Source organism: Chaetodon trifascialis, chromosome 12, assembly GCF_039877785.1.
Source record: "Chaetodon trifascialis isolate fChaTrf1 chromosome 12, fChaTrf1.hap1, whole genome shotgun sequence".
Lineage (NCBI taxonomy): Eukaryota > Metazoa > Chordata > Actinopteri > Chaetodontiformes > Chaetodontidae > Chaetodon > Chaetodon trifascialis.
In genome coordinates, this window is record NC_092067.1 from 19,469,727 (window position 1) to 19,613,905 (window position 144,179).

Here is a 144,179-nt window from a genome sequence, read left to right on the forward strand (position 1 = left end):
TTGTCAGGTATATGAATGGATATGGGACAACATCAGACATTATGGTGCACTAAGCAACGTGTGTAATATTGTTCAGGTCATAGTGAATTAAAAAAAGGCCACATCTCATGTCTGCTTCTACTTCTTTGCATGATTCAGTGAAGATGAAAACAAAGCTAAAGATGTCTTCTCACAAGATGCTGCTAGTGTGCCTGCACTGTAAGTGACATTATATTGAAGCCCAGCGATAAAGGCGAAGGGTAAGAACACAAGAAACTATTATACATATATGAAGAAGCCCAATTACTGTAGCTCTCTCTACTGACACAAAGAATAGTGTCAAGTCATGCCAAATATTTAGAAATTCATTACTAGTCTGTCGTTATTTCAATAACCTGAAGCCGTTTTTCCACTGCAGGAACTTAACGTGGAGCCATCACATCTCGGGCTTTGTATCTGTATTGATCAGGAAAACTAACATTTAAATCTGCAGCTCAGGACTTTTACAGATAAATGAACAGCTACTACATTCAAGCCAAATGAGTTTATGCAATACCGATTAAGCTCATCACCGTCAGCTAAATCTGTATTTTGTTGGGTTGCAACAAATGACTTTTTTCATTATCGACTCATTTATCAGTTGTTTTCACAATTAATCGATTAATCACTTAGTCACTAAAATGTCAAAATATTGTGGAAAAATGCTCATCGTAATTTCCAAGAGCCCAAAGTGATGTCCAACCAACAGTCGAAAAAACCAAAGACTCTTTATTTATGATCATTAATGACAAAGAAAAGCAGCGAATCCACAGATTTAAGAGGCTGGAACCAGCAAGTGTTTGACTTTTGCTTTAACAATGACTGAAACTACTTATTGATTATCAAAATAGCAATTGATTTTTACCACCACAGGGGTAGGTTTAAAGATGAAGAACACGACAAACAATGGTTGAAGAACCGTTAAAAACAAATGATTTCTCAGCATCTGGCAACAACACACAGACGAGCAGTGCAGGGATTGAATTAAAGAGATAAAATAACTGAAAAAACAGTGTTTCAAAGAGCTGGACCTCATTTTTGAACACTGGCTGGCTTGTGTCTCTAGCTTCGCCTTGGACCTAGCATTAATGTGAAAAAAGAAAAATCTATATCTGCACTTAGTGTTTTCCTTGTATGTCCCACAACTCCTCTGCCATAAAAACTATGCAGTAAAGTTATATGACACAGTGTAGCTGGTTCCACTGCCTCAGTCCAAAGCATCTCAGTTTCTAACACAAAGAAGAACGTCGTAGCAAAACCTCTCAAGTTCTTTAAAGATCAGGCTGTGGAAGCCAGAGGTCACAGGTTAAGTTCCTGCAGTGCATCAGGGCGAGTGAGCGAGCTGACCCTCCATGATAACGACAAACACCATCGTGAATGAATCGATGCGAGGCTCCATCTTTATTTTCATCCCCACCTTGCAAACTTGTGCTCTTTAAAACTGTTGTCTCTGACCCGCCCATGGAGGATTAAGTTAACCAGTAAGAATATTTCAGCCTCCAGAGCAGTTTTCAGATTAAACTCCTGAAAGTAAAAGCTGTTCTAATTCTACGTTTGTTAGATAAAAACCTCACAACTGCAGCAACACACCAAGCTTTCTGTCGAACTTTTCTGATTTTCAAATTTTCCTTTTTTTTCATGGATCAGCTCAGCCGAGTCGCATCAGTCTAATGTGCTCAGTGATGTGTGCAAAATGTTAAAGTGCACATGCAAACAAACACAGAGACACACGCGCGCACACAAATACGCACGCGCATGCACACACACACAGTGATGCCAGGTTTACACTGTAAATAGCTGCTACACTTTCACAGTGATACTGGCCCACAAGCTGAAGGAGATGACTTTGCAAAAAAATAAAATTATGTTTCTTATTGCTTATGTCAGCTTAAAGTTATGATGCTAACCAAAATGAAGAGTGGATGGTGAGCAGAAATGAACTGAGTAAGAAGAATAATTTAAGTACAACCATGTCATAACTGAAAGCATCATCCATATGCAGAGGATTTGTGCGTCGTCTTGGAAAAAGTAGGACACACAAACGGAAATGATGGAGATATTAGTCACGATTCATACAGGCCATTTTTGTTACCTGGACAAATGTATTGATGTTTGGCAGTCTAACATATCTGCAGATTGTAAGTGTACAGCAAATTGCTACAATCGTGATTGATATTGTCATATAAAAGTCTTTTCTCAAATGTATAAATAACTAAAATTATTACATAAGTTATATATTAACTGAATATAAACAACAACCATTGAAACAGAACTTTAGAACCTTCTAATTTTAAAGTTGGACTTTATGTACAGGTACAATGCTACTCTCTAACACCTTAACCACAAACCAGACAAAGTGTATCATGTGGAAAGATGCTTCTAAGCCAAGGTCATACAGTTCAGCCTAAATGATTCCCCTCATATTTTGGATGGATGTAACATGAGTAAGGTTTGCTTACCGCAGTAGTCTCATCTTGTATACAATATAGAACATATAGATAATAGTATCTCCTTAAATAATTACATAATTTATAATGTGCAATGATTTGATATGGTACAGTGAGTTTTCCATGAAGGAGGAGGAAAAGTTTGACCAGAGATGAATGGAGGGATACAGACAGAGAAAATCAGAGATGCTAGCTGAATAAATAAATTATACTTTTTTGGAGTATAAACTGAATCAAGGTGACATGCAGTCCTCCGCTTCCTCCCTCTTCCCTTATAGTGATCATGTACCGAAAATTGTTCCTGAAATCGCAAAGTGCTTGACTTCTCATGTGAAGCTGGACAAAGTTGAGACGGGTCCCATCCAGAGAGAGAGAGAGAGAAAAGAAAAAGTAAAAGCGGTGTCCAATTTGTGCCTACATACTGTACGTACAGGTGCTTCATTAGCAGCACAAGTTTGGTGTTCGACTTTGGCTGTAGCTTTTCACTGGTGACAGCAAAGGACCGACGGAAATGCCAACGGTCTGTTACTGATCTCAACACAGACAGCTCTTATCTTTTGGTGTCACCAGGACCGGAAATGATGGTTGGCTCTAGCAAGCGAAGTCCTCAAACACACCGTGGTGCCCGGCGTGATGGTGGTGAGGGTGAGGGTGAGGGTGGTGGTGGTTGGGTAGGATCGTGTTGGCGTACGCCCCCTCTGGGTGAGTCCGTGTCATGTCATTGGGCTCCTGTTGAAGGCAAAGCAAACAAGGACTTCAAGATGCCGTGTAATTTCAGACATGACAATAAGACGATCCAGAATAATCTCTCGACAGTCAAACCCAGACACTACTGTCAGAACCTTAATGCTACTCTAGACTCATCTCAGCTGGAGGTACTGGTTAGCCTAGCTTAGCATAAAAACTAGAAGCAGGGGGAACAAGCTAGCCCCAACACCTCTTAACGTCTTTAATCTACATGTAACATGAAGATTTATGGTTTTGGGGTTATGTGCTGCAACTATTTTGTGTTACAGTACTTCTGTGCAGTGTCTTCATCTACGCGCAGCTAGCCAGATGTGATTAGTGAGTTCAGTTTTTTATTGCTCAGTGATGATATCTCACCTGGCTGTAGTAACAGCACTTAACTTGCCCTAAAAATGTCATCTTTAGACTTCTGCTTAAGTATGGATAAAAAAAAGAAGAAGATGCATGTCATTAGAGATCTTTAGCTGTTTACCCCTGCTTCAGGTCATTATGCTAAGCTACGCTGTCCGCACTCTTCCTCTTTAATTTATGAGATTGATATCGATCTTCTCATCTAACTCTCAAAAGAAAGTGAATGAAAGATTTTGTCCAATTTTTTTAAAAATACTGCAGGCTGTCAGTTTCTCAGCTGTCGCTTATCATTGTTGATTCAGTGGGATGACCATATTACAAATCAAACTGCTGGATCCGGTCTCTTAAATACAGTGTGTAAGCCGCTGTGTGTGTAACACTTACACTGCATCATTTTCTATGTTTCCACAGAGAAAGATACCAGCAGCAAGCCGGCACAAGAGTAGCTGAGTGTAAATTATATTTAACTCATAGGATTAAATTCATTCCAGAGCTACTGGTCAGCTTGAATGTATTTTCTGTAAAATTGTTATTGGATTTTGCTATAGATACTGGGGTCTTCTGCCCATATTCTAAACTAATTTGTTGTCTGCAGTTGAATAAAAAGAAAGCATCGGAACTTAGCCAGTCACACCATCTGAACCTAATCAAAACTGCAATGACTGAAGAGTAACAAAATACATCACTATGATATCTCTGGCTGACCCTGTTATAGTCTTAACGCATAGTGTTGAGACACAGTTGCGGTTAGATGTGAAACAAGAAGTCTATTGTTCAGATAGAAGCAACTTCAGGATAAAGTTGTGCAATAACAAAATCCAAGCTCCAGGGGAGGATGCGCTTTGCACAGTGGTTAAGACTAATTAGGAACAATACATTCTTCATGATTTTAGAAGTGGAAAAATTAATTTGTCTCTCTCTAAATTGCTCCCTTGTAGTGTAATGCAGTTACAGTGCTGCAAGGAAAGCTGTATTCTTGGTATGAAAACAGTGCTGCTGTTACAGTACGGCATGTGCTGTACCTTTGCTTTCATTTCCTCTAGACCCACAGTTGCAACCGTGCTGGTCTGCGGCTTGTTCTTCTCCTCTTTCTGCGGCCTCAGCAGACGCTGTAGCCGGTGCTTGATCACCTGGTTTCACCCGTAGCACAGCAGCACGGAGGGTGAAAGAGCAGAGATGAGCGAGAGAGACAAGAGACGCACCAGAGTGTAGAGTTCATTGACTGTGATGTCTGCATTACAGTCCCTCCCTCTGATTCTGCTTTATTCATACATGTTTGGCAGTCAGCAGGCAGCGGCCTTGAGAGCTTAAAGGGGATACAGCTGAGACACGAGTTCATTTCATGATCAGCGTTAGCAGCATGTCATCAGCACAGAGCTGAGCAGATATTAGGTTCTGCAGCCTGGAAATCAAATAAAACTCCTCGCATGCATAATAAACATTTACACTGCTGGTCCTTTCCTCATGATTATGTTTGGGAAGAACAGTCATACACAACATACTGACATGCATAACATTAAAAAAATGGACTTTGCTGAACAAGAGAGCAATGAAGGTACTAATGTGTTTTGTAAATACTGTAATTTTCAAAAGACTTCTTGAAGAAATCTGGCTGTTAATTAGTGCTAATTAGATCTCACACACACACACACACACACACACACACACACACACACACACACACACACACACACACACACACACACACACACACACACACACACACACACACACACACACACGCACACACACACACATTTCTGATCTCACATGATGACTGGTTGTTGTGTGTGGGCTTGCACGCAAACTGTACCTCATAGATATAATCAAGTATTTCTAAGATTGTCAGGATGCTGGCTCCAATGAATAAGCCCATCTGTCCACCGATGTCACCTGAGAAGAGAGACTACTTAAGAAGAAGACCAACGGGCACGAAGCCAAAGCAGCTCCTGTTTGCCACCAATGGTAATGAAAGTACAACACCTTTCATTCTGCGCAAGCAAGTCTATTTGAATATTTAGAAGAGAGAGAAAAAAGGTGACAGAAATCTTACCTAACAAACCTGCAACATCGTAGGCTTTCTTTTGCTCAATTGTTTCATAGTTCAGAGCTTCAAAGAAGATATCCAAGACCAGGAAGTTGTCTCTGGAAAACAAGCAGAGAGAGTGTGAATGTCAAAGTGAAACACACTTGCGGTGTTTCTATAATTCACTACAAATCTAACATAATTTGAAAAAAGACCATTCCAAGTCATCTTTATGCTCACTGTAAATTGTCGTGATGGGATTGTCAGGCCTGCAGCATTTTGCACAGATCTAACCAGCGATTGTGAGATAATGAGGTGTTTCAGGGTTTAACTGAGATGAGCAGAACGAGCACTGACAGCATGCTCAGTCACTGCCACATCTCTGTCTGGTAATATTAAGCGTTGTGAGGCATCATGAGCTCTTTGGTTTAGGCGTGCTTACCTTCTACCGCATCCCTGACTACGAGGCAGTGTGAGGAGCTGCGGTGAAAGGCCGCTGTAAATGCGTTAAGTTCATTATAATCTGTTGTTCCATAAAACATGTGGTAGAACAGGATTAGGAGTTAAAGTCACTGGGAGTTACAATGTTCATTACACCTCATAATATTAATGTGCTGGATATAACAAATGATATAATGATGTTGACACAAGGTTCAATTTCTAGTTGTGATGCTGTGTGTAACACAATTAATACAGAATGTGATAATTTGCTAATCACTGGTGACACTTACTCAACTGAAAACAGTATAAAGACAATATCCATCCATTTTCTATGCCGCTTATCCCTTTCGGGGTCGCGGGGGGCTGGAGCCTATCTCGGCTGTCAACGGGCAAGAGGCGGGGTACACCCTGGACCAGTCGCCAGCCGATCGCAGGGCACATACACACAACCATTCACACTCACACTCACACCTAGGGGCAATTTAGAGTCACCAATCAACCTAATGAGCATGTTTTTGGTCTGTGGGAAGAAGCCGGAGTGCCCGGAGAGAACCCACGCATGCACGGGAAGAACATGCAAACTTCACACAGAAAGGCCCGACCTGGGAATCGAACCTGCGACCTTCTTGCTGTGAGGCACGCGCACTACCTGCTGCTCCACCGTGCAGCCCTTAAAGACAATATATTTAATGTTTTTAATTCTTGTAAATATCTGCTTATTCTGAACTTGATGGAGCAACATGTTTCAAACACATTGGGAGGGAGCAACAAAAGACTGGGAAAGTTGTGGAATGCTCCAAAAACACCTGTTTGGAACATAGATAGATAATTTACTGTCCATTGTTTGAGGAAATTTGCTCCTATAGCCTGTACACACATAAGACCAGTTAAAAAACAGTTTGTTGAGGGCTCTTAGCTCCCAGCGTATCGTGCTTTTTTACAGATCAGGGATCTGTATCTGCTGCCGGATGGGAGTAAAGTGAAGCACGAGTTCAGGTGTTGGCTGGGATCGGGTGCTATGGCTGGCGGTGTCAGTGAGGGCTGTGGGGTTAGGAGTAGGGAGACCAGTGACTTCAGTGTGTGGTTTTGAGGAGTTTGTTCCAGCTGGTGACAGTGAGCATCGTGAAGCAGCATGTGGAACAGTAGAGGAGGATGAGTTTATGATGCTGCTGTACAGGAGAACTTCTGTTGGCAGCGTTTAAGATAAGATAAAAACTTTATTAATCCCCCATAGGGGAAATTAGGGTGCTACGGGCAGCAGCAGCAGTAGCTGCTATAGATGTCAGTTGTGTGATGACTAAAATTGAGTTTATTGTCAAGGGTGATTCCAAGGTGATACAGTGCTAAATATGCTAAAATAAACATTAAGGACTTTTTGAAATAACATTTTATAAATTGAACAACCTGCAGTTTGTTGATTAACTTAATAAAAAGCGAATCTGTGGGGTACCTGTGACCTACAACGCCTGTAACTATATTGTTATTCATTATATTGCATTATTGCATTGTATTATTATTATTTCACAGAGAGGAATTAACATGCAGATGTTAAGATTAACTGATTTTTCCTCATTACTATTTGAAATTTGACGCTCAGTGTATGACGTTCATGCTATTCTCTGAGCTTTAGTAGCATTTTTTTTTTCCTGTGGGTGGCGCTACAGGGATGGCCGTGGGGCCTTTAAAGTCAGACAGGTTCATCACCAAATCTGCTGGCAGTCTGCCCAATAGCTACAGCTGAGATATTCTGTCTGCAAAGTTGACATTTTGGTGGTGCCACAGGAGTGTACAAAATTGAAATGTTTTATCCTCTCAGGATCATTATTGTTAATTTAATTTCACGACAATCTGCTCCTTTCATATTTTTATGTATAAGTGGAAAAAATCTGCAAGCGGTCCTGGAGGAAAAGACACCTGAAGTATTGTCATTGCTCTGCGGGGAACATGAAGATCAAACTGATTCAATTCAATCTGAAGACATATTGACCTAATGGTAGTGCTTGACAGGTCGGAGGTAATCAAAAGCATGTGAAATATTCCTCTGGACTATATTCATTTAATGGAGTATCTATTCAATTTCATGGTAATCTGATTTAAAGGTGTCCAGATATGTTGATCAGCGTTTGACAGATCAGATATAAACATTATGCAAATACAATGACCTCATGGTACCTGACAGTCAGCTTGCTGTCACCAGACTTCCTAATTCAAAGATCAACCGTTCACCTGAAGACAAAATCTAAATTGATGCTCGTCTGAAAATAGCATTGATTTTTGTTTATATTTACGGTTGTCTGTTTGTGGTCACAGACTGGAGGTCATAGTTTATGGCCCTTTTTATTGAGCACCACATCACTGCTCATACGCGAGTTTAGTCTTGCTGAAGGTTCCTGTCGTACCTGATGTAGTCCTCTGACTTGTCGTATTTCCTGGAGAGATAGCGAGCAGAGCCCTTGCTGGGGATTTTGACCATGGAGAGCTCTTTACCGTAGCGGGTGAGATTACAGGGCGTCTCGCATGGACAGGCGTCCCCGCTGTTCTTCTGCTGCTGTGCTGCAACACAATGAAAACAGCGGTTCAACAGTTGTCGACTGGGTCAGTTTCAGTGCTGATTTGAACCATTGAAACACACAAGATACAATAGAAAATAATAATAATAATAATAATAATAATAATAGATTCACTTTACTTTTACCTCTGCTTTGGTCTCCACCAACTCTGACAAAAAATATCTGGCTTAATCATGACCACAGAAATGCTATGTTTCTAATTGGTTAAAACTAAACAATATATCAGGACACTTCAATTATGTGCACATTTTATTTTAGACTATAGGTAACAACAGTGCTGACGGAACGCATTACATTACCTGTTAATTCTCATTAAAATGAAACTTCCCTTCGTAAACAGCCACGTTGTACAAAATGAGTACGAATGTGTGCTGCTGTCTGTGTGGCTTTTTCAGCACAGAGCTTTTGAAGGATAAAACGTGTATTTTTAGTGAGACGGAGCAGATTTTTAGCACTCAGCATCTTATCATATTAGATTCACACCCTGGGGATGACGAGTACTTTGTCTTTCTCACACTTGTATTTGTGACTTTAAGGGTGAACACATTTATCACAGCCTTTAAGTCAAGAATGAACAGTTTACAAAATCATTTAATGAAAAAATGTGCAACAAAATGCCAGGTCTCATCAGGTTTTCTACACTTCTTTAGCTGCTGTATCCAGCATCGCACTGTATATATTAACAAAATGAAGCGTTAGTCTAACTGTATTATCTAAGAGACAACAAATGTGGCAAAAGTGTTTACAGCTATTCAGTTACGATATTTGTTTGGAGTATAAACGATGAGGCACACTATGCAGTAAGCACTACTCTGGAAAACATACCTAGACTTGCGCCCAATTAACATGCAGCATGAATTGTTCACACATTAACAAATACACATTCACAATTCACAATCCAAACTCTAAAACAACACCACGCACACCGGAGAGTAAATAGCTTTTCCTAATCTCTGTTTCAAATTCCAACTGCATTCAGTCCAGACAAAAACGGAGAGAGAGGGAGCACTAAAAGCACTAATTATAATTTGATGATTTATGTATTTTATAACTCCAACAATAAGGTATGTGCATGTAGGGAGCACAGTGGCATATATTCTTTGTCTGATGTGGGAACAAAACACCTTTAATATATAAATTATATTCTAATTTATTACCTTTCATGGAGGGTGAATTTATTCACGCTATTTGATTCAGGAATACGACACATGAATATGGCCCATTCTTGTAAGATATATCTAAGATTTCATTCAGCCATATTATGAATAGGGTTTGACTTCGGCAAAGAGAGACATAATTAAATTTCTGGCTTATTTGGCTGAGAAATGATAATTGTAGCGTACTTATGGGCCTGCCATGACTGCAAAAAAAAAAAAAAAAAAAAGCCTTTTATACTGCAACCATAAGGCCTTTGAAACCAAGGCACCTTTGTTCAGCTGTGATGTCTGCTGGTGGAGAGTGAGGTCGGAGCTGAGGGTGGAGGGGGGGCACAGATATGCAGGACTGGAGAGTCAGTTTAATATTAACGGTTCAACAATGGAGGCAGCACAGCCGTCAAGCTATAAAGTGACTAAATCACAATGAGGAAAAGTCATTTCAAAATATCAAGTCTACCTCCAGGTATTTGTATCACAGAAAAAAAAAATCCTTATCATATTTACTGATTGTGTTTCCATTTCCCTTTGGGGGAACCTATTGTAATGAGAAAAGAAATGAAGGGGGATTGTTTCTTACCGAGCGCTTTGTCAACACAGTTGATTTTACTGGGAGGGCAGATATCTGCAGTTCCTGGAAAGGAGAACAGAAAATGAGTCTGATCAATCAGAAACAAAATGATCAGTGACCCGTGTCTGCTGCAAACAACACTCCACAGCTTATTATTCATCTCCAAATGAAGGCAGGCACACAGAGGATGGCTTCCATCCACGGCGCCTGGGCCATCTTGGACGTCTGTCCTTGATTGCACTGAGAAATGGAGCATGCTGCCTTCACCCGTGAGGCATATTTAGAGAGTCTTTAAAAAACAATCAATGAGTTACTTCCTGGCAGACAAACATATTGCCCAGGCCATTAATGGCAGGTATTCATCAGCAGCACAATTAATTGGCAGAGTTGTGTCTGTCTGTCTCTCTGTGAAACGTTCATGGGTTTAATGTTTTGTGCAATTCCCCTCCTACGGTGGCCTGCAGAGCTCAACACACCGCAGCTGATGAAAATACACGGAAATAGGCAAAACATGACAAAATTAAGAAAACATATTCGCCAATTCTGCAACATGTGTGCAAACAAGCAAAAATGCTGCAAGTAGCACAGACGAAAAGGGAAACTGTTTCCAGGGGACGCAAAACAGCGATGAATGCGGTTTTGACTCACTGAGTGACTGAAGTCAGCTAGGCGATGTTGGAAAATTAGCTAAAATGTAAGCTTTTTTTGACAGCCTGGAAACAGTTTCCGTCAGCGAGAAATGTTGATTGATACACAGTGAAATGATGTCTGATGATCTGAGGAAGGAGTCGATTCACACTTTCAGCTGGTTCTGAATAGTGTTACACTTATTGTGTCTTTCAGAACAATACTGAGATCACAGTTTGTTCTCAATGAGTAGAATTTATCTGCAGTGATTTGACACCAAATACATCATCATTAAACATTTGTGTTTGAAGAAAAAATCCTCTTGTGTGTTTCATTTTTGTGTGTGGAGGCAAAAGCTGTGCAGTGTCTCTGTCTGCTGTCCACATATTAAGAACAAGAACAACTTAAAAGCTTTTTTTTAGTGATGGTCATCCAAATATAGAAATAGGCCGAAATACTGAAATATTCATCTCAAACCAAACATTCCAGGAAAACACAATTTTGCTTCTATGCCTCGTGGTGCAAGAGTCGTGAGCAAAAATAGAAAATGCTTTACAAATAGCCACCTCAGAAACTAATCACAAATTTCAGGAATCGTTTTAATGACGGCCTGCTCACAAACGCGGATGCTTAAAGATCTCGCCATCTACTCAGTGGAAGTAACAACAGAAGCAACATAAGAACATAAACAGCAGCGTAATTCAGTGCCTCAAAAGCACAAAAAACACACAAACTATTAAAGGACAATAAGCGACAATAACTCATAGAAAAGAAGAACTATAAGCAACAGGCTGTAAACAAATGTGAGATTATGTGAACACATGCTGATGACAATTTGCTGGCATGTTAAATAGACTGCAAATGGTTGCTGGATTATGTGAGCATGAGAAAGAAATGGATCGCAAACATTTGTGCAGCTCTCTCAAAAGCAAACTGTTAAAATGAATAAAAATCCAAGCAACACAAAACTGTAGCGGCTGTGGCTGCAGAGGACTGCTGGAGAGAAAAAATGATACTGTAAATTGTGTACGGCGCAGCGCTCCTACATTTCATTGATACAGTACTTTGCTGTCACATCCAGGCTGTTAAAAGATTTTCAGTTCACAACTTGGCCTCATGCTCCCTTGGCGGGCTTTTAAACCAATTACTCACAGGAAGCTTATGGAATTTCAGCAAACTTAATATGCAACGATAAATTTTATTCACTATTGATAAGTGCAATGAACTAATGCGAGCTTCCTGCTACCTAGAAGCGCTCCTCCAAAGCCAGACTGGGCCAGTGGTCTGGAAATCTTCCACATTTATTATATCCGATATAATAAATATCATATCTGATGTGATACATCATCATGGAAAGAAAAGTGGTTCTGCTGCACTCTAAGCACCTCAGCTCTGTCTGTTAACCCAAAAGCTTCCCACTCCTTTTTCTTACACGTCTCATTCATTTGAAAAATTAAAGAGGAGCAGTGTCTCTGGACAGCTGATTGATAAGACGGAGGGTTTTTTAATGTAAGTTTTCATTCGTTTGCAGGTGTGTGAGACTTAAAAAGAGACAAAACAGGGATCAGTGAAGTGAAAGCAGTAAGATGTATCCATGCAGAAACCAGATGGATATGGTTGTTAGCTAGTTTTCCAAAACTCATGAGCTCCTGGGTTTATTGTACCCTGGTCTTGCGGTGAGGTGGTCACCCTGCAGAGCACACAGGCTGATTAGAAACGTGTCCACTTCACAGCCTGTTGAGATCAAATGATTAGCTGGGATTTCTCTCTCCAGATCAGGCCACCACTGGCCATTACCGCCTGCAAACCGAAGTCTGAAATGGGGACCTTGGGTGGCACTGGCCACCCCTGAAATCTGACTGGCCACTCCAAGTGCCACCCCATTATCCTAAAGTATGATTGGCTATCTGCCTTGTAAGAGGTGGGACCTGAGTACCAACGAACTGCTGGACAAGTGCTTGTGAATGTGCACTGTTTTCCTTTGTATGTAGCCAACTTTCTATTTGAAGACTTAAAGAATATAGCTTGTCAGCTTTTATTGTTTTTGTACAGTGCCACCCTGTAGTGTTACTGGAAGGACTATCTTCATAAAAAATTTAAACACAGGGGTATGAGAAACCGTAAGAAACTGACATGTTAGCAATTAAAGTAGATATGAGAAATGGTAAAGTAATGCTATTCTGACGTGTGTGTGTGGGGACATGTGTTATAACTCACGCTGTGGGGACATAAATCAGGTTACACAGTCACACTGTGGGGACATGCCTTCCTTTCGGGGACAGAACACAAGTTCCCTTAACAACCCTTAACATTAGGGTAAGGTTTTGGGTTAGGCAAGTAGTGGTTATGGTTATGGTTATGGTTAGTCTCCCAGAAATGGTTGTAAGTCTATGTCGTGTCCCCACAAGTGATGTGTGTGTGTGTGTGTGCGTGCGTGCATGAGTGTGTGTGTCCTTGCATGCACTTCATGGTGCCCCTGCTAAGTCCCACCGCAGTCAATAGCCTGGACACATCGCTGTATGACAGGTACAGTCTTTATATTTTATAGCCTGGTGAAGAGAGTTCCTTTGTCAAAACCCCATAATGCATCAGCTCAGTTGCATGGGGTGAAATTAGTATTAAAACTCATTTCTACCTCAAATGTCCCATACTGTGTTGTTTATTCACATCAATTGATTTTCTCGTATTCTCAATCATGGTAAATAAGGCTGCAAATGTCAGCTGCACCGTGTAAAAGCATGTAAATGAAAACGGCTCCTAAATACATTTCCTGCCTTAACTTACCACCTCACACATGCCTGCTTATCAGACACAGTTTGCATTCAGTGACTCATCTCTTTGACTTCATGCACCACGGCCATGATGACGCACGCGCTGAGTACGTCCAAGCACCTAACTTTGAGTTCGTTGAACTCACCTCCACAACATATCACCCGAGCTGAGCAGAGGAGCTGAACGGTTGAACGACAGTGACGAGCATTCTAATAGGAAAAGTTTCGACCTGACGCTACATGTCTTCTCTATTTTTGTGTCTGTTTATCATTCTGCTGTCACCATAATTCATCTATAGATTTGCCTCTGATATATTTTGTTTGTCACTGCTTGATTCTTTTAGCGTTTCATAAGTTACTAGATAAACTTCAAAATGTTGCATTGAGTCATTTTCTGTGTTTATTTCAGTCTGTATTCAAGTGGGATTCACATGCACTCGCCCACTCGTGCAATCTGATATCTTGTGTGCTAATGTTTACTAGTCATTTGAGTTAAACACTATAATGATTGCCTGCTGTACGCTGGGCCCGATTAAAAAATGCTTTGCTTTTTTATCTTGATTTGTCCTAAAAATGATCAGAAATATAAGAAAAGACTACATGTGATTCATGAAAACATACATAAAAATTAGTGTGTGTTTGAGGCAATCTGTCTTAGTGTAAGTCAATGCTAAATTAATCGTATAAAAGGCAGGGATCCTAAGAGCAGCCTGCAAACCGTCTGCCAATGGAAACGAAGCACAAGAACAACCAGGACCAATAATAATAATAAACAAAATGATTAATGGGGCCGCAGAAGCACAGCAGAACAATTCCCAAACAGCTGAAATGTATGAACGAGTGGATCCAAAATTCATTGAGACTGATGTAGTCTGAAGAGTCACTGGCCAGAGAGCTGCCAGCACTGCTGAAGAGCATCCCACTCCAAATATCAAGCATCAAGGTCAGGCATGTGGCAGCCCAAATTATATCTGTGCTGGAAATATTAAAGCGAGCCAAAAACGATGACCCGTTTTGTACAATGGGTCGTCTAATAATACGATATCAGCTGTAATGATATAGTCATATCATGCAAATACTGGGCTGGCTGTTTTTCCGTTCACGCTACACTACACGATTTGTAAAAACAGTGTGGAAATACTTGAAAACATGAAGACTGTTGGTGTATTTCATGCTTTGATTTCCCCAGTGTGAGTTGTGTTACTTTATAAATCCTACTTCATGACCTTGAATGATTTGTTTACACATTTCTCACTTCCTAGTTTTTTCACATTAATCTGAAATTATGAATTACTAATATATGAGCATATGCAATTCATGCAAACTTTTTTTTCACAGTAAATGTGAGGTAGGTTGTGATCTTACCGGGCATGTGCACCATCCTGCAGTTGCACAGTCGCAGCACCTCATTGGTCTCGCAGAGCAAACGACAGGCGCTAATGCTGTATGTGTCGTATCCAGGGAACTTCTCTTTGCTGGTGGAGCGGCAGTTCCCCCAAGGCTGGGGCAGGTAGGTCAGCTAAGCACACAGAGATTTATTAGACCCCAGTCCGAACCACCAGGGATGAATGGTTGCAGGGAGAACAGTAATATGGTGGTGGTGGGGGGGAGCGGGGACTACGTAGCTGTGATGAAGAAGACCTACCCTCTGCTCCTGACATGAAACAAAGGTCTGGAAGCCCGGAGAGACGCCGAAGCCCAGCTGGTGGATATAGGGAGGCTCGTCCTGACTGTGGATCTGAACTCGGATGCCGGCCTCCAGGGATGTCTCATCTCCAGGATGAAACAGAGCACGAGCATGGAGCGTTGTGCAAAGGGAGAGTACAAGGGAATTTCACATGGCTGCCACACATGACAGCTAGACGCTAACTGCAAACCGTATTTCAGTCATGTTTTATGTGACAACTACAATGCAAACACATATCTGAGGCAGTGTATTCTGTTCAGGAATTTCCCTCTACAAATCACATTTTCCAGGTTGCTGGAATGCAATCAAAAATGTATTATTTACAGTACATGATCCAAAGATATTGATGCAGGTTATTTTTTTTATATAAAGCCCAGCAGAGGCACCTGAGGCTGTAGCATAGGATGGGGTTATATTGGACAAATAGTTTTGAGGCTTACTTGTCTCTCTCCAGATGGGCAGATACTCATCCTGCTGGATATCCAACATGATCTCCAGCCCATTTCCCATTCCGCCCTGCTTGGTTTTCCTGGATGTGGTCTTGTTGCCATTAAAAGTGTAGCATTTCCCATATCTAGTGTAAACCTGGAAGAGAATACATTCATATCATGAACATCACCATAAACATGACAGTCCACATACTGGATGTGACAACATTCTACTGGTGGTGCATTGAAATGAAGGCAGAGATATGAAGGAAAAAAATAAAAAAAAAAAATAAACAAGCTGAGTGTCTGCTTGGGCAAGTTGCTGAATATTACCCACAAACCTTTGGATGCAGTCTGCTGGCTCAGTCCCTCATGGACTTTGATAAGCGGTATTTGAATGAATTCCCAACACACAAACCCTGCACAATGCAGCTCAATAGTACTACCATCCCACTGAAATATCAAATGGCATAAAAGATTCTTTAATCTTCCTTCAAAAGAAAACAAAAGACAATAAGAGAGAGGCCGCTTTGAATGAGCTATCACGTCACCACCTATCAGAGGAGCTGTCTCTGTGGGGGACGCATCATCTCTTTGTTTATGCCTCTCATCTAAACTGCTGCACTGCAGAAAATATCCATCTTACAAGTCAGTTATCTCCTGAGAGCTTTAAAGGGACAATCCGTGATCTACATGTAAACAAAAGGCTACTAGAGACTTCATCCAAAGTCTGAGACACAGGAAGCTGCAAGTATTTTAATAAACAGACGAAAACAACCTTTTTTTAAAATCCTGATTAAGGTTTAATTACATCACTAATATGTTGTGAACAAAACAACGACGCACGTTTATCCTTAATTATTCAATTGATCATTCACTAAACCCCTCCCTCCAGCAGTGATAGTCCAATCATAGCTTAGCAAACTGTTAGCATGCACGGCTGACCTGTCATGCTTTGGATTTCATGGTGAAGCGGTGTGCATTGTGCTGTATCCACCTAGAGTAATAGTGTTATGCTTCCCAACTGGGAGTGATGTTAACAAGTGAACATCAGGTTGGTTGGACAAATTAGCCTGAATTAGTGTTACATTTGCCACCCAAAAAGCCCTTTTCTGATCTTACGTTTTTCATTATCATAATTAAAATACACAGATTAACTAGCTGTATGCTGCAATACATGAGCAATGCTTGTTCTTCATTGCGATTTCCTCTATGAGGACCAGCTGGTGAGGATGCTGACATTTTGCCTGGGACATGTTAGCATTAGCCTCAGTCTTTCAGAGGCGCCGTTTTAAAACAGACAACTCAATTATCTAGGTGGCTAACTGCTTTGATAGTTGTTGGCTAGATATGAAAAACTTCAATGCTTGTGCAGATGCATAAAAAAGGAGACTGTAAAGGAAAAAAAAAATTAATTTTGCTGAGGTCAAGGCTGGTTTTGAGGAAAACAGGCTTTTGAGAATGAAAAGTTGATGAATTCCAAAAGCATCGGAGTGACGAGCCCTGCTGTTCATGCCAGTCGCTTGATGAACTCTCCTGAGAGTGCAGCCTTCTTTTCTAAATGGCACACATTTACAACATGTTATAGTAAGTTATAATAAGAGTTGCCTAATCTATTGGATTGATTTATCCATGTATCAAACAAAAGAGGACAGTGATGAAAGCATTAAGGCTGAGGAAGTCACATGGCAGGAGAGGTCAACCGACAAGTCGCTGGAGAAATGACAGTGAAATAACAATTGAGCTGAATAGATGACAGACATATCATTAAGGAGACACTGTGATGGTCGTAGCATTCTCCAAAGCATCGCTGTCTGCTGTCTGACTTTGATATCAGCTAGATCTACCTAATGAGTGCTATGATGTCCAAATAATGGATACTGGGGGAGCAACACACGCTCTCATTTACAGACCACAGGGTGTATTCACATCTGAGATGGCTGAACAGCAAATCAAAGCCACAGTGGTGGGGTTCAGTCAAGTCATTGCCTGGAACGGTGGGCAATTTTACAATATCCACAACAGTGATTAGAGCAAGAAATGAGTAGTGTTTACAAAAGCTTGGAGTTTAGAAAGACAGCCGTATTTTAAGCTATAATAGACCATGAGGCTTTTGATCTGCGTGTGTGTGCATGTGTGTTTGTATTGAGTGTGGTTGTGTTTTTGAATGACTTACAAATAGCAACCTTCAAAGTGAGTCCGAGTTGAGGATTCAGAGAAATGGCTGACACAATTACAGATCTCAGTTCAGGCTCCGATGTGGTACAAAAGGGTCTTCATGGTGAAAATCTGCTCAGTAAAATGTGGTAGCCTCTTAACATTTTTGTTGTTGTTGTAAATTGCAGCATCTTTCCAGCCGGTGTGATTAGAAAATGGGAGGTTGCAAAGTGGGAGTGGGGACCCGAAGAGAGGAGACTCAAGTATTCAAGTGTGACTTTTGACTGACATGTGCTATTAGGTTGAAATGGTTTAATCTCTATTTGGCTGGTGCGGAGCAGTTGTGGAGGTAAGCTGCACTTATCATTGATCCTCCTACCCGTTCATTGACACACTTAAGCCTCGGCAGGCAGACTTTATCTGATGGAGCAGGCAACAGAGGCAAAGGAGGATTTCACTTTAGAAATGCTCAAAACACCCCGACCAAGTGCTGGGGTTCCGCTCTAAAACTTTGGGCTCTGGAGGACGCCGGTGTGTTCACAAATGATGTCCCCAGAGAGTACGGCGAAGTTTTCCCATCATCTCACCCAGGAAATGGTTGTTGGCAGAGCTTCCACTGGTTTATTTCTCTGCCTCTGAACCCCCCACTCCTCTCTTTCTGCATCTGCAACTTGATTGATGGAGCATTTTTCTCTTGTTACATCTTGCACCAAATTTAGCAAAGGTAACAGGGCTGACTTGGGCAATTCCCAAGCGGGAACTTGGCAGTGCTGTTGACAAGCTGAAACAGAGCAGCAGCATGGCAGTTACAATCCAAATGAAAAGAGGTTTTGTTCTCCTCTGAGTAGCTCACGATGTTTACAAGAGCTAATTATTGCAGCACTTAATGTGGCACTGTTCACTTTGTTGTCATTGAGGTCTAAAACAATATCATTCTATCTGACAGACTTTTAGATGGTAATGGAACAAAACATGTGTTTCTGTTCTGTATTATTCTATGAGTTAGGTCTGACCACACACTCCTTCACAAAGCTGAAACTTATTACACTTGGCAGTACTTTATATTATATGTGCTATCACGTATGCACTGTATTTACATATTATTGTTCCAGTACTCCATATTGTAATTCTACTATCTAAGGGTGGATTAGCTGCTAGGCAAAGATGCCAACTAGCCTATGTTTACCATGTAGCAATTAGCTTGAATGATTGCTATAATTTGTTTGTTAATAGTGTATGCACCACTATACACTAAACATGAGAAGGGCCTTAGAGGGCTATGATAGATACTCTTACATTAATAATGGATGGTTACTTGAAGGTGATGGGAGCTGCTTTGGTGCACGACACCAAAGCAGCTAAATGGACTTCAGCCATCAATAATCTTATTATTTGTGTGATTTTTCTGCTGTGACGTGTCAAAGTGTTATCTTTGAAAAAGGTTTAATGTTTTGGTTTGATGGCCTGCGACTGCACTGCTTTGGTTCAATCTCAGCACTCTCACAGCTTCGTTTCAGCTCCAACAGGCAGCTGTTTTCAGCAGAAAAACAAAAACAAAACAAAAACTACCTGCCAAAGTCAGCGAATTTCTGCCACTTGACAAGAGAGACAGGAATTGTGAGGAGTGGGTGGTATGACTAGCAACAAGGGTCCGAAGCTGGAATTGAACCAGCAACCTTACAATTATGTGTCATGTGCAGTAACCTTGCAGTTTCCGAGGTGCTCTGCTGGTGGTTAACCGTTAGCAGCTAATAAGCCATATATTGAGTTGGTGGAGACCAAGACAGAGCAGGTGGGCACCAACATGACACTAAACTAATGCTAATGTTGCTCTCTATCTGCCGGGTAAATAAACAGGCTTTCATACTAAGCAATTTGCTATAACAACTTTTTAAGATTATGTCATTGCTATTAACAGTTTGTTTCTACTGCCCCCAAGTGGCCATAAAAAAAATCACTTAATTCTGGTTCAAATTAGGTCCTGCATTGTTATCTTGATGCTCAGTCTTACAGAGGGATTCCATGTCAAAGTGTAATTCTAACACCTTTATTATTCCAGGTGATATTATACTTACTTAGTCCTAAATAAACTTGTGTTTAATGGAATTACCATGAACTAACTCAGTATTTCAGAATAAGAGTAGTGGTTGGTTTCTGGGTAAAATATAATGAAGCCGCCATGTGCAGTTTGCCGTGTGCACTGTGCATGACGGGCACTTAATAGAACAAATTCAGAAAGCAAAGACAGGAAGAAAAAGAGGGGTGCCCTATTTTATCCCACAGCCCTATTCTTTGTTAATCAGGCACTAGTACTGCTATTTCTGTCTGTATACTCAGTCTGTATACTCTGTATCATGCATACTCTGTATACATGACGTATTGTATCTCTGTGTGAACTGGAAGATAGATCGCTGTTTCTGTTCCTTTTTTTTTTTTTTATTCCTGTTAAAGCATTTTTTCTTTAGAGTCTTATGTTCACAGCGTAAAGCGTAAATCACAAATCTGTGATTAAATAAAGTTGGCTGAAAGTATAAAAGCATTAAAGTGAAGCCTTCATCTATAGCTGCAACATATTTTGGAAAGATGCCTAAATTCATCTAATTTGCATGTACTGTATCTCACCAATTATGACAAAACTGTCTTAAATGTCAATTTATTTTGTGTCTGTTGCCAGTGTTTTTTCTTCCACAAAGTGCCTTGTTTCATTCCGTGTCTCCATGCTAAATCCATTAGGAGACCAACTCCTTACCATGTAATTCATAAGCCCTGGTGGGGTAAACCCTTAAACATCCTCTTTATGACCGTGATCTGACAGTCCCATGGCACTTTTCCTTTTAAATAACCTGCAGGAATCACTTCAGTGCTTCTCCGGAGGACATCCATTTCCAGACAGGCTGTGTGGCATCTCGTAGCACTGTGAGCATGAGGAACGAGGATTTGAATTCATTTACGGAGGGTGGTGGAATATGCCAGAGCACTGATTGGCAGTTGAAAACCATTAAGGCCGGCTCATGCAGGTTTAAGGTTAAGACAGAGCGTTCCTTGATTTAATGTGTTCATTACAACCTCCCAGCGGAAAGACTCGAATCACAACGTGACAAGAGCTGAATATTTACATGGTAACTCGATGTTTTCTCAGGACCAGTGGTGTATGCAATAGGGCTGCCAATCAATGAGCTACACTGCAAAAATCCCTCTCACTGAGTTATTTAGTGGATTAACAACTTAAAACTGGGGAAAAATTATGATGGTTGATTTAACCATTCAGTCTGTTTCAATACTATTCTGAATTCTAGTGAAGTGATTATTCTGTCTTGTTTCCTGGTATGAGGGAGAGTGCGCTGTGGAAATGGACTGGTCTTATCCCATTAGCAGATATGTTATCTTCTTGTGCGAAAAACATAATATGAGACAAAATGACCAGTAAGAACACATACACACACACACACAGGGACGGCAAATGGCCGAATGTAATTTCTGCACAATTTGCATGAGGGAGCTGGATGCATACATTCATTGTTTTCCTGCCAGAGAAACAAGGCATTGAAAAGTCTAAATGTTTGACTTTCTAATCTGGCCGATACGGGTGGGTGGTACATGCAGCTTGTATTTTAATGCTCAGGCGTGCCTGTTAGGAAACCAAACAAATAAATAAATCAGCATTGCCATGACAATGCATAAATCTTACGTAATGCATCTGAGACAGTGTCATCATTTTTGCCCACCCTGCTCTGGAGGACACAGAGGACGTACTGTAACAATGGAAAAGGCAAATAGCTGCCTCGAGAAGTATTGAGGGAGACACCTCAGAACGGTCACAACAGGCATTAGAAGGTAGATACAAAAAAGATGTGATGTCTTAATCTTAGGGGTCCTTCTAAACACAGAAGGAGAAAAATACATTTACAGAGCAAACATAGCCCTTAAGTGCAGGGCACAAAGTCAGGAACCACTTTTTTGCTGCATTTCTTCCTTTTACCTTCACACTCAAAACTCAGTAACCCGAACCCAATATAAGACTGCTCTGTGAAGTGACTGTTTCGCTCTCACACTCTCAGTACAGACAGAGACTCTTCACCACCACACCTGGGCGTACAAATACCTCAAAAAAGAACCAAAAGAAGGTGATAAGGCATGAGAGAACACATGGAAAAATAATGATTTGGATCGGTGGGTTCCCTCACCAGATTTCCAAAATGCACGTGTGCAGAAAATAAAACTGATGATCCTCTCAGGAGGCAGACAAAACATTAGCAACACCTTTCCATATAATACAGTCACTAACAACACTATTCAGAGTCTTAATGACCACAGAGGTGAAAATAGCATAGTGACCACAGAAACTGATTACTTGTATTTACTACTTTTGTTAGTGTTGTTATTACTATTACACCAGAGTCTAACTGTATTTTCTGACTTTATCAGAAAAGTCAAAACAGTGGCACAAAAATTCCTTGAACAACCTGCCTTTGGACCCCACCGTGGGACTAAACATCCCTCTACTGTGTCAAAACCTTCAGGAGTCCTCAGAAAACACGAACAAGGCCAACAGCAAGGCTGCAGAGATTCTAAAGATGTTTTAGCTCGAGATTAGGAGAAACGATAGCGATGTGTTAACTCAGCACACTTGTCTGGAAAAACCGACAAGAAGTGATAAGAACTCATTGCTAAATCTCTCTTCTTCTCATGCACCACGGTTAAGCTGCATAATTCATATATAATCCTCATCAAATGTCAGGCAGATTGCTTTTATCGTGGGTCAGGGCTTTGACGTCTCTACATTCATACATGCAGAGGGGAGTAAATACAAATCTGGCTAACATTATAGCCTCCATCTCAGATATATGCAGAGAATAACAGTTTGGCTGAACAGAGGAAAAGCTCAGCTATAAAGCCTCAACAGTGCAGACTGGAATGTGAGGCACACAGGTTTTGCACCATTAACCTCCATCTCAATGACGGCCTCTAAACACAGCACCAGGGACACAGCTTTGGATTGCCATTCAACGCATTACAGTTATTGTGCATCAAAGTGCTGAGATCTCAGCGGCAGTTGAATACGGTCATTCAAGTTAGGTAAATACTGTGTAATCAGCGGGCCGCCATCATGGTAGGTCTTACCCTGCTGATGGGCAGAATAACATGTTTAATAAATGTGCTAATTTTCTCAAATCGTCAAAAGAGATGTAAATGGACGCAGGTCATAATGAGTGTCGCGCTGACTCGCCGTGTTCGTGATCAAACACTGAGGTAGGTTTACGCTTCAAGGTGCAGAACTTGCTCGATCATTTTAAGTGGTATGTCTATGCATTCCGCTCTCCCCCGTTTGACTAAACACCATACGTTAAAATGATGAACTCTGGTGTAAACCTGCAGGGCTTGTTTCAGTCATTGGTGTAGGAGTTCTGACTCATCTCTTCTCTTCCTTTGCTGCCCTCTTTCTGGTCTCCTCCGACAGAGCATCACAAATAAGTGGAAGACCGAAGTCAGAACAGTGCACTCAGCAAACCTCTCTCTCTTCAAATGTTAGTATTCCCATTTCTTTTTTGTCCTCCTCCCCCCACCCCATGCTGCTATTCCCCACATATCCGAGCATACTCAGCTAATGGAGCAGTGAGAGATGCTCTTGAAAAAGAGGTTGAAAATGGACAGGCTCTCCAGCACAATACAGCAACTCACAAATAGAATAGTCCACTACATCCAGCACTCTCAGAGATGTGAAAGCTTCCTTTGAGTACAGTCTGCACTAACATCATGGCCATGGGCCCATAAAACTGCTGTTTTATAAATGTGATTAGAAATACTGTCATAATGGGGATAATTCATTTGGATCACCACAGTGAGACAGGTCCCTAATCAGTCTTTATGGGTAATTGAGATGAATCATTTCCTACAGCAGGAACTTGTGCATGGATCCTGCTAAAATGGTAAGTAATTCTTGACCTTAAAAGTTGAACAGAACAGCACCTATTAATTAAGCTCCATATGGAACAATAGTTGTCAGTGTCCATTTATCTATGTTGAAATGAATGGACCTCATTGGTAGTTTCCATGTCAAACTGTCTTTACCCCTCGAGGAGCCTTCAGCATCTCAATAAAAGCTCAAAAACAACAACCTGAAAATGTATAATCCCTGGCATGTTCGAGGGGTCCTGTCAAACTCTGGGTCATCTGAGTCATCCAGGATCCTCCCAGTCAAACCCTAACAGCGCCTCTGGTTAAACTATGTTTTGCCCTATGGTGGTTTAGGAACAATTTCAGGCTATTTATTCCACTCCCGAGCTTGAGGTCACGGCTCAGAAGAGAGGAGTACAGTACAGTCATGCTGAATGTGTGAGCTAATGGGGCTCTCAAGATAGCAGAGGAACATATTGCCGGCTATACATGAGCCAAGCATGCTTTACTTTTCGATTTCACCTCATTTTGCCCACAGTCCTGATCAGTTATTCTGCACGGTGGACACTGATATGGCCGAGGAGAAATTTGCCCTAGGCACTGCACCAGCAAACAGCCCTGCCTTAGGCATTTGTCTAACTGTCGACTTTGTTTTTCTGCAGTCATTTAGATATCTCAGGTTTAATTAAGGTACCTCCGTCATCAACACGGGTTTTCATTTCCTAAGCTCTCAATCTCACACCACTCTCTCATACTCTGGCACACCAATCCAAAACACAAACACTCCCACCCAACTGCCACCAAAGAAATGCCGTCACAGTTCCCTGGCCAGACTTTTATTTAGTATTCATCATAACCAAGACACCTGCTTGGTTGTTTTTCTTTTCCAGGGAACTCTGGGGAAATGATATCTGCTGGATTGGTGCCACATGTTAGGGCTGATGAAACTACCGGAGAGGGAAAGCAGGATCTACTATCTCTTGACACGAATCATCAATATAAAATATGTTGTCCCTTCAGGGATATGAGAGAGAATACAGATGCAAATAAATATCAGCTTCAAGCTCTTGTCATTTTGTGACAAGTTATTTATAACTCAGCAGGAGTGCCAACATATACAAATGCTTGTGATTGCAAGTATTTTATAAAATGCTCCGGTGCGTGAGAAGATAATAAATAAATGTTTTTTATCTCATTGTGTACCCTGGTGTAACGTGTCCAATGTCCTGGGACTCCTAATGACATGCAACACTTGCTTTATTCACAAGATGGTGCAATAAGTGCAGTTACTTACCCATTTACTGACTCACTTCCAAACCTTCCCCTTTTGGTGAGCGCAACAGTGAAACAATATTTGTCTGTCAACCGTGTAACATTTATGAGCATGGGGATTCGTGTTTTTCATGCTACATAAATCATTCAAGTAAACAAGTCTGATTAGTGTTTTTGCTCAGGCGAAAGAGCTTGTTTTGAGTCAAAAGCAGATCTCACAGTCCATTAGACTAAGCTGGATCTAAAGCCGGAGCCCAAGGAAGTTTGGCAGACACAGAGGTTTAAACTGCACACCTAAACACACCCAGTCTAATTTGGCCTCTAATCACAGTCCTCTCGAATGGCTGAGTTAAAGAAGGAGATAATGCAGCAATGGAACAAAGAACCAGCAGATTGAAAGGGAATTGAAAACCTTAGACCACTGATCCCGTCCTTGACTGAATGTGATCAAAGTCACTGTGCGTAAATTTTTTACAGGGCAAAATGACCATATTTCTGCACAGTGTATCAGCAGAGCTAATGCTGTATAATGATTAATTTCATTGATTTCATTTCAGGTGGTGACACTTTTGGCATTACAAACTCCCTTTCTGGTGCTTATTCTATTCTGGAACAAAAAGCCATTCAATCAATTCAACCCCCTGTTGAACAAATGAGTGAGCGGCATCACATTTCAGTTATGAAGGCTACACACCCTCGTGAACAAAGTGCTACTCTGCAGTGTAATTATTCCGGTATTTGGCATAGTGACATGTCACTTCTTCACGAGCCACGCTGTTGGATCACTCATGAGTTAGTTCGCATGTCTCCTGCCTCTCTCTGTGCCTGAGGCTCATCTATCACTGTTGTTGCAACTCCCACTGTTCGCCAATGGAGGTCGATAAATATTATAGATGATTTGATGCTCCTTTAATACCAGGTTATTAAGAGTGAGAGCAGAGGGCCACTGTAATCCCTGTCTGCACATCAAAGACAGGCTAGATATCTGGCCTGCTATTAGGCGAGTGGCTGGATGCCACCTGCCCAGATGTTTGGCATGTGGACTCAGTTCTGCCAAATGGGGATCATGGGATTGCAGGACGCCTTCCAGGAAGCATCTGAAGCTCCCAAACTTCAAGGACATAAATGTTTTTTAAAAAATGTTACACATTTCCTAAAATAATCCATCAGTCCTTTTATATTTTTGTCGTACAAAACACGCATGCTGTCCAGTGTCCATTTAGAGGTTTTATAAAGCATTTTTCTAAAGATCAATTTCACACCTTGCTAAAAAGGTCATTGCGTTTGCTCCAGAAACCTTTAGAAGTTGATGACACAGCTGCCTCACTTTTAAATTCTAATTTTCTATGAACATAACAGGCACTTTTGATATCCTGCATCAGAGGCCACAAAGCTCAGCGTGGATTAGAAAGAGTTGATGTTGGGCTCTGTATATCCCCCAGTCGTGACAATCCCAGGCCTGTTGCCTGGGCTCTGACTGTCAGTTAAAGAACTTGCTTGTGATAGGGCCTCAAAATATTGGAAGGCTTCCTGTGGTTACAGCCCTGACTGTCAATGTGCATTTGATCTCCTTGGAGTTTACTCACACTGAAGTTGTTTGTTGTTATTTACAGCCAAAGCCTCAGAGTGAATCTGTGCCATTGTACACTTGGCTGAGCTGCGCTGGAGGTCGAGACGATTGTTGCCATTATGTCTTCCATTACTGAAACACACTGCTCACCGTCACAATTAGAACAGAGACAAAGGGCAACACAAATGCTACCTTCAACCAGTGGTCACATGGTCATTTTGTCACGTGACAGTCAAGTGACCTCAACGACCCTCAACGAGGTTGAATGCATGTAAATGTCCGCCATATTTAATAGAAATAGTTATGAAACCCAGGGACGTCAGTCGATGGGCCAACAACTACTGGATGAATTAGCATCCAGGCATTCATGGTCCCCAGAGGATGAATGGCTTCTGTGGACCCCTGACCCTTCGTCTAGCAGCAACAACCTGGCAAAAATATCTCAACAGATGGAAACACTGATGACGATTTAACTGTACAGAAATGACAACCAGGATCAGCACTCTGAACACATGATGCTTCAATGTTTGGAGAAAATAAAGACCGTATTTCTTGTACACGCTCATCTCAGCTCATCCTGTACTGTACGATATAATAAAATCTCCACAGTGAATTAAAATGCTGACCTTTCTGCTCACACCACATGATAAAGTTTCTATTTATTTATTTACTTAAAACTGGACCCAACTTTTACAGAGCACATTACAGCCCAACAGAGCGTGGCTGTAGGCACTTGGTCTTATTTTTTTAAATTATAAATATGGCATATTTTGCTTTAATTACTATTACTTTATTCATAATTTAATGAGCTTACTTGTCTTTATTACTGATGTGAGAATCCAATGAGAAAAAGCCTAAAATTAAGTGAGAGCAACACTGCATCTCTGATGTTAATACTGTATGTTAGCCCCCACTTTGTGTTATGAACCACTGAGTACAAAATAGTGTATATAAAAGCAAAATCATTAAAAGCCTGACATAAACTCACCAGCTCTCTTTACACAGTGATTTTTTTTTTTTTTTTTACATTTTTAACATTTGCAGAAATAGGAGACAAGCAAAGCTGTTCATGCAAACTAACACTTATATATTTATTTTTGTCAGTATAAACAGATAAAGAGTTTTACTTGTCATCTGTAATGCAGATGGAGGTGTTTATACTATATCTGGAGCTGTGAGACAAGACATTCAAATATTGAATTTTCCCCTTCGTGTCACAGGTGAATATAGCTTCAACATTTCTAATATGAAAATATCAAGCGCCATGCATTTTTTAACACACATTTGCTCAGTGCGGATGAATCTGTGTCAAATCAATTTCAGAGGTGGTAGCCTCGACTTTGACCTTGTCCCGAGCTGCTCAGATTGTGGCTGAGTTCCATTAATACAACTCAGAGCAATTTCGTTGCATTTAACGGACACAATGCCAACCTGGATGCTTCCGGAGACGAGCACTTTCACGGGTGAAAGTGAGATGAAGAATGCAAACACTTTACATATCTATTGGATCTAGAAATAAGTGCATTTCAAAGTATTAGCATTCATCTATTTGAATTTCAAGGATTTAATAGCTTTTAGGGTTATGAGAGGAGTCATACGATTAGTGTATCTTATACCTTAGAACATCAAGTATGCAGGATTATTTCTCTTGCTACAAGGTCACTTGTGCCCTTCAACCACACGCACATGAAGTCAGCTCCAATACCTGAAGGTGGGAAGCAGCTGCAGCGTGTTTCTCCTTGTATTCTGCCTCTGGAGCACGTGTTGTATCAGTCAGATTCTAGTCAGGCACTAAAAAACGCATGACTTATTACAACAAACAACAAAGCTGTAAACCAAGAAGAAGAATTGTGACTTCTGAAACTCTTCTGGAGATCTATAATTCACTTTGACAGATGTCAGAAACACAGCATGTTTATTTTAGCCGCGCTGTGACAACAAACTGCACAATATACATCTGAAGACACCAGACGCCTGAATATACTGCAGTCTGTGATTTCTGTGCCGTGCATGACTTCATCATTAGTGAGCGATGACACCATTGAGATGACTTAATTATGATTACAAAGCCGCATGCATCAGAGACTCTTCAATGTGACGGAAGACGGAAGGCCCACCCGACTCTGCATAAGGCTTTCTATTCGCGTCTGTACCCTTCTATAGACATTTCAAACAAGAGCAGCTGACTGCAAGTGAATGACAGTAAGTGCAACAGAGAAGAGCAGGCCTTACTATTTGCACTCAGGCACCCCTGAGTGTAATCACAGTGGATAGTAAGTTAAGACTTCTTTTCAACACTGGCAACATTTCACTGATGAAAACGGTGAAAGTAAAATGTTTTCCTGAAAGAAACAGAAAAAGAAGACAGTGTTTGTGGTGAAATGAAATGAGCGTGGCCTTTGACTCGGTGGCTTAGTGCGATAACACTCTGTTCACCGTCCCTCAGCTTCTCCAAACAGCCGCAAACAGAATGTCTCTAACTGATCGGCACGGCAGTCAATACATCAGCGTGTGCATTGGGATGAAGAAATCAATGTCAGTGCATTCCCATGCCTCTTTCATCTCTGCCAGCAAGCCCTCATACAGGGATGGAAAGCCATCAACTGAACCTACCCAAAGGGAATAGCACACGCCCGATATTGATGTTTGAAGGGTTGCCTTGGTGCCAAGAAAGGCCCTTGTAAAAGCCATGGTAAAGGATTACCCAAGCAAGCATGTCCTCCTTCAGCACAGCCGAGAACACTAGTTTCCACCCTTGGTACCGTTTTGAAGGGTCATTTTTAAACACAGCGAGGGATGAAACAAACAACAAGAAGACTTGGAGGGACCATCCATCACTCCTACTTGGCTCTACCCTGCTGTTTGTTGAGCTGGAGATAAAGTTGGCCTTATCTCCAATTAAGTCCGATCAAGCATTGTTGATCTGTAATGTTAAACAAAACAGACAAAAAAGGCTTGTTTGGGATGTCTTTTATTATGAACCAAATGATAGAAAATTGTAACTTTAAGATAAGATAAAATAAAATAAAATAAGGGAAGACTTTACTGATCCCATGCCAGGGAAATCAGGTTGTTACAGCAAGCAAGTATTAAAAAGCAAAACAGGAAAAACAGTGGATAGAAGGGTCAAGATGAGGAGGATACAGGACAAAGAATAAAAATCAACTATGTATATGTATATTATGCACAGATTGTAAAAATACTAATTGCCATAAAAAAATACTACTGCCCTTGAAAATACTATTGCCATTATTCTTATGAGAAAAACTCCCAATGCCATATGTTGAATTGCACTTGAGAGATGCTGTTGCATGAAAAGAACATTGGATTGCATGGGTCTGTATATGTACAATATGTACAGTTTATAAGAATACGGTTGCCAATATGGATAATAAATACAGCGTTTGTACTATTGCACAGTTGGAAAAAAATATACAACAAATTAAAAAATTGCACAAGATGTCGGGGATAATGTGAGCATATATTAGCACTGATAACAGTAGCACAAAAAAAAAAAAAAAAACTGGGACAAAAGACCTGCAGTAGTGTTCTTTCTTACTCAATGGATGCAGCAGTCTGTTACTGAAGGTGCTGCTTAAGCCCCCCACTGTCTAATGCAGGGGGTGGGATGGTTTTCCATGATCGATGTCAGCTTGGCTAACATCCTCCTCTCAACCACCTCCTCGATGGTGTCCAGAGGGCAGTCCAGGACAGAGCCAGCTCTCCTGACCAGTTTGTTCAGTCTTTGTCTGCACTGCATAGAAAACTGCAGACGCCACCACAGTCATAAAAAGTTTTTAACAGTGTCCTACATACTTCAAATGAGATGACTTTGCCCCCCCCTGTACATGATTGTGGTTAAGGTGAACACCCAAGTATTTGTACACGTCCAAATGTCAATGTCCAAACCCTGGATGCTGACCTAGATGGTGTTTACTGACTAGTTTATTATGCTGCGATGATTTGTCAAATGGCGCTGCAGTAGTCTGCATCAATTACACTGATTAAATGTGTACTTAAATGTATTATTGCTGTGAAACCACAGTACAGTTCTTATCATTAGTAAAGGCCATAATATTAAAGATGAGTTTTACATGTGGATTAATTCATATTTATTTTGTCTTTCCTAATATAGGAGATGTTAATTAAGTCAGAGTAGACCACAAGAGAAGGTGAAACTCCAAAATGCAGTGCTTCTGAGTGTCAGCTGGGAGGTTTTTGTTGAGGTTTGATTGTTGTTGCATGCAGCTAAGCAGATAAGATTGATGTGCCACTGCTCTGCCAAACAGACAATGTAATTAAAGTCATGCAACCATGGTCTGTACCGTAACTGAGGCACATGTAGCCACATCTTTCTTCTCACCTTACTCTTCTGAGTACACCGACATGGATTCCATGTCGATTTGTTCCTGTAAGAAGACGCTCACTGTGTTATTTCTGGGACGACATACCTGTCTCATCTTGACATTCTGTCCAATGCCGAAAATCTACAAACCAATCTACTCAATAAAACCAGTAGTAGAGTAACACTGAGTTACTGGGGGGGGGAATGGTAATACAGGAAATTATTGATTGCGATCGCTAGTTTTAATTGTGATGTAAAACAAAGCTCAGATTTAGTCCCTGTGTGGTAAACACTGCCAGCATTTTTTTTTTCATCCAGAGGAAATTACAAATAATATGACACACACACACACACACAAAGCTCAAACAGAAGTGCTATCTTTAACATTTACCATACCGTAGTTGCCACGATAGTTATTGTAGAAATAAACCTTTTCCTTTTGGGGCGAGCACAACAAACTTTAAACACAGCCGTAGCATTATAAATAAATGCTAAATGATTTTTGCATTTATTTGGAAATAAATAGGCCTAGTTTCTGAGTTTCTGGCCACCTGGTGAATCAAAGTCCAATTTTCACTCCCCTTTTGTCTCTGTTTTCTCTCTTTACTAACTCTCGAGGGAAATGGCGCTGTAGCTGCTAAATGCTCCGCTATGTTCACCAGCTAGTTGCTAGCTTTGTCATTTGGTCTTGAGCTCCTCACGTAAAGCCAGTTTATCTAAGGATTTTTTTGCTGAAAACTGTGAAAACGAACCAAAACAGTAAAATTGTGAGCTTTAAAACTGCATTGTGGGTAATTGTTAACATACAGATTCGGGGTCGCATGCTGTCATGCCAGAAGCTGGAGCTACAGACTGCTGTAGGATGAGATCAATCCACAAAGTGTTAGACAATAAACGTACTGACTTTAAGCCAACCCACAATCTTTTCCTAAATATAACCAACCTCTGACCATTTCACATTAAACATGTGTTTATTGTTCTCAGCAAACTTTATTTTAAAAGTCTAATGGCGTTGCTAAATGGACATTGCATCTTCAGTGTTGCTAACCTGACTGCAGAGGCCTGCAGGTTGTAAAATGAAGAGAAAGGGGTACCCAGTGCCTGTAGAGGAGACACTAAGGGGGTCCTGACTCAATGTCCATATGTGATGAGTTGGAAGTGAGAATGTGTTAGGGAGGTGTTGTGTGTTCAGGCCTAAAGCCCACAAACAAACCCTAGAAGATGAAGGTTCAATTTAGCCCACAATCTTTAATTGTTGCTGCAACAAATAAGGTACTGAAGATTTCACTGCTCTTAAAGTTTTTTCTGTGGTGGAGCTAAAAAAACAAGAGGGTGGTGCTAAAGGAGATGCTATAGAGAATAGAGATGTGTGTTACATCATTAACTATTTTATGTACAAGTGGAAATTTTGACTTGGTGGTGATGGTGGTATAGGAAAGGTCAGGGAAACACGTTAGAATTTAACCTTTGAATACCATAACTACTCACAAAAGACTTCTTTGCCTTACGCTTCCAGAGGTCAAGGAGAATTTTGACCTGACAGTGGAGGCGTTCCCCAATCATATGGAATCTTTGGGAACATATGTACTCACTCAGTCACTCACTCACTCACTCAGTTGCATTCCTTTTCCATGTATCTTCATCTTATTTCTAACTGTAACCCTTAAGTGGGTTTTATTTTCCATTTTACCTGGCATTAATTATGACATCCTATCCCTTTTTATACACTCAAGTCAAAGCTGCAAACTACATTAGCCGCAAGTTTAGTGTCTTGAATAAAAATAGATTCACAGAGGTGTGCTGTGGTATATTTTACCGGTGCTTTTGGTGCTGTGAAACTGCAGCTAGTTGTTGAATGATAGCTTTTAGATTGGTACAGCAGAAATAATAACTTACACTTGTGCAGGCCTTTATGTCGAGCAGACTTCTGCCACGCACCCTCTTATAAGGTTAATCTGACAAATAAGGTGATGACAGTAAAATCTGATAATTAAGGAGCAAACAGCACATTTTCCCCCGTGAATGGCCCCATGATGACATTTCAAAGAAGAAAAATAACAGAAACCGTGTCGGATCTTCCCGACCCTTCTGCTCGGTGACACGTTTTTTTTTTTTTTATCACCTTTTGAGTTTAGCTTATTGTAACACATAAATCATCTCTGTATCATACTTGAGAACATCCACATTTGTTTTACCCATGAGCTGTGACCTCAATACACCAAACAGTCTTTACAGAGGACCAAACCACGGGTATAAACAGATAAATATGAGAAGTTGACCCTAACGAAATCCCCAGTTTAATTAATGCCAGGTCCCCTCTCTGTAATTTGAAGTCTCCTTTATTAGAAATTTTAAAAGTGCTCTCCCCAGGGATGCTCTGAGTCACAGGGAAATTGTGGCACAATATGTTTTTAATTTCCCAGGAGGTCCTTGCACAGCAACTATTTAACGATGGAGCAGCTTTGCGGAATGAAACTAAAAGGTATGCTTGTTTTTTTTCTTTTGTCATTATGACTGGCTCTAACATGAAATATTCTCGCTATTTGCATGGTCCTCTCTTCTTCAGAGCTGCGTGCTACTTATTTGCCCTCTACTGGGACATGAACTGTAGTACTGCCAGATCCAACTACAATCCCTCAACTTCAGCCAAATGGAAATCACATCAAACCTGTAATGTTTTAATCTGTTTTAATCTCTGAAATGCTGATAACTTTTCTTAGTTCTTTGCCCTTTAATTATGACATAATTAGGTTTTCTAATTTAAAACTCAGCTGACACCGAACATGGAAAGAAAATGGTTTCAGTTGAGTCTTTCTGACATTATGAGATGGAGCATATTAAAATCACATGAAACTACAGAAATATCAAAGGTTGTAATGTCCAATAATGCCCATGACTGTTTTCTATTGCTGTCCTTGATGCAAAGGAGGCAAAGGCACTCTGTCTGTCCTCGTCTATTATGGGCTAACTTCAACGTTTTAGAACAACAGACCCTATGATATTGTAGGAGCCATTTGGGAGAAAAATGAAACATGTTTTCGGGAAAAGCCTGCAATGCTGTTATTTGCCTTTCTATCAGTGAAGACATTCACGGTTCTCTTGTAAGTGATGCTACAGTATAGCAGCATGTACACTAACCTACCCAGGAGCTGCCATTGTTGTTTTCTCTTATGATCTCATGAATTCAGCCAATGAATATCTGCATCCTCATCAAAGTCATCCAAACATCCAAAAATCTAAATGATACAAATTACATTCCCCAAACCCTTCAAAGGTGGTCTTTCAGGTACTCAGGGGTCCTGTTGTTGTGAATATTATATACACTCAGTTGTAGTTTTACTGTCCTTCAAGGGATTTTCCCAGACCTTCAAGCCATCAACGGATAATGTTGTCAAAGCAACTCAAAACCAACCAATTGCTATAAGTATTTCTTCTTCCATCAAGGTTTCAAAAAAACATTTTAAAAGGTTGAATATTTGGTCAAATCTTTCAAAGCTCCATGAAGTGGTGGCTCAAAGAGATTCAAGGTTAGTCTGATGTCATTTTCAGTGGCAGCATAGTTGTTCTGGGGCCTCTCCGGCAGTATTTCCAGATCTTTGGTGCATGTCACAGCCCTATCATCAGGGCACAACTATTCCTTCATCAACACCAAAGCAGAAACACAGTATGTTACACTGAGCTGATGTTATTTCCATTGTGGCTATTATCAAAGCAGGCGATGACAACAAAAGCTTTGTACCAAACTCAAACGACTAACACCACTGGAATACAACACATTCACCAAGGAACTTCTTCTCCCTTTAATGAGGCACCTCAGATTGTTTGTCTTTAAAATCTTTGATGGGAGTCTGACCACAGCTGTAATCAGGCTGTGGTCCACATCAAATCTGCTCCTCTGCTACGTTTTGATGTGGGTCAGGAAGGAATTCACTTCTATCAAGCAGTTAGTTCCAAAGGATAAGGGTTCATTTAGGCCACATTTCCCCAAGTCTGGACGCTGCGACATTGTTGTGTCCGTGTGTTTCATCTTCAGCCCACAGTCTGAGGACACATCCATCAACTGTTCCTGCAGCTCAGGAAGCCTGCTGCTGCTGCTGCTGCTGCTGCTGCTGCTGCTGCTCTCAGTCCCACTGAAAGGGTTCCTCACCCAGTCCAGTTTAACAGATGTCCTGTCAATATCACTCCAATATGAGTTCAACTGACCGTGGAGCTCGGAGACGCACGTTTTCGCCATTGACACGACAGGAGCTCTGTCTGTCTGAGTCCACAGGCATCGAGCAATCAGAGACAGCTCACGTTTCCACCCTCACGTCCTTTCCCACAGCCTGATGTTGCTTATGAAACTATTAACCTCGTAGGATCTCCTTCCTTCACCTTGTATAAGTTCAGTTTCTTTCACTTTGGATGGTTCAGGTACTCATTTTGAAGAGTACATACCTCAGCATGAGGTTAAAACACTCTTTAAATTCTTTTGCCATGAGCCAGCCACCTGATGAAGCAAGTCAAGACCAGCTTTGATCCACCGTCTTGAATCAGTCTTTGATTCACAGGTCTGAGCTGGGTGAAGTCTGCATTGTTCACAACAGGACTAATGATGGAGGTGAATGATGCAGCACATCCTCTGAAAATGCCCCAGAAGGTTGTGCACTCTTCTCATTAACGCTGCTGCTCAGTCAGTAGTTATACAACTGCATGATTTCCAATTCAAATTTGGTCTCTTTTTATTTCAGTTATTTCTACCACTTGGAGGTACTAGCATGTCAATCATAACTTAGTGTATTATTCAACATTAGCATTTGGGATTGTCTGCTTGCACGATATTTTATGGATAATCGTGTTGGTGATACAAATCACACAAGCCACGGGGAAATACCTGAAGCATGTGAGCTGTACATTAGCTTTATAATGAAGTGGCTGAAGATCAGGCTGAAGTATGTCACTCATACTCACAATTATAAAATATATGATTTATATAAATAAATATACATGTTTTTACATAAACTTGTATCCACTGGTACGTGCTGTGATAGCATCCATTAAAAGAAGCTCCTAAGCCGAAGAAAATGCTGGGATAAGGATAGAAATTATTTCGCTTTGCTGGACATTGGCCGCGCCACCGTTGGCTATTTTTGCTCCAGTTCAGCATCTGTGCAGGTGTGACATACAGAACAGTGTCAACACATTGCAGTGTCAACACACTGTCAGGCCTTGTGGTTTTTGCTCCCCAGTGGGAGACTTTACGCAGACAAAGCACTGAGGACTGCTCCAGGTAGAGCACTGGTCACTGCAATGCAAGTTCCTTCACCACACATGCCGTTTTAAAAGTTAGATCACATTTTGTAATCTTGAGTTCTAGTAAAGTCTTCAGCCCTGTAGTAAATAATCTTTTTTTTTTTGTTTGTGGCTTTGATGTTGGAGCTTTAATGAGAACATATTTCTATCTACCTGTTGGGGAGAAACACACTCAGCAAATCAGTAAGCTGCTAAGCAGCTGTTTGAAGTGTCATGGCCATTCCCTTCGCTTCACATTCTAATGTGGAGAGATACTGTCTTCTAATGTGCTTGTAATATACTGCGTGTTCCTCGCGATGACACAAATCAATAGATATACTAATCCCGGTGTATCCAGTGGGGCATTCTCTTATCCTGCTGGATTTTCACACACTAACTTAAAAATCCGTTGAGTGGTCTTCAGGGCAAGTTTCTTATTCCTGTCAGAAGCAAGAGGGATTATGTACGATACTTAAAGCTTCACCCACTTAGAGTTTAACTTTTTTCCACACGAGGCAAAAAGAGAAACTAAAAAAAGACCAGTTTTACATTTGCTGACATTGTGGGATGTGATAAACAAACCTTAAAAACAAGGGTTGTGCAAAGATTGCCCCATCAACCCGGCAGATAAAATGCCTTCTGTTGTCTCTGGCTGTTGACATTTTCCAAACTTGGTGGTGAAGATGTAAGAAAGTCTTTGAATGTGAAACAGAATCAACAACAGTCCAATTGTGTCAGAGGGAAAAAAAGAACAAAACACACAGGGTGCAGCGGTGGCGGGTGGAGGGAGCAGGCAACCATACAGCCGCACACCATTCATTGTCTGAACGGGTTAAAACACCATCTGCAGCTCTGACAGCGGCAGACTGCTGCGCACTGGTGTTAAAATCATTTTTCAGCCGTTCATTAGTGAGCAGTCACTGCACACCTGGGCAGTGGCATGCTGCGGCCAATCACTGGGCTCAAATAGGTTTAGAAGGCTGTGTATACTGCCAGTTTAATTACTGCAAGAAAACTATAATGTGCCAACCGATGTGTGGGTGAGTTCTTAAAGTTCAAATTACAACTTCCCTCTGAGTTTGAAATGCTGCTATTTGCGTCATCGTGAGCGACCAGTGTTCATTTTCTTGTCCAAACAGCAAAAATGTGATCTACAAATTCCAACCCTAGTAGTGCTAGCACTCATGGTCAAGCACTGCTTTTAGACGCATTAGCGATTATACTTATAACAGACAATATTTGACTTCAATCCACCCCTATGTTTGCTGTAGTGATCCTCTTACCAGAACTTATTCCACATTAAGGATGTTTAGAGTTGACATATTCCTGCCTGCTCCCCCTTACATCAATCTACAACCCCAACGCTGCTGTTTGTTGCTATTTTGAGAGTATCCAAAGAGGATAAAATGAGGCACCTGACTGATGGTAAATTATTCCCCCCCAATCCTTGAACTGTGCATCAAAGCTTAGATTTATGACTCAACTCACATCTAAGAGAGCTTGATATCCGACATTGTCACAGAGTAAAGACTCGGCGTGTAATTGAATTGAAAAGCACAAAGCAAGTGGTAGATCGCACTGGAAATTCCCAAAGCCTGCAGATTTGAAACCAAGTCACGACCCCGGTAGCCATAAGTGCCATCCAAGTCAAATCCCAGTTGCTTGCATGCGTCTCTGTCACACGGAATCCAAACTCCCCCATCAATCGTGGTGGTGGGCGACACGATCCCTGACAACTTTTCACATCAGTCTGGGGATTAGAGGCATAAGGTTTACGCTGGCCTTGCCAGAATCCGGGATAACACTTTTTGATTCAGCAATTTAAACTAATTTCAAGGCTGGCTCTGCAGCAATTTTCTGGATCAATGGAATGTCATAGCTCACTTGGTCACTAGCCCTCTTATCGCAAGTACCTAACACGGGGGGACGCTATGCTAATTGCATGGTTTGGAAAGTTGGGGATCTTCATTTCCTGCATCCTAGCCTGACATCTGACAGCCAGAACCAAACATTTGATATGATTGATTATAATTGTTTCCTGCCAAACAAAAGCCTGCACATGCATAGACAGAATGTCAATGTGACATGCTGTGTTGAATTATATTTTTAGAGAATAGCCAGACTCTATTATTAAATGCTGCAGGAAAGTCTGATGGGGCAAAAAGATGTAAAGTATGGATAGATTAGAAATGCATAAGTATAAAGATAAATTGAGTGTAAGAATAACAAATCTGTGGTGTTTTTTTAATGTAGTTTTTATATAATTGCGACATACAGTCAGCCTTGGGCAAAGATAGTTGAAATGCATTGACTTCTGAATGGATACTGACTGAGACAACAATGTGCCATAAAATTTATGTAAATATATACCATTTGCATTGCACATACATTCTGGATTGCATTTTAGCAGACCCGTTAAACATATATGTTTTTTGTTTTTTTTATTGCTATCCAATAACTATGACACTGGAGAACTGGGCATGTATTGTTGTAAGTGTGGGTGTCAACCTGAACACTGGAGCATGAAATAAATAAATATCTGCAAATCATTTCTGCAGTGTGGCTTCAGGGTGGCACAGCTGAGGACATTATCTCTTGGACTATTTATTGGTGCCTCTGGCTCCCCTGATTCCTTTGAACATGAATAACTCAAATGTTGCAAGCGATTCTTCAAGTTATCAAATCTGGCAAGCACAAAGAAAAGAAGAAGAAAAACTGACAAAATGACCAAAATTGCTGTAATCGGTGACACATTCAGAAGCGTTTCCTTTTCTCCTTATTTCTGCAGACATGCTATTTCAAGTAAAGTCTGGCTTGGGACGAGACCAGAAAGTATTTTGGGGAAAACAGTTCTGATTTTTTTTTTTTGCCTGGCAGGGCCTGCTCCATTTTCTTATGTTTCAATTGCCAAGGACAGAGCTAAGCCTCATAGGGTTAAAAAGCAATTTCCCACATCATGACAACTGTACAAATGTATGGTGGCAAATGTTGGAGGAGAAAAGGGGGAGGTGGGGAAAGATAAGGGGGTGAAAGACACCATGGTGGCAGTGGTGGAGTAGAGAGGTTAATCCTGCTGTTTAATCTGTGGAGGTATGGGGGGGCCTTATCTCTGCCGCCTGCTGCCGTTGCGCTCTCCTTCAGCATCCAGCATCCCCGACTGTCTGACATCACTCAGCACTGGGCGATGGTGGCAGTGGTGGGGGTTGGCTGGGGTGAAGGGGGAGAGGAGAGACGAGCTGCAGCCACATTACGTGCCAATGCTACCCCAGGCACATACAGTACACGTACCCTGTCGTGTGGCTTTGTGGCGACCGCAGAGAGTCAGATGCGGCTGATTCTGCTAAACATCCTGTGGGACTGAATACTGACAACATTCATTTCCATGTTTGTTTTGGTGAAACTGCGATGAGGGAAAAAACCAGCAAAGAAATGCTGGAACTCATTGGCCTGCTATCAAACTGTTGGCAAACCAAACAGCTGTCAACTACCCTCAGGCAGCGAAGAAACAAGAAAAATCCCACATGGGCATAAATTTTAGCTTGCATGCCTATTTGGAAAAACTGAAACATGGATATTCATATGCATCAAGAAGCCACATCTCACTGCAACTTAGCTCATGGCTCTGATTAGTAGATGACAGTGTAATATGCACTAGGACAGCCAGCATGTAGGCCTGCAGCAGGCTCAACTTGACTGTTATTAACAGCACAAAACAACCGACCCCGCCTCCAGGAAAAGAACACAGATCTCAAAATCTTTTTGATGATGACTTCCACTTGACCTTACAACCAGCATTTAGGTTTCAGCTTCGGATCCAGCGAGCTTTTCTGGAGGGCTTCGTGCAACAACAGGAGCCTTGACGACTGCACATGGAGAGAGGTATCACTGATTTAGAGCAGCAGTAATTATAAAAATCAGCATAAAGAGGGAGACAACATCAAGTGACTGCCGAATTCATTTGATTTCGCTCCTTCTGGCTGCTCCTGTATATCCATCCCCTTAAAATAATAAATCACATAAGTTCATGGGAAAAAAATGAAATGCCGTCATTCCTCTTATTTTAGGTTTCTCTTTCCAATAATACATTCATTGATTAATTCTACTCTTCTGTTTACTACTCTTATTTTTCATCTCTCAAATCCATATTACTGATTACATACTGAATCATTTCCCTAACTGCAAGACTGGTGTAAGATCCTATCTGATTTATTAGGATTTATTTTAATTTATGATGGAGGATTTAAAAAGATAAGTATAATTCACCAAATTACATGCGGGTGGTTGGTGTGTTCATAACAAGTTAAGGTGGAAAAAAAACCTCAAACCTTTAATAATAATAATGCTACCAGAGGCTGCTGGAGTACTGTATCCTACAGCTTGTTCAGTATTTACAGCGATTGCACTTCTGCTAAATGTAAAGCGTTTAGATGGCAGTTTCTAACCAAATCTAACTTATCAATTTCTGACACAACAAGAGGAAGAGTTACAAGTGCTGGCAGGGAAGATGCTCTGCTTTGGTCTTTTGGACCTAATTAAACTGACCTGGCATCCACACTTTTTCAAACAGTATATTCATGCAGAAAACGAGCAAAACCGTTAGCGAAGACACTGAAGAAATAAACAGACCAACAAAACAAATCCGCATCCCAAGCCTCAGGCTACAAAAACAATTACCAGAAATCCATTTATACATATACAGCCTCCTATTCTTTTAATGACTCTATTAATGATAACATTGCATTGACTGGTCCAGGTCCCAGCTCTGCTGTCTGTTTTGTTTGTTTTTTTTCGGGCAAAATGAGAGAAAACATTGTTTTGACAGAAACTACCTGTTGTCTTTACAGAGCAAATCTGTAATAAAAACAGCAGTTATGCATCAGAATGTGAGACATTTCAAACAGGCCAGTCGATACTGCATTTATTTCCACAGACAACTTCATCCACATGCCAGAATCAGCAGAGCAGAGTTCCTAATCTTTGCTTCTATCCAACTCCAATTTCTGAAGGCGATTCACTGACAATGTGAGGTATGTCTGAGCCATTTGAGAAAAATGAGTTTTGCATCTATGTGTCCTCAGTCCTGGAAAGCCCTGTCGTCCACAAATGTAAACCCCAGGAGCAAATTTGAAGACCAAATGTTCCTTTAGTGCATTAGTTTATGTTGATGACAAATGAGACCGCTCTCAGGCTGAAAAGCAGCAGCGATGTTTTCAAATGTCACTTCAGCACGTGGTGAGACAATAACACAGAGTCATCGAGGTGGTCTCTGGACCACCTCGATGACTCTGCAAAGGCGGAAAGGGAGATTAAGAACACTAGAAAGACAAGACAGCGGTCTCCAGAGGGAGCTCTCCTTATCAGAACAAAATACACCACGGTCGCTTTAAAGCAGCACAGGCAGAAGCAGTGTGATGTATCGATACACCCTCAAAACATCTGAGGCAGGAGGTCAAGGTTGGCTGTTCAAAGTGTGTGACACTGGCACCACAGATGTCTGATCCTCTGCTAATCTCGGTTACTTTTAGCCACATAATCTTTCCCTAACCTTTGTAATCGCTCCCATTTTTCCCCCTAATGTTTACTTTGTAGTTTCAGTCGTCTAAATTTAACCAAACCATAGCCACAGGGATAACAAAATGCTCATATGAGTCATTTTTGGAACAGCTGTGTGGATAATTTTGAAAGGCAACATCATGTTATGAATTCAAACATTAATAACATTAAAAACCTCATCTCTTTCCTTGTCCTAATATTGCTGCTGGTAATGGTCTAAATGCATGTTGTTGCTGTGGGAAGGTCCTCCTTCATGTGTACCAAAAAGTTTTCCTTTTTCAAGACAGATTTGTGTTCACACATGTTGACTGTCAAAGACTATACGTTCAGCACACTTTCTGTGATGATGTGTGTGAAGTCATTAACTTTTTTCTTTAACTTTCCTGAGAGCACTTAACTGAGCACAATAATGACCAGACAAATTGGAAAAATGTGGCATGATGTTTTTTTTAGTACTTAATTGAGGCAACACTGTATTTCTTCTTCTGTGGTAAGCCCGAGCTAGCAGTGTTAATGCACAGCTGATGGCTGATGACAGGTGTATTAAGTGATCATGGGATTTTAATGGCCACTTATCCCTGGCTGTCAAAGTCTACAGAAAGCTGCTGGGAGCTGCTGCAGCAGCTGTCTGTCTGCCAAATGGGCAGCTTTCTGCTCACAGCCTCTCAGTTTCTCTCAAGTTTCTCTCTGACTTTGTTCTCTTCATCCAGCTGAACAACATGCTCATTTAACTCGACAGAACATCTGTGTCTTTGTTCATGAGGGCCCTTTTTCATCAAAGCAGTTTCAACAAACCTGTCGTTATTTCTTGAGGCAACGGATGCAGAAACATTTCTGCACAATGCCTATTAGTAAATCATTAAGCCAATAAAGTCCATTAATCCCTCTTCTTGCCCTTATCAAGGGTTATCTGAAACAGACCCCACAACCTGCCGATTACAGCAGTTTTTAATAATTGAGGGTGACTGCTAACATAATAAGCCACCAGCGTATTTACATTACAATAAGAAAAGGTCTATTAGAGCAAAGCAAATGATTGCAGGTAAATCTATTAGCCCTCATTCAAAATGTTTACAATTGGGATGCAAGAATCTGTTCCAGAAATAAACATTTGAAAAATGAATGGGTGGAAATTAAGAGAGCCTGCAGTCAGCTGGTTCAGTGTCATGCACTGTGCAGCATGCATTTAGATAATTGGTTTTACATGGAATAAGCATGAAGGATGTAAATAATGTTTTATTTCGTGTGTTGACATGGCAAGAATGCTATTTGTTCTAAAATAATGAGGAGGTGAGATGAGGAGGCTGGCGGCTCACCTTTGAACTGTGTATCTTAGAGGGAAGAGGTAAGAATGCATTTTCTGTCTCCCTTTCCTTCGGCAAAGAACATTTCTCACCGCGATTCTCGTGGGGAACCTTCTAAAACACATCCAACACCCACATAACTTCGACTTAAGATCTGTACCTCAGCTAGTAATATCACAGACTAACATTTCACACTATCCTGCCCTGATGCTTTGTCTTTAGTTCCCGGTGGTGTTAGGAACCAGTGATTACCCCTGAGGCATCAGTCCTCCATGAGCTGCTGCCTGGAATCCCCGTCGGCAATATTTAGCATCAGGTTTTTTCGATGTTGGTTGGACAACGGTAAGCTACAGGTCGCTCAGCCCATGTTCGGCTCACATCCGCTCCCTCCGAGAAACATTGTGCAATACCAGCGAGCATCAGTCTAGCCTGCATCAATTTACTCGTTGGATCAATTTATCCCTTTCCTCTTGGTAACTTCACATATCTCATCAAATCGCATTTGAAATGCCAGCGGTTTCATTGATTTCCATTAACGCAGTTCACATCCCTCGGCCACGCTGGTCGGATTTTTTGAACACTCAGATTGTTTAACACACTTTGGTGCCTTTAGAGATCACTGCGACCACTGTAGTCTTATGGTGCACTTCAGCGCTCCTTTCTTCAACAGAGAGCTGGTATACTGTATGTAAGTCTGATTAAAAAGAAAAAAAAAGAAGAAGCAACAATCCACGACATGCATTTCTTCCCCCCAGTGACTCTTTCCTACCTACCGGACTACCTGAGGAGCGGCTCTGTAGTGGTGCTCTTGCCACCTCAGTGCAGAACCTAAGGTCCATTTGGAAAACAAGAGATGATCAGTTCATTCCCTGTAGGATAGTAGAGGGAACCAGAGAGCCAGGCCTCTTCTGAAGGCACGCAGCACTAAGAGCCATTCGGTGGTCCAGGGGAGATACTCGCATGTCAAATTGGATCACATCATACATACCGGGAATAAGGTCAGCCTCGAAAAGCGTGGAAGGCCTCGGTGGCTACAAGGACGAAGCTGAGTCAAGACAAGGGGGATTATGAGACACGTACAAAAGAAAACATGCTTACTCCACGCCACAACAGTTTAATAATGACAACGTTTTGATCCCGCTTGGATCGATTTCGGGTCACAATGTTTGAGGCACATGCTTTTCTTTGACGCCGTTTTCTTATGGGCTTGCACCTACGTGATGTGCCTAGAATTCCTCTTCTTCAAAGGGGGTTATGAGACAACCACGGCTGCTTCTCAAGGATAGGTCATTGCACTTAAAAAGGAAATGTCTCTGTTTTCTTAGAGAATGGAGCCACAGCATGAAGGTCCAGGATACATTGCAATTACACAGAAGTTGCTAGACCTACAGTGAAATGCCCAATGGAAAATGCTCTCCCGACCAGTGATCTCCATGGCAACAGCCAAACAGGACTGTATTATCAATTCTGTGCTGTGTTAAAAATGGATCAATATAATCACTGAATAACCAGATGTTCAGAGATGTACAAAGTGACAGATTTGCAACTGATGACAAACAATAATGAGTAAGAATGTATTATCATTTTTCATCATTTTTGATTTTTGGTTTAAACTGTCATGATAATATCAGATAAATGATGAAAACCTGAATGTTATAATGAGATAATTACTGTAGTGAAGTAGGTAGTAGGTTTTATTGCAACATTTTCAGAAGTCACACTGTATCATAACATGGCTATAAATTGTAGGAAATCGTAGCATAATTAGGCCTTTTAATGATGGTTCAATCAATCAGTTTAGTAGATGAACAATGTGTAAACAATAATAATTAGGGTGTTTGTATCAGATGTCAGGAGCATCATGTCTGCGGCGGCTGAATGGTCCAACCCAAGAAAAATAACGTGCATACTGCTGGTTTGCATAATACACGATATTCATAATCTAATTCAATGCAAGTGCACAATAAATAAATGGGTTATGACTGTGGCTCTGTCATATACACTGAATACAAAACAGTCAAGACTCTTTTTGCAGCTTCACCCATCCTGCGATGAGCAGAACCATTAAAGTAATTCATAAAACTGCTAAATCAACACAAAATCCCAGCAGGGTGCTTTCGTGTCACCTGGTTTTGCTCTTCTGACCTCCTGTGTGATGATCATGCCTCAGGGCAGCCAGACCTGGACGTGCCTCACCTGGAAAAAGCATTTCTGGGAATGCTTTTGTCAGCAACATGCAAGCACCTTCGCTAAGCGTCAGTATAACAAGGCTGAAGGAAAAAAGATGCGCATGCACAAACAAGCTCATTAAGACGTACTATGATCTCCCTGGCCTCAAGCTGCATCGCCGGGTAGTTGTAAAGAAAATTTAGCTGGGGAGAAAGTCAATGAAGTGATGATGAAAATGAGCCTCCCTGATGCAGTTGATTGATTTTTTCAGTGAAAAATAGCAGGTGCGTAGGGAGTACTTGTCGGCACTACACAAATTGCAGGTAAAAGGTATGGGGAATCGTTTTCACTGGGTGCTCTCACACTACCTGAATTTATCTTGGAGACACTGAACTGTACGCCTTGAGTTGAAGTGTTTTGACCTTGACTGAGAAATCTGGACCCACTCATAGATTAGAAGACTCGCCCTGGGTTTATTTATTTGGAGATTATCCTTGCTTACCATTAAAAAATAAAAATGTCAGAAAATCATTTTGGTGTGACAGATCACAGAATATGTATTTAAGGCGGAGCGATCCAGAGAGCTCGGACTGCATCTGCTGGTAGCTTCAGAGCCCAGCAAATATTTAGACACTGAATCGATATTGATACTACAACCTGCACGAGGGTTAACAGAAGCCTGAGTAAATACAGCACCAAGGAGCACTGAGATGATGTCAAGTCACCCATAACTGCCACCTGCATCAGGACCTAAACCTTCGCATCTACCAGCAATGTGCAGCTGAATCAGGTGCTTCTCAGATCAAGGAAAACAAACTTCAGAGAGAAAAAAGGACCAGAGCACATTCATTGATTTGGAGCCTTTACTCATACAAAAAGACTAGATTTTTGACTCCTGTGTCTTCATCACAGTCAAAAGAAGAAGTGCGCTTTAAACAGTTTCTAGCTGTTTGAGCTTTAATCTACTTTTCTGCATACAGCAGGGCCTAAAGGGCAACAAACTCCGGACTTCTTGCAAATTGTTGGTTCAGTTCACATCTGCACACCAGACACACCATGCAAGAAACAAAAGAAGTTGTTCGAAGGGTAATTCAGCTACTTAGTATTGCACTTACATTAAGTTTAGGCAAGAATGATCAAAACCGAAGCAGCAGACGCAGAGATACCCTGACTTTTTGTCTAAAAGCGCTACATTCTATATTTCCCTTCATGCAACTCAGCAACATCTTTCCAAAAGCACCGATCAGACATTCACACCCTCTTCACGCCGTGATGGGCCAGCCGGTTTGAACTTCTCTCTCTAGCTCTCTTTTCATTTGTTACAGATCTATTTGTGGCACTTTTGTCACGAGCCCCTGAGTGCAACACTACGGGCTGAAAATGTGCACCATTATCCCCACATTTAAACGAAACTGCTTCTCTATGACGGCCACTTTTTTTACCCCACCTTCCATTGTGGCCACTCAGATCAGGTATAAACACTTCTGATTTCAGCCGTTTGGTCACCTCTTTTTGAGAATAATCCAGGCCTAAAACTTTGCAAAGTTCCCTCCAGAGCCACGGAGGACACCATCCAGCTGTTTTCACTGGCTGATGTGTAGGCCTGCTTGCTGTGACGTGTAACTTGAAATTCATTTGCAAAAATGAATATATATGCAAATATGAATATTGTGCCCTTTTAAGTATCCAGAATTGTCTGGAGAATTATCCATCCATCCATCCATTTTCTATGCCGCTTATCCCTTTCGGGGTCGCGGGGGGGCCGAAGCCTATCTCGGCTGTCAACGGGCGGGAGGCGGGGGTACACCCTGGACTGGTCGCCAGCCGATCGCAGGGCACATACACACACCATTCACACTCACACTCACACCTAGGGGCAATTTAGAGTCACCAATCAACCTAATGAGCATGTTTTTGGTCTGTGGGAGGAAGCCGGAGCGCCCGGAGAGAACCCACACATGCACGGGAAGAACATGCAAACTTCACACAGAAAGGCCCAAACCGGCAATCGAACCTGCGACCTTCTTGCTGTCTGGAGAATTAACGCGATAAAATAGTTCTTTTTTCTCTTTCTGGAGCACTGATGCTGGGAAAAGTGGTGAGTCCTGATATGTTGCAAGCTACATTGATGGGCTTTTCTGCAGGTGTGTGCGTTCACCTCGAAAACAACAGGTGCTAAGATCATCTGAACAACTACATCAAACTCAAACTGAATTCATCAAACCGACAAGAACTATAGCATATTCAACCAGTCGATTCCGGCAATGATCATGTGGTGAGTACCAGCTTTGCATTTTCATCGTCACCACTCGTCAGGCTGTATAATCAGGAAAATCATCAGCATGTTGTTTGTTCCATCTAAACCTGTTTGAACCTACTCACTTCCTACGTGTCCTTAAGTGCTGCACACGGTTAGTCAGCTCGACGTGACTGTGAATACGGAGCGAAAAGATTAAATGTAAAACACATAGAAAAAGCACCTCTAATGGCAGCATCTATGAGCATCTTTCCAGCTGTTTTTTTTTTTTCCACTGGAGTGGAAGATGAGAAGGAGGTGGGTGGTGAGAGTAGGGGGAAGGAGTGGGAGACGAGGAGGGGGGAGGACGAACAGATGAACTGATGGCCTTTTGCTGTGTTTTACAGGACTACAGCCTGGCCAGGATTGTTCTCTGCTTCCCAGAAGACACCAGTCAGCTGCTGGAGGCTAATGTTAATTAGAGCCTGTCAGCAGAGCAGCCTTTAAAAAAGGGTCAGAGAAAAGGTCAGTGTGCTATATTCTAATTATTTTACATGTTTAAACCAGAGCCTGTTTTTCTCTCAGAAATCTGACACCGACGTGATCTAATGATCTTTTTTCGCAGTGGTATTTGTCTGTCTACACAACAGAAAAGGGAGCTTCACCCACATTCACTGTTGATAAAACTATGTGATCCATTATCTAAAACCGAGGAGTCTGAAAAGCAATTTAACTGTTGTTGACTGACTGTTGACTCACGCAGCCTTTTTGATGGATGGCTTTAGAAAAAAACAAAACAAAACAAAACGTAAAACGTTAGCTGTGTAGTGATAGAGATGGAATTTATCATTTATTATTTCACTGATGGAAATTCTTTATGTTTTTATGAGACTGTCCTCACAAGAAAAATGACAGCATTTGTCATTTGCTCGAAAGCCTTACATGGCCGACATTAGCCAGGCTTCTAGCTGCCATTCGAAGTGTGATTCTTGTCTATTTGGAGTTAAGATGGAAGTATTGTGATACTGTTACAGAGCTCAAACGGTCAAGGTGAGTCCAAATCTATCACCAGACAATTTGATACTGGATGATTTCTTTTCTTTTTCTTTTTTTTTCTGCATCCAATGCCAACATTTTTAAAAAATCTCTTTTTCTACAATCTCTACAATCTCCATCCAACTACTACTACTCCAACTACATCATGATTAAAGCGGGGGAAAGGTTGTGGCTATGGAAAATAAACTATCATTAAAGTGTCCTTATGGTGCAGCAACTTTTTGTCATTTTGGCAAATTTGCTCACTTGTTTTCATGCTGAGACTTAGATGCAAAGATCGATACTACTCTTGTGTCTCAAATATTCAATCTGAGTTATCAGCTGGTTATCTTAGCTTAGCATAAAGACTGGGAACACGGGAACAGCTAGCCTGGCTCCATCTAAAGCTAACAAAATACACGTACCAGCATCTGTAAAGCTCACTCATAAACACTTCAGACTTTGTTTGATTAAACTGTACAAAAACTAAAACAAGGTTCAGTTTTATGGGGGTAAAAATTCCAGACTGTTTCTGGTCTACGAGCAGTGACATCACCGTGAGATTATTAGCCCACCAGCCGAGACTCCAGGCAACAAAACAAATAAATATTTCCTGAACTGTTGAACTATAATATCATGGTTTTGCATTCAAGCCAGTCCGCCTGTGTCTGTGTCTTGTGCAGCACATTCATACCAGATAAGCAACAGACATCCTGACTTTGCAACCAAAATGCATCTTATAATTGCCGATATAGCTTCTATAATTTTTGGCCAGGAATGAGGTAAGAAGAATGACACCAAATCACAGAGATGATGAAACATGAGAGGTAACATGAGGGGAAATTTTCATTTTACAAATTACAGATGGGGCAGAGTCGTACAGGATGACATGATCTCTTACAAATCACTAGAGGTAGGACTCACATGTGAGCTGGGCTTAAGACGAATATATCATAATTCACATCTACTGCCAATGTTCAGTGCCGAATGCAGGAAGTCATGTATGTATGTAAGTTACAGTACTAACCTTAACCCAGTAGTTTTTCTTCCTAAACCTAACCAGATCTGGAAATGATCATATGAATATTTTTTTCACAGCTCTGCAAATCTCTGATAATCAATGTTCTTCTGTCGATGCTGTTCACATGGGTCATTTTGGAAAGCTGAGTCATATTTTGATGTTTAGTTTGGAGAACTTGTCGTATTTGTAATTTATATAACTAGGCAATTTTATGCGGACTAAATTATATTAGTTCACCTTTCAATTGTTTCCATTACTGACTTATTTTTATAGCATTATCTTTTAGATTTAAAATAAATCAAGAAAATACAGAAATCCTGTAGGACGAGATTTGCTGCAATCAGTTGCTTAACATCCGAGGACGCAGACAGGAGGAAGGAATTCAGCCTTGTTTCATAGATGTCTCTGTTGTGGGCTGAGCTGACGGCAACATCATCCGGAGGCTGTTAACCCACAATACATCAGGTGACACCTGTCTGTCCTGTGCTGACCTTCCCGTTTTGTCCTCGACCTGCTCCTGTATCCTCCCCGGCAGTGTCAGACAGAAATCTCCCAGGGCCAAACTGTGCCATGTCCATTCACTGCTTCCACCCCGTCAACCAGCAAACATCTTCAGATTGGATTGCCTGACCCAACCCCCACCCTCCCGGCTAAATAGATTGCCACCCTCCCCCTAACACACAGGTGGAGACAGGTAGAAATGCGTGGCTGTCTCTGCTGGACATTCATCACACCTGCTTCCTCTTTTGTATCCACTAAACAATGTGGCAGAGATAATACAGCATTAGAGTCCTCACCTTCATCATGCTGACATTTGTTACGCATCGGCAGAGCCTCTGTTTGATTCAGCATGTTTCAACATCACATCTTTAATCTGTGTAAACAAGTCAAAGGCCAGCGTGGCTTAGAAGGCAGAGGATGGAGAAACATTATTCAGACTGAAGCACGTAGCGCATCGGGTGAACCCTAACGGAGATTAGAGTGTATAGTCATGTCATGAGGAGTCAAGACAGTCACGTCCTGTGTGTGTGTGTGTGTGTGTGTGTGTGTGTGTGTGTGTGTGTGTGTGTGTGTGTGTGTGTGTGTGTGTGTGTGTGTGTGTGTGTGTGTGTGTGTGTGTGTGTGTGTGTGTGTGTGTGTGTGTGTGGCTCTGGCAGGTGTTTTCTCCGTGACATTCGAGTGGAGAGTCCTTGTTCAGATTCCTGTGTGCATCCCCAACCCCGGGCTGTATATCATAGAGCAAAGTTTGAAATTGACATTTTTAATCTGCAGTGCTTCCCCTCATGATGTTATCTGCTGCACGGTCGACAGGGACGGAGAGGAGGGGGGAGACGTTAATCTAAGACACCCGATTATTTTAAAAACATCATGAAACAGATTTTGGACTATGTAACTATTAATACATATGAGATAATTCACTGCTTCTAAGGGACAATGCAGGTAATTACACGTCAGAGGCGGTATGATGTTTAAAAACATTTAGGTTTAGTATGCAAGACACATGTCAAATTATATTTATATGCAGAAATCCATAATGGAAAATCATCTGTTCACATCTCTTAAGAATTTCCATATAAAAAGGTTTAATTAGGCAAAGAGAGACGAACAAAACACTCAGAGATTTGGTTGGAAGAAGAAGATGGTTAATACATTCTTCAACACAGTGCTGTCCTCCATCTCTCTAATGTCTTTTGCCAGCAACAGTGAGTATTTGTCTCTGATGATAATGACTGGGATGTCGATAACAGGCATCATAACAGCCTGTGATGCATGTGGACTATTATGCTGTATTAATACATTTGTTCTTTAGGAAATTGTATTTGTCATGCTAGGCATGTGAAAATTATTTTGTAAGATGATGTAATGCTGATTGTTATTCTCCCAAGTCAATGCTGAGATTAACCGCAGCGCCGATTGGCCACGGTGAGCAATGTTACTGGCAGATTAATTCAAAACCGTATGTAATTTGTCATATTTGTTAATGCTGCTGTGTTGTCTCTGGGTTTTCTGTGCTAAAACAGATGTGGAGGTTGTGAAAGCCTTGTGTTCTCGGCAGCAAAGGAAACACAGGGCAGATGAGGTGAAAAATTAAAAAAAGAAATAAAAGAAATAAAATCACACCCACACCACAAAATGAAAGCCCACAGCTCCAGCAGATCAGTCCAAGCCCTGTTGAGGTTTGACAGTACATATAAGTTGGCATATCCACCCAAAAGCACTCACAATTTTTCACTGACCAGAGATGGAGCGTGCCTCTCTCATCGAGCAGCACGGTAAGATGAGAACATCAGTCAGAACACAGTTGCTATTTGAGGTTGTCAATTTGTACGCGGTAAATAACAGGCGCGCACTGCCACTCCCTCAACTCAATGTGCGGTCGTTTCAATGCAGGGTGGAGCCCTCGCCATATTGAACATGGGAGCATTTACAATAAATACGTAATGAAGACACATATTCATAGACTCACAGGGAAAATGAAATAAATCTTTTAGAAATGCCTTACTGGAGAAATTAATTTGGTAAGTCAATCATCCACTTTGCTCCAGACAGAAATCTCTTGACAAATATTGGACGGAGACGCATGAAATTGTTTGTGTTGAGTTATTCTGAACCTCTCCTGCATATCCCAATTTTCTCAGAATGCATTTATCTGTTTATTAGACATTCTTCTTTTTTTTTTTTTTTTTTGCTGTCATGTGATTTGAAAACATTCAACGGCAAATTATGTGAGAATAATTACATTTTAAATGACCATTCTGGGTGTTTCTGCACTGAAATGTACAGTAGGCCTGTTTTACTTTAGGAGCACGAGAAATCATTCATGACACGTTTGGTTCTTGCGTGTTGTTCAGTTTGTATCAAAAGACCTGTCGATCAATTTGAGAAAGGGGACTGTTTCAAAGTAGTAGTACGCCCGTGGATCAAAGACTGAACTTCTGAAGCAATTGTTAGGCATAGCAACACAAATAATCTGGGGTCTCTGAAAAACCTCATTGGTATGTCCACATGAATTTACATAATTTCCAAAGAGGAAACAATAACAGATCAAGGAAACAAAAAACTGTGTGGGAACTTCATCACTTGATACGACAGCTTAATGCAATAGAGCCCTGAAAACATGAACGCCAAGCCAGAGCATGGCAGTTTTATGCTTTGTTAGTAAAGGTCAGGCCGGCACATTGATGATGCGCCTATTATCTGTCTCAGCGGCAATCTGTTTAAAATTACCTCATTATGTTGATGACCAAATCAAGTGCACCCCTGGGCCCCATGCGCTCCTTCTTAGATACTACTTATGCCAAGTCACGGGCTACCAGCGCCGTCATGTAAGACCTGACAAGAGCTGCAGGGCATCTAATACTACATGTGTGCCAGCTAAGCCATGACATGTTATTAATTAAGTTAAAGCCCTTCTTGTCAGGCCGCCTGATCTCCTTATTAGGATCACAAACAGGTGAGGCTCCAGGCTCCATCACCCATCCTGAGCGTGATGAGTATGCAGTGAGGTAAGAAACTTTTTTTTTCTTTTTAAATGCATTCAGTTATAAACTCTCAAAGGACATTTTCATGTTTCTATAATGATTATATAATCTGCATTTTTGTCTGCATATATGAGCCATATAATTGCCGTTTTTGCTTCATTTAAAGCAGGTCAAACAACAATGAAAGTAAAGGAATTCCATGTATATATTTCCTCTGTGCATGCATGCATCAATTTTAAGCAGCACCTGAGAGCATCCAAGTTCTGGCACGACTTGGATTTCACAGCGCAAAAGATGAGCCAAACCTTGATGCTAAAACTGCATCTAAATTCATGGCAAAGTTTGTGTTTCAAAAGTGTAGAAGAAGAAGTCAACGTGGGCTTTCCATAGTCTGTAGATAGAATTAATGTGTAGGTTGTAATTACAGTATAAATATGCTAAATCAGTGACATAGAGAGGGCAAATCTCATTTTCTGTCATTTTATTTTGAAATGTATGCACTGCAAATGGCATCTCGTCTACATTTATTATATCTTTTAAGATCAGACAGCCTGGTAATATTTATATGCATAACATTGTAAAAAAGAAACTTCTCCATTATCATCATCATTATCTCTTGCAGTAATTCAGCCAACACGCAGGCACATCTCCCCACCAGAGTTTAATGTAGTGTTGCAGCAGTGTCATGACATACCGATGGTTATATACCATGAAGGTTTATTAAAAATAATAGTTTTTCTAAAGTTTATATCACGTTTCATGTCTGTCAGGGCATAATATTCTGTGAAATTATAATAAAGCATTTGTTTTCATCCCATTAAGGACCATTTTAACTGATAATAATAATAATAATGATAATAATCATCATCATCATCATCATCATCATCATCATCATCATCATCCTGTTGCTGAGGAAGAAGAGGCCGCCAGCTACCTGACAGACTATGGAAACATGCCTGTAAGGTCTGCTGTGATGATTTAGAATAATATTATATAAGGAGCGCTTCATATTACCTTCCAGTAACACTTGGAGTTGTTTCAGTGACTGTAACATAGCCTGAAGAAAAAGTCATGTCAAAATCACATCAAAAGATTTCAAAAAGTATTGAATGAGTATTCTCAACCTTTCTTTCACCTACGCACCTCCACTGGTTTTTCACTATTAATTTCATAGAGTTTCCCGACTGCTTTGTTTGTGAGGAAGCAAACCCGGGTGACTGATTTCATGCAGAACATGTAAGTGGCCACCCAAGTTCTTATTGATTTGGCGAAAGCGTGCTGAAAGAACAGACACTCACACTCTTTTGACAGTAATCAAAAGCAGTCAAACCTTGACACTTCGCCCACTGGGATCAGTACTGTTAAACAGCTCTGTGTGACAGACGATAACATTTTGTAAAATACAAACAAAACAAAAAAATCAGATGAAAGAACCATTTGGCAGTGAGCCTGAATATACAACTGATGCGCCATGTTTGTGGTTCCACATCTACAAACATGAACAAAACAGGACACCCGCAAGGTGGGCAAAATTGAGTCTACAAGCTATAATCACACAGCCGCCACATTAAATGCAGGTTTTTGAAAAGACTGTTGAGAACCACCCAGATAATTCTAACCATCATTAACCTCTGGCTGACCCTCATTCAGCTTCACAATCCCCTGGATTCTGAGGATTAATGCTACATTTAAATAATTAGGGTCAGCAGTGGACAAACACCCCATATATAAAACCTGAGCTGACATGACCGCTATTGAATTTAATAAGACTGCGCAGCTACAATGAGCTGTCATCCTGTATGGAACCGGTGGATAAAAATGTGGTTGGAAATAACACCTTGATTAGTCTGCTTAATGCAGCAAGCTGTTCTTTTTTCTCACAATCCAGGTGTACTGAATGTCATTCACACACAAATGTTAAAAGGACAGTCTTAAAATCAGTAGTTGCTGTGTTATTTAACAATAATTCTCCATGCAGTCCTTCTCATTTATCAGACAATCTTTGAGCAGCGAAGCCCAAGTGAAAGCGTTATTATCTGTGATTACAGCGTGCAAGAGGTTGAAACCTTTCAACATCAAAATGCAGGATGTAGATCACACATTTTGGCAGACAACAGCTTGTTGATTGATTGACCTTTCTGCAAAACAGCTGTAAGACAAAGGAAACGAGGACCATACAAAGCTAGAATTACCATCTCGTGGTTGTATTCCTTCGTCAATAAGTTGTGTTTTACATCCACATCTGTCAAGACTTTGTAGTGAAGACTTTCAAACAATTTAATAAAAGGTATTGAGAGTATTTTTGTCATGCATGATTCCAGTGAACAATTTCCAGTGAGCAACATGCTGTCTTCACTTCGAGACTATTTTCACAGAGGACTGATAGAGAGCTTCATCACATGGTGCAACGACAATCACCTGAAGCTCAGTATCAGCAGAACCAATCAGCTTGACTACAGTGCTTTAAATGTGGACGCTGCTGCACATTGTAAAACATGGATACTTCACACACATCTTCAACCAGTAGCACAGAAGATCTATACAATCAGCACAGTTTCAAGGTGGATGCCCCAGACTGAAAAATGGCCTGAATCTGCTGAATCTTGGCCAGAGATGTTCAAGTCTGGTTCTTCAGTGTTCTCATTGCAATATTACTGTATTACACTTACAATTACAATTAGTCCTTTTGCAGGCACTTTTATCCAAAGTGACGTACATATGAATTCACACAACGATGGCACAGCAACAGGGGCAGTTTTGGGGTTCAGTATCTTGCCCGAGGATACTTCGGCATGTCGACTCCCGAGGCCAGGGATCAAACCACCATCCTCCTGATTGGCAGACGACCGCTGTACCTCCTGAGCCACAGCCGCCCCTTACACATACAGCTAAGCTAACAGCTAACTGTCTACAGCTAACAAGGACAACAAATACTGAACAAATAAAGATAAAGAGTGGCAGAGAATGACCAACAACAAACAAAAGTCTACATACACAAATCAAGTCTTCTTGGTTGTAAACAATACAATATAGTGGAAGACAATACAAACAGTGCAAAGAAATACTGAATGCATATGCTGACATGGAGTGGATGATTATGTATAGTATGTACAGTATGCAAATTTTATATTAACATGCAGCTAATTTAAAGCTTTGATTTAAAGCTCTGATGATTATGTACACTGCATGCATAGATGTCTATATACGTTATGTGCAGTGTGCAGGAGTTACGCTGACATGCAGCTGAAAGAGACAGATATTTCCCTCAGGAGTTGGTGGAGAAGGAAACAAAGCAAAAAGGAGAGTAAACATTGTACATTAGCATTCCACGTGGTTGCTAATAGTATATGCTGGATGGCCACATGAGCAAATGTTTGCTAACTCCTTTATCATACCACATTTATAAGGTGATATATCACTTATCATAGACTGCGAGCAAGCAGACATGGATAAACTGCACAACAATGTAGGTTTTTAAATTATTGCAAAAATCAGCTTTGCAAATCTTTAAGGAGGAAGGAAATGCATTTCACGTGTTTGTTAGGCCTCAGGGATACACACAACGTGCGCTGGTGAGAAAAGCTGAATTTAAACATAACTTTGTGTCTGTAAGCATTAGACTAAACCACTCCTCTGAATGTATACAACTGGCTAATGGCCAACATACATTGACTGTAAGACTGCAGGCATCTCAGTACTGAATATAAAATAACCCCCTGCATAACACAAGGCGTTATATCCGCCTTCATCAACCCACTACCATTCCTCACACTGCATCTCATTTAACACCTGCTGTTGGTATTTTGAATCAGTGTGATGTACAGCGTTAAATGCCTTTTAAACGTAATGCGTTTTTCTGCTAATCTATATTGCACAATGTGAGGTATGTGCTTTGAGGCTAAGCCGGATCTTTCAGCGCAAACTCCATGTAAAGTTACTGTAAACTGCCTCTTAAAAGACTACGGTGCACCTCCGCGTCTCAGGAAGGCAGAGGAGCCTTCTTTATCAGGCCTCCAGAGTGAGAATTACTGGAGAACAAGCAAGACGACACTTCAAACAGCTAATTGATCCACGTATTGGAAAATATAATCTGGAAATGTAACAAATACTTAAGGCTGCTTTAGAAGTGCTAATTAGGAATATTGATCCCTTATAATAATGTTTAAAAACAGTGAGCCTGTCTCTCACCATGTAATCTACTGTGAGACTCAGTGTGCCAGCTCACCACTTTTGTGAAGGGCATTTCTCCCCGAAAGCTTTGATGGTAAAATGTCTGCTTTGTTTGATGTGTGTGTGGATGATTGGAGGGAGGGTGTGCGGTTTGGAAGCGTTTCTCCTCTCTTCTTATTTCTTTCTTTCTGGCTCTCCCTCTTCGGTCACAGAGTTAACGTCTTTGCGACTATTTGAGGTTAAAATCAACGTTGCCTCAGGCTCTAATGGCTGAATGAGTGACAGGTCAGTGACAGGAAACAAATGTGAGCCTTCATCACATTGGGCATCCACATAAACACTCGGCAACCCCAGGGCCACGCTCTGAATTGCTAATCTGTTTGTGACGAGGACGAGAGGGAACGTGTTTTGAGGGAGGGAAAACCATTGGTGTCGCAAAGTGTGCCGCAGCTTCCTTTTACAAAGTCATCAATTCAGTGTGTTTTTCACTTCCTCCACCGCTCTCAGACAGAATGGACAGTTTTCTGTTTTCAACAACATTGATCAGCCTCTGAGCTGTTGGGACTGGGGATATTAGAGGGAAAATGATCAGCTAGGCCTGGAGAAATGGCTCACTGCTGGGAGGCTTTGATTGACTTCCCGTGGGGGAAGATCTACTTCGAGGTCTCTGTTGATATACTAGTCCACAATGCAGCTGAAAGGACGGCAGGTGTGTGCGTGTGTGTGTGTGTGTGTGTGTGCAATGCTGAAGAACAGGACTAACACAAGGCCAACACAGGAGAAGGTGGGATGTCTGGCCCACTCTGTGTGGGATGTAAACTTCTTGTATGTTTTCTATTTTGGGTGGAGAGGAAAGCTTTGTGTTTCATTTTTGAAGCCAGAGCTCCAATGTGAAAAGTAAAAACGCTGCAGCAAACCAGTAAAAATGTAGAGAGAGAAGTCTGCACAGGGTAAAGAGACGACAGAAACCATATTTCTGACAAATATATTGACCAAACAATAAGCCATGGCATTTGCTTGAAATATGGGGATATTGTAACGCAGGGATGCTGCTGGATTTAAACCCCTAGCGCCGCAGTTAGCATCAAAAATTCCTATTCATTCTTGGAATCATAATTCAGTCAAATCCGAATACACAGATATGATACACATGTTTCTAAATTCAGTGTGATTTACTCTTTCCAAGGATGCCATCATTCCAGATGTCCACTGTGAATTTATATTCATAAATCTGTGAAGAAATCCTGGAAAAGGGATGACCTCAGAACTTGCATGAGAAACATCCCATTATAAAGTTTAGAAAGTATAAAACTATTCTCGGGTCTGCTCATCGGTGGATACCTTGCAAACAGGAACCGCTATTAGTTAGTCTGGTATACTTTTGTGTTTTGGGGGTTGCAGCTGTCTCAGTTTGTCTAAGGGGGCCTCACAGTGTCTGACTTTGAAAGCCCTGCTCTAATGCAAAGTGTGGCCTCTGTCTTTTGCATGTCTGAAATCAGAGGCTCTTGATGTAAGCACCACACCAGCACTCAACTCAATTAACACAAGGAGAGAGATGGTACTACTTAATGCAATAATCTGCTACTGTATCTTAAAAATAACTGTCCACTTTTGCTCTTTTCCATCTGTGACAGCAGAAAAAAAAGAGTCTGACTCACAGACGAGCGATGCATCCATTCATGCATAATGGGAGTATGTTTAGCCAAAAAGTTAACCTTTTTGTTATGATCACAGATCATTTTAACATAGCTGCCTTTAAACAGGCTACCGATATGTTTTTTGTATTTAAATTTTTCCATATGCATTGCTATGCATGTATTCTTATTCACAATCCTCTATATGATTCAGACAAATGTCCACCTACAGTCAGAGCACTATGCAAACATCCTCTTCAGCAGAAAAGCTGCCTACCTCCAGCCTCCAGACATTAAATCCATATTTATTTCACTAAGAAAAATTCATGTTCAAGCTATGGTCACTGTAGCTTAATGCTTGGCATGTGAACCTCGGGTGGCATGCTCTTGTATTTCAAGGAAGTTTGAAATGTGCTATTACACTCTTCAGCATGAGTGTGCCATTTAAGGTGTGGTGGTAGAGCCATTTCAAGAGCTACCAGCCACCAGCAAGCAATATAGAAAATGCTACATAAATAGCCTCTGCACACAATACTGGCTTAAGTAGTTGACAAGTGAACTCTGGGAAGTGCATTGCAAAAACCCCACAGCAAAAATGAGCTTTTTGTGCTAGAGATACTTAAATTGACCTGTGGTTTTCACTGTAATTGACTCAATCCGTGGTCCTAACATTTACTGACGAGAAAAATCACAAGATAGGTGACACAAATAAATGAACCTTGCTCAAGTGGTATATTTACTGCCTGATATATTAAGGCCACCATGCAGGCATGTAGTTTATGCTCCTGTCTAACCCCGCATGACCTTGAATGACGCTGCTGAATATGGAGGGACTCAAGACGAAGTCAGGGAGGCAGCATTTTTGGGCTGCCAGTACCTTGAGAGTACTGGTTGCATGGTAAGAGCTAATGTTGTGCAAAATGTGGGTCAACAGAGTTCATCTGAGCACCAGAGAAAACCTTTTACTTTCAAAAAATGACAATACAATCACAAAGTACCGCTAAACAAGAGGGTGGTGTTTGCAAAAAAAATAAAAATAAAATAAAATAAATGAATAGAGATCAAACCATCCACACTCATATGTCATACATCCTTTGCAGGAAAAACAAATACATTGCAAACAAGACACATGTGGATGTTTTGATATCCTTTCACTCAAACGAATAACCTGCACATCTGACTTAATTCAACCTCCACTTGCTAACTAAGGCTTGTAAAGTTAATTTGTATCTCCTTGAAGAGAGGACTTATCAAATAAATCAATTTCACAGGTATCATGCAGTATCTGCACAGAGTGACAGATTGATTGATTGAATCTATTTATGGATCACCAGATGCAGAAAAAACTACAGTTTAATGGATGTTTGTGTGAAGACACTTATTTCCAACAAGCACAAGACATCAGACATAAATACTAAACAACACATCCCTGAAAAACAAAAAACACATCACCACAATTTAAGAAATAAAAGATAACTCCCACATCAAAAAACAAGGACAGCTAAAGTAATGTCATTGTAAATTTCGTTGAAATTCTGTTACCCTCTCCCATAAAATAACCCTGACTTCTAAAGCCCCCTCATATTTAAAAACTCGATGTGCAGCAGAAGGCTGTTCCACAACATGGCAGCAATATAAAAAGGAACTTCTGGCTGCATTATTGAGGCACTTTGCATGAATGTACACTGGCCCTGGTATTATAGTTATGCGAGCACAGACCATTGTTATCTGAGAACACAAATATTATGGCGCATACACATTGATGATATTACACATATGATCCAGCTTCTGTTGATCTGCTCTGACTTGCACTGGCAGCAGTCCGACTAAACTGAATTCATCACTACCAACATGAGATAGAGTGGAAGCATTTAGTGAATACCGAATAATGAGTTTCGCTGTCAAACCCCTGTGCCAAGCAGCACACGCATAATTGAAATGACACTGTATCAATGGTAACACAAGACGATTCTTCACAGAAAAGTCAAAAAGCCTTGTTCTGCAGTACAGGAACTTGAGTTTACTGGCACACATAGATAATATTTTGGCAGCAATAGATTTACAGAACAGCGACTGTTCCAATTCTATTTCTAAATACGGGACACTTGTCTGAGATAGAATTTCAGCTCCACTGGTAGAGCTCTTCAGTTTACGTATTATTATCTTCTCCTTAGTTCCAAACAGGATTAACTCTGTTTTACCCAAATGTATTAAAAACTTGTCATCTATGAGTCACTCTATTACACTTTCTAATTCATATTAAATTCAATTAAATTATTAGTCTCACTGACATCATACTCAGATACCAGTAACGCAGACCAATCATCATACAAGAACTTGCATTATCACTGTTGCTGGTGTATGAATTGTACACATAAGAAATAAAAGAGGCCCTAGAATAGAACCCTGTGGTACCCCACAAGTACAATTCCAAGGTTCTGCTATAATCTCATCAACATCACAGATGTGAGTTCTTCCTGTAAGGTAAGAGGTGAACCATTGAACCATGCACTGAAACTTTGACACCAGAATAGTATTGTTTCACTGTGTCAATCAGGTGTTTTGCCAATCAAACAAGAGTATGCTAGTATGGAGAGTATGCTGCTCTGATGCCAGACTGAAGCTCATACAACAAATTTTGTCTAAGTACTCCACCTGCTCAATTGCAAGTGTTCGACAACCTTAGACATGGTTGTTCAAATTGTAATTCCCAACATCTGAGCACAGAGTAGTTGATCAATAAAATGGCTGATTCATCTTGTTGAACTGTTTTTTTTTTTCCCCTCACATTTATTAGGTAGATTACTCATCCCTACTCTGTCACACTTTAGGGCTATTATAAGTCAATACATGGGAAGGATGCAGTGGTTGTACAAGATACCAGTCAGTGTTCCTATACAGGTTGCAATTATGAGTCAATAGAAGTCATAGATAGCCACTGTGAGCTTTAAATTGAACTGACTCATACCGTGATGTTAGAGCGAGTTACACTGTGACAGCTGCGGTTACTTAAACTTCATCAAACATTATAATGGTTGTGCTGTCAGTAAATTATGTGGCTTTGTTAGATCCTCATCCGCATTTGAAATGTCTGCAATACAATATATGCATCCGCTTACTTTCTTGATATTTGGACTAAAATAAACATTCCATTCAATCAACAATGTGAGCAATTCAACAGATTTTTTTTTATCCAAAGCACCATCATGTCTGTAAATCAGCCTATTTCCATTCTACACCAGCTCCCTCATTCTCGACTAATGGCAAAGGATCCCTTGTGGTGCAGCATCTTTTCGCTTCTCACTGCCAATTGTACAGGACATGTTTCACATTCTGCCTCTTCTTTGACATTGTCCCTTTTGGGTTGCCAAAGCAAGCAAGGAATACACAATACGTAGGTGGATCTTCAAGCTTGCATCTGACTGAAATACTTATTAAAAATGTGCTGTTCATGTCAAATATAATTCTCTCATTTTTATGGCATATGCTTTTGTTGTTTGCATACACCTTGAGAGCATCATTCATTGTTGGAAACCTGAAATCTTGGGGCAGCAAACAGAGAAAACATAGCCCTAAATTACCGTGAACTCATTATAAGTGAGGATTACGGTGCTGTGGCCAGCCTCTGTATCAGTACAGGAAATGTAGGTACCTGAAAATGAGGTACAATGACATATTCAACAGATTCCAAAGGGCATTTTAAGCATCCTCATGCAGCTGCTGGCATGGTGCGGGGAACCAAACAGAATGCAAAAATAATCAAACATCCACTCCCTCTCGCTCTAATCTCCATGACTTTCTGCACTATGGCTGATAAAGTCCATTAGAGAGAAGTTAATATATCGAGACTTGACACATTTGGCCTCTGAAGTTAAAGCTCCACGTTTCACCCCACACATCATCAGTGAGTTGACGGCAAGAATAATGTGCTGCACATATGGGAGCAGTCCAGTACACGACACAGTAAACAGGCTCAGCGCATGATTGTGAACAAGAGATGTCTGTGAGGGGTGTAGTGCCGCCACAGTCTCACGTGAAATATGTTGTAGAGTGTTATTTGTACTGATGTGCTGCATTGACAGGATGCAAACACAACCATTTTGCTCTGCGATACTGGCAGCGGAAGATTTACATTAATTCACCATGAAGACTCAACTGAGAGGAGCCAAGATCCTGTGGAATTCAAAAGAAGCTTCCTCCCTCTAGACTACACCTTACATCAAGTAGAGCCCTGGTTAGCATTCAAATCATGAGCCTCTTGGCTAGTTTTAAAAAAGAAATGTCAGGTCATTATAGATCGCAATTTTTGCTGGGGTAAAACGAATACATGAAACCTTTATTACCCACAAGGCAGTGCAGCAACAGAGGAAAGACACCTTCAGAATAATTCCTTTCTTCTCCTGGTTTACTGGTCAGATCAAGACACTCTTCAACCCCCTTCCCCAGGCTTCTTTTACAAGTTCCTGGGCCAGTCATGTCAGGGTCACTGCCTAATCACATTAGGGCTTGATCAAAGTTGCAAGAGCAAGAGGGAGAGCAGGAGAACCTCATTTCTCACAGTGCGGGGATTAAACTTCCAGCAACATCTCAGGATCATCGGCACCAAGCCACGTCCCACAGGCCCCACAAAAGGCTTCAACTGAGTGGTGGGCGGCGGACAGGCTGCTGAACCTGTTGTAATCTGGAAGACAGAATACAGAGGGCAAATCCGGGCTCCATGTGCCGGGGCCAAGATAGATGATGGGCCGGATAAAATATAAAATAAAATACAGGGAGTAAATCACTGCTGCGGATGTCTCTGAGGTGGGTGATCAAATGATCTTAACTTTCCAGCACGGGGAGACTGTTGGAGTAGTAGTTCCCAGACACACTTATCAATATTTCACAGGAGGAGTTAGCAGCTTTAAGATTGTTTGAATCAAATCTTACATTGCCCGCAGAAACCTGAATCCCCACCTCTGCAGTGATATATACATACATATGCATGTAACCATAATCAAACTGATGAACAGGGAATTCTCCTATGAAATCTGGCTTGTGAAAACATTTTAAAGAATACATTGGCAGTATAATTCACACCTCATAACAAATAATATCAGAACTTCGGATACTGTATTTTAATTTTAACCAGCTTCCAATTTCACGGTGAAAATCATGTGTTTATCAATTAAATGTAAAGTCTTCTGAATACCTGTCCTGATTTATGACAAAACATCACACTTTTTTAAGTGTCCACTAACAGACAAGCAAAAATGAATTAAACTATAGAAAACAAGGTTGGCAAAACCCCTTTTGGCAAAAAATTTTCAGACATCTTTCACTTTCATGTGAAACAGACGTCTGGTCATATTGTCATTTTCAAACAGACAGAGGCAAAAACTATAATTGGTGTATATATTACTGTCTGGTAATGAAGATACCGTGGCAACATTTTAATGCCTTGGTTCTCACACTTTTTCCCTGCTGGCCTCCACACAGTGTCTGTCAGTTACATCAAAGCAAAAACAATGGCTCTGAGTAGCTTTCCATTATTCAGTCTACACAAAGCTGAAGCATTTAAACTTCTGTTTTTGCACTGCCTGGCGGTGCTGAGCAACGGCAGCTTTTTGGTTTCAGTTCTGCTCTGTTTGATCATTTTTCTCTGTGTCTTTGAATCTAAAAAAGAAATTACATGACTGGCCTTGGGAGTGGAGGATAGTGCCTCCCACCACTTTTCCATCATATGTTCATGCCCTTTTTCTTTCCTTTTAAATTATAACAATAACACAATTCTCGGCTAACGTGATCCTTACTAATGCAAACAGCGTGAACACGCAACTAGCTCCATCATCATCTCCACATCTCTGGTGATAGAAAATTTGAGCAGATAAAGTGGCATAGTTGGAATTAGGAGACCGGCAACTTCCTAGACTTCTGTCTGAGATGGCAATTACTATACGTATTTTTGCACGTGGACGGATTTGCTCCTTTTTGAGAGTTTCTCGCACAAACACAACAATAAATGCTGGATCTTGGGAATGTTCAAATTCTGTGCTGCTGTGTGCTAAAATCGGACCATTCTGACAGCAATAAACGTTATCTCAAGAGCATCGCTTTAAATGCATCACTGTCAACTGTACAGCACCATCGTTCCACTGTGGAGCTACTGGGTGAAGCACTAGTGAATTCGGAGAGGTCGTGAAAAGCATAATTACATACTAATAAGATGCTTATATTTGTCGGGTCTGACAGTAGAACAGTACAAATGCTGTCAACAGGAAGGACCAGTGATGGGAGCAGTGAACCAGTGTCCCAGTATTATGGGTCAAATAGCTTCTTTACAGTTTAGTTTAATGACAGTACTACAAAAATGAAGGTAATCGTTTGTTCATAGGGCAATGAATAACTATAGCTGTGCCATCTTTAAGTATTTGTTAAAACAATGTACAGTATGCATGAATGTTTTCCCCAAACTTAACAATGCCTTAAAATTCAAAACTTAATGAGCTGGTTTTAGCAACAAGTCCTTAAAAATGCATGACAAGTATGTTTCCTTTCAAAATGCTCCATATGGGTGTTTTCTAACCCTCTTCTCAGCACAGCATTGTTTGTCAGTAGTTGCCAAAACCGTTACAAATGGCCGTTATAAAAATGGCTGAGCGCTGCTATTGTCATGGTGCAGTCACCTTTCAGCACAAAAACTATTCGGTGGTTAAAAATGACTGTTGAGTGTTTGTACAGCAAGGGATGTGAACAGCGACTTTCCACGTGCTCCCAAAGCTCCCCCTTAAGAGGTTTTGTGTTGCTTTAACAACATTACCTTACTTTCCTTTTGATTGATAGGGTTAGGGTTAGTGAGACATAACATTCAGAATTCACGGCCACAAGGAACATGCCTTAGGTACTGACATAACGTTGCTGTGCAGGTTTGAAGACTAGTTGCATAAAATCATCATGAAACATTCAGTTAATAAATTTGTGGATTCAAAAATGTAAATAAGAATAGATTACGAGTGAGCAAGACATTCTGGAAGCAGCCACAGCAACCATTTCCCCTTTTAATACTACAGCACAAGACTCCTCCATTTTTAACTGTCCGTCATTACACCTGACAAGTCAAGTCCAGTTGCGGTCTCCATTAATAATGCCTGTGACCAACTATTTCTTCCTGAGCTCTATTCTGACACCACAGAAGATGAATAAAGCCAGAGAGCACAGTGAAGTGCAGCACAACCTTCTATCAGTCACCGAAATAAACCTTGTTTTGATTTCTCCTACAGGTCCATGTGTTGCTGCTGATGCAGGGCAACAGAAGTGACCAATGAGTGAGTCACCTGCCAGTCCACACGACTCCAGCTCACTTGGTTTCTAATAAGTCACAATGACCCCAGAGTGTACAAAAATTCAAAGAAAACAATGTTTCTTTTCCTTTTTTTGTTTTTCTTCCAGACTGAAGGAACCAAGCAGGTGTGAGTCATAGTCGTCCTGTAGTCTACACAGAGTAGGACGTGCCAACATGTTCTCACCCCCAACTCGTCACATACGAAGGTTTGGTCATGATCCATTGGTGTCAGTTTTTAAGACTCAGGAATCTACTCTCGTGTCGTTTTTCCAGTGTGCAGGTTTGTCCAGTAGACACGTCAAATGACTCATAGATCAAGCACAGGACTTTCACCAGGGAAACCATGGTTCGCGTCCCCAAGCCAAAAATGGCACTCAATTTCTTTGTAAGGGAAGTAACGTACGTAACAATCTTATTTTAATCCAAACCCTAATCTTTTCCTAAACCTGAGCAAAGTGCAGTCGTTTCACAACGTTAACCACGTGCTTGTTATTGTTCTCAGCAAGCTTTATTTTGAAAGTGTGTCTGGACACTTGCATATTCATTATTGCATACCTCACCGCGGAGCCCTGCACGTTGACAAATGACACAGAAGTGCCTTAAAAAGTGACGCCAAAGGGTCCTTCCCATGTGTCTGTATGTGATGAGTTATGAGTGAGAATGTGTTAATCTGCTTTTCATATTGTCGTAGAACCTGATGCATGTTTAAATCTCTTTAAACAAATAAATCAAGGCCACAGTTTTATAGTTTTATATCTATTCTTTTCTTATGTCTCCCTCCACTATACCAATAGAGTAACGTTTACAAGTGAAATGGTTCCAATCAACTTATTTGTTCACCATTAAAAGCACATAGTGTATATACAGGAGCATATATCCCATTTGATTTTTAAATAACACAACATTAACAGGTGATCCTTTCGTCCACTGCTGCTACTGTACAGTTGTTTCGTCTGTTTTTGCTTGTGTCTGTGCTGCAGTATGTGTGCCCTTTTGTACCAGCTTCAAAAACCTTTAATGGACTTTTGACTACGAGCCTGAACTTTCTAACCTATCAGCAGGATGAGACGCTCAATATTTCTTGCAGTGAAATCAAACTGTGAAACATTTTAGCAAATCAAAACATCCGAAAGCCAACTGTTCAGTAAACCTTTGAGTGCCACCGTGTGGTCAGTTAATTAATTAATGTGATTTATAGCTCGACCCTATTCCGCTGTGATTATTCTGTACATAGCAGGTCTGAAACATAAAAAAAAAAACCAAACTGAGTAAGTGAATGTGTGAGTATCAAAACTCATCCACATGCAGCTCCTGACTCTATTAAAAAAGGCTCTGAATGTGTAGTGTGACACATTTCTATGAAAAATATATTAATTATTTAGGCTGATAAGGGTCTGTATTCTTGGCAGGTAATTTTTTAGTTTACAGCCCTTGGCAGTGAGCTAAAAAGTTAATTTCAGACACTGCCTACATGTCAGGATGACAAGGCAAAGCAAGGCAGTTTAACTTTAAGTAACATCCACAGTATGATTTCTTGCTCTGCTCACAGCGACATGAAGATTTTTCTGATTGTGCTGCACACTAACGAGGAACAGTCGGAGTTGGAAAGAGATTATGGTGCTATCAACAGCCAGAAGTAAACACGCCACTGCCATTTCAATCAACATCCACACTTCAGCCTCCATTTAGAGAATATATATGCTCAGGACATCATTTCACCTTAGATATGGAAATATGTTTCACAATCCACATGGGGATGAAAAGTCTCTGGTTCAACTTGCCATACAGCACACCAGGGAATGCCACCGACATACCAACATTAACCTTCTTTTTAAACCCTTTTCCATCCAAGTCTGTAACATTAACCTAGCCATCTGATTCTGCAAAGTGCTGTTTGTACGGCTAAATTGAGGTGGTGGTGTGGGATAGTCCGAGCTGTCCAGGCATTTCATATTTCATTCATACCTGTCAGTTATAGTACATCTCCCAGAGACATCTAGGAAACTACTGCGGGTAAAAAGGCTTTTTGCCTCGTGTTTTGGAGCCAAGCAGGAAGAACAAACTGACATCCAAGTTTTATCCTAATAAATGGACACTCCAAAAGAGGCCACGTGTTTACTGCAGGCTGACAATCTGAATATCTGCAATCTTCAGAATCTCTGTGAATTAGGGTTTGAATTTGTCTCTTCAGGCAGATTATTACTACTGTCTTTTGGGCTCTTGTCTTTTGCAGTTTACTGCTCTGCTGAATGTGTTTACTTATCCGTGGGGAGCACAATCAAGGGGAAATTGCATGTTCATGGCACAGATAACACAGACTGGCCACCAGCAGGAGACACTTTTGCTGAGGCCAATTTATCTCAGAAGCAAACTGTCACCAAGTTTTTCGCTGCAAGTACTCTCTAGATTACACTGCCTTCCTGGGTGTATGGGCTTTAGAAATAATCTTGCACTTTTAAAAAACATCAAATGAGTGAATTTTGCCTCGATAAGCTTGTCTGCACCTCCAACCAAAATCTCTGCCACAGTATTCTGTAATGATGCAGCTGGTAACAGAGCAGGTGATCATGTGTCACAACAAGCTCACAGGAACCGCATAAAAGGGGGATCTTTTCCATTAAAAATAAGGCTGCGTTCTCTACATTTATAAAATTAACTCTCCAGGGAAAGCGGAAAACCTAAATCTCATCCACATACCAGCAAAGGACCTCAAACAGTCCCTCTTTTGCTCGATCTCTCACTCCTTTGTCCACAAACCACCAGTGCAAGTACTATCTAATGAGATGCTAATCCTGGCATCTTACGCTGGTGTTTGGAGGGGTGAGGGTTTTATTTATTCAGCAGCATCTACTCTGTACACAGGCAATGTCTGGTGAGATCAGGCCAAAGGCCTGCACAACCTGAATGAGAAAGAAGCATGGTTAAAGGTGACCTCATCTGAGTATCATCAGAAGCTCTGTGAGGATTAGTTCTGATTTATTTTCCACCTCATAACTGAATTCTAACAGTGCTAAGTTCAATTATTCAAAGGTGTACCAATAAAAGCTTTAACAGCTTCATTGTGTATATGTTTGAAAGGATATGTGAAGAGTAAAATTTATATCAACTTTGTCTCATTGTTATGCTACAGAAAAATCATGCTCATACTAATCTGGATCTGTCTGAAATCTGTTTTATCCGGAGTGTATTGGCTGAAGTGATATAACCTTTCTGAGCTCTCACCCTTAGATTTCTCTGAGATATTTTTCTAAGCAGGGAGATGTTATGCGATGGGGAGAGCAGCTTGCTTGCAAGCTCAGTCAGTCAGCAAGGAAATGAAGCAAATAATGGCTTGATTTGGAACACTTGAGCAGCATACGGCAGGTGGAAACAAGGGGGGAGGCTCTAATTCTGCTCTCGAGCCAGCTGGTCCTGAAGCAGGGCTGCAGCCAATCTCACTGACCGCTCTGTTTCCCACTGAGCTTTTTCAGCCAGAGGACCTGTGCCAAGAGGTGTGGCACCTCTCTTCAAATCACCTTTCTCTGGGCTTTACAAGGCTCTCTCCGGTGTATAATCATAACATAATCATGCCCACTACATCTATTGATCTGTTCACAGTACACTTCCACTGGAGCAGCCAAATGGTGTCCTTAGGCGAAGCTCTTGCCAAGGCAGATCTGATGACACCAATTAGATTACACTGATATTCAAAATGCACAATAGATTTATGTGATGTGGGCTACAGTCTCTGACTTTTTTCGGTTTATGATGATGCTTGGTAATTTATCCAGTTGTCGCACTGTCCCAGAAGTCTCTCAATGTCATGCTAATTAATTATTTATCATTACCTAAATGCACTAATTAATTGTCAGTTTAAGGGCATGCTTTTATGGAAGACATCCAATATGTCTCAGGGGATCGCTTTCATGATAGTATACATAGCAATTATTTATTAATATCCTGCTAATTCTTTTTAGAGTAGGCATAGTGAAGGTCAGAGAAGAAGGGAAAAAAGCACAGTGATTTGTGAGTGAAGCCCACTGACATTTATCCCTTCTGTGGACTTTCAAGATCTGTTTAGAAGGATGCCGTTACCCCTTTTCCTTATTCTCAAAGTGAATGTCAAGGACACGCGTAAACAGTGATGCCATACCTCATTATTGGTCATATTTATTCTACGGAGATGCCCTTATCACAGTGTTTATAATTAAATGGATGAGACTGCAATTTTGAAAAGATCTGTCATTTTCTCCCTCCAAGTTCCTGGGGGGTTGTTTAATGGATGAGCTATTTGTCTTTTCCAACCATGATGCATGTTATATGCTTTTCATCTCGTTGTAAGATCAGACAATCACATTTTGAGTGGGTCTAATTATAGCAGCCTCCCATGAGTTGGCTTTAAACTACAGCAGCACGCAAGCATCTGGTATTGAAATAATTGGCACACTTAGAAAGGGTCCATGGCATTTTACAGATGCTCTTGTGCACTATTTAAAATGTGTCAAAACACCCATTAGCTGGTTCTGAGATGACACCCAAAGTGCAAGAAAGTCTACCAAGGAATTCAAACGTCCTAACTTCAAATGCTCAGTCTGGTGTTAAGGGCACCTCAAATGCCACATCTTCAAGATCTTGAAACGTAGCTAAAAAATACCTACAACAACAAAAAAAGGACTTTACTCATCAAATACAATTCATTTGGCATCCAGAGGGACAAAGGTAACGTGAGCATTACTTTATCAATAAACCCTGTCTCCTAGAAATTATCGTCGGGCCGATGAGGGACCTTGGAGTCCCACATGTGGTTACGTTCAGGCATCATGGTCTCGCTTAAATATAATTACTAATCCTAAATCAAGGTGACTTGATGCACAGGGCACAAAGTGTTAACTCTTTTGTTGCCCAAATGTAACCATAAAAAACTAGCTTAAGTTGCTGCGAGTGAATGTTGTATTACAGTACAAGAAACAATATTGTATACTGCATACAATATTCTTTGTATTGTATTTATATCTCTAAACGTACTTGCTTTGCATACTTTCTCGGAGACAGGTTGTTAGTTAATTCTGAGGTGGTTAAGAAAAATCTAAATTATGTTCATTAAAATAGATACTTTTTGTGCCACAAAGAGCAAATGTACTTTTGTTGTCTTAACCACAGTATTTACCTTTCAAATAATTTTGTTAGCGGTTAGCGCCACTTTAATATTGTGACGATTTCTCAGCATAAACACAAATCTCATCATGCTGCACTGGCTGCTGCTGCATTGTAAATGAATAGTAATAGTAGAATATTACTTGGAAATGAAACATAGCAAAAAAGGTTGTCCATGATGCTTTGCCCCTATGTGTCTCATAAATAAAAGCGTTTTATATGGTCTAAGTAAAATCTAGGACAGTGGGCTATTAATGGCCAAGGGACTGATCTCCTGGGGCAACAGTGTTAATCGGAGCAATAGGTCTCCTTCCTGCTGGATCAATGTCAGCACAAATTTCAGATTGCTTTCCTGATGCACGCCAAGTTATCTGTAATTCAACTTTAATAGGTTATTGAACGGAGACAGCATTTAGGGAGCAGGGCCGTATTTCACGTTATTGACAATCAAATGCACACAACTTTCTCATTAGCATGCATTAGGAAAACACAAAATTAATCTTGACAACACCATTGGGGAACATGACTACAGTTATACGCTTGTTTAAACAAACATGCCTAACAGTGGCTCGCCGTCACATGAGGAGGGGACATGAGGAATGTAGGTAAATACAGTTTGACAGATGTTATACTGGACAAAAAGCTACTGGGCCAAGTGAAGGAGAAGCATGAATTAGAAAAAAAAGGAGGGCGGCAATGTGTTTTCTAAATATAAATGAAACATTGCGTTATACATGTATAATGTTAAAGCAATCCGCGATATCATCTTAAATGTTGCAAGACCTCGTTGCATCATGGCTTCGCTCACTGTCATGCTGGATAAAATCATGTTTTCAGCATGAATGCCACTTCAAAGATATGTAGTCCATAAATCTCTGCTATGGGGGGCGAAAGAGGTCTGGATGTTTCACATTTAGTTGACCAACAAATTGGTAACAAAGTTAAAGAATATCATATAATGGATATTCATCCATCTTAATCATTCATCATCTTAATCTCATCTTTACAAATACACTGAAGCACATGCACACATGTACAGATATGCAGTAACAGCTATGCAAATACCATTAGGGCTCATGATGCGCGTGATTCTTCTGCTTTAAGCGAGCTCATTGTAATGGAATGCATTTGCTCTGATAATAACCTAAACAAAAGGCGGTGCCTGGATGACAAACTGAATGGTGGCAATTCAAACTGGATGCGCTAAATCAGATGACATTTAGCTGCACCTGAAGGTCAAGTGTTTTGTCAACATGGACATATCTCGATGACAAAGCTGCCAACGTCAGGTGAAAGATTTACAGTCCACATGTTGCCCAAACAAGACGTGGACATGACACGTCCGAGAAGAAGGGAGAAGACAAACGAGAGGTATGAGAGTATGTAGATGGGAAAAAGGCACATTTACACGGTTACCGAGAAGGCACAATAAGCATGTAGAGTGATATAACAGCTTGTTGGAGAGTATAATGAGCTGCATTTCAGGCCTGTGTCAGTTTGTAAAGTGTGAAAATCAAAACAAATTCATTATTGTGAAGATAGTAGAGAGAAAAGGAAGATGCATGGAGGAGAACAGGATGCAACAACAATCAATGAATGGGTTTTATATTGAAATTCTCATTTGAAGAAGCGCAATTTTCAAATTAAAATTGTAATTATAATTAAGTGCCTTAACAAGCTGTGGTAAGCGGAAATTTAAGCTGGCGACCACTGACGCCCCTGGAAAATTTACTTAACTGTAGCTAATTAACAATAATTCTCTGAGTTAGCGAAACAACATAAAGTACATCTTGGCTGTTGTCAGTATTTGCTGTGGTTAATACACTGTTGTATTAACACTTGACAACACTTGTGGATACTCAAAAATGATACATACACACTTAGACTGTTAACATTTTTAACAATTGCTTAAAAATGTTACAAAATATATAAACTAGGGCTGTCAGTTTAATGCGTTAATTAGATTAATTAATTACGCTGCAAATTAACACGCTATAAAAATTAACGCAATTAATCATGAGTGGCAAGTCAATGCGCAAGCATTTTAAATTTGGCCCTTTGAGTGACCCGTAGGCTGCAGCGGCAGGTCGCATCCTACCTGCGCCATAGTTAAAAGCAGGCTGACAACAGACATGGATGCGACACCGGAGAGCGAGGCAAGCCTACTTGGACCTTTGAACGGTAAGTTTATTTATAAAAAGAACAAAGACGGGACTATTAACAAGAACGCAGTGATTTGTACCTTGTGTAAAAAAGAATTTTCCTATCACCGTAGCAGCTCCAGCCTGAATTATCATTTAAACGCTAAACATGTAGTTGCTGCTAGTGTCGCTAGTGCTACCGTGAGCTCACTCCGCCAACCCACACTTGCTGAGTTAGGAAAACATAATGAGCAAAGCCACGACAGAAAAACTGACAAACTCAATCGCAAAGTGGGTTGCTGCTGATTGCAGGCCGATTTCAATCGTGGAAGACAAGGGCCTAAAAGAGACGTTTCAGATAGCGTCATCTGACTCTAATTTCCAGCTACCGTCGAGAACTATAGTGATGAAAAGAATTCACCAGCTGTAATGTGAATGTCAGTGAATTGTAATGTCCTAGAATTCAAATTCTTTATTTGGGGACCTTTGGCAGATATGAGATTAAAATGCGATTAATTAGATTAATTAATTACAAATCCTGTAATTAATTAGATTAATTTTTTTAATTGCCTGACAGCACTAATATAAACAAGAATACCCATAATAACCTAAGATTAATTATGTAGGTTAGTTAGCAGCTAGCAGCTAGCTCAAGCTCTCCCCAGTTGTCAGAAACTCAAAGTTAAACTTATATTTATATTATGTTATTGTTTTAAATGTATCGCAGTGAAAGTTTGGAGTTTGCACCTGCAGCATTTAGATCTGTGAAGCAGTTCCTGCAGTCAGTCTATGAAGCTAACATCGATGCTAGCTCAAGCAGCTACTGCGCAGAACTGTAAACATTGTGTTATCAGCCTACATCAAAACATCGTCACAGGTGATTACCAGCAGTTTGCATCAAATACGATGACTGTATCTTAATATTTTTGATTACAGTTAACTCTGCCAGTAATGAAATATCTTAATAAACATAAGCGAAATTGTTTTTTTTTCCTGAGGTAATTGTTGCCTGACGAGGCTAGCTGAAAAAATCTTGTTTAATACAATGTAGACCACAAACACAGATCTGTAGTTCAGTTTAGAAAATACTTACACTTTTTAATCACAATATTGGTCAGATAAATCACAATTGAATATTTCTTTCTACAAAGTTCAGCCATTGTACACACTGGAGCCAACTCAATGGAAGCCCAAATCAGGAAAATTCCTCTAATCTTGTTGCCTATTGTGATTAATTTGTTTCATCTGCAACAGTGCAGTTGTCCTAAATTTGAATTTGATGAAAATGTTTAATCTACCATTGATTCCTCTTAGCTTTACAAAACAATATAAACACATAAAGAGGGTCTCTCCACGGCAAATGGCCTCAAAGTAGGAGCTCCTGACATTAGGAAGGCATTAGCTTGAATTATTCAGCATTTTCTACCATGCCGTATTGTTCCATAAGCTTGGTGTACATTATTAAGTAATATAGAAGGTCAGGGATTTTCAGTCGGCATGAACATTACACACAAGAAACTGCCTTTAGTGCCTTTGCTGCTGACCCAACCTCGAAGCCATTTGACAAAACATTTCCCAAGAGGATGCTACAAGGAATCCCTGTTCTAGTGGTTTACACCACAGTCATATAGATTCAGACAAAATATCACACCTGTCATGACACCTTAGCGTTTATGTACCATAGTTCAAACCTTGTTTGCATAACTGAAGCCAACAGTAATCTACCCAGAGAGGGAAAAGAGACAGAAAAGGGATGTTAAAAAGCATGTTTGCCGAGCTAACGTTCTGTGCAATGTGTGTGGGAACAAACTCGAAAAAGCAGGATGGGGAACAGGCAAGTGTGTGACATTAGACATAATTCAGAATAAGGGCCAAGTGTCCAGCCAAGCGGACAGACGAAGCCCTCATGTTCAGACTATGCCAGGGGTAAATATTCACTGTGACATTTGTGCTGTATGCTATTTCCATCGGCTGAATTGTAGCCGACTGACATTTTCATCCAAGTCACACTGGCCATGATTTTTACATTTCAAATCTATTTAAAATATCAAATAGGCTATACAAGATGTGCCCACAGTGAGTGGGAGCACAGAACAATCGATTGTAAGGTGTTCATGATGTTCCTGCAATGCTACTACAGCCTCAGAAATACCCACAGAGGTGATTTAACACCCCTCTGACACAGCCTCACACTCGGGGCTTGAGTTTTGTTTGCTGAGATTCTCTGTTTGAATTTTTACTTTAATGGCATTTTATTAAAAAAAAAAAAAGTTTCACTTCAATTTGGAAAAAATTCAAGTTAACTTTGGGTCAGGCGTGGCTCAGCATACCTTTCAAAGGCAAGTGTTAACCTGGTAGGCAACGCTGATTAACAGAGGAAGTCACCACTGCTGCTTCTTGCTTGTGTTCTTCAGCAGCTTCATTGAAGCATGACGTTACACTGTTGGTTAACCACTTTTCTCTTGTTCATGCTAGCTCTGGTGCTGTTAGCTATCATTTCTCGCCTTAAAATGTTTTAACACATCTTTACTGCGACAGTTGGTGTGTTTTGAAAATTTTTTTTTCTTGGTTTTCCCTTTTAGCTCGAATTCTCAAATGGCTGCCAGAAGACATTAAGTTTGATACTTTCTGCTGTGTACTCGAAATGATCCCACACACAGCTCCCTCATTTGAAACCTCTAATTTGGTGGCTCAAGTCCATGATCTCAAATGTACACTATGAGTCATAGCAAACTGTTACATGTGTGATGCATACTGGAAATTTCTTCCATGCTGTTGGACATTGAAAAAAACAAAACAAAACAGATTTTGTTTGTATTGGCCCATTTCACAGAAGCATTTCATCTTTCATCAAGATTTTTGAAAATGCTTTATTGATGATTATATCTAGGTGGATTGAAGGTTTTTTAAATGTTTTAATTTCCCTAAACAGCACGATCACACTGAACTGGATTCCATTGTAAGGTGTCTCCATTTTTTTGTCCACCCACTGCATGCGCTATCTCTCGCAAAGTAATTAAACCGCATGAGTGAGGGAAATGAAGAAGCACAAACCCATTATGTGGCGGTGGCCTAAAAGCAAGCTTGGTTAATTTTTCAGAGGAATTTCCACTAATGTATTCAGAGACTCTGAGACATGACAAAATTAAAAGCTCACATTGGCAGCTAAGAAGAAAAGTGTTCATTTAAAGTGTACTTGGCCAAAGGCTTTCATAATCATAGTTATCTGCACAGTGAATGCTATTCATCATCATTGTAAACTGCAAAAAAAGACGTATTATGACGGATGTTCATGAGTGCAGGAATACTTCATTAACCAAGATGGAGTCAACTATATTTTTAAGAGAAATGCATAACCGCTATGACAGCCGTCATTCTGAAAAGATAAAATATAAATAAAAACAGAATGCAATAATTTGCCAATCCTTTACGACCTATATTCAATTGAGCACAGCACAAAGACAAGATATTGAATATATAATATATAATATACACTCATTGTGAATTTGATGGCTGCAACATGTTCCAAAAAAGTTGGGACATGGGCCTGTTTACCACCGTGTTACATCATCTTTTCTTTAAACATCACTCAGTAAGCATTTGTGAACTGAAGACACGCAAGTTTTGAAAGTGAAATGCTTCCCCATTCTTGCTTGATATAATGCTTCAGTAGCTCAGCAGCCCGGTGTCTCTGTTGTCCTATTTTGCGCCTCATAATGTGGCACACATTTTCAAAAGCAGACAAGTCTGAACTGCAGGCAGACTAGTCGAGTACCTGCATGCTTTTGCTACAAGGCCATCGTGTTGTAACACTGCAGGATGTGACTTGGCATTGTCTTGCTGAAATTAGCAGAAATGTCCCTGAAAAAGATGTCACCAGGATGGCAGCATATGTTACTCCAAAACCTGTATGAACCTTTCAGCTTTAATGGAGCCTTCACAGATGTGCAAGTTACCCAGACCATGGACACGAACACTCCCCCACACGCCATCACAGATGCTGGCTTCTGACCTTTGCGCTGGTAACAATCTGGATGGTTCTTTTCCTCTTTAGCCCAGAGGACACAACGTCCATTATTTCCAAAAAGAATTTGACATGTGGACTCGTCAGACCACAGCACACATCTCCACTCTGCATCAGTCCACCTCAGACAAGCTCAGGGCAGAGACGTCAGCGGCGTCTGTGGATGTTGTTCAGTCTTAACTTGAGTTTGTAGACGCAGAGATGAACTGTGATTACCAACAGTGGTTTTCCAAAGTGTTGTGGAGCCCATGTAATAATATCCTTTGTACAGTCATGTCAATTTTTAATGTGCACATAAGGGACTGAAAGTCAGGCTTTCAGTGTTGGTTTGCAGCGTTGCCCCTTACATGCAGAGACTTCAGCGGATTCTCTAAATATTTTGCCACAAATTTTTTCACAAAGTGGTGAACCTCGCTCCATCCTCGCTTGTGAATGACTGAGTCTTGAGGATGCTCCTTTCATACCCAATCATGATACCTCACCTGTTATCAATTAGGCTGTTATATATGTATGATTTATTTACATTTTACACAGACTTCCATATTGCAGAACATCTGCAATATGGAAATCAAGAAGAGAGATCACAGATACACATGTCACTACCCCCACAACATGTAGACATATGCTCCTTCTGAATAACCTAATCAGGCCCAAGGGTGCAATCTCCAACATTCCCTCTTCTTTAGGTGGATGGTAATATGGATGAAGCAGTTTTTTCAATCAACTGCTTATAAAACACCTCTACTTTGACTCTTAGATTTGACATTAAATTTTATTTCACTTTATCAAAACGCTCGATCCTCCCCATCCCCGCACAGTCTGAGCTGTGAGTCATCTCGTATTGCTCGATCATTTCATTGCCCTTTAGGGAAAAGGTAGACAGTGTATATTGATTGATTTGGGGCTGGATATACGCTAAAACAAACAGATATCTTGTTCTAAAGATCAAATTCTTCACCAACTCTGCCGGCATTAACAAATGCAGCTGAGGCTGGGCCCAAAACACAGGCACAAGATAATTAGTCACACCAGGCTTGGAGTAGGAAGGGCAGGGAAGCAATCTGACTGAAGGATGTATTGATCCTCCAGAGAGGGAGGGGCTCCCATTCAGGAGTCATGATCAATCTTGCAAGCCAACTCTCTCAATCTGTGACGAAACCTGTGTGTGTTTGTACGGGGACGCATTCTATCTGCAGTACACACACTCTAAATACGCGTATGTGTGTGTGCAGCCACATTAACACTACCAACAGCTTGGTGTATGACTTGTCAGAAAGAGACAAATGTCTGTGTGAGTAAAAGACTCCCAGGGGTTAGAGGAAGGGGGTTTAGCGGTACCGCAACATCGGAAGCCTTTATCGGTGAGTTAAAAGCTGTCCCTGAGCCGCAGATTCTCCTCATCAAACCAAGCGCTCCAAACCGTGGCACAGCGAGAGGTTTTAAAACCAGCTCAGGGAGTGATAGAAAAGGTAAATCTCCCCAAATATAAACTGTTTGCATATTGGTGTTATCCAGTGGCTGGTCACAGGTGGGCTTCATCTGATTAGACAGTGGTGATGCATATCAGGAGGAGCAGTCGACCAATTGCACTGTAATTCATCTTCCTCTCATACGCTGGAGGAGGAGAAGGTGGGGAAAGGAGTGCAGTGGGACTGAAGTGGGTTGTTCAAGCAGCAGTTCTCCTTTTAGCCTTGAAAAATATGGGATCGGTGTTCAGTTATTTCTTTTTGCATTTTGCACGAAAGGAATTGACAAGAAAAGACACTGTGAATTTGTTTGTTTATGGGTTGTGGTAGGGGGTGGGGGCGTAGTAATGCTCAGCGCTGGCCTCTGGGGTGGGGGTTTGTGGATCAGATATCAGACAGCATGCTAAGCTGCAGGGACACCCACAGCAGTGGAACGGGAGACGGCTAATTGACAGGCTGTTGGAGACGAAAGCCAGTCTAGATAGCCAGTCACTTTCACGCTCCCACACTCCTCGCTCTCCACCAGGGGGAAGGTGGGTGGCTCGTGTGCGAGTGTGTGTGTGTGTGTGTGTGTGTGTGTGTGTGTGTGTGAGAGAGAGAGAGAGAGAGTGGGTATGCTGTTAAGGGGTGTGCAGACATTGTACCCACTAGGGAAGTGGATGTCACTCTCACAGTCATCTGCACATGCAAACCACACATTTTCACACACAAACACACACACACACACACACACACACACACACACACACACACACACACACACACACACAGACACACACATATATATATATACATAAAACTGAGAATGAAAGCCTGTGCATGGGAGTTTTCGCAGGCCTCACAGACAAGTCTGAACGTATTTATCGTGGTAACAGGGATGATAACACTGTCTTTCCACTCATGCATCGGCTCACAAAACCACATCTTACACACCACATCAGGCGGGAGAGACTGACAAGTGGCGCGACCTTGCACCTGAGAGTCAGAAGTAAAATCTGTGCATGGCCTCAACACGGCAGGAAAATGTAAAACCTGTTTCACAAAGGGAGCAAAGCTGCTGCAGCGCACATGTTGTAATTTTGGTGAGTCATCTGTGTGTGATTGCGCTTCAAAGTCTTAAACTGCACATTGCTGGTACAAACACCACACTGTGGGTACAATTTACACACCACACACTCAAATGCTGCTCTACTCTATGTGCAAAGTCCTCTAGGTGTAAGCGCATGCTTTACCCGCAGCTCGTTATCATCAAGACTTAATTCATATTTTCCTATTTAGGCTGTAAATGTGTTTTTCTTTTGCTCACACAAGGGACAGTACACTTATTGAGATCAACACACCATAATGTCTATTTTATGCCATTTCTTCAGATGAATATGGTTTAGGATTTCATTCCACTATGAGGGCTAGGACGAGGGAGGGGGCATGAACATCATCTGTGGCTTATACTATTAAACATTCAATTATCTATAAAACACACAATAGGGGCTTCAGTCAGAGTAGTGACAGATTGCAGGTGGAGAGCTCTTCATTGTTGTCCCCGTTAACCCAGGTTTTTATAGATCACCTCGCATGCCACCCTATAGCTGTTTAGTTATCTCCATGAATATATGCAGAAGGGATCTGTCCTTGCTGAGAGCAAAATCTGATAATGCAGCAGCAAACACAGCTGAGAGTCAGAGCAAACCAATTCAGAGCTCTGTTTAAAAAAAGCCAAAGGGCTCGCTGCTCATCTCTGCGACAGCACCACACAATAGATGAACAATTATTCAGAGTTAGACTGGAAGAAAAATAATCTATTTATTCATGGCTTGTTGAATCAGCTTTATCTTCTGTGATTAATCCAAGTCAATAATGTAATCTTTAATTATAAAGAATGGCCTTATTACCTACGTAAAATAATCATGCCGGTCCACGATGCTGGAAAGAGGAAAACAAATTTCTCTGCTACGTGGTTATGTATTTTCCTGACATAAATTAGAGCAGCCAAATTATTGGACTTTTTTTTTTTTTTTTTTTTTTTAAAGAAAAACTATTCTGAACAGTGAACACATAGAAACCAATAGATGATATTTTATTATAAAGCAATAGCTTTAAATGGAGAGAAATAAATACTTACACCCTGGATTTTTCATTTGAAAGCACACATTTGAGACAGTGAGTTTTGACTCAATTTGCCATTCAAATGCAATAATGAACTAAATTATGAGCAATTACTTGTTCTTTTTGTGGAATAAAACAAAAATGCTAACCAGAGGTCTATTGCACAGAACATGGTCTGTTTACAGACGAGCTAAAACGTCCGAAAACATTGCCATTATATTTCATCACGCAATTTCCCCAAGAGCCCCACACCCATGTAGCCAATACCAAAATAAAACATCTGGAGCTCCCAGAATGATCAATCGAAAGAAAACACATTAGAGGACGCCGATCCTGAAGGATGGCCCTATGAGAGGGAGAATAATGACCAATGTGCGCACGAGACTTCTGTATGTGTGTGTATGTGGGTTTGTACATGCATGCACATGATTAATAGCACATCACCTGTAATAATGGCTTTCTTGCTGTAACAAATGATGCGCAATTTGTAGTTACACAATACACACTCAGGCAAACACGAACAGAGGAGTGAATGCGTGTTTCATTTGCACTCTGCTCTCCTGCCTGCTCCCACTACTCCCAGTCCTTCCTCCCTTTGCAATCCCCAGTTCTGTTCCCCACCAGGACTCAAAGTAAGTGATTTGTCATGCGTGGAGGCAGCAAGTAGCCTGTAACAAATCTAACTGACAGTCCCCGAAAATGCAGATCACATAGCCGACAGAGAGGAAACAGCAGCTTAGGGAACTTTAAAAAGGATCTTAATCTGTGGTGAAGTCACTGAGTGAGAGCTACAGGACGATTCATGGACTGACATGGGACAGACATTTCCTGGATGTCAGAATTGTCTGCTAATTAATGTACTCCCTACTCAGGGAGGACTGAGTGTCAAAGTGTCAGAGGACATCACCGTCAAACATGCTAGAAGCACATTATAAACTTTTCGAGTCATGTTGTTGCTTCAGACTGAATTTCGTCAAACTTTTCAGCGCCCCTGAGGAGCACGACATTCTCTGTTGCCTGATAAAACAACTGAGAAAATTTCTTGGAGGGGGATCCATTCTCGTGTCACAGGTGATTTCTGTGTCTCCGTGTGAGGAGGCAGCCTTCAAGAGAACAGAGAAGAACAAATATTTGAATGCGCTGTTAGAGAAATCAAATGAGAGGGAGCCAAATGTCATTATTTCTTTGGTGTAATTTGGCACATCAGAGGTAATATAGTGCCATCCCCGTGATAAGACAGAATCTTTAGGTCTCAGGAAGGTGAGCATATCAATGTTCAACATACCCTATTAAGACTTGACACCCGTACTTTATCATCACTAAAGCAATTGCATATTCCTATTCCTGCAGGAGAGATGGGGAAATCCATCTCCTGCAATGACAGTCCCTTTAATAAATAGTGCACAGAACACAGGCACAAACTCCCCCTTCTTTCACCTGATCCTTCTCTCTCTCTCTCTCTCTCTCTCTCTCGCTCTCTCTCTCTCTCTCTCTCTCTCTCTCTCTCTCTCTCTCTCTCTCTCTCTCTCTCTCTCTCTCACACACACACACACACACACACACACACACACTTTCCCTCTCTCATGGAAATTGTTTCATTCCTTTTAGTCAATCTGGCTAATGCAAAAATCATGTATGTCTGTCTTTAAATATTTAATCTTAACAGCAGCAAGATTGAAATACAACGTTGAAGAAGCATTACTCCTTCTTCCTCTCCTCCTCCTCCTGAAAGGTACAAGAGCTCAGAGAGAGAGAGAGAGAGAGAGAGAGAGAGAGAGAGGCAGCTGCTCTGCAATGTCAGAAGGAGAGAGGGGGAGCGACAGGGAGAGATGGAAGAGGGAGGATGAAGAGACTCGGCTATTTTCGATGACAATTTTGTTGCCATGCACTCTCAGCTACTGGAGTTGGAGGCAGCATTAAAGCACAGTTTGCCTTCGAAAAAGTATACAACCACATACGACAGCTCTCTGTTTTTCTTCTTCAGGAGCAGCCTTTGTTCTTTGACATAATAGATTCTACAGGCTGAGACGCACGGCTGGAGAGAAACACTGTTGCTGCTTGGAACTTAGTGAGAAGAGATGCAGCTCAATGACTGAGCCAAAGCTATGAATCTTGCATGCAGAAATGTTATCGTGGGAACCACATGGCCCCTGGAGATGAGTACAAGCACAAAGAGAATTTCAATCCCTCTTGCCTTAAAGTGTTCATTTTGCTTTCATGCTTATTGGTAGTTTTGCGTGAACAAGACGAGTCTCGTAAAGTTACGTGTGCATGGTTCCTCAAAGTGGTTAAAATGCGCAAGTTTTACTTGTACTGAACTTGTCTTGAATGAAAAAAGTTTTTATAAAACCCATAAATCATGATGAAGTAATGTAAAATGATTGCCACAGAGTCGGGCAAAGACAGAACTTTGGGAAACTTTTCCACTTACCACAGAGAAGTCCTCGACTGAACAGTTCTGTCCACTGAAATTGCAGCTCATGAGCATCTCTTCTAACTGATGTCCTGTCCTGTTGAAGATGTCCTGCATGTCAGGGGCAGGGTACATTAAATCAGTAGGTTTGTGCCCATCCTTGTTTTTGGGGGGCAGACCTGTCAAGTTAGCCAGGTGGTAGATGTCGGCATCGGTGAGCGCGGAGAAGCGAAAGCGGTTGATGTTGCAGATTGTCACAGCAGGGAAAACCATCTCTGGGGTCGCCTCTTCGTTCAGAGCTGTGACATGAGGGTGTTCCAGGTAAGAGATGGCACACTTAGCCGCTTGGTACAGAAACAGCGCCAGTGATGTCAAAAAGGCAAGAGCCCAGAGAGTCTGCCGGATGCCCAGGCGACCAGAGACAAAGATGTGGTTAATCCCATGAAGGGAGCAGGAGTTAGCAAACCCAGCCAAGTCCTTAGCCGGAGGTGTGCAGCTCTCCTCGATCAGGCTCTCCTTGTCCCCATCCTGCTTGCTTTTCTGCTTCTCATCCTCCTCTGCAAATTTGATTTTGCAAACAAATTCGATAGGCATGGGGGCAGCCAGGTCTGCGTTTTGGTTTTGTTTTTGATGGCAGCTATCAGCCCTGGATCACTTCCCTCCTACTTCCTTGGCTTTTGTCCTCTGAGCAGGAAGCAACTCCAGAAAGAAGAGAAAAAGACAGGGGAGAGTTTGTCGCTGCTGCTGCCGCTGCTGCCTCTGCTGTGACTGATAGTGCTGCTGCTGCTTCTGCCGCCACGGCTCCTAGTGACTAGAGCGCTGCTGCTGCTGTGCTGCTACTGCTCTGAACGCTTGTCTCACTACTTGATCAGCTCACACAGTCTCGCTTATCAGCAGTAATACAGCTGTCAAAAAAAACACCCTTGCACGCTGCCTCAGACCCACAGAAGAAAATGCAGCATTTTGAGTCGGACTAAAATAGGCACAGGGTACTTAATAATTCATGAGAAGGTAACATTGTGATTATTTCCTCCTCACTGGCGCGAGTCGCAACTTCCCCGGTCATCCATGCGCTTCCCGCTGACAGCTCCCCCTCCTGCTTAATCCACTTGTTTGGATGGTGCTTCCACTCCTTGACCTGAATAAAGTTGGTGTCAAAGGTTGCTCTGCCAAACATCCGGTGTTTGATGTGAATCAGAGGGGGTCACCGCTTTTAATGCCACCCCCAACAAGTTCTCCAGAGAATGCCTAATTGAAACAATAATGAGGAGCGCGAGAAGTGGAATTGAGCACAAGCAACTCCTGGCAATCAATCTTGTCTTTGCAACAAAAAAGTAAAAGACTATTGATCGAGCGAACGTGTCTGTCAGAGATTAAGAGAGGCAGTACAACGGCGTTTTCTTATCAGGAACTAATGGTAGCATCACAAGACTCCTGCACGAATTTGAATTAGTGAATGCCTCCTGATCTGGACCCTGATGCTGCTAAAGATGTTGAAATGAAGTATTGATCTCCCTCTGTCCCTATCCTTTACAGTGTGTGTCTTAGTGCTGTTAATGGCCCTTTTCCAAGTTGCCAAACAAAATTATGCAAATGCGAGGCAGAAAAGTGAGAGCCCTAATGCATGTTATTCCCCTTTAAATGGAATTAGTCATGCGGGTCACATCACAAGGGGCTGAGACCTCCAGAGAAAAGGCATATTTAAAAGTGAATTCAACCGCTCCAAAACACACGTGCCAAGTCAAGTCCGAGGGAGCATCAGAAAGGAGAGATTACTCAAAACTGCAGAACGAATAAGGATACAAAATAAATCTGCTTTTTCCTACCCTCCAAAACAACTCTCTTCACGATGCTGACCTTTGAAACATCATCATTTCTGCTGTAAATAAAGGAGAATTAATGCATAATCAAACTCTAAATGTTCAGAGGAATCAGATCTAAATCAGATTAAACATGTATAATGAAGCTCTCTGGCTGGCTTAAAAACACCACCTCCTTTTAGGACCGAACAATGTAAAGACAAAAATCTCCAAACTGCCTGTTTTTTTGTTTGCCATTGCAGTCCCTCAGACCTTTTTATTTACTACACTTTTTTAAAAGCAGAATTGTCTTTTGATGCTGTGTTCTTCCACGAGATAAACAGAGATACCGAGGATATTGCCCTGACTTGATAGAAGAGAAGGGCCCATGTTTTAGCTATGCCTCTGGCAGGCACTGAGGTCTCCTAACCAAAGAGTGTTTTATGTAGTCACTCCCAGAGGATGCTGGGCTTATTTACAGTCGCACAGAGGAAATGAAAGCTCACAGTCCACGCCATGACTAAATACCAAATGTGAATAAAAAACACGCAGGCACATCTGGCACATGAAAACCATTCGTGGTCAGGAGTGGATGGCATTATGTTTGTTTGTCAGAGCCAATAACACTCCAAACCCCAGGCCTATTTTGTGTTTGATGCCCTAAAAATTAGATACAATTGATTAAATGTCGCTGACCTTCAAGTTATTTCTGCCACTGTCAATAATGTGTTATTTTGCAGGAACATTTAAATGCATTAGCAGGGCTTCTTACAGGGCTTTGTAGGTCACTTCTAACACAACCATAAATAGTGTGAATTACAACTTAATGCAGTTTGTAAGTGTCTCAAGTGTTTTTCTCCTTTTTAAAATACAACACTGAGCTGTGGATGAAAATATTCAAGGTTTAAATCGCTCTGTTTATTGAGAAGCAGTTTGTAAAACTAGAAGATGTCTATGGATGATATCCACCTTGAAAGAAAAGGCTGACAGTTTTATCATCTCATCCAAAAGCTCCATCTATTGGACATGTCTGTGGTCAGATGTTGCTTTGATGTAAACTGTAATGTGGCAGTTTAAGACATATTCAATTCACTGTCCACAATTTAAAGAGAGTGAATTTGATCAGTTATTGTATGTCTTTGTTTGTAGATATTTTCATGCATAAAATTCAGCATAGTTTAAAGGTGCAATATGTAAGAGTTTCAGTGTAAAATATTTCAAAAATAACTAAAATGATCAATACAGTATGATGAAAGAACAGTTTTAACGTTATGACAAATATATTTATGTATTGTTTTGCAGAGATATAAACTGAAGTTAGCATGCTAACTAGTCTGTCTGGGGGGTTGTGTCCGGCCATATTCATGGGGAGGCTGCTGAGCTCGGTCCCGTTGCATCAGTGCCCATTCTGGCAGCCGGTCACCGCCTGCTGGGTCCCCCTGGCCCAGGCCTACAAACCTCCTCCTCCCGGTGGTCCAAAGCTCATGTGCTAGCAGCATAAATGTCAACACTTGCTCATAGTCAGTCCAGGCAGAGTCAGCTAGCAGTAATAAGACCACTAGCAACACGGCAAACTTAGCAAGTGAATGGCAGCTACAGTTGGCAGCAGGTACTCTGGTGATACGCTACCCCCTATTGGTTTGGAGATGAATTACACAATTCTTACATATTGCACCTTTAAACCTGATTCTAAGAAATGATTATTGAGTGAAAACACCAGAGAGTAGAGCTCAACAAAAAGATGGAAAATTTAAAGATATTTGGCAATAAACAAGTACTGGAGGAGCAGGGACATTTTTTGGGTCTTGAGCTACAGCAAAGGCACTCAGTTTAGACCTCGGTTCCTCCAAACGGAACACAGTAAGTGCTCCTGAGTCCCTGGAAATGTTGAGATGAAACAGGGGACTCTGCTGGTCTCTTGCCAGTAAGTTTGTGTTTTCAACAGGGCTATCTATGAGAGAATACAGTACATGTTGAAATATTAATCAAAATCAATACAACATTTTATTGGCACGCATTGGTGGGTAAAATTAATTTATAGTTGTCAACTGGGAAAGACAAATCTCCGATTAACCAGCTCCAGCGGCAGTGGCCATATGATCTGTGTCAACCCCAGCTTTAACCTTCAGGAAGCTATGCCTTCAAGGGGCAGCTGAACAACATTACCTGGAAAACCAGCTTTGCACAAGACTCCGAAAAAGAAGTCGAACTAGCCAAACATCATACACTTATGTGAGCTGGATATGATTTTTAGATTTGTACATTGTGAGGCACATCAGAACATGATGATAGAGAGAATGTTAACAGTGTTATTATGTCAAAGTAAGGTAGAAACTTTAAAGTCAAAAGAGGAAAAATTAAGGATTTAGCCTTTGGTTTCCATGGCAGTTAATGATAATACTCTCCACATGTATAAATTAAGACTCAAAGCAATCTTTCCTGCAGGTTTAAGTTTTGCATTTTCAGAGAAAGGAGGCTCGTGGCAACATTTTGATACATGTTTGTGAATGTGAAAACTTTGGGACTGAGAGTCGCTTCCATATCTTTCTAGCCTTAAAAAACACAACTTCTCACGCTGCAAATGAGCAAACTAATAATGAAACAAATTTTTCAAGACCCGGAGTCTAGAGCCTCACTAGCAGCCCCTGAAGGCCACGATGTTCATTAAATCCTTGTGTAGCTTAAAGGAAAAGGTACTTTAAAATTAAATGAGTGTATGTCCTTGAGAGTACGAATGCCAATTATCTTGTACACAAATTTTACATTTCAACATTTTTCTTGCGCACAAGCAGATATTGAAAGCATGAACAGTTGATGAATCATGTGTCCAATTCATTGGTGCTTGAGCTCAAGTTCAAGCTCTTTATTGTCATATGCACATCCAGTGAAACGGTCTTTGGCAATGAAATTCTTAGATATCAGGTTCCCTCCTACAGTGCTCTTACAAACCAACACATATGAAAAACGTGAAAAACACTTTGCTGCAGCTAAAATACAGATATATCATTTGATATAATATAAAGTATTATATTTTTATGTTTTTCCTGCTAAGGTTTTTCTTCTGAGGTTTTTGTTGCGTTCATTGAGTTTTGAACCAGCATTCAATACATGGGCCTGTTAGGTCTCCAAATACTACAGTGTCTTTGTATATAATCTTGAATTAAACAGGAATGGAAAAATCTGAACTCAAGGTCTACTTACCAGCTTTTTCTTGAGCTTTAACTGCATCCGAGCATACCCTACCCACAGTGGAAGACCGTGAGAAGCGGGTGAAAGCTCTGGAAAAAGTTTGTAAGTGGGCCCGACATATTCTAAATCAAAACCGTCAGTTATTGAACTTAAATGATTAGATCTTTGTTCCAACAAGCTTTGCTGTAGCTGATGAAAAGGGGCAGGTCTGAAGTGAATCATCTTGGCAGCGCTCCTAAAATTTCTTTAATCATATTAAATGATGTATGTGCAGCTGAAGGCGGTTTGTACATTTATTGAATCATCCAATAAACACAGTAATTTACTCATCGAAAAAACACTGTCATTAACATAAGAGATATTAAAAATGGAACTATAATTCAATAATACATATGTATATATTATTCTATGTATTATTTAGTGATGATCTCGTGGTTGTGTGTCTGAAATGTCAATGGTCAAGATTTACTATTTGCTTTTGTGAAATTCTTAGAAATGTCCTTTTAAAAGCTGCAGGAAGGGATATTTTAATTCATCATTTGGCTGAACACTGCAGTTCCCACTTTGAATGCAATTAACAAATGAAATGAAAACTGTCGATATCAGATCGATTCAGGGATTCCATTGATTGTTTGAATCAATAAAACAAGAAGGGGCAAACAGGAAAAACGCATGTTTTTAGGGTTACAGTGATGTAAAGTTACATTATTAAGACACATTGTGATTTTGTATACAGGACCGTGTTGTATCTTCGCTTCAATCTCTCTTCAGTAAAAGCTGAATAAAAAAAATGCTTGCTATGCACTGCAATTCAACCCTGAAGGTGCAGCCACAAGATAGGCCTGTGCACTGTTAGATTGGACACACACTTACACTTCCCACAGATTTGGTACACAAGCAGCTCAACTTTTAGACTTGCTTGTGTGTAATTTCTATTTGACAGGTACGTATTAATGTGTTGATAACAAATAATGAAGACTCAATGCAACAGAGGCTGCTGCTGCCTCAGCAGTAACTCGGGCAGGTATCTGTGGTCAACAGAGAATCTGGCTCTGTGGAACCGGCAGGGGAAATGTCATATTTGCATAAAAGCCACAAAATATTGTATTTCTTGTTTTTCTCGATGTTTCATATTTGAAGGTGTGGAATTGTGGAGGCTGCAGACAGCGGGCTGATATTTGCTCTTTTTTTCTTGAGCAAACACCCGAGATATCGACTCAATGAGAGGAAAATTTAGATTAAACTGTCACAATCTGATGAGGAAGTGTACTGAATGGCACTTCACACAGTGAATTAAGTCACTAATGTCTATGTTCGCAAAGCCTTTCATTGCAGTGTCACTTTATTTTGTGCATCTCTATCTCATACATAGTGCAAGTCATAAGATTAAGATTTATCTCTGGGTTAAGAGCCCATGTTTAAACAGTGTCTTTTTCATGTACGCCATCTTTCATCACTGAAATTAATGCAACAGTTAAACTTAAATCAACATCATAGTGTTTGCTTGGATTTACCTGCTCGGTCTATTTCCTGGGAACAGCTTTGCACACTGAGGGCTGTTCAACATAACTGTGCTGTGAGGGAAAATCCAGTTTCTGAGCCTCAGCTCTTTGAGCTAAAAGCAAAGTGTTTTCTTCTTGTTCACAAGAAATTTATGCACACCACGACGTGCATAAACAAGCCGTGATTAAGAGCGCTGCGCACAATAACACAATGGATCATGTGAATGAAAATAACAAATGCATTGCCAGACAGCTGCTTTTCAGCTAGTCTTCGTACTACAGCAGCATAATAGAATGTCTGAGATTCAGTTACGGCTTTTAGTTTTGGTGTGCCAACCCAAACCCGATGAAAACTTTCTGGGGGCGCCACTGGCTGCATCTTCATCACCATGTAAGCTTTAAAATGAATTCCCAGAGGATGCTGCACCGACCTTCCGAACACCCTCCGACTACCCTCTGCGTCTGTTTGGTGGTCATATCTGACCCATGCGAAATCATAAAAAGATCCGACTTTCAGTGACGATGGCAGCCATTCTGTCCATGACAGGTCGATGAGTCACGGTCATAGTCAGTTCAAGCAAGTCATGGTGCATGCAACTACTGAATTGGTCCTGTTATATGTTATCATTTGCCTGTTCACCATTTTAGTTCTGGTTTGTCATCACAAGCTTAACGTATCCCCCAAAACTTTCACATGCAACTGCCAAAAACACTGGTCTCCTCACTTGTGATTTGTTTAAACTCACCTCCTGAAGCCTTACACAGACAACACGCACAGCTGTAAGAGACTCCAGCTACCACTGATGCTTAACTCTGCTTCCCTTCACACAAATACAGGACAGTCAGCAAGCAGAGGGCTGGCTTCAACAAAAGCTTTGTCATCTCTTCTTCACACGCACTGAAGAGCATATTCCTTTGTACAATCACTGCAGAGATCTAAACTCACTGAACTACATATATCAAGGTCCTGCATGTCCATTGAACTGTGTGGTGTTAATGTGTGCATGGTGCTGTATATGTGTGCAAACAGAATGTGATAACTTGCTAATCCTTTTTTGACCAACACTCAGTACAAAGACAACATTTCACCTCATCAACTTTACCTTCTTCTGAATATGATGGAAAGCTCCAAAAACACCTGTTTGGATCATTCCACAGGTAAACAGGCTCATTGGTAACAGGTGATAGTATCAGGATTGGGTATGAAAGGTGCGTCTTGGAAAGGCTCAGTTGATCGTTTAAGACTGAATATGTCATTCTGAGAATACATTCATTACTACATTATATATTTAATACATACACTTGTGACTCATGTGATTTTGTCCAATTTGGTTTTCTTGCCATTAATCAGCTGCACTCTGATTAAGGCTATGAAACTGCCGCTGAACTGAGTCTACAAAATCATACACTATTTTTCCCAAATTTTTATTTGTGTTACACGCTGTTAATACTTGTTTTATTTATTTTGACTTCAGATTTTCTCGTCTTTGCACGTCTTGGTCCCATGTTGGATTGAATCTGGGCTTTTTGTTTTTGGTTTTCTTCTTTGCTTTGTGAATATTTGGACATGTCTTTCATGTTGTTTGTGGGAGAATCAAAACAAAGCAAATCCAATAGGAGAAGTATTTGTTTTACTTCCCTGACGTGTGAATTTCTTCACTAGAAAAGCGGTGATAGTTCAGTGGGAGGGGGTGAAAGGTGGGAACATGAGCAGCGCTGCATGTTGTCAACATTTACAGTGAGCAAGCGGCTTAAAGTACATGAAGCGCAACAGACTGCCAATTTGCTGGTTTAAAAGTTGAGGTAAAGAAATAAATAGAATAAAAATAATAATGTCCAGTCCCGAAGCTAACAGAAAGTCAAAGGGGTTGAAATTTTGCGTATCAGTACATCAAATGGTGAACATGACTACACATGCGGCGAGACTGAATGATCAAAGTGAACCACGGTTGCGCTCGCGTGAACCCGACACGGTCTAAATGTCTGTTCATTTGTGATTTTGGATGAACCTGATTCTGCTGTGAGACTGCAGAGAGGAGGCATTTGGAGGCATTCACTCACCGCTTCATTGCAAATTCAGAACACTTGAGTTTTACTGTAGCTTTCATCACTATGAAAATGCTGAAATGACTGGTGTAGCTTGCTAGGTAACATATCAGCTTGCATTAATGCTGAGATTGGACATGGTGTGGTTCAGTAGCTTAGTTCAGCCTTTGCGAGCACAAATTCTGCTACCATATTATAATAGTAGATGAAAGTCAGAGGTTCCGCCGCCCAATGAGAGCTCTCATTATTAAGGTTGTACTATCTTCTGAAGGACCATATGGGTACTCATTTTTCTGTATATGTAAGAACACACTGCTCAAAGGAAAGAGAAAAATATGGGAAGCTTGTGCAGTGGACTGAGGAATTGCCATGCTTTGCACATGAGTGCAAAGAGCAGGGTTCAGTGATTTTTTTATAGCCCTGAGGATCACTTCTCTTCAAGTTCACACACAGCATTCTGCTTTATACGACAAAGCAACACATACTCATCACACCCTTAATATTTATATGCAAAACAGAGATAAAAATTAAACAATAAACATGACCACTGAGTCATTTGCTGGAGGTAGAAGAATTGTGCATATGCCATAACTTCTCCAGAGGCTTGAAATAGGTTTCTGAACAGGAAAAGGGCATTATTGTGTCATACTCCTTTCACCAGATGAATATCAATGATTTCTCCAGAATGACTGGCGACTATACTCCCATGAGAACAAAAGAAATGGAAGCAAATGTAAAATTATTGATCTAAACGCTGAATTAAAAAAAGTTGACTGTTGACAAAGGGCACCCAATAATCGACTTGCAAAATAGCAGGGATCTGCCTTTGTAGCTGAAGGTCACAGCAGCAAAGCAGGTAACTGCAGCGAGCTTTTGCTTCCTCCTAAAGTGCATTTTTTAGTCCTCTGAACTGACCCCCGCATGAAAAATGAAAGAAATTCCCTCTTTCCCATAAGCAAGTGGAACAAAAGCTAAATGTCACCAGTTGAATCTTTTCTGACCAAAAAACCATTCATGCGAAACATCTACAATATTTGTAGTTTATTGTAAATAATAAATGAGCTTACTCCCTAACAGCCTCTTAATAAAAAACACACCCTCACTCCTCTCTTCAGAGTTCATGTTGTCAAGTTCTCTAAGCGGGCTGCAGCAGGACAAGGAGGCATTGTCAAGAGGGAATATGGCTGGTAGCTATTTAAGAGTCGGCTGGACCTGAAGACACAGAGATGAAGTGACTTCTACAAGATACACAGATTTTTCATTAGTCCTGCAGTCAGAAAGGAGGCTGTGAAGACCACTGGTCTGTTAGCTGACATTTTCCAGCCTAAGATTAAAAGAATTACTAAAACTTTTTGGTAAATTAACTTTTTTCATTTCAAGAATGAGATAAGAAACTTGATACTAATCTTATGTCTGTAGGGTGACCATATTTTGAAACCCCCAAACCAGGACCCTCGAGTGTTCATGCATGCCCATGTGTACATATGCGCTTCTGCACACACCGCTTCACCAGGATGAAGGGACAATTATTTCAGCACTCAGCACACCTGCAGAGGGCACCTTTCAACACCATGGATGCCTTGAATGCAGCCTTTCCTTGCTGACAGGTTCTGTCATAGCCTGTGATGCTTGTCTGTGACTCATAGGTTATAATAGCCTTGACATCGTCACGTTGACTGACACACATGCAGACGTGCTGAACTCAGACATGTGGTGCATTGTTAATGTTTTTATATTGGGTTAGGTAATAATGAGCGGGACAGAACATGATAAATCTATGAGTATAAGAGTAATATGTATATTTTATGATGTAATTATTATTTTAATTGTGGTTGAAAACTGGTGGTGAATGTTGAAAAGTAGGACATTTTAATGTTCTGCAGATATTTGTTGGGACTCAGGACAGCCAGATAGAAACTGGACCAATCCTGGACAAACTAGCCACACACATTGAATCCTAAACTCACCACCAGGCAACCAGTTGCTTTAAAACATCAGAGCAACAAAGATCAGGTTAACTAGTTCCTAAAAAGTCTGCTATATATAAACAAAAACACAAAAGGGCAGATAAATTCAGCACTTACTTTAAATATGTATTACTTGGGTTTACAGGTCTGAAAATGTTATTACGCTAGCTCAGCATAAAGAGTGAGAGATGCAAGTGGATACAACTAGCCTGACTCTGGCAGCTGGGCTTGGGTGGATTTCATTGTGTAGTACACTTGCATGTCACTCATCTTATTGCTATGTTGTAAGATTTTCTTGCCCATTTCATTAATGATAATTTCTCCCCTGAACAATTGTGATTTAGGATTACACTGTATGACAGAGGACAGTGTACTGTATGGACCTTTGCTGTCCTTGCATTTTTGAGATATCCAGTGTCAGCCTCTTTTTCCCCTCCAGGAATGTCATACAGAACTCTAGTGGTTGTTGTTTGGGGTACTTTGCAGACAAGCATGTGATTACAGTGATTTACAGATGAGGCTGTACTATTATGATTATCTACCTGTTAACATTTGATATCTTGATGCTGAGCAGGGGATCTCATTACTGGACAGATGACGACTTGTTATTCTGCTCACAGCCTGTCAGCGCAGGACAGATGGGATGGGGGGGCCGGGATGGGAAGCCTGGGAGGTACTGCTGACCCTCTTCCCCTCCCCATCAGCTGCACCAACAACATGCCACACGCATCATGGGCCCGACCAATCCTCTACTCTGACAGGAGCTCACCTGCCCTCAAGCCCCCCAGAACAACAGGGTGCACTCCCTCGCCAGCTGTGTCAAGCAGCCTGCACCACTGGCCCACTGAAGCCTGAACAAATTCTCCACTAGCCACTGGGAGACTTCTCGTTCATTAGGGCCGTGACATTTTATAAACAATGGCATGAATAACTAAAAAATGTTCAGAAGACTGTGAGGAAAATGAAAAAAGTGCGAGCACAGTGGCAATCATAGAAGTACTGAAGTGATCCTTCATATCAGGCATTATGAGAACATTGGAAGATAATTAAGATCATTTCATGCTATCTTTTGGGTGCCTTTTAACATCTGCTCGGGGACAGTTACATCTCTCTAACTTACTGCTCTTTTTCCTGTTGATCAGTGAGTGCTGCTCCAATCAAAAAAACTAATGAAGTAAATTAGAAAATAACAGACAAATCGCTGTTTAAATCTGAGACAAGATGGATTTTTAAATTAGGTATATTGTTTTCAAATTAAATGAGGACATCAATCTCCTTTAATAATCTGCATGTATATTGTCCAATGAAGTAAAAACACAGTTGTAGATAAATTATGTATTTAAGGTCCCTGTGAGAGATGAGGTGAATTCAGGAAGGTGTTATAATGAAACCGTCTCCTTTCATGTTGTATTTTATTCTCATATTTTGATATTTCATGTAATCTTATCATCAGTGTACATTCATATAAATTAATTTTCTTCCTTTGCTTTAATCTTTATGTGCTTGTTCTATAAAGGAACATGTACAGTTGGTCCCTCGTATATGACGTTAGATGGGTATGCCAGCATTTTAGTGCTGATAAAATGGGACTCACACAGTTTAAAACTAGAATGGTCAAAGCTGAAGCAGCTGATGTTGAGAGACCCTTTTTTAGTCTCTAGCATGAGGCAAATTCTGAAGCCTACATTTCCCAACTCAACAGCATCTTCCATTAGACTCTCCCTGCCTGCTAAACACTCGCATCCTTCAAACTCCACACAAACAGGCTTTCTGTAGCTCCTCCAAAGCGAAAAAGAAGACATTATACAAATGCTTTTTGAGGCTGAGTGCAACTTGTGACACGTAAAATCAGCTGTAAGTGTAAAAATTGGACTGGCCCTTTAAAATGTATCTCGTTCTTTTCCCTATATATGCATATTCCAACTGCAGTCTCAGCGTGACTGTAATGTGTGTGCATGAAGTGTGTTTGCTGTAATATGCAGGGTGATTTAGAGGCAGGAATAAAAGGAGAATCCCGGTATGCTGATGAAGGTCACACACTAAAACATTGCTTCTTGTTTCAGCCGCTCATTAAATTGACTGAAGAGCCTCTGGCACCATGTGGTCATCTTTTTTGTTGTTGTTGTTGTGAACCTGAAACTATTTGCTGTCAGCTGTGCAGAACGGCCTGCTTCACTGCCCGGCTGAAGCCTGAGTAAATTCTCTGCTCGCCGCTGGGAGACAGTTTGATTTTGTGTACTTTAGGTTTGTGAGATTTTGTAAACAAATGGCATAAGTACAGCACGCACATGTAGTGAGTATGTCTAATGCATCGCAAATTAGTTTTTCCAGCTGATGAATACTAATGCGTTATTTTGAGAGGGAAGATTGTCTTGTTTCTGAGAGATGGAAAACTGCTTATTCAATAGCTTTAAATTTTTTCCATCCACAGAATGCAAATCGGAAAAGAAAACAGTCCTCCGTCGACAACATAATGCACACAGTATAAGAAGCAGCAGTTTCTAAACTGTGTTGGGATTGGTATAACTAGTCAGTCTCACTGCTAAATGGAGACTGTCACTGCTTCTGGAGGAACTGTGGTTGTTATCTGTAAAGAGGGCCTGATGCTGGGATGGATGATGAAAGTACGCCGGCCCTCGACAGGCAGCTCCCGGAGGGCAGCCCTGACGCAAGATATTAGAACCTGAATAAATCATGTAATGTTGCTGTATCATCCCTGCCCTGATCAATCTCGCCCGATCAATACATCAGTCTACAGGCATGATGTCTGAGGGACAGTAGAGCTGGCACCTGGTCATTAGCATCAGGTGAATGATTGGCTGACAAAGAGGCTCGGTGGGGGCGGGGGGGAGCAGGGGCAGCGTGGGGTGAAAAGCATAAATATTGCAAAATGGTCACCCAATAATGGAATTCTTGCAATCACAAACAGACACGGATCAATTTTACACTGTTTGGTAAACTTTCGAATCAGCCATCTGCTCTGTGCAAACTCTGGAGATGGGTGCTGCTCATTATTTCTCCGAATTATACCCTGCTCCTGGTCAGTTGTTCCTAACAATATCTGGCTATTCACAGCATGATGTTCACTTGTCTGACGACACCTCATATTGTTCAGCCCGTTTTATGAATGCACGTCGATTCTTATTTTGTTCTGCGGAGCAAAGATAAAGAAAGCAATAATCCTTTGTATTAAAAGTATTGCCGCAGCTCCTTCAGTTCATCAAAGCACTGTGTGAAATAACAACACACTGCGCTACAAGTTGCTGATTAATTCATGTTACACTCGCTCACAGCAGTAACAAAGAGTCTCACTCTACAATCTCACAGGGGCTTCCTCACCCATTTTCCTCATAAGGGGACATTTTAACTTTACTGTGTATCATTTATTTTTTACTGTACACACAATGTGGATTTTACTTACTTGATCGGTGATATCACTCTAAAGTGATGATATAGTGGGTGATTGCTTTCTCTCCAACTATTCTGTCCCAAATTATTGCAAACCTCGTAACCAAATCATCACTTGTGAATTTTAGCTGTTTATAAAATGTAATTATAAAAAACATATATATAACAAATTGAGCCATGTTATTTAGGAGCAAACCTTTTTCCGTGAAAGACATTTTCACATGTGCCAGTTTGAAATAATAACATTAATGATGGCTGAATTCCATTTAACTGCTTCAGTTTCATGGTCCTGGTGTTGTTCATGCTTTCTCACTGTCACACTGTGATGGCTTACTGGGACACTTGATTGTTATTAGTAACACTTTTCTTACCATGACATGTCGACATGGCTGCTGTGAAAAAGGTTGACGGCTTTTGTATTACAAGCTGGAGAAAGTAGCTATATAATAACAGCTGTAGGTCTGCAATCAACCATAGTAAGAATGTCCTTTGTGGAATATAATAGTTTTTGAATGTAGGCAACTAGTCAGAGTCGGGGTGGATCATGGCTGGGCAACTGGCAAACCGCTGTGGATAATGGGCTATAGGCATGGATGAGCGAGCCTGACACTTGTGACTACTGAATACAGCACAGGACAAATAAATTACTCTGGTATAAATGCTTCCATAACCCGTATAAATGTTTGTGAACCGGTCAGAAAGCGTAAACACACCAGCAAATGAAGGTACCTCCCTCAACTGGCACCAGGAAAATACAACTTTTAAATTCAGAACACGGCAATGATGAAACATTGAGGAAATCTTGAATTACAAAGACTGTTCGTCAGTCTGAGAAAAAAGCTATGAATAGCAAGCAGCATGTGTCATTATTAAACACTATATTGTAAACTGAGGCTCTCTCTACCATAGATTCACGGTCTACATGTCAAAGTATCCTTGGACGAGACACTGAACCCCCAATTGCTCCAGATGCTGTGCCATCAATGTGTGAGTGTGTGTGAATGGTTATCACTCCTAATGAGCAGGTGCCACCTTTCATGGTAGCCTTGGCCACCAGTGTATGAATGTGTGTGTGAATGGGTGAATGCTGGCTTCTAATGCAAAGCGTCAGTAAGACTAGAAAAGCACATTAGAACTGCTGTTCATTTACCATTTAGATTGAGACCCTATGGACAGAGATATATTACTGTTGACTCTGATCAAAGTTTGACTAAAATATTTGAAATATTGCTTCAGCATTGCTTAAAGCTCCCCTGTGACAGTAACACTATGTAAACTTCTACACAACCATGGTAGACTACTGACCAACATTACATTTATTGAGCTTCGGCATCAAAGAGTTTGCGCCTCGCAGCTTTCACACTTTGGTTATTTCTTTGAAATATCCAGTTTAGACTCGTGTTTTCTGATATGAAGATGTGTCTGTGCGGCTCAGTGAAGAAGTGAATGAGGACTACACTGAATGAAAGTGGTCTCACTCTTGTTAAGAGTTTGATTTTCCATAATTGCGTTTGCAAACAGTACATGGGTGGCCTAAAAACACCCTGCCTTGATGCATCAATAGAACCTTCAACAACGCCCCTGACACTTCATCATCACAGAGGGACCAATGCCACATTATTAAAGTAGCAAACTTCAACATTTTAAGAGAGATTAGACAGATTTTGTACCATTTTAGAAAAAAAGGGAAAGGAGCAGCTTACAAAAGTTTGGCCACCCAAAGAGATTTGAGTTGTCAAGTAACTTTTACCAAAGTCTCAGACCTTAATTAGCTTGTTAGGGCTATGGCTGGATCACAATCATTGTTGGGAAAGGCCAAGTGATGCAAATTTCAAAGCTTTATAGATACTCTGCCTCCTCAAACCTCGTCCCAACAATCAGCAGCCATGGGCTCCTCTAAGCAGCTGCCTCGCACTCTGAAAATTAAAATAATTGATGCCCACAGAGCAGGAGAAAGCAAAATGTTTTCAGGTAGTTGTTTCCTCACTTTGTAATGTAATAAAGACAGTTAACAGCTACAATGGAGGTGAAGCTGAGGTCTGGAAGACCAAGAAAACTTCCCGAGAGAACTGCTACAAAGATTGCTAAAGAGGCAAATCAAACCCCACTGTCTGACTTTTTAAGTTTTAGGAGACTCTGGAGTGGTGTTGCACTGTTCTACTGTGCAGCGACACAAATGACCTTCATGGAAGAGTCATCAGAAGAAAGCCTTTCCTTTGCATAGGCACATTTGAACAAGCCTGAAGGATTTTGGATACAAGTGAAATGATGAAGTTAAAATAGAACTTTCTGGCCACAATGGGCAAAGGTATGTCACGAGAAAAAAGGGCAGAATTTCATGAAAAGACACCTCTCACGCTGGTAAGCACGGGGGTGGATCGATCATGCTTTGGGCTTGTGTTGTAACCCCTTCCAGTGTTCACAGGGGAGCTTTAAGCAATACTGATTCAATTAAATACCAACAAATTCTGCAATCAAGCATCACACCGTTAGTAAAAAAAAAGCTGAGGATGAAAAGAGGATAGCTTCTACAACAAGATAATGATCCTGAACACACCCCAAAATCCACAATGGACGACCTCAAGAGGCACGAGCTCAAGGTTTTGCAGTGGCCCTCAAAGTCTCCATACCTAAACACCATCGAAAATCTATGGCTAGACCTCAAAAGAGCAGTGCATGCAAGACGGCCCAACAATCTCGTGGAAACAGAAGCCATTTGCAAGGAAAAACGGATGAAAATCCCCCAAACAAGAACAGAAAGACCACACTTTGCCATTTGCAGGGACAAAATGGATGAAAATCCCCCAAGCAAGAACAGAAAGACCACAATTTGCCATTTGCAAGGAAAAATGGATGAAAATCCCCCAAGCAAGAACAGGAAGATTCTTACCTGGCTACATACAGCGTTTACAAGCTGCGATAGTTGCCAAAGGGGATCTTGCTAAGTACTGGCCATGCAGGGTGCCCAAACTTTAGCTTCAGTCCCTATTACATTTTTGTCATTTTAAAACTGTAAAAGCTATTTCTCTTGAAATGAAAAGAAATGTGTCATCTTTAACTTTGGAAATCAGATCATCTTTTACTCGTTTAGTCATTCAAAATAAAATTAAATTTGACCATTTGAACTCTTGCATGCGACTACATCGATCTTATATATAAATTGATCTGATATACTTACTGTTTTTTGAGAATTTCTGAGGTCCCTCATGCAGTTAAAAATTGATTAGCGCTTTTATTTTCCAGGAAAACCGGATTGAAAAACACAGGACTCTGGATGATTCGAAAAGTCGTCGTATGTGAACAGGCATTTTCTCGATCTGCTGCTCTTAACGTATAATCCTTCAGATTTTCATGAAATCAAATCCTACTTCTGTTATTATGGCAAAAGTTATTTAATGTATTTAGAATTAGCTTCTCTCTAAGCCAGTTATTATTGGTAGTAGCGGAGTCCAGCATTGCATTCACACTGCCTTCACAAGCACAAGGGATTTACCGTCGAGGTGCATGTATGTAATCCAGAGCAGTTTTATCTCATTATCAGCCTCACGGTTTACTGTTCACTCTCAAACAACCACATCAGAGCTGCATAAAATTACTGCTAGTTCAAACGGAATTTTTTTCATTGTTGAAGTCTTTGTTCAGTCTGACTTTTCACTTCACTACAAACATGTCACGAAGCAAATATTAAAGGTAGCTTGATTACATAAAAAGTCATTCCAGAGTTGAGTTGACCCCAATGTTGTCCGGGGACATGTGATAATTTGCAATTATCCAGAGGTTTTAGGACTCCAATTCCTGAATATGTGAAGAAAAGCACTCCAGAAGATATAACAGAGAATCCCTGGTGAGTCCCTGGGAAAGATAAAATAATCCTTTAATAATCCCACTGTGAAATTTGCAATGTTCCTGCAGCCAAGAGGATCGTGTAATAGTGAGGAGCATTAGCAAAAAAGGGAAGATATGATGAACAAGTGAACAATATAATAAGCCAAACAAGTCAACATTTGAGTTCACATTACTGATCAGAGATCAGTCAGAGATCAGTCAAAGGTCCAGAAGTCTCATTACTTCTGTCTTGGACACCAAACACACAAACTATCTGAAAATGGTGAATAATTGCTCTTGTACTCTAATTTTTGAATATTCATACAACCCTGATTCCAAAAAAGCTGAGACGCTGCTTAAAACATAAGTGAAATAAGAATGCAGTCATTTTTAAAAAACTGTGTTTACTGACAATGTTTCATGAAGTGTTCCTGAGTCAGTGGACTAATATTTTATTTAGGTTTCACACAGCGTCCCAACTTTTTTCAAATCAGGGTTGTAGATTAAATGGTATATCTATATTTATTCATTGCTAATCTGTAGTTTCACTAAAGTAATTGCTGAGTTCAGTGCCAGTGGAGGAATATGATTGCAGGGCTTTGTTTGGCTGCATTATGCACTCTGCTTCATGACATTTATCCCAAGAACATTTTGCCACACAGCTGGACTGTAAGCAGTCACTCTAGCATGAAAACTAAATAAAATACACATCTGCAGGTATATAAATTGAGTAATATATTCAGTTCAGAGCCCTTGTAATCTGAAGGTGTATTGCTGTGAAAATAACCTTTTTTTCTGACCTGTTTACTCAACTACAGCTAAACAAAATTAATCTTAACCTATATACTACTGAAATGAAATCTTTTACTCTTTGAATGAAAGAAGAGTACAGGAAATCTTGCCCATAGTACCAAATATAACAAGACAGCTACTGAACACAGCAGCTGTTTTCATTGATTACTTCCTCCTCTCTAGTTAACGGGTATTTACCTGTGAAATCACCAAGTAATATTGTTAGAATGGAAGATTCATCCCCAGCACATCATGAATCATTGTTGGCTCTCCCTGCTGCAGTAGATATTGTCTGGACTTGGGTGTTAGAAGAGGGAAATTCATCAAATGCCATGTGTTAGTGGGGATATATGTTTTATAATTTGGTGGATTATTTTTATATTCTTTCTCTTATAAGATTCAATTTGGCATTAGCACTACAAAAGAGACATAATCCTTACTCAGTAAGTGGGTATAAAAGCCAAAATTGGAGGGGACTGTCTCTTTGACTAACGGGTCAGAAATCACACAAAAAAATTTAATTTTCTCACCTAAACAAGATCGGCTTTGAATCAAGGGATGTGGAATATTTTTAATCTAGGAAGCATTTCGCCTATGAATTAATGGTGGCTCTTTTGACAGACTGCAGCACTAATAAGATCAGCAAAATGCATAATGGCATATGACCTTTTACAGTGCTTTTGGCTTCACCTCCAGATTGGAACATTTAGCTGTCGCTGTGGCCAATTATTTCTCAGGTACCTCCTGTTGTGCAGGATAATAAGACTTAATTAGCCAGAGAATGCAGGGCAGGCTCGCTCTTTTCCCCCTCATCTCCCATTCCCTCTGTCTCTTTGTCTTTCCCTGTTGGAATGCAGCTCTCCGACAGGGTTTGCAGTGAGAGTCAATCATGTCCACTCTACTGCCTCCACACTCACCTGCACAGTGAGGGGTCGCGGGCCTGTGCAGCCTGGCCTGGCCATAATCAGAGTATTCACAGGTATCATGCTTTCAAGGGACGTGGAGGTCAGACCAGCAGCGGGTAGGAGGGAGGGTGAGGGCCCATCTGCCTCTCTAGCCCCAAAGCTACTCTCATCATCATCATCATCATCCAGCAGGGCAGAAATGTTGGAGGAAAGATTAGCCAGCAGCCACTGAAATGCTGTATACACTCTGTTCCTACACACTGTGTCAACTCTGAGGTCACATTCAAGAACCTGGACCAACTAAAGACCAGTTAAAAAGTCTAAAGGTCTACAGCCATAACAATGCCAACATGCAGCTATAAAACGCGAGTAATGTCTACCCTGTTCACTATCTCAGTTTAGTATGTTAGCATGCTAACATTTGCTGATTAGCTGTATTCACAAATTATGGTTGACGCTAATGGGAATGCTATTTGCTTTGCAGATATTTGGTCATAAACCAAAGCATTGTGCATTTCAAAAAATCTGACCACATGGCAGCATAAGAAGAAAAGTTGATGTGTCGCCAAAGTGATTACAACTCATCCTGAGGGTGACATGAACGTCTATACCAATTTTCATGGCTACCGCATTTCACTCAAAGCCATAAATGTCAATGTCATGGTGGTGCTGGAGGATAAGTCAGAAGATCACCAGAGTCATCATCTGGAAACCATTAAAGTCTGTGCAAAAGTTCACAGAATCCATCCATAATCATTGCTGAGATTTAATTCTGGGCCAAAGTGGTGCAATGGCCAACTGACCATCACTGTCACACTGCTGGCAGCGCTAAAAGTGTTACTGTCTCAGTTTGACAGGAAAACAAAGCAAAGCATTGGTGGGAGGAGATAAACACAAAGTAAAAATGTCACAGCAGTAATGTGGATTTTTGTAAGTGCTGTTATTGATGTATGTTGTGATGCTACGACATCCTACTCTTGCTTGTGTTGTCACACTTCATGAAGTGACAACTCAAGACACCAGACCACAATACTGGAAAACCCACCAATATCCTTATTGAGCAGTAATTTATGACAATAAAGTGACAGAGTTTCTCTGTTGGGAGTTTCTAAAGGAGGTTTAACCCGACTTGAGTGTGACAATAGGCAACAGTAGCTGTTAAGGATTTTGTCTCATTCAAATTTAACAGGCATGATTGGTTCACGTTTTAGGTAGCTGACATCACCTTCACTGGTTGCTTAATGACTCCATCCACAGCTACACCCAAACCCAAATTCTCCCTTGACCCATGGCTTTGACAAAATGACAGTCTTCCTGCATAAGATGAGAATCTCAGACGTTTTTGACCAACAGAATCCAATCACTGGTTCTCTGATCCGCCTCTGGTTCACACTTTCTTCACAATCTCTTCCATCTCACAGTCCAGGGTCAAACAGCTGGTTGGACAGGACAAAATGTGACAAAATTTTCACCTTGATGAATGTGTTTCTCCCGTAATTATACAACAGGCAGCAGCCTGGGACGCCTGAGAAGGAGGCAACAGATACCACAACTATTTCTTACATTACATTGAGGCTAGAAAGACACGTGACCTAAAACTAATGAACCAGAAAGGCACTTGAGCATGAGCCTATTACACCTTAGAAAATGTGACCACTGCTACTTCCATAAAACAAAGAGCCCTTGACTTACCATTGACCATGTGCAATATTTCTAGTGTAACATTACAAGGGTGGATTCTTGTGTGATAAAATAGAGTGATATCTGTATCTGTTATTCAAACTGCATTTACAATGTCAATGGTTTCCTCACAAATGTTTCTCACGCTACATCACTGCTAAACTGTGCAATGTGCTTTAAATAGGCCAGAAACACCTGTGGTTACGTGGTGTGAATGAGATTATGTCTCTTGTGTGAAGTGCAGTTTTATAGTATGAAGATTTAATTTGGCAATTCCCCAAATATAATCAACCAACTAATTTATTTGACTTTTCTCACAATGAAACACAGTTAGTTACTGTTGTTCTATGCATGTTGTGTGTGTGTGTGTGTACGTGGGTGCGTGTGTGTGTGTATGTGTGGCCTGGTATTTATCACGTTGTGGGGACAAAAATCTGTTTACACGGTCACATTGTGGGGATTCACCTGCCTTTTGGGGACAAAATGCAGGTCCCCTTAATGTAAATCATTAAATTTTAGGGTGAAGACTGAGGATAGAGTTACGGGTTAGGTAAGGTTAGGTTAGGTATAGGGTTAGGTAAGGCTCCAGGAAATGAATGTAAGTCTATGTAATGTCCCTACAAGTGATAAAAACACAACGTGTGTGTGTGGTCTGTTTCTGTGTGTTTCTGTTCTTCACGTTTCATTATAATGTAGGATGCCACATGATCTATAGTCATCACGTTAACTTCAAATGAGTGCCTCTCCAGAGGTGAAAACTCTTGACCTTAACTCTTCTCATATACAGTAATACTGGAGGGGTGCAGTTTATTTGTAAAGCAACTTTTTGGTGCCTGCTGCCCTTTATCTCGAGGAAAGGGGCCTTTTTTTGTGGAGTTTGCATGTTCTCTCCATGTTCACCTGGGGTATCCTTCACAGAAAACCCCCACTAAAAACATGCAAGAAGATCACCACCTGACCGAATGGTAACAAAAAGGAACTGGGTCCCCGGGCACCACTGTCGGCTGGCAGCCCAACGCTCCTGGTCTGACACGGAGGAAGGACTGACCAGGATGGGTCAAATGCGGAGTAACAATTACATCAAAAAAAAGCGTGGTATGTGCATGTTGTCTGTCAATTTGACTAAAATATTACTGAACCACTTTCAGTCTTTCAGTCCAGCCAAGTGAGTATTTAGTCATTAACTGCACACAAGCAACTGTCCAACTGCAGAATTTTCATTATGGTATAACGTGAGGCCTTTTTGATATTTGCGACAAAGCTGCAGTGCACACCATCTGTAGTGTGTACATTCTTGTAAAAATACTTCCTGCAGCCACAGTGAATCAGAATCAGGTCCATCAATTATATTCTAAAGGTCAAACATACCCATACATGGGCTGCAGAGCTTCAATGTTTGGCTCCACTTTTCTCTGTATGCATTTGATGATTTGCAGCAGCATAGAGAAATTCAACACTCATCACATCTTTTCATCCAACCCTGGGCTAAAAACAGAGCAGAGATCCAATAAATTGCTAAACGGGACCCACCATTTCCCTTTTGATGTGGCTGCAGTCAAAGTCAAAGCCTTAACAAACTAGCTGATGTCTGTAGCCTTGGTCAATCATTGTAAAAGCGGCAGACAGCAGGGCTGAGATCAGAACAATAGCACAGACAGTCAGTAAATGACTTCAGTCAGTCATCAATTACCCACAAGAGTATGTGGGAAGTACAAAAGCCACCTAATTACATTTAATCTCGACTCTAGATGTAAAACAGGAGGTTAACATAATATCACTTAACCATCTTCATGGTTCAGTGATGCCAAATGACTAGGCTAATGAAAGCCAGTCTGCCTCACTAACACCCTCTGACTGGTCATTTTTTGCGAGACAAGGCACTCTTGAAAATCCAATTTTCTGTGTGCTTGGTTTCTTTTTTATGTCTGTTCACTTGTCATGTCTTACGTCAAAGAGATTATTATTTTTTTGGCCGTTTTCCTGCCTCTCTCTAAATCTATCATTTACAGCAGGTACAATACTTGGATAGGGCAAATCCTTTCTGCATGAGCTCCCCTTCTGTGGCAAGGACTTGAAAGGGGATGGAAACTGTTGAGCAGAAGGAATGAGTTCTGGGGTTTTGAATATGCCATTGGTGTTATAATCTCAGGAGGTAAGACCACAGTACATCTGAAAACACGGACATTAAGAATTTAAGTCATTAGGGGATCAAGCGGGGAAACCCTCTACAAACAGCTCTTTTAAAAAGAAAATAAACAAAGCTTTAAAAACCACATCGGGGATATAGAGTATACATAGGCATAAACCCAGTTCCTGCACCGAGTTCACGTCTCTCACTGGTTGCCACATCACAGTCATAGATCATGAGGAGTTATTACGGTTGTAGCTTGTAATGGGTCTGTACAGGTAATGGGAGAATGGGCCGAATGTGACAGACAAATGGCCAATTTTCTCCCCAACCTCACAGGGCCTATAATACTCCCCCATATGCTTTGTGCTCTCATAAGACACATTGCAGGACTTTGGAGCACTCATTTTAGCAGCACATTTCTAGTAAAAAGGACTATATGAAGGAAGATCTATCAGAAAAATGGCACATGAAAAATTATTAAAAAAAAAAAAAAAAAAAGACACCAGCACAGGCTTTGTGATAAATTGATGCTGAAAAGCCCGTTTCAGATGTTGCTGTGAGCCTTGTCAAATTCAGACAATTACCCGAACAATGTTTACAGAGACCTTCCCAGTGTGTCGAGGCAAACTCTACAGTAACCTACGGGCATTTGACATTGAACTGTACAACAAAGCATATACCACCTACTGTAAACATGCTTAGAAATAAATGACTTGCCCTGGGGCTGACATTGACAGCAGTCAGCACGCAGATCCTAATGAATCTCAATTAGGTTTTTAGGGCAACATGAGGCTGTTTTTTGATTCTTTCAGACACATCAGTGTGTAATTAAAACCAGCACTGCCATTATCATTGACAGCAACAACATGGCATTACAACGCTCTTATCTGTTATCTTGGACATCTTGAAGTGGCTTTTGTATGAGAAGAAGCGTTATTGTTATTGTAGAAGCACGCTTTCTAGCCGAGAGTGAAATGAGGAGATCGATAACACTCCCAGGAAGCCAGTTAGCTTTGCATAACATCAGGGGGACACAGCTATGCACACAAGTGTAAAAATGCCACATTTTATGAGGGGTTATATGCGAGACTATTTCTTGGTCAAAAGCAGTTCCCTGTAACACCACAGCATTATGTTTCCATCCTTCAGTTTGTCTTTGAATTCATTATTAATCATGATGTGTGAGCTTTAGAGGCAGATTTTGTTTTGTTTCAACAGAGCGAGGCTAACTGTTTCCCCTTGTTTCCAGGCTTTATGCTAAGCTAAGCTAAGTAACCGCTGGCTGCAGCTTTACATTTACCATACAGATGTGACAGTTATATTAATGTTCTCATCTTTTTTTCTCATCAAAAGCAAAAAAGTGAATTTCCCATAGTGTTGAACTTTTCCTTTAAGAGCCTGAAAGCTCATCTGACTTGACATTAGACATTTTGTAGCTCTTAATCACCAGGATGAACAGCAAAAAATCAGCCCGGCCTCCTAAAATCAACCTCATCGTGATTTATAAGTGACTCTTTCCTTAAGCCTTGTGCACCTTTGGCTGTTTTTCCTCCGATGACTTGAGAATTGCTGACCTTTAGTGTAAAATCCCTCTTTCTGGTAATACAGATTGGACTAAAAAGAACAAGATAGAGACACAACGAAGAATCCCTGTAGACACCTTGTTCCAATACTCTACAACAGCTGCAGGCTGGTTTAAGCCTCTGGGGTTAATCTGCTATTTAGTAGCAAACAAGAGCACATTAAGTAGATTTCCACTCAACGCAGCCCTCTGCAAGAAATGTTCTACTGGACTCTGATTATGTTCAAGGGCTCACACTCATGCTTTCACAAAAGGGTGTATTGTGCCAAGAAGCTGATTTTCATTCAAAGAATTATGCCATCACTGGCATGAGGGCAAAGCTCCTGCCCTTTGAGCTGTGTGTGCCGAAGTGTCTTACTTTGAAACCTTTATTCAGCCGGCATATGTTGGTGCCCTAATAAGACAGCCCAGGCTTAATATTTACCCTGATGTTACAGCAGAAGGGAGCCGGACAAATGATCCTAGACCTGTGCTTTTTTATCTTCACCCCTGAGAGTCTATGCACGCCACAGATATGTGTGACTGAACATAATTTAGTAGTGTTTATTCCTTGAGTTTCATTATTGTAATGCGAAACATCCACTGCTGGAGTAAAACAGGGGGATATGATTTGTGAATGTTGTGAACCTCAAATACAGAATATAGATACAGACCTGCAAAAATATATTGTTTGCGCATTAGATCTAGATTTCTTAAGCACTCTAACAGAATACACTGTGTGCTGCAAATTGCCTGCGAAAAACACTAACCTGCACTAACAAATAATTCCACCACCACAGTTTTGTGGCCTTGTCATCCTTGCCCTGTTATATACTGTACAACACGCTGTGTTTACCGTTGCTTTATCTTTCCCTCATCATTAGTTGTGCCACATTATTGAAGGAAAATAAAAGATTAATGTGTTCTGTGGCCATACCTTCAACATAAACCTCTCCCCTAATTCAATGTCCATTGCTTACAGGCTATTGTGCATGTGAGCAGAATACTAATGTCACTCCAAGGACCTGGTGGCTTTGAAGTGTGCTTGGGAGCTGAGAAAAGTGCAAAAGGTTCATTAAGGCTGAAACAGTCAAATTTCTAAATGTTGTTAAAAAGAATAAAACACTGTCCTTTAAAAATATGAATTAATTTAAAAACTCACTTTACATGAGAGTTGTCCATCACTGTAAAGAACAAAGAAATATAGTTATATATATATAGTTTGTGCATTAAACATTTCTACTCTGCTTCTGCTTGACCTTTGACCTTCCTTTAGGAATCTTTTCCCATATATGTATCAAATAGTTTCATGTATATCCTGTAGTTTTTCATGTTAGCTATCCCTTGATGAAATGTTTGGCTGTATTACATTATTAGATACGTTAATACTGCACATAATCAGTTGAACAGAGACATAAAATGATCGTGATGACCAAGAAATAATTATTTTTTTAACGTGAGCCAGTTTGTGATCTGCTCTTGAACGAGGCTATATTAATAAACTTGTATCATTAATGTATCATTACCATGTGATCACAGTCAGCCATGTATGGAACATGTTTTATTACTTTTTGATAAGGTACTTATTCATATTCAGAAAAGTGCTGCTAAAATATCATAACCAATATGTCAGGTTGTTTCTGGTACTTGGTGAGGGATTTTCGCTTTGAGAAAAGGTAAAACCCAATCAATATTTAGCATTTGGTTGTGATTAGATGGTGAGATAACTGTTTTAATGCCATTATCTCAGCCGCTTCAGACTGCGTTATGACTACAACATAATAGGATCATATCTAATGCAGGAGATGAGCGAGATGGCTGGCTGTCACATGGAACCACGGGATCAGGAGGCTGCTACCTTCAGTGACATGAGAGCCGGAGGCTATATGGTGGAAGGCTGCGTCAGGTTTTATGCTGCATTGTTTCCAGTGTCACCAGGTTCAATACCGGCTGTATAAATAGAGGAGAGGTGAAAAACAGGCGCTGCAGGATGTTTGGAATAAAATATATATTCAGCCAGTGAGAAAAAACTGATCATATATTTACTCTCGTCTGCTATATTTTGCTGCTGTTTGTCCACTGTGAACATCGTAGTACAACCACAGACAGGATTTACTAGTGCATGCGAGGTAGAGTTCCTCACTGGAAGGACAGTAATTGTTGAGGCGGGGAGAGCATTAATCAGTTTCTCTCATCTGATAATTTGCAAACTTTCAGTCTAAAACCAGCCCTGTCTGCTGGAAATCCTGTTTGTATAAATGTGTTTTGAATGAATCATAGTTGTTGATTGGTTTATGTTCAGTGAAACTATTTTTCCAATGATGGAAGGCCTCGGCTTTTGTACCGCTAAATGATGGGTATGCAAAGAGAAGGACTTGGAATTAGAAGCATCATTGAAGAGCTCAGAATTAGCTTGGTTTAGACAACAGAAGCACTTTGGTTAAGGATAGGAAAAGATTGTGTTTTTTCCTTTAATATTAATAAACAGGCTGTGTATTGTGCTACAGGTCAAGGGCTCTTGGCTGCTTTCCACCACAAGACGCATGCATATGCTCTTAGAAAATCTGGAGAGTATGTATTAGTGTGTACTTGTATTTTCTGCAACTAGGAAACACATGCACCAGGTGAAACTAAACATGTAAAATCAATGTTACAGCACGGATCAGTTGATGTATGGTAGAAACAACAGCTGTTGTGAGGCCAAGCCACTGCTCCGGGTGAAATGCCAAGCTGCGTTGGTCCTGTGCTATAAATAGTCAAATATCATTGCATGGCAGGATTTCGAAGATACCTCAAGTTCTACTTTTTCCACAAGCACAAAAAATGATCACCCTGAGAAAAGTTTTCTGGGAAGGTTGCGAAAAAAATAATAATAAAACAACTGTGGTTTTACTGAAAAACAATGTCTGATTTTGTTTTTTACTGTATACAATAAAATTGTGCCCATTGCCAGAAAGCGAAGGCACCACTGATATATCACACTTGTAACTGTTCACTTGAACCTTGTACAGCTACCTCGGCTCTCGGTGTGTTTGCTTTGCAATCAGAACCCACTTTACCCCACAAAATGGTTGAAAACAAAAAAGCACTTGTTCGTAGCCTTGTTATTCTTTCTTTTCTACACTCAAGCTTGAGGTGAGCAGAAGAACAGAGGAATGACACATAAATCCCTCTGCATTCTCATTAGCACACAAAAGGCATCTAATAAAAGGCTGACCTTCACACCATGTTTTTGAGGGAACCTGCAGTTTTAAAGTCAAAGTCTTTATGCCAGATAAGCAGTAGTGCATTTTAATCCTCCCTCTGCTGAGTGGGGCATCTGGTTAAATAACTGCCTTTTCACCTCTTCTCTTTGTAGTGGGGATTTCTGTTATGACTGTGCTTCCCTCTGCAGATCCCCAAGACCTCAGATCCAACCATTGTATGGGCACATTGTGTCAAGCTTAAGCTCCCGCTCCGAATAGCCTTCACAGGCTAAGGCAGCATATTCCTGTCCATGGCATGAACCAATCCTTATTTCCACTGAATTCAGATTATAAAAACTTTTTTCAATATTCCCGTCCCCATCCTGTGTTTACAAAAGCTGTAGTTGGTCAGTTATGGTTGTATCTCAAAACCAATTAAGATTTTTTCCTCTCTCCTCACTGAGCTGATGCTGCTTCCAACATTATCTTTTCCACTGCTTGGTCCTTCCAGTCCAATGTTTCCAAGGCAACAAGGCATCAAGCAAGATACTGCAGGTTTGCCATTTCAGTCCATTTCAACTCCAGTATTTCAGCCAGGTTAATTACTTATTAAAGATTTAAAAAGTTCACACAGTCATGGTCAAGACATGTCGTGAGAAGTGGGTGGATTCCTATAATGAACCTCATTATTCTTACCTTGCACTCCGCACCCTGATACAAAGCAAGAAAAGCTGCACACTATAAATATTCATGCGCCGAACGTTTGACTGTACTACCTGGTAGGCAGCATGTCCAATCAAAGCTGCCTCCATGCCATATCTGAAAGATCACAGGAGGTGTCAGTGTATGACAGTTTCTGTGCTGCTGACTTTGGTGATGCCGTGGTGATCCCCCTCAGGCAAGGTATCTTCAGCTAGCTCATTCAGAGCTGATATATGATGCTTAGAGATGATGCAGAGTGGTTTAAGTGGTAGACAAGCAGGCAACACCTCCTCAGCATCCGGCCATGCTGTAACTTCTTCCTCTACCCCTGTTCTCCTCTACTCTAATAAGTCAAAAGCCTCAAGTTCCTTTTGAAAGTCCTTGTCAAATGTGAATTTCCAGGAGCTGGATACACAAAGTGTGCACTGTCTGTACCCATCAAGTGAAACAGAGAGAAAGCCAAAGCGTGAACAGCATCTTAAAATGAGGATCAGGTTGGTATGACCTTTCTGCCACTTGGTGTTACAGTACATGGAGTTACAGCCGCGATGGATGACGAGGGTGCATGGCCTCAGTCCCCGGTGACTGACACACTAATCTTCCTCCCTGAAAAGATTTGACACAAGGCAACCCCCAGACGGATTTGCACACAGTTATCCGTCCTGGTCTGACTATCTACGCACTTAAGTTCCACGATAGGAGAAATAATAGTCATTTAAACATTTCAGTAATACTTATTCATAAGGTAATTGCTAGTAGACACTATTAAAAGCTTTATAATTGCAGACAGTTTAGCAGGAATACACTGTTAAACAAACCAAGCCATGGTTGTATCCTCACTGTAAAATCCGAGAGTACGTAAATGGACTTGCTGCAATTTAATGTGCAAACTCTTTCAGTAGTTTTGTACCCCTGTATTTATTTTTAAACACTTGTTGTCTTGTTTTATCTTTATTGTTGTCTAGTTTTTATCTTTATATTACTGCACACACTGTGGGACCATGAAAATGATATTTCAATCCCTCTGTATGTCCTGTACATATGGCGAAATCTTGATCTAAATAAATGTTCTGTCACAGTTCATGAAGAAACACACAGTAGTTCTGAGTTATTCATAATTTTCCATTATTAATTGCATTATGCATAGTTTATGTAAATCCCACGCTAGTTTCAATGCATGTTTGCAATTTGATTTGCATTTGTTCAGATGTCATGCATATTAATAACTTTAAAATAATAATAACTTTATTTATATGGTACCTTCAGTACAACTGAAAGCCAAAGATAAAGTTCAAACAAGACGACAAAAGGTGCAAAAATGCAAAATGTAAAATGTCAATATAAATATACAGAAATAAAAGCAATAAAAAAGATAATATCATGTGCTGTAAAAGCAAGTAAATACAAATAAAAATAATGAAAGCAATAAAAAAGACGGCTGCACGCTTTGTATTTTTTTTGGAATAAGGGAAAAAAACTGAATATTTTCTGGATGTAAACGCAGTCAGTGTGGTGTGATTGTTTGAAATGACCATTGTTGCCTCTGGACTTTAAACTGATGATCATTTCTTGCCATTAGTTGGTTGGAGTGAGATTTTATCAGTCCCTGTTAAGACATTTCATTGTACGGCCTTTTTATGAGTCCCACACAAGACCTTAATGTGCATTTAATGTATTAAAAAAAACAAAAAAAACAACCTTTTACTGCACGAGCTTAGATATTGACCTAAAAATCCGACATAAAAAACAAGCAAAAGTCTTTGAATGCTGTAAGCTCACTTGTAATACTGAATGATGGGTATTTTTACTTTGTGGCAAAATTCCATCTATATTCTTAATGATGCTGTCCATTGCAGTTTGCACAGGCTGAGTAAGTGACAAAATGGACTGCATCCTTGGAGAAACCTAACAAGATCATACCACATTCACATTCATGCATGTGGCTATTCTTGACTCCATTAATGCACTCTATTGAGTGGAATAAAGACCTGGCTGTTATTTTCTTCTCTTCCCTTTTTTTCACAAAATAGTCCAATATCTCACATCTGCATTACACACAAAATCACACAGAAACAATTCCTTTTGATTTCATCATACATATGTGAATGCAGTATAACTGTGTGGATCTGTAAAACCATTTGGAGAATAGATGGGAACACTTTCAGCGGAGCTCACAGCACATCATTTAGAATGAGTGTAATGAGAAAGTGTGAGGAACGGCAATTAACATTTAAAAGCGGAGCCTTCCTCATTGGTAATGGCCACGGTGCCGTGGCTCTGTATGACTTGGCACAGTGCAAATATTTAACAAGGTCCTCACTGAAATGGATGAATGTAAAAAAAGGGGACGGAGTTTCATGTCTGAGAGGCAACACTGCTTCCGCATTTTGCTTCCTGTTTATATCTTAGATGTAAAAAGTAAAAGATGTCTGAGCGTTGTGTTTGGAATGATATTCAATTCTTTCAGAAAAGTAAAATAATTCATGGTGTCCTCTGCTACAACATTGGACAGAGTTTTCAGCACAGTATCCAGGTAGTTTGTATTCTATGGGTTTCTCATCATGACTTTCAAAGTGGAAGAATGTAGCATAAACGTAGTATAAGTGACAAAGTCCCCATGGAGAGGTGGGCTCTGGTGGGTGGAAGGGTCAAACACATGACTGTCTTTTTTTTTTTTTTTCTTCTTCCAGTTTTGGTGCCTAAATCGAATCAAACTGCGACCGTCACCTGAAATGTTTCTCAGCTAGCTTTATTTTGAAGGTCTAACCAGTCTTTGCATATTTATTAATGAGCTAGAGTGAAGATGATGGTGGATGTGATGCAGGCATGAAAGATATGTCCAACTGGAATCCATTAGTTTGAAAGCCATGCCAAATGTCACGAGAAAATTTGAGTTGTCATGCGCATGTACATGAAACATACTGTAGGTTAAAGACTATTTCCCAAACTGCCCTGAGACTCCTGTTGGATTTTGAATGTGTCACTCATAACAGCAGCAAGGACATGAGTACAATTCCTACTTCCAGTAGGCCGATACAGTGTAATACTATGCAGTAATGGAAATCACTGATAAATTGCATTTTATGTTTTAATAATACAAGTCTTACTAATTCCTGATGAGGTTTGCTTATGTAGTGTGATTTCTTTTCTCCAAGCTGCACAATGACTGTCCTCCCCCTGTCATGAAAATGAAGGGCAGCGCTGGAATCTGCAAAGCAATACATTCTGCTAAATCAGGGGGTGACAAATTATAAAAAGGATAAGATATATGGACTGACATAATCTTGCTGATCCACCCCGGGGTGCAGCGCATATCCAATACTTGTTCTGCCGCTTGCTCTCTGTTTGAATTTGCAAAAAAAAAAAAAAAAAAAAAAAACGCTCTGGTGCTAAGGCCTTGCCTTTTCTGATGAGTAGGAAAAAAGCTCAGTCAAAAGCAGGAGGAGGCACTATGAATCTGGACCACTTGCATCCATCTCGTTTGACAGAAGCGTTTCCAGTAAAGTTCATTCCCACATCAGCTGTGGTTCTTTGATGTCAACAGGGAGGATTACTTTAGCAAAATGCAAAGTTCTTGGAGGAGAGGGAGAGTATCCCAGGCTCGCTGCCCTTCCCTGCCCATTGTGAAGGACATTTCCCTCTTCCTGACTGCCCAATCAATCAGCCTCCTGCAGGGAGAGGGGGCTTCCTTGTCCCTGTCACAACAAGTGATTGCCTTGGCTGCAGTACTAGCAGACCGTCAAGCTCTCAGCAGCTCATAATCGTCCTTACCTGACAAAAACTGTCTCAGCAGATGCAGGAATGGCGTTAAATGAAAAAGATATTATCACCAGATACGTTTACGTTTTAGCATGCTAGCACATTAAATATGAGAGAAACTTGAAACTCGGCTGAAGCGAATAATCTATCACAGTGAGCATTGTGTTCAATTTAATTGTCCTTTTACTATCTATTAACCTTGCACAGTGATGCAGTTTTGCTGCAATCATCACTATCTGTCTGCATTCAACCTATTTTTTTTTTTCAATCTTGAATGTTTTGCTTATGGACAGTATATTTATCTCTCTAATGACAGTAAGTCCATAGATTTTTCTACCAGTTTTCATTGAAAAGCCTGCAGTTTCACAGCTTGAAAGCCTGGAAATGCTTGCTAAATACAGACCTTAACTGATGATTATGTGAAAATCCATTTCACAGTCCCCTTTGCTGATGTCAGATTCGATGGTATTAGATGGTTATGAGGTTTATGTGCTAAAAAAAAAAACTGGTATGACCCTTAATAATACTCCTGTTGTGCTCTGCCTGGTCAACATCGTGCTGTGAAGGGGAAAATTGTTCAAAAAAGTGCTGAAATGTCTACAATTAATATATTTCATGCACAAATGAAGGGCAAAAAGAAAAAGATAGACGTGTAAGCAGCCAGTAACTATTAATTCTGAAGTGGCTGTAGCTTGGATGGAAAATAATTGTTTTAAGGCCAAATCTGTCCCTCATCCAAGTTAAACCAGATACCTTCTTATGCAAAACATTGCAGTATTTTTTGTAAATTTGCTCCAGATATAATAACTGTACATAAAACGAATGTAAACTCCAATTAAAATGATCATACTGTATATCATCTATACTGGCCAAAATACATGGGCCTCATCTCTAATTTTTTTTCCTCTCTACACATGTCTATATCGCCTTGGAACAGGTAAAAACTACAAAGAACTATGGGGAAACATGTGCAATGTGTTTAAAAACGATTCACATAAATATGTCATTGCACCAGAGACAATGTGACGCAGCAGAGCAACCCTGTTGGCGTTTTTACATAGAACATTAAAATAAATCAATCAAATCAATGCATATCTATGATCCCATAGTTAAAATGATCTAGGTCATCAATTTAGTTCCACTTGAACCAGCTTTGCCTGTATTATTACTTGGCCAAACTCAATATGCACACAGTGAAGCTGGCACCACATGACCACCAAAGACGAGTCTGTGTAGCAGGTAAAAACCTCCGCCCTGACGTGTCACATCCCTGCGCCATTTCTCGGGTCAGACTAAGAACCTTTCAGATATTGGGCCTGCAGGCTGTTCGAGAAGCAGCACAATGGACAGCACAATCCTACCTTTAATTGGAATGCTTTTGCGGGAGACATCTTTTATCTTTATCTGGTGCTGACTTTCACTGGAGCCTATCTTAATGGAAAATGTCATGAGTTTCCATCCACATCAGTCAAAATTATTACATCTATAATATTGCCGATTTCTAATTCCATTTTATTCCAAATACAAAATGAAATCTGAATACCAATAGCTGTATTCAAATTTGAAGTGTTTAAGACGTCCAACCAACACCTGCACTGCAAGGCTGGATGTGTAAAACTTGGAGATAAAAAGTGAATCTAATTATTTACTTGCTTTGTGATCAATTCATCCCTATTAATCACAAATATAATCTGTCACAGGTAGACTTGCTCAGTCTGCATCTGAATATCTGTCCAAGTGCGGCTTGATGATGGTGGCTGCTCACGGCAGCGTCAGGGGTGTGCTAGGTCTGACCTCCGAGCTTGTAACTAAGTGCTTTGCACTGAGGTGATATTTCAGACTTGACATAGTTCGATGGCGCTGCTTGCTGCAGAAACTGCACAGAATGTTGTTCCTATCAAAAGGTCCATCTGGGTGTTTTTTTAATGTAAATTCTCCATTGACTGGGCCAAGCAGCATCTGCTTTCATCACATTAAAGCTACTGTGGATGGTTGTATGTTCAGTGACATATGGGGCATCATAGAGCACAATTAGGACAATTTTTTGCTTCTTTTTTTCTATAATTAATCAAATGAATGCATTGTTTTTGCAATCCGAGTAAAACTCGGTATGCTGAGTGCTGACACACCTGCTTCATGCCACTGATCCTTCTGACAATGTGGGCTAAATGTGGCTCACAAGCTGCATATCATCTCATCCACCTTTTGTTTTGTATTCTGTGACAAAGCAGCGGAGAAGTTACATCATATAAACACTTGGAGGGTTTCACACCCTTTTATTCACCCTCAGCTGATAGCATTAAATTTTGCTTCAGCAAGCTGAACTTAAAATGATATGTTGTCACTAAAATGCATATTTAAAATGCAGTTCTACAGAAGTGTGAACCTGCAAGATCTAAATTTTTCCAATTTTCTTTCTGTGCTTCGTGGTTTAAATGACCTCTGGCTGTAATGTGATGGTGAGTAGCCGAGGAATGAGACACAGGGTGTGCGGCTGCCATGAAGGTAGCCTAACGCGAGAGACAGGGAAACAAAAGAACATTTACAAAGTGAGAGTGGGTGCTTTTAGTGCTATTTCTGTCCTTTTTGAATCCAGGTGAGTGATGTGAAGCTGTTGCTTGTCTGCTCCACTCAGCCTCAGGCACCATTTTCTCCTTTCTTTCTTTTTTACACTGAATTGTCAAATGAGGCCTACTGTCAGAAGCAAAAGCTTTTGCTTGAGAAATTGCATGAAATAATTTCCAAAAATAATCTGCATAAGTGCAAAACCACATCGATGTCTTGCGAAATAAAGGACCAAATTATAGGGTGAAAAATTATCCTATTTGAATGTTGTATTTATCCTGTTCCACTCTCGCCTTGGTAAATCTGGGAATGCAGTCTGTTGTGAGAAGGCAATAATCTGAAGGTTTGTGCAAGCTACCAACTATTAGCATTTTTCCTCTATAATGTTCCTCTATACAGTACTTCAAGAGCACCCTAAAGGTTTCTTGGAATCACCAAGAGGTTTTGTTTTCATTTCAGACCAAAAGGAATCAGAGTTGTGTTGTGCTCACTGAAAAGAGAATTATGGTCACATAAGTGCAGTATGTTCGTGGTGGTAATAATGAAAAGCAAAGCTGAAATGAGTTTTGGGGGAGAAATGTTTTCCTGTTTTTGCTTGGCAGTGCATGTTATACAGAAACATGACTGCGATCCAGATAACCTTTACTGCATATCAGATGGGAAATCCTCTTTCATCAGGGGAGAGGCAATGGAAAGCGCATGTCCCCACAGATGCCTCCATATCCCTGTGATGATGGGTGGACAGAAAGATCAGGGATAAAACAAGCCAGCCAGAGAAGTAATATTTCCTCGGAGGCTGTAATATAATGGCTTGGATCTTAGCTGTGATAGATTTTGCTTTGACACTGTGTAAAGAAAATTTCCACACTATCCAGTTTTCATCTGTAAGCGCAAACACTGCTGCAATGGGTCGACGGCTAGTTTATTTGTTTCACGTTTGTTCTCCGCTCCCCGTGGGTAATAGTTTGCAGAGAAGTGTCATTGAATAAAACAGACAAACATTTAAGCTTAGAGCTGCCCTGACTGTAAAACAGTCTCTGAAACCAGCAGTATCGATTTCTTGTCCTGGGCACACAAACACAGTAGCAGGGTAGAGTACCATCTTTATCTCGACTTTCCATCGCTACAGTGACTGATAGGAGAGGCCCTTTGGTAACAGGTCTGTCCTTTATATGCATGGACAGTTAGGAGCAGCTTTACATTGTCCTCTGCACACACCCTGCCAGCCCCCTGAGCCAACAGTTACAGTATTTGACAAATGGACTGATGCTATCTCGCTCAACAATGCATTGACTTCAACAAAAAGCAATTCATGGGGACATTTCGGTATTTATAAATGTCACCTTAAGTAAAAGCTAAGGTCTCCTGCTGCAAAGGTTTTGTAATTAAAGGTCAGTATTTGTGATAAAGCTGTTGGTTTTGTTTTTTGTTTTGTTTTGTCTATTTTTTCCATTTTCTTTTCTCACGTTGAGGGAAACCTAAAAACAATCTAAGATTAGAAGTAAAGGTCTGCAGCCTGGCAAGTCTCGAGAAAATATAAGTTGGGGTGCAACACATGCTAATTTTAAGATTCGCTATATATTCTTGAAGTGTGATACCCGACACAGTCCACAGAGCTGAGAAAATGAATACTGATGGAAGAAGCAAAATGCACCAATCTCACTATATACCTATGACATTTTAAACCAATCCCAAGCTGCGTGCAATGTCTTCATTTCTCCACAGTTTTTAACATTAACATCAACAGCAAAATCCTGCTTGTGAACAGTTTGTGACGGTGACCTTAATGCTGTCTACTGTATGTGTGTCTGTCCGCCGCCAATCAAGCCTTTTCCCTTGACATCCCAGGAGCTGTCAGCCACTCAGCAGAGAGCACCGGTGGGAGGAACAACTCAATTTGAGAGGACCATGTGCAGAATTGAAGCGATAAATAAATAAATAAATGAGTGAAAAAGTCAGCGAAGGCCTGGAGAACATCAATGAGACACCTGTTTCCACTCCAGTGACGTGGTGACAGATAAAGATGGGTGGCCTCCCTCTGAGGAGCAGGGCCTTCTCCACTGGCCGCCTTGTGACAGACACAGTTATATGTTTTCTTCAAGAAGGAACAGAAACAAATTCACACGTATAATTAGCCACAACTGTGGTTTCACACGTTGCAACAAAACATAACAGCTTGTTTCTGTTGCACGACCACGACATCAGGATACACAGTCAAACCGAGCCTGAATTTGAACTCTCTGTCTCATATCTTCTCTCTCCCAGCTCTAATTACCCGTTAGACGATCTAACCATTTGGTGCATGAGCATATCAGTGCATCAGATGTGCTATGGGCGAGCCACTGTACCTGATAACTCAACTCTCTGAGGCAGTTGCATGAAGTTAGTCTTGCAATCTTAATTAAAACTCGATCATACACGTTTGTCGGTGTCACTGAAACTTGACAAGGCCTACTCCTTCTTTATTTGAATTAAAGGAGGAACATTGACAGCAAAACAGTTTTTATCCTGATGACTAAGTCTGTTTGTTTGTTTGTTTGTGTGTCACATTTGATATCTGCAACGCTCCCACATTTGTAAAACTTGAAAACACTACGTTCTGGCATTTTGAAAATTACACTGATTAGAATAATAGAATGGAGGAGGAGGTGGAGTGATGGTTTGTTTGTTTCATGCCAAGACAGTATTTCAAACAACTATTCACTTTTTGATGATGCTTAAAGAACAGACGCATCTCACCACTTGCATCTAACATTTCTAGCCGAAGGGAAATGCTACAGTTACAGTGTGTGTTTTTGTTTCGTGGAAGAAGCGCCATCAGGGAGTGCTGGGTGGGTGTGGGTTGGGGAGGGAAACACAAACAGTTCCTCAAAAGCTAGCCTTGAATCTATGGGCCATGCACAACAATGCTGGGTTTGTTATTAATTCGAGGCAAAAGACTCTGATTAATCATATTATTCATGAGGCTCCAGCGACAGAGTGGGAGTGACCTTGACTTCTCTCTCAATGTGCTTATGCGAGCCCTGGAGTCAAGGAATATCAAACGGGACACAGTCCTGGAGATCTGGGGCAGAGACATCACCCACATCCGTCACAGACCTCTGGGCTAAACCAACACTTGGAGAGGCTGAACCACACTCTGGGTGACATATCAGACTGTTAGTGGGCTTCCTAACTTAAGGTATGGTCAAAATCCTAGGAGGCTAGAGACGTGTGTCTGCACAGTAATATGGACATAATTACAGCAGAGTTAAAATATCATCTTAAAACCAGATCACAGTGGCATTTCCTTGATTAAGGTACTTCTAATTAATCAAACGTTTCTAAGTAATGTGGTTCTTGGTATGTAGCTTTCATAATTCAGCCAATCAAGCTGAAGTCAATCAGGACTGGCTGGTTTGTTCAGTGAAGGCAAGCAAGCTGTAGTTTGCATGTAGTCACAGTTGCATGTGAAAAGTATCAGCCATTCAGTGGTAAGAAAAGAAACAATACAAGAAGAGAAGAGAAGCAAGGAGAACAAAAAGCACCTCAAACCTCCAAACACCAGGAATTTGATGATTAAAAAGATTAGACCTCTTCAGACACATTCTTCATGCCTTCATTCCAGATCTCTTGTACTACCTTTATCTGCAGGTACCATACTAGTACTCCAAGTCTGATATACACACACAAGACACACAAGAATGCAGGAAGAAATTGTTGTGCTGCACTCTTTCATTCACCGTGTGCTCACTGTCTGCATGAAATTAGTGTCTGATTAAGCAAGGTGGCGGGTAATTATGTAATCAGTGACTGAGTCTGTCGCGCATTCTGTGAATGAAGGAACACTCAGAAGTACTGTTCATTCTGTCAGCTGTTAGTCTTAGTCCTCTGTCAGATGTCCTTGTTAGTTTTTATCGTGTTTAGCCAACCTCAGCCTGTTTTTAAGTTGACTAGAAGCATGGCATTTCAGTCTTTTTTAGTCATCAGATTATATTGAATGTTTCAGTCGATCTCGTCTAACCAAAGCTAATCACTTTTTGTCGTTGCAGTCAAACTTACTTGACATAGGATTTTTGTCTTGTCATTATCTGATGAAAAACACAGGTTGAATGAGACTTGGAAGATGTTCTGATATGCATATCTGTTTTGAACCCACACAACTGAACCACTGGCCTGGAGCCCAATAATCTGTTTAAAACAATGAGAGGTAAAACCAGAGCTGGCCATCGGGACCACAGGGAGAAATCCTGGTGGGCTGGCCGCTCTGTGGGCCACTTGAGTTGCCCATTATACAAAAACAGGAGAGAGGGAGATGCATTGTCAGCCTACTTTTATGCACCAACACGCATCATCCTCCTCAAACTCCCACCGTACCCACATCCGAGAATCAAAGGGCTGGAGGTGGTTGAGTATCCTCAAGCTGGTTGTGGTGGACTGGTCTAGGTAAAAAAAGTCCAGGGCCTTTTTTTTTAAGTCCCAGTCCATCCCAGAATAAAACACAGCACTTTAGTTGCCCAAAGAGCATGACAAGCTCGCCTTTCTGTTCTGAACCATGTAAATGAAAGTAGTTATCCAATTTCAAGTGAAAAGAAAACTGAACACAGCAATTACTGTCTGCTAGCATGCAACAACTCAAAAAATAAAGCATATTGTTTCTTTCTCCGAGGCCCTGTTGCCATTGTTCACTTTAACTTACTTTCTGTAAAATAGTTGATGTAAGTCACTCTGAATCCCGACTGTGCTCAGTGTAGTCCTGATGTGGTGCGCGCTGCACAGGAAAAGGAATTACTGCACTGAAAGAGACTTTTTCAACAAAAAGAAGGGGAGATTTTTGCAGTTTTTCTTATTTTTTAAAATACACTTTAGTCAGTTTGTGTTTAACGCCTTGGGTTACACTAAAACAAGCCAAATAAGGAAGGAACTAAAATACCTCTGGTGATGAACATATGCTGCCATAGTTTTCATTAGCATAATTAACATGCAACTCAAAAGACACCTGTCAGTGATTGGACAAAAGCAAGCTGAAAAGAAAATTAGAGCAGCTGGGCAAGTGCTTCAAAAGCTATTTTTAAATAGATGTTAAATGTTATTTGTTATCATTTAGTTAAACATGTTTGTATAAAGTAAGTAAAATCATGATTATTTTGGTCGCTTTAGCAATTATAAAGACATATGATACTTTTATGTCAACTTTATTTTGTATGCCCTAAAATATTTCTTCATTGAAATATACATTATACATTGTGTTTTGAATGTTTTTCTTCCTTGGACACAGATTAAGAAAAACAGACAAACTGTTAAAAATGTTAGTTAAGAAGTGAATATTCGCACTTTTTTGTAAATATTTACAATACGGATTGTACGGATCAAAGCAACATGAGCAGTGCATATCATAAAAAAACGTGCAGTTACAATCAAATCCCTTGATGTTTTTTTCTTTTTTGTCCTGAAGCACAAGATCAAACACTGAGGGCATCAGTGATTTGATGCATAATCATGTGAAATATGCTAAGCACTGTACATATTGGCGTTGTATGTAGTTTTGTGATGCACTATTTCTATCCCAATTAGGAATTTCATAGAGTCACATTAGGAATCTTATTAATAGGGTGTGTTACTCATTTGTGTGATCTCATTTATTCTGCACTGTCTCCCATTTCTGTCAATTTATAGCACTCCAAGCGAGGCACCTGATGGCCAAACAGACCAGCTCAGCCTTTCTTGAGGTTCACGTTCTGCAGCGCCAGCATTGGCTGTCAGGGACATTTAACACAGAATTTGCATTATTTATGAGGCTACCTTTGAAATGCTTTCCTTAATTATGTTCCAAATTTCCATACAGAACTCGTGCAGTTCACTTCAAACATCCTGAAAACACACGCGTAAGGCGGCAATCACAGGAACAGAGCTCGGTGTCTAAACAAATTCAGTTGTGACACGGTTGCTGATTGATCATGTTTACCTTACCCATCTCGCGGCTCACATTACGGATAAATGAGTTTTAACCAATTTACAACACTTAAAGCAGTATGGTTTCCTTGGTTACTTTTTTGTCCAATCACAAAGCTTGATGCCTGCCCTCACCCCCCCACCACTCAGCCTATAAATGGCAGATTAAGTTAGGGGACTTGGATAGATCCATTCTAAACAGCCTTGGGTTACACTAAAACAAGCAAAATAAGGCAGGAACTAAATTACCTTTGTTTGTGCCTGTGAATGATATCACTCAAAGTCACTTTCATATAGTGCATTGGGGGGAAATCCTCCTGATTGTTTGAGGGTGTGCTCAGTGAGGCGAAATCCAGTTTATTGTCATATATTTGACAATGTATCATGTCATCATTTGAGTTGTGGATCAAAACAAACAAAATTCATAAACACTTTTTAGTGCTCTCAGCCACCAGTCTGTCCCAAGTTCAGCTTTGAATCATGTAAAGCTGCACCTGTAATGTGCCACAGTCTTGTCTAGGGGTGATGCGATTCCTTGAGACACTCAAGGGTAAGTCAGTTACTAAAAATCAATGCAAATTCTTTGTATATCGAATATACAGTGCGCTGATTATCACTGTCGCACAACGCGCTCATGCTGTGGACATGTAATGTAAGCAAGATGTGATTTGATGGCACAGATTGCAGAACAGAGTAAGAGAGAGAAAATAGTGAGGGGTGAAGAGACAGGCCAGAGAGAATGAAAGGAAGAGGGATCATTTCGAGCTGAAACAAAACGCAGTACAGTACAGTACAGTGTGTTTATTGTAAAGCCAACATCTCACACCAGCATCTCAGCAGAAGTCCACACATCCCCTCTGCAGAGCAGACCTGAGACAAGGTAATGTTAATGTTAGCATTTAATGCAAATCAATATTCTATTTGGGATGAAGCCTAGTAAAGAATGTATGTTATAGCTATGTAATGTTAAGAACATAAATTATCTAAGTAATTTAATAGTAAATCTTCCATCACGATGGAGGGTAAATGCGTGTACCAAAATAATCATGTGATAAAAAAAACTGTGCTGTACTTATGAGGACCCACAGTGACATAATGCATTCCCTTGCCCCTTACCTGAACATTATTTACCACGACTAAATGCCTAACCCCAACCCTTACCCTATCCTAAACCTAGTTCCAACCTCCCCCTTAAAACCAAGTCTCAACCTTGAAGTTGTGAGGACCGGCCAAGATGTCCACACTTGCCAAAAATGTCCTCCCTTGTTCTACCTTATTTTCTGTGGTCCTAACACACACACACACACGCACGCACGCACGCACGCACGCACGCACGCACACACACACACACACACACACACACACACACACACACACACACACCTGCTCCCCTCACAGAGAAGCATTAAAATACTCCAGAAAGCAAAATAATCAGGTAGCGTAAGAAGCAATTGGAGCCTAAACTGCACAAATCACACACAGCATGTATGTTCAGTTTAGTCTGTATGCAGTGGTTATGGTGTGCACTCGATTTACTCAGAGAGTAAATTTACATTAGCCAGTCTTATTAGCTGACAGTGTGATATTTAGGCCTAAATTTTTAGATTTGTTTGTGCATTTTCAGAAAATGTTCCTTAAACCCCAGGATATAATATGGCACTTAAATGCACAGATATTATTGTGTGCAATTCAAGCAACAAAAATGAGACTGCTCTTATTTTCTCTTTTGTGTATTTACTTCTGCTCATAAAAATAAAGCAAAAGCATCCGCAGTTTACTCGAATGGCAAAATAATTGATAGCTGCAGCTCTAGCCCCGTCTTTCCCAGCAAAATGCTCTGTATGAACCCAAGTTTGAATCTTCAGACAAAGACTCACAGAAACAAAGAACCGTCTCGCCGAGTCTCACTGAAGAATAATCTATTATTGTCTTTATGTTTTCACTGCCAGCATGGCCATTTAAAGGTGACATTTAGGATTTAAGTGACTGTGAAAATGCTGTGTCCCTGCCAAGTGAGTGATACAAGCTCAGGCAGCAATGTAAAGCTCTCTGTAGCACTGGTAAATGATTCAATATTAAATTATGGCAAGTGAAGAGGAAAAATTCCAGGATGAAAACAACACTATCTTATCTAATCTGGCATTTGGTAAAACAGAGGTGGACAGAGTCATCAGAATTGGACAGAAAGAGAAACGCGTATTCCTCCGTGAGAATATTTGGCTGCATTTCCGAGATGCGTGATTAAATAATATCTCTTTTCCAAGCAACAGAGGAGTAATCAGGTGCTCCTTCAGCATCTGGCAGAATGATGAATTTCCTCATCGGACCCTTCACTGAAGTGTTAATGTATTTAACAAATTGCATTCTACTCTGAAATGGATATTTTGTGGGAAATGGGTGGCAACTGGGCAGTTCTTATTTGCCTCTGTGCTACTTTTAATGCAACCCCGTCAAATTTCACTGAGCCATCAGCATGAGAAAGCAAAATATGCCATGTGAATTTTTATGCATACATCTCTTGAAATTCAATGGATATTCCCGTACTATGCCCCCACAGTATATGCATGTCTTAAAAATGTCTCATGTGTCTTACAGCTTGTATCAAAAAAGACACAGCGGCAGAAAGCAGTGCATGCTGACCCTGAAATGTATGCCACCTGAATAACTGAAAAATAAGGAAATTACTCATCATCGCATAAAAATCGATAGGAGAGAGCTTTGCAAAGTCTCAGACTGGATGTAAGACTTAACTTTTTAACAAAGTCCCTGTGTCAAAAGGGTCTAAAGAAAGACCCTAATGAGTTGCCTAATGGACAGTGTGATCCTATGTTTTGGACCCATGGTGAATAAAAGTCAGGATACCTTGTCCTCGGCTACATTGATTTTGACCATTCTTGTTTAAATTTGCCTACTCTGATTGCAGCAAATGTATGGAAGTGCAATACTAAATCATTCGAAGCAATATTCAATCCTTGCGGGGAGTGCTGTCCCAAAAAAACAGCATGGTAAATACTGAGTCTGCGGGGTGGCACAGAAGTCTGGTCCTCTCCACACAGAGATACACTGTTGCTATTTGTTCCAAGACCTTGAAATGTACATGCAGAGAATATGTAAGATTTTTATCTGTGTGCTGTAACTGTGATTACTTATCAATATCTGACATACTGTGTGACAGCAGCACACACAGGAGGATAACACCGAAACAGATGGCATGATGCATCCAATCTGTACGCATGCTCTTGGCTTTGCCGTTAAGCCACCTAATTTTTCTGAAGCACCATCACATGGACCGACTGCAACCCCTCTTCCAAGATGCCTCTCGCATTTCACATGTATTCAACACATGACAGGATCTTAACGGTGCAGCTTACGACAGGGGAGGAGAGACAAGCGAATCAACTCAGAGTGGGTGGTGTGACTCTGCTTTGAGGGGACAGAGCCAGAGATGCAGTGGGAATGTGGGGAAGACACAAGGTGGAGGAGAAACCTCCAAGAAAATAGAAACGGAGAGAAAGAGAAAGAGAGATTTGGGAGATCTAAAATAACAGTGACATTGTCTCCAGACAGCACTCATTATTTCTCTATTCAGTGAGCTCGGTGCTGAGGGGACATGGCTGAAATACAACTTCAAAATACATTTGACAGTGGGAGCAGAGATGAGGCGGTGGATTTACTGTGCCATACAGTATCAGCGTAATATTCAACTCCTGTCATCACAAATCACAGCGTACCGCACGCTGGATAAATCCTACAACTTATTTGCAGAGGAGAGATATTTTCTGTTTGTTTAAAGAGAGCGGTAGGGAAAATAAAGGCCATTTGATTTAAAAGCCCAGATCAAATCTTGTGCTACCGACGCTGAACCAGAGTATGAGATCAAGTGGCGAATGATTTGTGGGCCATCAGAGCGAAGACACTGCCCTGAGTTTGAGTTTGCTTCAAGAGCTGTTTGACCGAAGATTTATCCACATGAACTGAGGGTGCATTTATCCTACACACAAAAACAAAACAGTGGTCAGAAAAAAGCATAAAGCATCACATCCTCACTGACAACAGGTTCTCATTTTTGCCTCATTCACATTGTTTGTGAAGGTATATGGAGTCATGCAGGGCTGCACCTAATGATTTTTTTTTTTTTTCTTAACTGATTAATCATTTGGTTTATAAAATATACAATAAAAATGTCCAGCCCAATTTCCCACAATCCCAGATGTCTTTTCTTCTCAGATTAACAATTCACAATCATATAAAACAGAAAAGCTGCAAATCTTCTCAATGGTGAAGCTGAAACCACAGAATGGCTGAAGTTTTGGATTGACAAAGGACTTAAATGGTTACTAAATTAGCAAAATTGTTTCCAATTACTTTTCTGTCAATCCTAGAACCCATTGGCTATCGACTGGTGACAATTTAGCCCATGAGGACAATGGTCAAGGTTTCAGGGCTCCCAGTGTAACCAGTGCACATCCAGCTAACAGATATCGGGACCAAGACTTGCTCTTCTGTGCACCGTTCACTGTCGGCTTTAGCAACTTTACAGTACTTTCAAACTCAGCAAAAACTCCACATTTCAGTTAATCTTTATAGACAGATATGTGCAGATGAATGTGGTTACATTTATAAAAAGCTCATAAAAAAACTAAATTGTCAGACAATAGCTGCTCGGTTCCAAGATTGCATTTTGCCTCTTTTGCTCTCCACATGGATTGTTTACCTGCATACAAACAAAGCCTGCTCAAACATGATTGGTCAATACTATTCAGACTACAAACGAACAGCAGAATGCTTTCGATACCAAAATCTTGTTCCTTGCCTATAGGTTTTGTATTCATATGCAGATTTCTGTTTATTGAGATTACTTCTCTGTCAATTAACTGATGCATTAATTGACTAATTGTTTCAGTTCCAAAGTCGGGCATCAAAGTAAATGCAAAACACACTCTTTTTTTATGCCGCAAAGAGCTTAAATGAGAAGGATCCTTCCAAATTCAAACATCACTCAGCCAAATGCATACAGTGCGCTCACAGATATGTGTTCCCTCCAAATTTGTTCAGCATTATTTATATTGGGAAGCCTTGTGAGCTATAGTTCAGTGAAAGTCACTGTTGTCTTGCTTCTTGCCTCTTTCTTGTGTCTGTCTTGTGCAACCTACTTTGATTGCATTAATATGCCACTGCTTTGTGACAAAATGAATGTCACAGTCTGGCCAGTAAACACGAATGAACTGCAGTATGGCACCATCCTGTTTCATTGAACGAATTCTCATGACTACAAAGCCAAGTTGCTGAGTGGAAAAAACAGGATTGAGCTTGAGGAGAGGAGAGCTGTATTCTTTCAAGACATGAATAAGTAAGTAAAACAAATCTGTCTGCTCAAAATGAGTGGCCCATATTAATCAACTAAATCACTGCGTATGAGTTGCCCTTTAAAATCCCAGCTGTCCCTGAGGAAGTGCTGGTTGTTAATATTTAATATATACATGTGTAGTGTCACAAATCAATCTGTCATACAAATTAGAATTAATTCAATTGGTGGTCAAAAAGCTATCTGATTAACATGAAGTGCTGACATCTGAGATTTATAGTGTGGCTGAGTTGTCACCACGGATTCTCTTGTGTAACATGATGGTATTTTCATTTTTCTGTCCAAACTGCACACAATGTCAAATCGTTTTTCACATTTTCGTGCCACCTTAAATGCAAATTATAGTGCAAAGTCACTCAGAGCTTTGTTAAGGTTAATGTGGCAGAGGTACGATTAGTGCTAAAGGTTCGTTTTGTTCCAGCTCTGCTTTGGTAAGCATCTGACTGGGCCGGGTGTTAAACAGATATTTCTAGCTGGCGTCAAGGTGGCAGCGCATCATAAATATGTATGTACCTGAGGCGCTCATGGAAAGCAATAAGACATCATCATCACAGAGATCACCCTGCTGTCACTCCCCTCTGCAGTGCCCATTAATAAACACTGACAATCAGAGCCCTTGACCTGCCCCTGCCACCCTGGAGAGGTGAGGGAGCAGAGCATCCATATTCCCCCAATGTCTCTATACACTCCTTTTAAGGGCTTAGCTTACAGCTTCTTTACATTTTGATGAAATGCCTAAGCAACATTTTCTCTGATATCCATAACCAATTTGCCACAGGGACAGATTTTGATAATCATCATTTCTTAAAACCTTAACTGGTCACATCCTTGTAGAACCAAATTGAGGGACGATCACTTGCCCCATTGCTGAGCTTTTTTTTTTTTTTTTTTATGACAGACATTTAGACTTGACAAAACAGGAAAGGCACAAGACCATATCAGATTGTAGAGCACAGCATGAGTTCAGCTGAGGGTGAGTCATCATAACACCAAATGCACTGGACACATTTTTGTGGGTGTAGTACAGAAATAAGTCAGCAATGAGCCACAAGGGCATAATTTCCACTTGTCAAAATCCTATTTCAGTCCCTCTTTTACAGTTTCGGTTTGATTAATTCACTAACAGACCCCTAAACTGTGTCCTCTTACTGTCTAACCACCAGGATCCAGATGGGAGATGCTCTGAGTTGATCAAAATGTTAAAATGCTCATCTGAGTCGCCTTCAGTTATTACCGTGCACTCACAGCATTTAAGCTTAACAAGCAGTAGCAAGTGATTTCGTGCTGGATTTCGCCTTCAAGGCAAAACACAAGCTGTCCTACCTTTTGGGGGAGGTTGTTGGCGCTGTACACAGTTTGTGAGGAAGGCTGCAGACACAACTTCGGGTTAAAAAAAAGTCCAGCAGTCCTTCTGGATTTTCTGGTCAAAAATTATTTAGCTGTTGTTATTTACAGATAATTCTCTTCAAAATACTCAAAATCATGAAAGATAATGCAGCATTAAAGGTAGAACATAAACACGAATATCAAAGGCACAGAAACAAAACTGAGAGCATCAACTCACTGAATAACATGGAGAAGATCTAGATTAGGAAGCAATTACAAATTCCAATTGAATTTACCACCAAACCCTTCACTACTTTTTTAAATGGCGTAATTGGGATTAGCCTATCTGGCTGCAGATCTGTCTGCAAACTGTTCCAAGCTGCAGGGGTAGAGAACATAAAGACCTATTTTCCCATTTCAGTGCAAACCTTAAGGGTGGACAGTAAGATGACATCACTTGAGCATGAACAATAGTTACTTGTTATAACTGTGATAAACCCACAAAGATAAAGGGGGGGGCAGTCCAAGGAGGGATTCATAAATAAATATGTACCTATGAGTGACTCCACGCAAGGTCAATGAAGGCCACTGAATTGTCGCATATAGTGTGCAATGGTGAGAGAGCTTTGCAGTCTATGACAAACCATAGAGGGCTATAGTACACCGTATCCAGGAGGGCATGTACAACTGATCACAATACTCATATAGGAGAAGGAACAAAGCCTTAACCAAGTATTTCCTAGCAACAGGAAAAGCAGCATTTGTTATCAAAATACCTAAATACTGTGACACTAATTCAATGTGATTGCACTGCAAGATTACAACGTAAGAAAGAGAAGCTAGTGCCTTCCCAGCATTAGAAAATGACATCAATTTCATTTTAGTAGCAATCAAGACCAACAACCATGATTCAACCATGTAAAAAGGCAAACTACAAATGCTCTAGTGACTGACCAAGGGTGACATCACAGCAGTAAATGATAGTATCATCAGCATAAGAATGAAACTGTGCATTAGATAAGGTTTGATGCACACCGTCAACATACATAGTAAACCAAAGTGGACCACAAACCCAAACCTTAGGGGACCCCTGACACAACATGTGTTGCACTTACAAACGGGTAATCTTCTGTGTTGACTGAAAACAGACAATTAAACAAAACCCAAAGTCCCCTGTGGCTCAACAGTCCAGTCCAAGTCCAATGATGCCTTTTTCCCATACATTTATCAAAATCCATTCCGGGGTCAAATATATAGCATAGAAAAGTATTGAAAAGTTACCTAACTCTGCTTCAAGCTGCTTATCAAAAGACTACAGACCAGCACTTCCTCATCAAAGTCAATATGCTTCCCCTCAACTGGCACCCACCAGGTTTTTTGAAAACTCACCATCTCCACGTACCGATTATGCTTATAAGGATCTCACCTCAATGCTGACAGAAGTGAGATAACAAGAATCCGCAGTAATAACAGGTGTAAATGCAAGTCCAGTGATCAGATGCCATTATTCATATTTCAGATAAAGGTCACGTGTTAATACCAGGTGTAAATGGGGTTATACAGACAATTATATAAAGAGCAATGAGAAGAAAAGAAACAGATGCTCCAGTGAGCCCCGGGCCCCTTGGTGCAATTTTGAAATGCCACGAAAGACACATCATTTTGTTGGATTTTGTGGCAATTCAGTGAGTGGCATCCAAAATATTCTCTGTGACGGATGGACAAATACAAAAAGAGATGAAACATAGATCCATCCAAATTTCATTATCGGGGGACAACAATCACTCATGGTAGCAACAGATATCCATGCATCTGTATTACAACAAAAAACTACTCAAAAAGTGCTTGCTTTTTAAAATTGATGGCTTTTCAAAGATACAGTTATTCATCTTTGTTATTTTTTTCTGTATTGTTAAAGGTCGTTAAGTGTAAGTATTTTTCTATTTAAATATGCTTTATGTATCATAAGGGACTTTGCGACAAGTGGTGAGCAAAATGATAAAGAAGAACAAAACGTCTGAATTCGAGAGCAAATTCAACATTTCCATTCACTTAAGGAAAGCAAGTGTCTATCCGTGTTTAGGCAAATAGCCTTTCTGGAGAGACGGGGAGGGGATTTTGCCTCCAGGTAGCAGAGGCATTGGTGAATGAACAGGAGACCCATCACACCGGAGCTGTTCTCCTCTGCCTGTCTGAGAGGATTAACCTTTGTTTATCCCTTCCTCCACTCCACAGCCAGCCGGGTCGCTCAGAGCACTTAGGGCACCAGCATCCCCTCCTCAGGCCTCCACCCACCTCACATCCTCTCCATGAGATGTTTTGTAGATATGATTCATTATTACTATTATTAAAAGTGGATTGAGAACGGATTGTAAATGTAACAATGACGTCAGATTATTATTTTTAGTGTGTGAAACAAATTCAGTTCATTTCTTTGGATTTTATGACAGATAATAATGGATTACTGAACGGGCCAACTGGGAGCAGGTCCAAGTGACCAGGGACCCTCTGGGCCTCTGTTTGAAGTGGCTGTTAAAGCTGGAGATGGTAACGTTGGAGAAACCAGTGACAGTAAGATAGATTTCTCCCTCCAAAGTCACTCCAATACAACACATGAATGAGCAGTGCCTGACTATTGCTGGAGGACGAGCCACAATCATATAAAGACAAGTCTGAATCAGCTACTGCTCATTGCTGTGGGTTTGTGCTTTGTGCTACTGGGTTAGCTGCTAAATGAGAATCTGTCAGGGGGTGCGAACTGGAGCTCATCGCTAACCATATCAAACTACCTCAAGTCTCATTCACATGTAAGAAAACACACAAAATTATTCTAATGAATGTAAACAACAATTATGGCTATTGTTAGTTCCCACAGCTGTCAAGCTGGTATTTTGAAATTTTGGCTGCACTTTCTCTGCTATTCTTGTGCAAATAGTTTGCTATAGCTTCAGCCATATATCTGCCTGGCCTTATGGAAGACTCTGGCAGGTGAGTCATTTCATCATCCAATCATTTCATTTGGGCAAAATAAAAAGATTGGACGCGCTTATTACAGGTCTGCAGGAATTTGATTTATCGATTGCTGTCTGGATGTAGAGACTTTCTACACAACATAAAATGCTTCTGAAATTCATTACCTACTGTAGGTTTCACATTTTTAATGGAAAGTCAATCAAATTGCTAGAAAGGAATACAAATCGAACACAAAGAGATGCTAAACAACTACAAAGAGGCACAAAGTGACTACAAAGAAACACAAAACACATAAAAAGAGATGCAAAACGATCACAGAGGTGCAAAATGACAGCAAAGATGCAAAAAAAATAACTATAGAGAAACACAAACCAGCAACAAAGAGATGCAAAACACCACAAAGTGACAAGAAACAGGCAAAGAGAGGCAAAGCAACTACAAAGAGATGCAAAACGACAGCAAAAAAAAAAAAAAAGAAGCAAAACAACCACCAAAAAATTTAAAATGACAACAAGGAGGTGGCCATAGCAAAATAACCATAAACAGATACAAAATAACCATAGAGACATGCAAAAATGACAAAGAGATGCAAGCCTCCTCTGTTGGAAGGGTTTCAAGGCCTTATATACAGTATGTCTGCTTCCAGGGGTTCATTGTCGCATAGCCCATCCAAGTCTACAGTTATGGTATTTTAACAGCACTATTGGATTAATTTGTATTATATGCAGGAGAGCCGCAGCACTGAGGCTATAAAACAGTAAATCATTACAGTAATTCCATCTAAAATTTGCTCATTTATTTTGAAAGTGTTGTAACTTGGACGAAGATCTCTACTGAAATGCTTTGTGGCAAAGCATGCAGATGAAAACATGCGAAATTAAGACATTTGTCTGGTGTGAAATCATGCGGTGAGTTTTGCATTACAAATATACCTAAACCCAAAATTTCATGAACGTATGCCGATCAAGCCGTTAGAAGTTAACATATTTCAGGGCTAAACTGACACATATGTGGGTGCAGAGTCAAAATCTACGTACTGTCAAAAACAGTAAAAAAATTACTGGTCAAATGAAAATGCACTTTGAAGATATAAGACTGAAGAATTCTTTTTAATAAATTAACTGGCAATATACATGAGGAGACAATTCCACTGAGGTAGCACATGTCTTTTAGCTTCACTCCGCTCGCTCCCCTATTAAGGTCTGATTTATGGCTTCATAACCGTAATTGCTGAAGGGCAGCTGCTCCATTGCATGATTCAACTGAGTTTCCAGGGTGTCAACTGCATCACCTGCTGTTCTGCTTGGAACTAGACATCACAGGTAGCAGACTTCTGATAAATAACACCATGCGCATCCTGGCTGAAGTAAAGAAAACCACAGAAAGAAATGACTTGAACTGAAGGCAAAAATCACCAGAGTGTCTTCCTTCATTTCATGCAATTCATCAAATATGATCCCCGGGCCGCCTGCATAAACCCTGTGATTTAGAGAAGTAATTAATGAGATTACTGTATGTGTCCTAATAGGAGGAGCCGGGTACAGGCGGAGGCTGCCTGTTGTGTGCTGTCATTTGATGATATAGATGTACATTTAGGAATATCTATCTGAGACCTTTGTGATGAAGTCTGCATTACCTTGAAAACTGCTAGCACCTCAGTGGCCCTCCTGCCTTAAAATGCTTTCCTTGTTTTGCATTTCAAATGCAATCATGGATAATTCTGCCGCAATTTATTTGAGTGACAGCACGACGGTGGAGTAATGACTGCGAAAGAGCAGCTCATCATTTCGTCACTTCATATTTCAAAATTAAAGATACGATCCATAAATCCAGTAGGTGGCAATCTAAATTTTGCTTGAATGTTTTTTTTTCTGGCCAGTTTGATCGGAGATATTTTGGATAATCCAATCATCAACCCAACTCTGCAGCTCTTCAATCTGATGTTTAAGTTTTCCTGTTTGACAGACCAGAAGACTGCGGTGATGTTTGTTTTTAGGCGTATCGGCTTCAGATTATTAAAAAACAACAAAATGCAATTTCACCAAGGGAAATAACAACAGCTGCTCCAACGCTTTCATAAAAAACCCCTTTGTTTTACATGCCACAGATGCTGGTTTCCAAATTTACCTCGCAGAGCATTTGTTGATCACCACAAATTTTCTACATTTACCTTCTTGCTGAGTAAAGCTGAGGGGAAACCAAAGGGTTGTTGCTGTGCCCATCTGGGTTCCTCACACATGTTGGAATGAAACACCTGCAGTCAATGACTCACGGATGACCTTCATGTGAGAGCTGAAGAAGAAGAAACCTGTCGTGCTGCACCTCCCTGCCATTCATGGCATTTCTTTCTCAGAAGACACACCAATGACACAGTATACCGATGACACACACAACTCCCTGCTACAAATCCAAAAAGCAAGGAAAGATGCGTTTTCTTTTTACATAACCACACATCACAGTCTTTTGTCAATGAGCACACAAACTCCGAGCAAACCTTTAAGATATCACACAGTCAGTGTGGCAGTCCATTTATTCTGCTGTAAAGTCAATATTCTTTCCTCCTTTAATGCCACAATCACATGGACTTATCTCTTGTCAAACTGGTCCTGAATAAACCTTTTATCTTTTACACTCTGAGTAGATAGGTTCAGAAATTGGCTCTCATCCAAATGAGACCTTAAAATGTAAAAAAAATGCATGACAACATGCAATTTACAGGAGACTAACTGCAATTCAGCGTTTCGTCCTGAAACTGCTTAAATGCAAAGTGCGCATAAAAAACTTTGCAGTGTCCAGGTTCCAGTCGGCTTTCAAATTAAATGAGGGAACAACCGTCCATTTATAAACTGCTGAAAGTATTAAATCTGGAGTCAACTCCACTTCGTGTATGAATGCTTATGTAGTCATGCTAGACAACATAAATAATGACTTGAGTTTTGCTGACAGAGATGAACACACACGGAAAGCGGAGGAACAAAGACATGAAGACATGAGGATGTCTTTCACACAAATATGATTTTGATTGCTCAAGTCCGCGTTGCACTGGGTAATGGCTGTAATATAACGCTGGTGACTCTAACTGGGTCACAAATGACGAAGAGCTCCATGTGATTTTGCTGTCCAAAGGAAAATAAATAAAAATGAGCCTCAGAGCTCTAAAGAGCGTCTGCAATGTAATACATCTCATCTATTGATTCATGGACATCAGAGCCGTGTGCTTAAACAATAATTGATCTGTTTCCTCGCTGTGTTTCTGGAATCATTGATTTGAACACATCAGCAGCTGCTATTGTACGGTACTAATCGTTCTGGGGGGTGGCGGGGGGGGGGTTTAAAATGTCACTGTGAGTGAAAAAATGGAGAAAGACAAGTTGTATTATGCTCATAAGATACTGAGGTCCACAATTTGAATGTCACTGTCACTGCACAAAAGATGATGGCAACATTTACATTTTTTTCCTGCAGAAAGACTTATGGATGTTATTTTCTCTATAACATGGAATAAATGTCACAGGCACAATAATTATGTTGTGGCCTTGACATAGCAAACTTTGTTTTGTTGTAATAAACAGAAGCTATGTTATGTTGTTATAGAGTGGTTAGTGTCCGTCGCCAGCTCTGACCTTTATTGCATAATAATCTCACTGTGCAACAAAGACTAAAAAAAGAAAAAAAGAGAAGAGAACGTGGTTGTATGCCTCCGCAGACGACCTAAGTCAGCAGTTGAGTGACCTTGACCTTTGACCTCAGAAAACAAACATATAGTGATTTCTTTCTTGAGTCCAAGAAAATGTTTGTGCCAAATCTGAAGAAATTCCCCGCCGGCGTTCCTGAGATATCGCGTTCACGAGAACAGGACAGACAACCTGAAAACATACCGCCTCCAGCCTCGGCTGCTGCCAGCACGAGGCATGAATATAATCTTTAAGAAAGAGCAACTGTCTGAAGTTGGTGAAATAAATATTTATCACAAAACAGACACCGACTTTGTACCTTTGGTCAATTGGGCAGGGAAAGTTGCAGCAGACCGGTGACGGTTCAACTACATAGATTTCGGCTTGTAATTTTCATTCCAGTGTGCATGCTGTCATTTTAATGTCCCCTCACATGCTGTTATTACACCTGCACTGTACACTGCAAACTAAATGCTGACTAAGCGCACAGTTCCTATCATAATGTTTTGACTTTATTACGGTGCTTTATGTGTCATTTTGCAATACATACCAGGCTAACTGTTGACTACTGACGGCACAATGTCAGTGCATATGGGACTTTTTCTTTTCATGCTGAAATGGACTGTGATTAACTGAAACTAATGGATATTGATGTTCCCGAGAAGACATTTTTAAGTGATGGCTCAAAACCGGCTGTAAAAGGTTTGCAGCGACAGGAACATCTCAAACCACAAGATCTGTATATTCAGTTTGTTGTCATATTTCAACAAAACTGAGACTTAATATACTGCTTTGTCTTAATCCCCATGTTTAGAGCACCAACCAAGAGAAAGTGTTTGTATGTTTCCTACTTCCATGCCCAAAATACAGCAGAGTCTTGAGCTCCGACAGGCCTGTAACTAAGAGTCAAGGAACACTTTGAGAAATGGCCAAACAGGTTATCTGTTCAATCTGTTGAACACTATCGTAATTGTATTTTATGGCGCCGGATAGTTCTCTTGCTAACTTGGACAGCAATGACTTCAGAGTTAATTTCCAGTCATGCTGTGTTTTTACCCTCCTACAAGGAGCTTTTACACTTTTTTATGCACTTAACCTGCCACACAATAATTTAACAAGTACCTACCTGTGCTGTGATAATTGCTTTACTGATGACTTTGACATCAACTCATATTTCCACTCCAGCTTCACCCATCGCTGCCACATTAGACTGTGCGTCAGGAGGTAGGCTGCTCAGCCTACAGTAAACAGAGCTTTCCCACCTCTGCACACACATTCAGTTAAGGAACTTTCACATACTGTGCTGTTAATTTGAAGTTCACTTTCTTGATGACCAATTCTCAAATTTAAGGAGCGCCTTCCGTGACACTGAAAATAAACTAAACATTAGAAGTCTCCTCTGTCCCAATTTATGGCACACTTGAGTTGCTTTTCCTCCTGCTTTTGCCAGTACTTTGTTCTTTCGTTTAAATTGGAGCATTTTCCACAGAGATCTGCCCTTCATGGAGCTGAGCTCTGAAAACATCCGCTGATTATCAAATAGAATTGCAGTGCAAAAAATGAACTGACTTCCCCCCAGGTTAACCTCCTGAAGCCCTGCAGCCTCACCTGTGAGCCCCTCACTCAGTGCTTCATCGCCCAGAGGATGTTTCACCTTTCCAGAACAGTGTCAATTGGAAATTTTTTTAGATTTAGTTTGAAAAAGAGGCTCGGCAGCCAAATGTGCAAATTTCAAGGACCAGGGAAGGAGAAGAAAAGAGGGAGGTGAAGGGAGCTGACAGGGAGATTGTGGCCCCCCAATGAAGAAATCAAGTGAGCTGTGCAAGCAGTTACATTTACTTAATGCACCATAATAACTCTTCCGTTCTGCTGAGTTATAATAATTAGAATGTGAATGGCAATTAGTGGCATAAGAAATTTGAAAGATTTGTCACATGACCATTCATCTAATGTGGTTTCAAAACAAGAGTTCTAACTTAGGGAACAAAGTTGATCGTATTCAGAATGAATGACAGTTGTTTTGCTGTATTTGTTTCATTGCTGACAGGACTGCTGATTAGCCCTCACTTCAATCAAGGCTTTTACACTCTCTTCCATCATTGCAGCTCAGGATAACATGGAGAGACTGTTAAATCTCTCTAGACTAATTGGGATTAAATAAATATATTAAAAAGCATGCCCACTGGTTTTTATTAAAGAAATAATGTCCATACAGTTAATTAGCACCCAATAAATTATAAATGCAACTTTTTGATCAGATATCAAGCATTAATTTATTTTCTCAAGATGTTAAAATGCACAAATGTCAAATGTTACCCCGGCCAGGTAATACAGAGGGGCTTTTGAAACAGGCCTCAGTGTTGTTGTTTGAAGGGTTTGGAGAAGCATGAAGGTTCACCACAGGGTCATAGAGTTTGGGAGAAAATGGAGTGTAGGGTGTGATTTGGGTTGGTTTTCCTTTTACCACCGGACTCTATATTCATTTTTACTGTGTGTACTGTTTGCAACTGTGACAAATGCCAAGGAAACAGATAAAAACCACTTCATAGTATTTCATCATATTACACTGCTACACACTGCCACTCTAAACAGAAATAGCTGCTTTGCATGACGCTAATAGAATATGACCGTCCCTGAGCTGTATTTTCTGAAATCATACACGGCTATTCTGAATTTGAGGGCACAGGATATGTTTTTCTCTGGGCCGCTCCCAGTGGCATGTTTCCATCGCCTTGGCTGTGATTGCTGCATTTCCCAGCAGCTGGGGATTGTAATGTGCTTATTTTGTGAAGACCAGATGCATAAGAATTCTGCAGTGCATGTACAAACAGTCAACAGCAACCTACTGTTGTCACTAAGGAAGTCATTCACCGCAACAGACCAAAAGGACGCGTAGCTTGTGTCGAGAAAACACATCAAAGCATTTGCAAAAAGCAGTTTTTGAACGGCAGCTGAACAGAGGACATAAGCCGACCAAATATTTTCTGCACAGCAAATGTCTGCTAAAATTGTTCATACAAATAGGAGTCTAATGCAGCTTATTATCTATCAACATATTTTCCTTCTGTTGTCTTTTAAGTGCTGTCTATTTCACAGCTTGCTCATTCTTCTATGGTTAAAAGCCCTTTTTTGTGCCATTCACATGGTCATAGTTTTAAGGTTGTACTAATGCATCCTGAAGCACAGAAATTACACTTAAATACTTGAGTGCTGATATACAGTATAAATATGTATTTGGCCTTTCCTCTGAAAAACATTTCCATCCAAATACAGATCGCAACCTCTGAGGAAAAATTGTTTCAACACAATATATTACACTATTTTGCACTGGGATGGCAGAACACTTTATGTAGACCCTGGGGAAGTATTCATTATGTTTTTCAAGGAAAGTTTTCCAAGAATTAATGTTCAGTTGCACAAGAAGATGCAAATATTCCAGGAGGGCCATTGCAAGGCAGTAGAATTCTGAACAAACATAAGTGGACATTCAAAGAAATGGGATGTACAAACAAACTGCAAGGACAGCTGTGAGAAAACTGGAGAAGATCAGATTGTGGAGGCAGAGCAGATCAATAAAAACACACTGCACACTGGAGTTTTAAAAGACAATATCCCAAATTTTGTACACCTCACAGTAAAACAAAGTTACTCTTCAATCGAGGATGCTTTAAATCTTTTATTCCTGCTTTTTCCTCTCTTTGTTGATGAGCAAGGACTCTCCGATCGCAGTTGTTTGTGCTGATAAGTATTTAATGTAATCAATCAATAACCAAGAACCATTTGGTTATCTAAACAGCGATCGTCCAGCTCAGCATCTTTAGAGAAAATATCTGGGTTAGCAGACCCTGCAAAAGCCACCACATTGACTCACTTCGAAACTTATTTTTGGAAGTGGACTCATTTTTCCGCCCAACAAGTTTTTAAAAGGGCAAAGATGAAAAATGTACAAGGGTTTGGATCTTAAAGTGCAGTATTTGTATTTTAATTGGTCTACAAAATCTCGAAGCATATGACAAACGCTGACTACAAGTCATCGGAGCCCCGGCTCCCAAAATCCCCAGAGGTGTTCAGCTGACATTGCGAGACAGTGAAAAGCAGGAAAACTCCTCGAGTATGCCAGTAAAAAAAAACAAAAAAACAAAAACAAACCTCCATCAACCAGTCAGGCACTCAAAGTGTAGCTTACGTCCATGTCTGTCCAGACTCAGGTGTCAAGTAAATGTTTTGCTGAAATGGAAGTTATCAGTATATTGACAGAGAGCTTCACCACGTGGTGCAATGACGATCACCTGAAGCTTAAAATCAGCAGAACCAATCAGCTTGTGGTGGACTACAATTCTTCAAATATGGATGCTGCTGCAAAGAAGCAACAAACTGTAAAAAGGTGGATGCACAATGGCCTCAAGTGTTCCTGGAGAATATTATGATATCACAGTGTAGCTGATCTTTGACCTTTTGGATATAAAATCTCATCACTTCATTCATTTATCCTATGGGACACGTTTTGTGAGGTCACAGTGATCATTGACCACCAAAATCTAATCGGTTCACCCTTGAGTCCAAGTGGATGTTTGCGGTCACTTTGAAGAAATTCCCTCAAGGCGTTGCTGAGATACTGTGTTCACAGGAGAGGGATGGACAGACAGATGGACAATCTGTAAATATAAGGCCTTCGGGCATGGCTGATGCTGGTGGAGGCATAAAAAAAGATAATTGCGGCATCAGAGAACTCACAAAATCCTGTTCAGAAACGTGTATAGGAAAGAAAGTAGAGCTTGGAGAGGTAACCCCTCTGAAAACTGGAAAACAACATGGGCATGGTCATTTCATTTCATACAGGGCATGGTCCAACATGATAACACCCTGTGTCTCAGCAGGGAGTCCATGCGCTGTAGTGTAGCATATGTGACATGCTGTCGTGCACTTTCAAATTGGTCATACGTAGGTGATCCAAAGCGCAGAAAAGACTGCCTGCACCAGTCTTTAAAATGCATGAATAAGAAGAATGACCTCAGGCTAGCCCACCAGCACTGCTGGAAGTTGGTGAAAGAGCGGCAACGTGCCAGTGCAGTTGTATTGCTTTTCATTGATCGTCTTACCTTTAATTATAGTTAATAAGATAAAATTAGGCAAATTGTTGTTGGCTAGAGAGTAAGGATTTAAATTACTGTTCACTGAATCAAGGCTGGGTACACACACACGTTCCTGTAACATTAGTTCAATAAAATCTTCACAGCGCAGCCTCAATTATGAGATTACTGACAGAATCTAATCATTTTCACTCCTTCCAATTATTAACATGTCGTATGATAAAGACTAAAATGGTGTAGTGTGACCAGATGACTCTGTTCTGTGGGTGAAGAGCTTGTTCAGAATGCTTGAAAACCAAAGTGTGCCAACCACAGTGAGCTCTAGCTACTCAGAGTTTTAAGCTATGAGAAGTCCAGTAGCACTAAGTGACCACTTGACTAACAGCCACGCTGGAACAAATGCTGCTGTTCAGATTACTATTCGATGGTGCCACTCACTTTGATTTAATTTTTGTTGGTAGGTATCTAAAATTTTAATTTGACTTCTTTCATACCCTACTGTGTCTATTGTTATTGTTACTGTATTCAGGTAATTGTGTGTTGTAATAGGTTTCCTACAATGCATTACAATCCCTCCCTGAAGGTTTTATGCTGCCAAAGACATAAAAATGGACCTGGATACACAGAAAAAATGTTGAATTGAATCAAGCTCTGCAGCACATTTCAAGGTAGTACGGTAGATGATCAAATGGGAAGCCAATTCTGATGAGTTTCCATTAATTTGATTGATGGGATATTTGTTTTTATTGTGACAGAAACTGAAACTAAGCTCTGTCCACTTTTAATGAAATGAGTTTCACACATTTGTGCTGGGAATGAGTCATAGTCTCAAACATGCAGAAGCACAACATGTGCGTGGATGGATTGTGCAGTTGTTGTTCTCTGGACAGGATTAAAATCACTGACCAGTGCATGCAATATTAAAATCACCAGACCTCACACAGAGAAATAAATCCCATCCGGATGAGCCCTGCAACTAAAAGCAGTACGCCACACTAGTAGTACCCTACTGTCATGCAGTGGCTGAAGAAGTACTTTTACTTAAGTGAAAGTAGCAATATCACACTTTAAGTTTTCATAAAGTAAAATCAAAAGAAAAAATATTCGACAGCAAAATACCATATGATATACTATACTGCCTGATTATTATCACTATAACATTACAATTATTGTTGTAGTTGCTGGAGGTGGAGCTAATTTTAACTACAATACTTTATATATATACATATATATACATATACATACATACAT

The 144,179-nt window shown here is 40.6% G+C and overlaps 1 protein-coding gene across 1 annotated transcript; it reads right to left on the reverse strand.

Moving 5' to 3' along the window:
* Positions 1–2,081: 2,081 nt before the first annotated feature.
* On the reverse strand, positions 2,082–84,415 carry asic4a (acid-sensing (proton-gated) ion channel family member 4a). Its single transcript, XM_070975502.1, has 10 exons — positions 83,572–84,415; positions 15,851–15,995; positions 15,369–15,496; positions 15,089–15,242; positions 10,335–10,388; positions 8,430–8,583; positions 5,617–5,708; positions 5,377–5,456; positions 4,586–4,693; positions 2,082–3,194 (listed from the first exon to the last, which is right to left on the reverse strand). Exons 1-10 carry the CDS (start codon positions 84,145–84,147, stop codon positions 3,057–3,059), a joined length of 1,629 nt encoding a protein of 542 aa, XP_070831603.1. The 5' UTR covers positions 84,148–84,415; the 3' UTR covers positions 2,082–3,056.
* Between the last annotated feature and the right edge of the window lie 59,764 nt (positions 84,416–144,179).

Bases quoted from the DNA above. Each gene is read 5' to 3' on its own strand.
- asic4a (XM_070975502.1), bottom strand. From the start codon at position 84,147: ATGCCTATCGAATTTGTTTGCAAAATCAAATTTGCAGAGGAGGATGAG. The intron at 15,996-83,571 runs GTAAGTGGAAAA...ATTCTCTTCCAG, and splicing joins CAGTCGAGGACTTCTCTGTG to GTTTACACTAGATATGGGAA. The intron at 4,694-5,376 runs GTACAGTTTGCG...GGGTGAAACCAG, and splicing joins TACTTGATTATATCTATGAG to GTGATCAAGCACCGGCTACA.